Here is a 144179-nt window from a genome sequence, read left to right on the forward strand (position 1 = left end):
AACCAAATTCAAGATCTGTTCATTTCGAGATACCTAGGCACACTGTGTTTAAAAGACTGGAGGTCACAGGCAGTAGGAAATACAGACAGAGGAAGACAGACCAAGAGTTGACCTGATGCATACATGAAGGACCGGGAATAACGGTTAACTCTTACATTAGACAACTGGAAAGAAAAGGGATAAGAGTTGGTCGCTAGACGGGTGATACGTGCCCGCTGACGTGGTGGAGGGATGGAAGCAGACAGTTAGGAGATGCAGTGACCAATGAAGTAGTGACAGAAAAGAGATAAAGACGCAACAGTGCGGCGAAGAGACAGAGGTTGAAGCGAGCCAGTAAGAGGTGGAGAGGTAATGAGAATAAAAACGTTTACCTCAACCATGCTGAGAGGAGCTGTATGTGGGGAGCTTCCCCACACGTGAGTTATACTCTACACAGGGGTGAATAAATCCCGTGACTAAAATCAACAACTATGCAGGGGTAAAAAAGGAACAGAGTCGACTTAGCACACCTAATCTCTTCGAAACAAATTTTACAAGAGACGTAATATGATATTTCCAAGGTAAATCCTGAGAGAATGAAACCCCAAGTATGTTTAAATATGATGTGGGATTGACATGGATATTGTTAAAAATTTAAGGATAATCATGAGGAAGAATTTGATGGATTGAATGATGTAAGAACTGAGTTTTTACAGCATTAAAAACAACAAGATTACTTTTACCCCAACCAGAGATATAAGCCAAGTCAGACATTAGGTGCACCATAGCCTTATCCCTTGTTTGTTGAAGAAACTGCTGAGATGGACGCTGCAGGAAATGAATGGAAAGGTGAAGGGTGGAGTCATCAACGTATGAGTGGATAGGGTTAAATGTAGTTTAGACGGTCATTGGTGAAAAGAAGGAAGAGTTGGTGATAGGCCAGATCCCTGTGGAACACCACCATTGATAGCTAGGAGAAGAGCTGTGGTCATCTACAACAGCAACTATATAACGACCAGAAAGAAAGCTAGAGATAAAGGCACAAAAAGAAGGATAGCAACCATATGGGGGCAGTTTTGAAATTAAAGATTTATGCTAGCCTCGACCGAGGGACTTTGAGATATTAAGTGCAATGGCAAAGCTTTTGCGAAAGTCCCATAAAGAGGATGACCAGGAGTCTGAAAGGAAAATGAGATGGCCAGTGGAGCATCCCTGGCGGAACCCATACTGACGACCAGAAAGAAGGTTGTAATAAAAATAGACACTTTATTTGTTTTTCTTTTGTTAAGAATGGATTTGCAGACATTTGAAACACAGAATGTTAACGCAACTGGTCAACAGTGAGAGGGCAGGGAATGGTCACCCTTAATAGGAACAGGCTGATGAAAGCAAACTTCCAGCAAGAAGGAAAAGTACAAGTTGATAAAGTCAAAAGGGTATACCTAGGCATAGTGTAACCACAGAAACATAGTTCTTCAGGACATTAGAAGGGACACCATCAGGCCCATATGCCTTGTTAGCACTGAGGTCAGTGGTGGCAGAAAATACATCAACTGAATAAATCTTTGTCAACCATGAGGAAGTCTGAGGGGATAAGTGATGCAGGAATAGCACCGGCATCATCTAGGGTGGAATTGGAGGAGAATGTCTGAGCGAAAAGTTCTGCTTTATCAGTTTAAGAAATGGACAGAGCCATCAGAGTGGAAAACTGGAGGGAAGGATGATGAGGTAAAGTTGTTGGAAAGGTTTTTGGCAAGGCGCCACAAGGAGAGGGGAAAAATTTTAGTTGGAGAGTTCAGAGCTTTTAGTACGAATGAAATTATTTCTAGCTGAGCGAAGAGCAGTCATACCACGATTCCTGGCAGAAATATAATAGAGATGAGATTCAAGGATGGCTTGGCTTCGACACCCTTGGTAGGCCCTCTCTTTGTTATGGACAGCATTAGAACAAGCGTGATTAATCTTTTTTTTTTTTTTTTTTCATTAGTCACACGATAAGAGAATGCAATTTGGGGCTACAAGGAAAGTGGAAATATCGTCACTGACAGTTTTCGATTACTAGCACAAATCGCATTTAAAACTGATTTTTAACAAATGAAAATAGCTTTGATATTATATTTAGTATTTGCTTAAGAACGTTATGCTTCGACTTTGTGATAAATTAGCAAGTACAATATATCAAAGACCGTCCATCTCTGCACAATATTTGAGGAATTGCCTATTACTTTTCTTATCTGCATTTACCTCGAAGCATAAAACTGTTCATAAAGTACTTGTTACCTCATCAAACCTATTTTCACACTATATTTATCTATTTAACGTGATTTCTGCTGATACGGTGAAAGTAATCAACGTAGGTATTTTCGGTTTCTTTGTAGTCTCAAAAGTCTCAAATGGCCAATTAAGGTTTTCAAAATCTTTCTTGGATTTGAAAACCCAAGTTATCCGAACACAAGTCCTAAGTACACACACAGACACATGGCTACTGCTACAGTTTATTTTAGTTCTACCTCTGGGCAAAAATTCTACGGAGATCCTATGCCGAGCATCTGGAGCAGCGTTTTTTGGTCAAAATGTGATCGTTCATTAAATATAGTAAAAGTTTTTCAATCATAATGACACCAAGTTTTTTCACATCAGCAATTTTTTTGCAATTTTTGTGCCAATTTTGGTGCGATTTGAATATGTACTTTCGGCTGCCCAAAATACACACACGCACACACACACACACACACACACACACACACACGGTAGTGCTATAGTATATTAAAAGCTGAAAACACTGGAATCCATTTCATTTGTGCCATTACCTTAGACTTTAATTCTTTACTGACACTCAATAGCGGTACTGATTCAGTATTTAACAGCAATAAAATAACTGCTGTCAGGCGGGGTTTGTTGTGCCTGGCATCACTTGTTATACTTTTGTATTATATGTACAATTTGTACCTAGCATTTTCATTCATAGCATTTCCTTGGTATGGTACTTTTGCCCTGTAACTCTCTCTCTCTCTCTCTCTCTCTCTCTCTCTCTCTCTCTCTCTCTCATGGTTTTATAATAATGTTTAATGTGCACATGTATGTATGTACTCATTAATATACTGTATGTTCAGACATATACACATTCAGACTGCCACACAGAAATTTGACCAACAGAAGATTAAAATGCATTATAGGTGTTAAGCCTTTTATTATCTAATCTTTTTTTTTTTTTTTTTTAATCAATCGGCACCATTCTTTTAAAATGTTGCTATATTTTTCAGATTGTTGTTTGTACCTGCCCGAAAGCAGTGGGACAAATACTTTGAGATTGTTTGACCATTTGGGGTAGATGGACAATAAAAGACTGACGAGGAGAGTATATTTGAGTGGAGGGGGGAGAGGGAGGGAGAAACCTCGGTTGAGGTGGAGGGATGAGTTGGAGGTATGAGAGAGAGGGAGGAGTGTTACCTGGAGAAACGGCAATCTGATGTCAGAGGACGGTGACATGGAGGAGATTCGTATGTGGCCACCCCTTACTGAATTTAGGAATCTGGTGATGAGAAAAAAAATATCCCTTACGGCTGGATACTGAAGGCTGTGGGGGATGGGAAATTCTTTTGCTTTGCTGTAATTACATCTGTAATTACCTATAATTATACCCGTGCGAGAGAGCGCGATGAGAATATGTGTTTGGTTCTGTTTATCTGTCTTCTTATCTGTTTATCTGCCTTTTATCAAAATTATGGGTAAATATTTGATAGAACTGCATGAAATTTGGCGTAATAATTTAGGGTCATTACTAGAACAGTTGATAAATTTTGAGACATGAAAGGTCATAGGTCACGAACCGAATCAGACCACCAATGTTGATCCGATTTTGACCAAACTCGGTTGGAGAGTTGAGGAACAAGAAAGGATTGAGTGGTTCACTTCTGAGAGCAATGAGTCAGATGTAAAGGACACATGGCAATGTAAAAGTTTTGACCTTTAATTCAGTTTTGACCCGATTTGGATGAAACTTGGCAGAAGGGTGCAAGTGCAGCAGAGAATGATTTTATATATATATATATATATATATATATATATATATATATATATATATATATATATATATATATATATATATATATCGTTTCGTTTCGTTTTTAAAGGCTCCAACATGCTTGGATTTGTCGGCCTTGGTCACCTAAAGGCCCTCTCCCACTTCGGCGAAAGTGGGGAAGATAAAGTCACGATGTGTCAAAAATCCCTAATCGTGGGTATTCGTGATCAAAATCTTGTCCATTTGTGGCATGTCGCCGATACGTCGGACGAGGTGGAAATTTATCGTGGGGGGCCACGACGTTTTCATGCTGCATGAAAACGTCGTGGCGCTCCACGATTTTGTAAAATTTCGCAGATTAGTCGTCGACAACAAGGCGATGCCTCGGCGACGTCGGCGATTACCCGGCGTAAAAACCGTGTATGATCGCCGACATCTGCGAGGCGTAATCTTATGAATGTCGGTGATATATCGCCGACATGTAGGCTAACTCAGAGGAATAACGTCGTGCCTCTTGCGCCGATGCATTCGCCGACACATCGACGATACATCGTCGACAGCACGCAGCCGTTGTACCTTTATCGCCGTTGAATCGCCGTATAAAAAACGTTAAAATTTGAATTTAGAATAATGCTTACGCATTACGCCGACATATCGGCGATATGTCGGCTACTAGTCACCGGTTATATCGTATACTCCTCCGAGGTGTCGGCGTTTTGTCGTACTGGTGTCGCCGGTATTATGCCGACACCACGATTCTTGGTCAGAGTCGTCGACACATCACCGACTTCGGCCGCGATTTTCATCGTGGCTTCATCGTGCCTATTTACGCCGAAATGGGAGAGGGCCTTAATGGCGGCTCTCCACGCTGCACGATCCATTGCAGCCTCCCTCTTCAGTCCCTTAACCCTAAGGTCACACTTAATGACCTCGTCCCATCTCTTTCTCGGTCTACCCATCATAACCCCACCCCCAATATTAACACTTCTCACCTTCCTCACCCAGTTATCATCCCCCATCCTCTCCACATGTCCAAACCACCTCAATCTACCTCTCCTCATCACAACACCAATACACTCCAGTCCCATCCTACCTCTCAACTCTTCCATTGTAAACCCAGCCCCTCCAGGCCTTGGACGCAGGGGCGCACTGCACATCCACCTAATCATTGTCATTTCTGTACGTCTGAGCCGGCCAATATCTTCCTTCTTCACAGCCCAGGTCTCACTGCCATACAGCATTACACTCCTAACACATGCTGCATACGAAGACCCCTTCGCACGTACGGAGAGCCCTCTCAATGTCAGGAGATGCAAGAGCTCCCTGAACTTCTTCCAACCACTTCTCACCCTAGCCACAGAGCTAGCTCCAGCCCCACCTCCAGCACACAACATATCTCCCAAATAACAAAACTCTTCCACACACTCAAGAGATTCACCAGCAAGTTCAATCCTTTCACGTCTGACAATCTCCACCTGCTCACCCCGGCACGCCGTACACATAAAATCAGCATTATCTCGCAGTCTACCTCTGATACCACTACGTCTCTTATGCACCCATTGATCACACACACCGCACAAGATGGAATTACTTCCCACGCCCTTGTGGCAAACTGCACATGGCCACTCTCCCTCGTCTTTGACAGTACCGCCACCAACCCTAGATATCATCACTTTTGTTTTATCTGCATTTACCTTTAAACCCTTTTGCCCCATACCATCTCTCCACTTCCTAAACCTTTCCTCCGTCTCCCTTTCATTCTCTGCAGTCAACACCAAATCATCAGCATACAACAACTCCCACGGGAGTCCGTTTCTAAAGTCACGTGAAAGGGCTTCAAGTACCATGATAAACAACATGGGACTCAAGACTGACCCCTGATGCACACCAACATTCACGGAAAACTCATCACTCAAATCTCCATTCACTCTCACCTGGGTGTGAGCACTCACATACATGGCCATAACCACCCTACCCAGCCACTCCTCCAAGCCAAGCTTTCTCATTGCCCACTTCACCACCTCTCTAGGGACTCTGTCAAAGGCCTTTTCCAAATCAACAAAAACAAAATAAAGATCCCTTTTCCTACCAATACATATATATATATATATATATATATATATATATATATATATATATCTATATATATATATATATATATATATATATATATATATATATATATATATATATATATATATATATATATATATATATATATATATATATATATATATATATATATTTGTGGTAGGTGGGGGCGCTCACCGTCCACTCACTCATTGTAGTGCTGCTCTCGGGTGTCTGCCCTGTCCTCTCCTCCATCCTTCTTTCCTTCCTTCTTCTTCTGTCTTTCTTTCCTTCATTCTTTCCTCGTCTTTCTGCCTGCGGGTGACTTTACACTCCCTCTTCTGTCTTTCATTCCTTCATTCTTTCCTCTTCCTTCTGCCCGTGGGTGACTCTACACTGAGTGACAAGCCAAATGGTTTCCTGTACACCAGGAAACCATTTACTACGCTGGGTGGTAACCATATAACCAAATTTTGGCGCCTGGTGGTTTAGTGGGTAATTATTGTGCTCCAATCGGATTGAGCCGGTGAAGGTTTATATCCAAGGAATGGTTGGGGTTTATTGCTCACGTAATGCCACTCAGGGATGAGTGAGGCTAGTCACTCTCATCTTCAATGTCAGGACCAACTGCCTAGCCCCGGGCTCCTACGCTTCTCATGGGGCAACGTAGGATTGGATGATGATGATGATGATGATGATATATATATATATATATATATATATATATATATATATATATATATATATATATATATATATATATATATATTGAACAATATGTCAAAGGTCTTCATTCACTCTGAATCAGTCTTGGTATATGGGTTAAGATAGGGTCAGGTAAGGATAAGGCAGTTCATTCTGTAGTGCAATCGATCAAAGGACAAGGACACAGAGAACGGTCAACTGTTTGGCCCTTAAGTCCCTCCATACTGTTGTGCTCATCAGTTTCGAAGCCTGGTGACGAATCACTGCATGAATCGTCGATCGGAAGCGGCGAAGGGGCTTCAGTCAGTCTCGTCTGTACGATTATTTTCCCCCAAAAGTGTTCATCCACACAGTGCATACCTCTTAATCACTGATGCCCATTGTCTGTTTGGACGAGCCTCTTGACGATCAAACGGTGCGGATGTTGTACTTTTTTAGTGTTTTTTTCTTTTTAAAGAATCCCTTTTTCAGTTAAAGCAGGACCACCTAAAAAGGACAAGTGTATAGTTTGTGTATCTGTATATTTCTGTGTTATTCACCTTCACTCAATCACTGACTCACTTCGTCATTTATCACAACCATTCTAACTCTCTAGTTAGTATTCACTCATTATGTACACATACTCAAAACAGTATCGTTACACCTACTGCACGATACAAACTGACACCACGAATGAGACGTTTGATACCTGCCTTCCTCCAACCCTACCGAGACAGCTGGATTGTTCAGTACGAAACTCATCGGACCTCCCTCTAACGGTACTTTTTTGAGTGTGTGTACACTCTTCAAGATCTTTTCTCTTTTTCCTTTCTTCTTCAGTATTCTTTTGTTTTTAGTTATCCCCCATCTTTCATCTCTCTTTGTTCCATTCTTCATATCTCCCTCGCCCCCATTTCTCTTTCCTCTTCACCTCATTCTTTATCTTTCTTCTCAGTTTCTTTCGACTCACATCATTCTTCATTTCACTCTTATCTCTCTTTTCTCTGTTCTCCCTTTCCCCTCAGCTCTTTTTGTCTGTTCCTTTTTTTGTTTTATTTTTCCCTTTTATTTACTGCATACGAATGGCAATGACTAAAATGGAGATTTCTTTGCCATATGAAGTTTAGTTTCTAAGTCAGATATTATAACTCAGATTGTTATATAATAACTATTTAGGAAATATGAGCATGTCATTTGAGGTCATGTACAGTACACCAGAGATGTCGTACATGTTAACACTCTCAGGCTTCGTGAACTCAGTCTTAGCCGGCGTTAGTCGGCAGAGAATACAAGAGTTATCCTAACCATGAGAGGATTAACAATGAGAGCAATGACAGTTTCAGCCGACGACATACTTTCAGCTGGACAAAATAATTTCGCGTAGACCTGTATATAATACGAGAATCATTCCGACCATTCGAGAGTTCCAAAGTAAATATATCATTCCACAATATTGGATATCAGAGTAAAAGTAGATACTCTGATAAGCCCAGAAGCCTTAACAATTAAAAATCTTAACTCCCAAACACAGAGGTATTAAATCTTTAGAAGTCTAGCTCTAATCCTTATGCTTGTCTCTTCCTAAAACAACTAAAATAGCTAAAACAACGTTAACGCGCAAAAGCACAATCGACATAAACCATGGTTTCCTCAGATTGGTCTTCCTTCTTCTTATTTCTATTTCTCCTTGTTTCTCAGACTCCTCTAGATCTGAGATGGTAAAATCGATCACCTTGGTTGCTATCACAGAGGGGTTTCATTGTCCACTGGGTTTAATGCACGGTGATATTTCCTGAAAGGGGCAGAGATTAGGTAGCCTTTTACTGTTTTGATACGATTTCGACCATAGGAGGGTAAAAGGTAAGAAAAGGAATGTGGTTCAGTTTTTGGAACAATCAGTCAGATTTAAAGTTCGCAAAACAAGGTCAAATATTCGGCCCTTCAACTAAATTTTTTTTTATTTAACTTGGATTAAACCTGGTGGAAGGGTTCAGGATCAGCTAGAGACAGAATTAATCTAGGTTGAAAACAATAGGTCAAAGGTCAAGGACACAGGGCAAGGTCAACGTAAACATTTCCGATCCTATTTGACCTAAATAATGAAGGACTTAATGGTCCCGCAAGGATAAGGTACCTCAAATTTGAGAACAGTTACTCAAATGTCAAGGTCACAGAGCAATATCAAAAGCTCACTCACTACCGATCGTATGTAACGGGTGTGTGTTGTCTCTATGTTTTATCATACTACCCTCCTGAAGATTTTATTCAGCTCAAGACTCAATAACCCTCTTACTACCACGACACTTTCTGAATAAGTTACAACAATCATCGGAACATTTTTACACATATTAAAGAAATCAGCGAAACAGCGTAATAATATATTTTATGAAGTGTGTCGAAAGGTAGGGATGACATTGCGCCAAAAATTATTTAAAAATACCCCATCCCTACATTTTTTTTTTTTTTTACTCCAGTACGTGTCATTACGGTGTAGCATAAGTGAACTCGAAAAGTGTTATAATGATGGTATAACTCTTAACCAGCCATGCAGTACACAAGAGTATACCATTGAGAAAATGTATGGATGGGGTTATATGTTCTTTTGCTGCCTTGGCCTTATTCCGATTATTTTTAGCTCACTGTCATCCATATAGCTTTATATATGTCATATATATATATTTTTTTATACTTGTTGATATAGTAATGCCTGGAGGAAATGAGTGATATGAGATGGAGGCATTTCCATGGTGGCTGCCCAGGACCCCTGTGGTGTCGTGGAGTGTTATTTTCGTTGTCTTTGAAGGTGTGATCTGTAAAATAAATTGCTAAGGAATATGTGTTAGAAGGGCTCCGTCCATGATGGTTTGGTGATGAGTGGATAAACACGGCCCAATAAAACAGGTCGATGCTCACGTCCCTAGGGAGAGGAAGGAGGTCATGACTTCACGATAGTCACTTGCTTGGCTGAGTGTATCTCGTTCTTGTGTATCCAGGTATAGAACTACGATGTTAGTTTTTGTCTGTGTGTTATGTTCATGTAATCCATAAAAAGCCAAGTAACTGTTCTATATATGGTTGTTTAAGCCAAGTAACTGTTCTATATATGGTTGTTTTAACAGCCAAGCCTAATACAAAGGGCACAGAAATTCAGTACTGTACAGTATTTTAGTTTACCAAGTGAAAAAGCATACGGAGAGAGGTAGATATATGCTTGTCGTCGTGCAGAAAAGTGAACCAAGACAATGCATTCATAAGCTCTATACACGTCACTGAATATTATGTAACAGATGACATGAAATATTGATTACTTGGTACTGGAAGGCCAATAAACAAACGAGCACTGAAGAAGGAAGCTGTGCGATCTCTCTTTTTGCCACATGGTTGGTTTCATTAACATACAACTAGACTACAGCATATAATGATTTCGTCTTTGTGTGTTGGTGTTTGTGAGGATGGGACAATATATAGTGGTGGAGAGCTGTGTTTGTGTGAGGTAGCAGCATTATTTGTGAAAGTACAGCATAATGTGTACAGGTATGGCATTATTTGTGAAGGTAGAAAAATAGAGGTGTGTGTATGTGAGAGCAGAGCAGTGTATAGTGAGGCTGAACTGTGTGTGTGTGTGTGTGTGTGTGTGTGTGTGTGTGTGTGTGTGTGTGTGTGTGTGTGTGTGTGTGTGTGTGTGTGAGCCCGCAGCAATATTGCGAAGGTACAGCATCATGTGTACAGGTATGGCATTATTATTTTGTCCGGGCACAGAATTATATGCGAAGGTAAAGCAATGGGTGTGTGTGGTTCAGGCTTATTTGGCTGATATAATTTCATGTATACTGAAGAGATCATTATTAACTGTATGGAAAGGCATGAAAAGACTTAGTAAGTGATGTAATGGTACATTTGTCATTGTTTAAGTGACCAGGGTACCAGAGGAGTTGAACAGATCTGAAAGAGCAGAAAAACGAAGACTGAAGAGAATATTAACAGAGATGTTAAACAGCTTTGGTACCGAAGCAGGTGACAGTGTTTGTAAAGCATACAGAAATTAAGAGAACCTGTATCACAACATACAGGAAGAACTAAATCGGACAGTAAAGAGACCAGAAGAGGAAAACCATCATCTTAGAGAAGAAAATCTTTCACTATGTGCTAAAATCATATTCAGATTAAAATAGCAGGCTATGTAGGAAACAAACCATACAACATATGAACAAAACAAATATAAACGTAAACACTGATGTGGGAACGTAACGAGGTTGCGTACCCCTGAGTCAGTGGCGAGTGTGACGTCATTCGCGGGGGAGGCTTATTTTAGCTGTTCTACTTGGGCCGTGATGGCAATAGATGTAGTGATGTTAGGTGGTTCACATGTCATACTTGTCTTGTAAAACGCTTTCAGTCTCTAACTTCCCTCATCTGCTGAAGACTGTCAAGCTGTGGAGGCGACTCATCACCTGCGGTACTGAGTAAAGTCAGAGGTTTTTGTTTTGCGCATTATCCAACATTGGCAATTGTCTGTGAACTGCTCCTGCCCACAGCGATTTTGGATACTCCTTGCTAGATCTAATTAAGACTTATACCGTACATAAAACAGTTGGATGTTCTCAGCAGTGAAGAGGCTCTCCATTCTTAAGCAACAGAGTTTTGTGTATCCCATTCGTTCGATGTTTTTGATGGCTGACACTGCTGTATATATATTTTTTCCTTTCCATATGTAGGTTGCAAATTATTCCCTCGGCCCCTCTTTTTGAGATGGCCAATGTTTAGCTCTCCTTTGCTGAATGTTTAACTTGTCGTGCCTCTCATCAGCGAGAAATGATGTCATTCTCTCCCGGGAGTTGCAGTACTCCTAGGTCCTCTTCTCGTCCTTCCCTCGTGTAAAGTGCTGACAGTTAGATCGCCAGCATAAGCAACAAATGATGTACAATGAATGGCTTAAACAATATTCAATAGCAGTAGTACAAGCAGACGTTCCTTAGGCGAGACAAAGGTTGGATTTCTCTTCCTGTATCTGTGATAATAACCTTCTAGAATGTCAAAAACGTTGCCTCCAATGGACAGCGACTGTAGCCAAACAATCATTTAATCACCATTACCGTGCCGAAGCAAGAGCAATCACTCTTGTCGCCTTTTCTTTATCCAGGGCAGATGCCTATTCATTAGTCAGTTGCAGAGGCATATCTGAGATAAACTTCCTCTCCAAAAAGCCATGATGGTCCTTTTAAATAGAAACCGCTAACTGTCAAGGTGACATTATACAGTCTTGTGCATGATGAATTTTTCAAATAATTTCCACGGTATGGGCTGCATAGTAATGGGCTCGAAGGTACTGAAAAATGTTTCTGAGGCTTCTTATTGTTTCAGTACAAGTCTGGTTACTTCCCATATTGTGTCACGCACTTCTGCTCCAGACAGTTGCTGAGGATGCGCGTGTACACGGGGACCAGCTCCTTTGATGACATTATCGTAGCAGGTGAGGACTAGTACCATCTGGACCCATTGCTTTTTACAGTGTCCCAGGACGGTAGCATGTGTTATACTCTGCGTCCACGACAGTAGTACTCAGAAAGGCTTTATTGTGAAGAATGAGACGCTGAAGTTTTTTGGCTAGGAGATTCATCTTATATGAGAGGTTCTAGGGCAGTACTTTTGCCTTGGCCTTATTGGAAAAAGCATATGAACCGTCTTATTTTGCCAGTGAAGGAACTATAGCATCGCTGGTTAAGCTTTGGTGTTGCTGTTTTACTGCATTGCACTATTAGTTGCGTCCCATTAACCTAAGAAGGGATGGCATTTCTTGGAGCGGCCCATACTGTTAGTCACAACTTTTTTTTTTTTTTTTTTTCAGACGCAAGGTACCTTACCCCCATAGACTTTAATGACGTCTGATAGTATTTCCCCTCATGGCCCCACATCAACCTAGCACTTTTGTATCTGTTTCTTGATGTCCTGCCAGTTTTCCTATATGTCCATGATACACTTTTGATGAGCTGACGGCTGCCTAAACAATACAACTCTTTGCGTCCACGAGTTACATGATGCGTGTAGATATTCCATCTCCTGTGCTTCTCACTAGCAGCTGTTATTCAGCGATACCCAAACCTGTGTCCGAATTAGCTACGCACTGAAGAAATTCAGCAGGAACATTTCGCCCTTGTGTTGCTAACAGAATGTCACATCTGCACCTGTGGATCTATTGTCCCAATCACATCTAGCCCATAGTCTATTCCTAGTTCTTTCTCTTTTTTGCACTAAACCTAGGTAGGTGCGGACAGTGAACTGACCAAATGACCCAATGTAGCAGGCATAGCACAACTCAGAAGCTTTGGGAAATCAGATGCAGCAAGAGCTAGTGATAATTCTGAAGAGAGTGCGGAGAAATATCAGACGTAGGTCGTTAAATCTCTCTGTACAATTAATAGAATTTGACGATTCCTTAGGTCAACTGATTAAAGTGCCATCTAAAATGTCTCCTTGAAAGTTTACTGGGGCGCTTATTTGTCACTGACGTCGGCAGAGGGCAACAATCAACATGCTGTCCGAGCCACCGACGATAGCTCGACCAACATGATCCCATAACGTTTTGAAACGTAGGAACACAGAGCCTGAATGTGCAATTCAGTGTTGTGGCACACAACCTCTCCATCTCCTGATTAAAGTATATAATTCCTGTACCAGTGTGCACTGCCTTGGATTTAAGAAAGCACCATTTTCCAAAAAGGTTCACAACAAATGAAGATACTGGCTTTATTTATGAGAATGTAAGGTCACCCAAACAACTGTTGAGGAATTGCGAAATTTTGCTAAGAAAATTCTTAGATAATTTTTGCCGCTAGCCTCAGTTCTGTCCATGTTTCGTCTGTCTGTCTGTCTGTCTGTCTGTCTCTCTCTCTCTCTCTCTCTCTCTCTCTCTCTCTCTCTCTCTCTCTTACACACACACACACACACACACACACACACACACACACACACACACACAGGTATCTACTTCTCACTTTCTGCAATACCTCTCGCCCCCATCTCATCCTTCATCCTTCCAACTTTCTCCCTTTCTCTTCCTTCACCCTTTCTCACCACTCACCCCCCATAGCATTCTTTACCTGTCTCTCACGTCTCCCTGTTGCATCGTTCTTCACATGACTCTTACACCTAACGACTCCTCCATTCTCCCTCTTCCGTCACCTCTTTTCTCTGCTTATTTTTAATTTTTACGTCTCTCTTCTCATTTCACACCTCTTTCGCACCTCTCTCACCTCCCTTCTCACCTCTTCTGTACCTCATCTTTCCCACACTCCTGTCTCTCACCCTTTGCTTCTCTCTTACTTCCAGAATCTCTTATCCTCATTACCCCTTTCACCACCTTACCTTTTCCAAACATTTCTTTCACCCTCCAAGCATCCCTCACCTCCCTCTCATAACACAGTCTCTCTCTCTCTCTCTCTCTCTTTCCTTGTGCTCCTCTCATCTCTCATCCCTCCCTCACCTCTTACATGCAGCACCTCCCTCTCACCGTCATCTCCTTCCTCTTCACCTGCACCTCTCACTGTACCTAGGCGCTCTCCAACATTTCCTCCTTTAATCCCAAGACAGCTCCTCTTCATCACGCTCAGCACACTTGCTTACAACGCCACCAGCACGCTGATTAATTATGTCTTATTCTCTCTCTCTCTCGCTCTCTCTCTCTCTCTCTCTCTCTCTCTCTCTCTCTCTCTCTTTCACCTGTTAGTAGCACATTGAGCTCACAAACTTAGTGTCGTTGTCTAATCTGTTTTGGGTCATTTATTTTTTTTTATTTACCTGTTTTTTTTTTTTTTTTCATCTGTCTCCGTATATGCTTAATTATAACATTTCTCTGATTTTCCATTAACACCTGCTGTTTGTAGTTTAGTATGTGTTTTCGATTATTTTACTCAGTTTATATTTTTAAGCGAAAAATTCATTTTTTGTTGTTGTTGTTGTTGAGGCGAAGATGCACTTGACAGGCTGGTGATCATTGGCTGAATGCAACACGTCCGAATAACATTTACTAACCCAAATATCCCCCTCAGATATATATTGTCAATTAATGATGCTAACGAGTAAAGAGATTATGGAGTAATGATGCATTCAGCCAATCATCACCAGCCTGTCAAGTGCATCTTCGCCTAGATTTAAAAAAAATAAATAAATAAATAAAGAGTATGTTTCTTTAAGGCTACATCTAACCCCTCCAGTTCGAAACGCCTATCAAAAACTTAATACAACGATCTGAAGGTAGCAAGATAAAGAAAGGCATCTTAACCCCTCCAGTTCGAGAAGTCCTTCCTTCCTAAGTTTATATTATTCGTCTAAAGTTGCCAACAACACTTCAAAAACATCATCTATGTGAAAAGGTTCAAAGTAGAAGAGAGGAAAAAGCGTGTCTGTGGTCTAGCGGTAGAGGACTGGATTGCTTATTATATGAGAAGAATGGAACTGAGTGCTGATCGAAAGAGAGGGATGGACCATTGATCGTAAAAGAAGAATTAACAGCTTGTCGTAAAATCGGTGTGGACTGCTAATCATGACAGAAAAAGAACGCTGATCGTAAGAGTGGTGAGGACAGTTGATCGTACGAGAGGAATGGACAGCTAGTCGTAAGAAAGAAAAGGACCGCTGGTCGTAAGAGAGGGATTGACTGCTGATGGTAAAAGCTAAAAACTGATCTCCTACTGCAGCGGAAGCAGAAGATTTGAATACTTTTAAAGTAATCGTGCATTTACTGAGGCACTGATAATAATAAAAGTTTGTTTCACCATTAAACATAATCTGAAACATAAAACACTGGAAAAGGTAATCTAACACCCACGACTATGCTTCATGGTACAGCGACATTTTTTTTTTTTTTTCAATATATTTAATCTTATGACGATAAATCTAGTTTAGTTTTATGATGAACGGCACTGCACTATAATAATGCCTTCAATATTCACATTAATTGACACAGAAGTTGTGTAGGTTTTATGAATTTGTATCCTTTTATACTGCATTCCCACCACCAGCTATTTTATTCAGTTTAGGAGACACGCCTGCTATACCTCTTTTACCTTAACTTTGTCCAGATTTTCGGCGTTTTTTACCGTATCTGCCGTACATCAGTGACAGAATAAGATATTACTTTTACTGTAAGCCCTTTCCCTGGCAGTACTTCCAGACTAGAAGCCTGTAAGTGCTAATGTAGGTTGTTGTTACAACTGAGCACTATAGATGGGGCGATGGAAATTTTGGTCAAAGTAAGAGTAAAAAGTGTATAGTAAAAAGACTCCATGAACGTGCCTATAGTAACCTATTTTTCCTAGGTTATATGAAATCAGCTGTTACAACTGAGCACTAAAGATGGGACAATGGAAATTTTGGTGAAAGTTAGAGTAAAAAGTGTACAGTGAAACGACTCCATGAACGTGCCTACAGAGTATTTTTCCTAGGTTATATAAAATTACTTGGAAGTAACAAGAATGAAAAACAAGAATGAACTAAGCTCAGTATGTCATTGTAGTGAAAGGGTAACAATTCGTCTGCAGACAGCGAGTCCAAAATAATGAAATACTTTGCCATACTAAACGCTATGGTAAATAAAGAAATGCCATCATCAATTAGGAGCTTGCCCCCCTTTGGCGATTATAGTTGTACTATTCCCGTTTTATTTTGTTTACGTACTTTTGCATTTTATTCTTCCTATTGCCAGATGATTGTATTAAGCTTTGGAGAGACGCCTAATAGTGAGGGAATTTACGGAGGCTGTATTTGGTCATTCCAGTCCTCCAGTCCTTAAAGTTTCTCCAGGGATAAATTAATTCGTCTGGTGGAAGTCAGAATGAAGAAAAGCAGCGCGTTCGTCGCCCGCATGAACTTCGTCAAGCAGTTAACCAGCAGTGGGAGAAAAAGGAAGTACAGAAATGAGTGTGGTTAGGCAAAAGGAATGGGTGGAGTGGATTGGAATGTTGATGGGTTGTGGGGTTAGGGTAGGAAAATATACCACATAAAACAGATTCCATGTTATTAGTGATCTGAATGCAGTGAAGGGTTATTTCTAAATTTTCACCAACAAAGAGAGATTGTGTTGCCTTCACATACCTAGTTTTGTGTGACAGAGTGAAAAAAAGAAACTAGTCGCACTCGAGGGAATAATAATCCGGGTTATAGTCTATGTGATGGTCTGTCATTTTACCGGGTTTATGAACTAATCCTGGCTATCTGATTCCTACTAACTCCAGACGGTTTTTTCGCCTCAGGAGTGGCCTTCCTTAGTGAATAATCCATTAAGACCCTTCAGTCTGGTATTGTCTTTTTTTGTTATGTGCTCAGATATTTCATTCTTGGAGCTCCTACCTGTTTATTTTTTTTTTTATTAATTACTGTTACTATCAATTTCGCCGTTTTTTTTTTTTTCACCCTTCTCAGAACTCGCTATATTTTATTTATTTACTCAGCTCACTATATTCTCACTTTTCTTACCTCTCTTTGAATCTGGTTTTTAAAAATGTCTGGCTCTGTCAGTCCTATTTTCTATCTTGTTATTCTTCCTTTTTTCTTCGCTTTTACGGATTTTTTTCCCCTTTCTCTTTCTCTCCTTCCTCTTCCTTCTCTTCTTCATTCTTTTTCACTTCCTTATACTTCTATTAATCTTCTTCCTTTTCCTTTTCTTTCGCTTTCTCTACCGTCTCCCCTTCCCCCAGACATTTCCCTCTTCTTATTATTCTTCCTCGTCTGTTTCTTCATGTTTCCCCTTTTCACCTTTTTCTCCTTCATCATCATCGTGCTCCTCCTCCTCCTCCTCCTCCTTGTCATCATCATCATTATCTTTTTATTATTATTATTATCATTATTATTATTACGTTATTATTATTATTAGTATTATTATTATTTGTTATTATTATTATTATTATTATTCTTATTTTATTATTATTATTATTATTATTATTTATATTATTATGATGATGATGATGATTACTGTAATTATTATTATTATTATTATTATTATTATTATTATTACCGTAATTATTATTATTATCGTTATTATTATTATTATTATTATTATTATTACCCAGTGTATTGGTTTTCTATTTTTACCCTCCACCTGAAAGAGTCAGAGGAGGGATCAATAGGTGTCCATCCCAGAGTTGGGTGGCAGGGAGGCTGGCCAGGCTTAGATATTTTGTTTCCGGGCCAGAGCTCACAAAGTATTTACTACAGAGTCATGAAATTTCACATGTGTTACAGTGAACTGGTTTCTCCTGATAGGTTGAATGCTGTTCCTTAAGTAGTTTTTTTTTTTTTTTTTTTTTTTAAGTTATGGAAAAAATTCAGAGATTTCAATGCAACCTGCGGAAAGAATCTGAAGGACCCAGGTTATGTGCCCTCAAGGCGTTCTCCCTACGCCCACCTTTAAAAGAAAAATTTGGGGCAGCGGGGGGGTGAGGGCCCTTATGAGCTTCGTTAGGTGTGCTTGATCAGATGGAGGATTGCGACGGCAAAGCTTTGCCTGTTTTTTTCTGTTTCTGTTACTTCCTTTCTGTATATATATATATATATATATATATATATATATATGCATAACACTGGATTATTGTACCCTGAAGCTCCCGATTAATGAGATTTCCTCGTTCTAGAGTCATAAGTTTACATGTTAAGGGTTTCATGGTACCTAAGTCAGCCCCAAGTTCACCGTTTGGGGCAATTTTCAGTTTTATTTTTTCCCCCATGACATTTACCTACGTAATAATGATTTCATTACATACAAACACCGGAGGATTCCTCACCTTTTTTTTTTTTTATGTGAGGAAGAATGAACCAAAGGCAATGAGCCCGCAAATACTGTTCCTTCCAAGAGAAAAACAAAATACAAGAGAGAGCCAAATTCAAGATCCATTCATTTCGAGATGCCTTGATACACTGCGTTTGAAAGACTGGAGATCATAGGAAGCAGGAAACACAGACAGAGAGAGACAGTTCCAGAGTTGACCCGTTGCATAAATGAAGGATTGGGAGTAACGGTTAACTCTTGCATTAGAGAGTTGGACAGAAAAGGGGTGAGAGTTTGCTGCTAGGCGGGTGCTACGCGCCCGTCGTAGAGGTGAAGGAATGCATGTAGACAGGTCAGAGGAATGGAAGAGGTTGTGGGTTCAATGGGGGGAAGTGGAGCGGGGTTTCGAGGCAGGGCAGGACTCCTACTGGTCACAAAGATCACACAGAGAACGTGTGCAGCCGAAGTGCGGGGAGAGGATAGGTTCAACTGGGCACGAGTGCTCAGTCGGCCGTGACGACACCCCGTGCGGACATGTGGCAGCCATACCTCATGGGCTGATGCAACCCGCACTATGACTATCACTGTCCGCGTTATCAGTTCCCATCGCGTTTTAACTCTACATTGCCGCATTTTGACTGTTTGAATCATAATTGGGGGACTCTAACCGCGTTATGTCTATCGTCGCCACATAGTATGGTGTTAAAAAGAAAAATGCGCAGCTTTCTCCGCCCCCGTAATGTATATCATTTTCGCTTTGTGACTAAATTCGGACATAAAATTTTGCCTCCCACGTTATGAGTTTCCCATTGTAGGATCGCGGATTTTGTGAGCGCAGAACATATATATATATATATATATATATATATATATATATATATATATATACTCTCTCTCTATTTCATATTCCCATTATTCAGCCAACGAGCGAACAGAATAATCTCTTCAGCTGCCGGACTATATCAATAACTTGAGAGCGACGTATCGTAGTGAAACAGCTACCTTTCATGCTCGTGACATCTCTGGTATTCTAATGTAGCTAAAGTCAGTAGTATTTGTTCCACTAAGGCTGAGTCATAGGAGCCTGGGTGCTAATTTGATCTCAGTTTGTCTTATCATGGTCAGGGTAACTATAGAACTGGTTATTTTATTTTCGACGACAACTGACGACATCATTCAGAGGACCATGAATATTTTAATCAAGAGTGAATCTAAATCATCCGGTTCGAAAATCTACCTTAACATAAAAAAGGAAAAACAATCATCTATAGATAAAGTTTAATGTCACCTTTTCGTATCATCCCGTGATGGATTGTTATGCTCAATTGGCTGTCTGTCCGTTTTTCGCTTCCTGCATCTCTCCTTCTTTTCATTCTTGTGTTGCCAGTCTGTCAGCCTATCGTATGGCGCAGCTGGCTCTCCTGGTAAGAGGTTTGTAGCTTTTTCGCCATACCCTGAATCAGATTCTGTACTGTCCTCTCTCTCTCTCTCTCTCTCTCTCTCTCTCTCTCTCTCACACACACACACACACACACACACACACACACACACACACTGATAAACTCGACATATCTTTCCACCCACACTTAACCCAACAAAGCCGCCGCCAGACCACGAAAGTGGCCAAAATACACCTTCACCGGATGTCAGTCTGGACCAAACTCGGAATGTTCAGTACTGGACCCCAACGATTTGATGTGCAAATATGTATTAAAACGTTTCTCGGGGGTTAGAGATTTGCTACATACATATACTCATACATGCATACAGCACATAAATACTCAGCATCAACTGCATAACTTTATCATCTTCAGCCATTGCATATCCACTGCTGAACAAAGGCCTTCCCCAACCTTCTCCGTGAATTCCTTAAATAAGCCAGTCTCAACTACATTTTACCTGCAAACTCCTCTGTCTCGTCCCTCCACGTCGTGTCTGGCATTTTTCTGCTACGCTTACAATCTTTTGGAGTCCAGTCAGTCAGTCTCTTGCTTCATCGGTTATCTCTTATTCTTGCTACATGACCTGCCCATCTCTGTTTCTGTTCTTTTACAGACAGACAGACAGACAGACACACACACACACACACACACACATATATATATATATATATATATATATATATATATATATATATATATATATATATATATATATATATATATATATGCCCAATGCGTCTGTGCATCAGCATTTTTGTTTGCTGTGTCACACCATCCATACAAGAACCTGTTCCCTCCGGGCAAACCGCATCTCAGTCACCCAACTGGTGGTACCTCACTCCACCTCATTCCGCCTAGGCCACCTCATCAGCACACCCAGGGGCAGCCCAGGCAGGTAATTTCACACCTTCTCTTTCCATTACCTTTCTCCTCCGGTCTGTCTCCCGCAACCTGACTGTTAAAGATTTCTTTCGGATTAGAATCAAAGGGAGTTACCAAGACATGGTGGCGTTTCCGTTTCTGCTCAAGCGCCCACGTAACATTTATCTTTTGATCGACACATGTGTTGCTGGCGTATCCCCAGAGGAATATTGGACTTGGGAAGGTGTCACGCTCTCCCCTTCTAGCTTGGTCTTACCCATTTCTAACAGCCATCTCCAGCCATTCTTTCGATTATTGTCTAGGTGTCATGCAGTCAATTTTTCCTACATTAAGAGTGTAGAGGCCCTGTGATAGGCTACTCAGTCCTGGCATTTAAGGTGAGGGTAACCAGCCTCAATTGAATTCCGTGTGAAATAAATCCTAGCTATCCCTCAGATGTAAATATTTACAGGCCCTATACGGTAAGAGTGCCTACACCGACTAGATTACCAGGCGTCCATTTGGTTATATGGCTATGATCCAACGTACAGTACTAAATTGTTTTCAGATTTACGGTAAACCGTTTGGTTTGCTATTTAGAGAACACTCATCGTAAGGCACCATCACTGGCATCATCACCCAGGTTCAGTAGTCGCCTGCCCGTGAGGTAGATGTAGCTGTAAACATCTGCTTTCCTTTGTTTTGTTTGTAACTTATCAAAGTGTTTTTTTTTTTTTTTCAGTTTCTTTAATATTGATATTTTTACACCAGTGTTTTGATCGGCGTCTCTCTCTCTCTCTCTCTCTCTCTCTGTATGTGTGTGTGTGTGAATGTGTGTGTGTGTGTGTGTGTGTGTGTGTGTGTGTGTGTGTGTGTGTGAGAGAGAGAGAGAGAGAGAGAGAGAGAGAGAGAGAGAAATGGAAAAATGAATTCCCCGAGCTAGGCAACTAAGGCCATATAGCCCCGCTGGGTTACAGGAGGGCGCTACCCCTCCCGGCAACGGTAGCCCAGGCGAGGCTCGAACTTGCGACCTCCCGATCACAAGCTCAGCGCGCTACCACTGTGGTACCGCGCCCCCAGAGAGAGAGAGAGAGAGAGAGAGAGAGAGAGGAAGGGGGTAAGGAAGAAAACAAAATCGAGGAAGAGGGAGGGAAGGAAGGAGAGAACGAGGAGGGAGACGAAAAACCAGAGAAGTAAGAATGACAAAATAAAACAGTTTTTATCCAATTTTAGCCAAACTTGGTGGTAGGGTTCAGAGTCAGTTAATTCGTAAACTTTTTTTTTTCTTTTTAAAGAACACTACTTTGAAAGTTTAGATTGTCTGCAAAGATTAAAATTATAGCCTAGAATAATAATCTTCAGTCATTTTTATCTAATATAGACTAGGTTTGTGGGAAGAATTAAAAGTAACGCAAAAATGAATTTCTTAAGTTTAGAGAATAATCAAAGGTCTAGATCACGGGTCAAGGCCATAACTCGACCTGTGTGTGATCGTTAACAAAATAACCAACCAGATCTATCCCTATTTTAGCCAAACTTAGTGGAAGAGTTGACGGTCAGCCAAAGAGTACACGTATTGTGTGAAGAACAATTCGTCAGTGTTAGGGTCACCGCGCAAGGTCAACTTTAAGTTTTTGTCTGATTTATATCAAATGTTAAGGAAGAGTTGAGGAATCAGAGAATATCAGTCAACGTCAGAGTCACATGGGAAAGTCAAGTGACAAGGTCAGGTCTGCTCGAAGTTTTTATCTGCTTTGAACCAAAACTGTTGGAAGTGTTAAGGGTCACTGAAGAGAGCAGCAATTCAATATGAGAGCTATAATTTAAAGGTAAAACTTACTGGGCAAAATCATATTTTCTCACATCTCTCTGCGTGTGAACAAAATACAGCTTTGACCTGATTTTGATCAAACTGGATGGATAAGCTAGGATTATCCAAGAAGTTGATCTATTTTGGTTTTAGTAACAGGTCACAGGCAGGGGTCACAGCGACGGCAACTTAAAAAGTATTTTTCTGGTGTACACTAATCTATGTGAATGGATTCAGACTAAAGGATAAGGATATTCCATTTTGAGAACAGCCAATCAAAACCCAAGTCACACAAAAAAATCCATGAGTAAGGTCACTACCCAGAGTCAACTCAGACAATTCTAATCTTATTTAAACCCAAACTGGTGAAGAGTAAAGAGCTAGTAATGGATACAGTATTTCAGTTTTGAAAGTAACCTGTCGACTTTCAAGGTTACAGGACAGAGTTAAATATTTTTAGGCCGTTATCACCAATTGGTGTGCCTGGAAGTTTCATTCTCTGAGTGCCACTTCTTTCTACAGTCTCGCTATCGTTACATTTTGATAGCCGTGTGTGTGTGTGTGTGTGTGTGTGTGTGTGTGTGTGTGTGTGTGTGTGTGTGTGTGTGTGTGTGTGTGTGTGTGTGTGTGTGTGTGTGTTAACAAATTAATCTAGTTTCTATCTGATGTTAGACAAACTTGGTAGATGAGTTGAGGATCACCCAGTAAGGAGTAGACTGTAGCACCAATCGAGCAGGGTAGTACTCACAAGGTTGATGGAAAGCTGATGACAGGGAGAGCTGGAGTTCCCGTTTCATCAGCCCTCGGGACTAGTTCCTGACTATTCTCCTTTGCTGAACTTTTTCAGTGTTTCAGTAACACAGAGAGTAGGCCAACATGATCTCCAATACAAGTTTCTCTAACTGTCAACATCAATCTACGTGCACACTACACTTCCTTTTCAAAATTTAAAAAAAAGTAAAAAAAAATGGCGCACTATAACCATGCCTCTGAGTCTCCAGCAGAGGGGGCAGGGGGAACATAAATGCCCCCACCATCAGCCCCTTTCCCTGTGTTGACTCAGCATGCCTGGAACTACTGTCTGACTCAAGTCCTCATTTCTGCAACATTCGTTGCCTTTCCTCTAGCTTTCTCTGTGGAACACTACCTCTCCTCCTCTAAATCTCACCTTCTCTTCTTAACCTAGACTCAGCTGTCTGAGGCAACTGACAGCAAACCTTCTTCTGTATCCTCCTACTTTCTCTATACTCATTTCAAAGCCAAAGGTGGCTGTTGTGTATATGTACGCAGTGACCTAACTTGCTCTCGTGTTCCTGAACTTGATACTTCTGGATTCTCTACTTTCTGGCTTCCGCTCTCCTGTCATTCTCTGCCTAAATATGTCTGCACTGTTTATTTTTCCCCTGATTGTACTGACTACCCAAAATTCTTCGACTATCTTACTTCTACGATGGAACACATTCTATCCATTTCTCCTTCCTCTGAAATCTCCATTCTTAGAGATTTCGATATTCACTACCACCTATGACTCTCCTCTCCTTTCACTGATCCACCAGGTGAACAAGCCTACATCTATTCTATCCTTAATTACCTAGAGCAGCTTGTACAGCACCCTACCCATATTCCTGACCGCCTTGGAGAGAGCTCCAGTATACTTGACCTCTTCCTTACAACTAATCCATCTGCTTCCACTGTTAATCTTTTTTCTCCATTGGACTCCTCCAAACATAACCTTATCACCTTAACCTGTCCTATCGCTCCAGTACGGCCTGTGGACTCTTCAAAAAAACGTCGGTTGTGGCATTGGGGAGCTGCGGATTGAAAGGCCCTTAGACAGTACTTCCTTGATTTACCCTGGAAAGATTATTGCTTCCATGGCCGAGAGCCATCTGAGTGTGCCTTGAGCATTGCGGAGGTTATTCTCTCTGGCATGGAAACATACATTCCTTTTTCATATCCTTTGACTAATGCAAGAAAGCCTTGGTTTAATCACGCTTGTTCTAATGCTGTCCACAACAAGGAGAGGGCCTTTAAAAGGTATCAGAGCCAACCCACCCCTGAATCACATCTTCTTTTATGTTTCTGCCCGGAATCCTTCTAAGCCTGTTCTTTGTTCTGCTGAATTTTATTTCATCCGTACTAAATGCTCTCAACTCTCCAACTTGAATTCTTGCTGCTCCTTTTGGCACCTTGCCAAAAACCTTTCTAATAATTTTACCTCATCATCCTTCTCTCCTCTTTTCTACTCTGATATCTCTAGCTACTTCTTCTACTGATAAAGCAGATCTCTTCACTCAGATTTTCTCCTGCAATTCCACCTTAGACGATTCCGGTGCTGTTCCTCCATCACTTTCCCTCTCTGACTTCCTCATGGCTGACATTAAAATTTCTTCAGCTAATGTATTTTCCGCCATCACTGGTCTAAATACTAACAAGGCATATGGGTCAGATGGAGTCCCACCTGTTGTCCTCAAAAACTGTGCTTCTTTGCTTACACCCTGCCTAGGTAAACTCTTTCTCCTTTGTCTTTCAACTTGTACCTTTCCTTCTTGCTGGAAGTTTGCTCTCATTCAGCCAGTCCCAAGGAAGGGTGACCATTCCCAACCCTCTAACTATCGTCCAATTGCTTTAACATCCTGTGTCTCAAAAGTTTTCGAGTCCATTCTTAACAGAAAAATTTTAAAGCATCTTTCCTATCACAACCTTCTTTCTGACCATCAGTATGGGTTCCGTCAGGGACGCTCCACTGGCCATCTTATCACCTACTGTACCTTTCAGACTCCTGTGTTCAGGACTTTGGTGAGAGCTTTGCCATTGCACTTGACACCTCAAAGACTTTCAATTGAGTCTGGCATAAATCTTTAATTTTCAAACTGCCCTCTTACGATTTCTATCCTTCTATCTGTGGCTTCATCTATAGTTTCCTTTCTGGTCGTTCTATAGCTTCTGTTGTAGACGGCCATCGTTCTTCCCCTAGATCTATCAACAGTGGTGTTCCTCAGGGCTCTGTCCTATCACCAACTCTCTTCCTTTTATTCACCAATGATCTAAGCTGTACATCTAACCCTATCCACTCATACACTGATGATTCCACCCTTCACCTTTCGATTCGGTTTCTGCAACGTCCATCTCAGCAGCTACTTCAACAAACATGGGATGAGGTTATGGCACAACTAATGTCTGACTTGGCTCGTATCTCTGTCTGGGGTAAAAATAATCTTATTATTTTTAATGCATCAAAGACAGTTTTTACACCTATCAACCCATCAGAATTTTCCACAAGAGTATCCATTAATGTTTAATAATATCTAGCTCAATCCTGCATCATCCTTGAACATGCTTTGGGTTTCATTCACTCGAGACTTATCTTGGAAAGATCATATTGCATCTCTTGTAAAATCTGCTTCCAAGAGATTGGGTGTGCTAAGCGACTCCGTGCCTTAATTACCCCTGCACAGTTGTTGACTTTATACACGGGTTTTATTCGCTCCTGTGTAAAGAACAACTCTCATGTGTAGGGAGGCTCCCTACATACAGCTCTTCTCAATAGGGTGGAGTCAAAGGCTTTTCGTCTCATTAATTCTCCTCCTCCTACTGGCTCCCTTCAACCTCTGTCTCTTCGCTGCACTTTTGCATTTTTATCTCTTTTCTATCGCTACTTCCATGGTCAATGCTCCTCTGAACTGTCTGTTTACATCCCTCCACCCCTACGACAGGTGCGTAGCATCCGCCTAGCAACAAACTCTCATCCCTTTTCAGTCCAACTCTTTAATGCAAGAGTTAACAGTTACTCCCAGTCCTTTATTTATGCAACAAGTCAACTCTTGAAGTGTCTCCCTCTGTCTGTATTTCCTACTTCCTATGATCTCCAGTCTTTCAAACGCAGTGTGTCCAGGCATCTCGAAATGACCGGAACTTGAATTTGGCTCTCTTTAGTATTTTTTTTTTTTTAAGGGACTGTTTTGCGGGCTTAGCCTTTGGTTCTTTCTTCCCCGCATAAAATAAAGTAAACGTAATATTTTTTAGACCTATTGGTCGAAGATTAAGGTGACATGAAAGACTGACCTAGCAAATTCAGCTGAAGCAGTTTTCATCCACGAATGGCTAAACTTAGAGAAAGGGTTGAGGATAAGGTAAGGCCGATGTGATTCAGTTATTTGACCAATCACTCAATGGTTGTGTTACAGGCATGATTAAAGTTTGACCCGTGTGTGTGTTTGTTTATTTACAAAAATATTTAGACAGTGTCCACCTGATTTTTACCAACCGTAGCGGGAATATTGGGGTTCAGCCAACGAATAAATCTACATATATCTATCTATCTATCTATCTATCTATCTATCTATAGATAGATAGATAAATAGATAGATAGATAGATATTTTTTTAGGACAATAGCTCAAAGGTCACGAGCACAGCATAAGGCCGACTTCAGTTATTTTCGTCTGATTTAGACCAAAGTTTGTGGAAGGGTTAACGAAAACTCACACACACACACACACACACACACACACACACACACACACACACATACTAAAAAAAATCTGGAGAACATTAAAATAAAGGTTAAGGTCACAGGAAAGGTCTGAGGCCCGTCACAAAGGAATATCAACTCAGTTTTGATCTGATCTAAACCAGTCTTATTGGAAGGGATGAGATCAGGCAAAAAATAGATTTACTTATGAGAACAGTCAGTCAAAGGTTACGGTCAACATTCGTTACCAGTGTCTGTGCGTGAACAAAATAGGTAACGCAGTATTGGTCTGGTTTAGATTCATCTTGGTGGGTGAGGTGATGATCTTCCAAGAGGAGGACTTTTTTTTTTGGGGTGGGGGGGGGGAGGCAAAGATGGGTTAAAGATCAGAGCCACATGGCAAGGTCAACTTAAACAGTTTTTATCCGATATAGACTTTTTTTGTATGTATGCAGATAAAAAGAAGGAAAGATATTCGATCTAGAGAACATTCAGTCAATGGCCAATTTACAAAGAAATGTGAGAGGTCAATGTCACCGGGCAAAGTCAGGCAATCATTCTTTTTAATATGATCTGAACCAAAGCTGGCAGAAGGGGTAAGCGTTATTTACTCTTGATGTTACTTTTGGCATATGGAAGCGCACGTCACTCACTTTCTCGATGTAGGCTACTGGTGTCTTCAAATGACTCGACATTAGGTGACAAGGCAAGTGACTTCCTGTAAACCACGTCGGATGGCAACCATAAGCAAATGACGCCTGGTGGTTTAATGGGTTAAGGTGTTCCAATCGGACTGAGTCTGTCCTAGGAATGGTTGGGGCTTATTGCTCACCTCATGGATGAGTAAGCCTGGTCACCTCGCCTTAAATGTAGGGACTGAGTAGACTAACCCCGGGGTCCTACGCTCCTTATGGGAGAAGAAAAAAACTGGATGACGGATGGATGGATAGACTTCTGATGTTATTCTTTTCACGACGAGTGATAGGTCGGCGTTTATTTCTGTTTTACCCACGCCCTCGAAACGAGAGTGAGTTATTGTTGATTGGTGTGTGTGTGTGTGTGTGTGTGTGTGTGTGTGTGTGTGTGTGTGTGTGTGTTTCAAGAAAATAACTCAGTTTGTATCTCATTTAAACTAATCTGGGTGGAAGGGTTGAGGGTCTACCACTGAATACGCCTAATGTTCTTTTCTAGAATAACAGGTTAACAATCAAGGTAATAGGGCAAGGTCAAGACCAAAGATCGGGCAACATCAACTTGGGTGTCTTCTGAATCTAATTTTGACTAATGTTTAGGGGGAGTTGGAAGTAAAACAGGAATTATTTTTTATTTCATTTTATTTTTGGGGGGCATTCAATGATATGTCTAAGTAACAGATCAGAGTCAAAGTTCAACAGTGCATGCTTGTTAACGAAATAACTAGAAAAGTTTTTATCCCACTTTAACAAAACTCATTGGATTGACTGAAAGTCATCCACAGTGTTAGCATTATGTATTTCAGCGCATAGATTAGAGGAGATTTGTTTTTACTCGATTTAGACCCAGCTTTGAAGAACGGTAAAAGAATAAAATGATTCGTTTTTGAAAATCAGTCAAAAGTCGAAGTCACAGGAAAAGGCCAGTGGCTAAGATCACAGTGCAAGGGCAGCTCAGTTTCGATGTGTTTGGAATCACTCTTAGTGCGTCAAGAACGAAAGGATTCAATTTGAGGAATTATTAGTCAAAGGTCGCGGTCACAGGACATGGTCATATTTCGGCCCATGCGTTGTGTGTAAACAAAACAGCTAAAATATTTTATATCTGATTTAGATACTACTTGGTTGATTAGTTGAAGCCCCTCCAACAGGTTGACCTATTTATTAGAATGCAGTAGGTCAAAAGTCAAGGTCGCAGGGCAAGGTCAGTTAAAATATTTTTATTTGATATAAACTAAAGTATGTGAGAGCGTTCAGGTTTAAACATGGATAAAGATATTCGAATTCGAAAACAATCACTCATAGATTAAGGTCACAAGGAAGGATCAATGTTCAAAACATAGGGTAAAATCAGCTCAAAACAGTTTTGCCAAACTTGATCCAAAACTAATGAATATGTTAAGGGTTTGGCAAAAATGAAGCAATTCGATTTTTTGAGTAATGTGTCAAAAGTCAAGGTCACAGGGCGAAGTCAGATAATTAACAATTAGACCAGTTGGAGGGAACGGGTGTTACACTTTGAGTGTTCCTCCGAGTTCCTCTTTTGTTTCTCTTTCACAAAAATCTGCTGACATTTTCTCTCCACTTCACCAGAAATCTAACCACATTCCCATGAATAGAAATTGAATGACTAGATATAGAAGGGAAAAAAGATGCTCACTCAGCAGAACTGTAATTAATGCCCTTGTCCTCCAAATATAGGTTATTCATATATCATTCAGTCTATCATAGCTGTCGGCTACACTTTACAGGGGAAGCTACTGTACCCACATTAAATTGCTGTCTATTAACACGCTGAAATGTCATCATTCAGCAGTTCGAGTAGGTCTGACTTTGTTATCTTTAATAGCCTACGTATTTTCCTTAGGTCTGGCAAATATATCTTGGAAAAGTCAAAATACTGGAACTGCATTAGTCATAATACATGAGATTTTGATTAGGTTTCATTAACTTTTAATAATTTTGAGGTAAGAGTGGGAAAATAGTTGATTCTTTGACTATAAATTCAGTATTGAGAGTACAACAGAGGTCAAAGGTTTCTGTACACTGTGGAAAATAAGTCTCATCTTCATGAGATGAGGATGATGAAGCAGTTTGGTATTCACTTCATTAGTTTGGGAACCTAGATGTGGACACGAATTTCCTCACTGGACCAGGCGCTCTGACATGTTTTGATATTAAAGACACGGGAGAGAGAGAGAGAGAGAGAGAGAGAGAGAGAGAGAGAGAGAGAGTAGACAACAACTTCACCCGCCAATCCTCCATGATTATCAAATTTTCTCCCTGAGGAAGATTGGTCCCTAGTTTAATGAATTGCTGTTTGATGGTTGACTGTATAATCATTCAACTTCACCTTCACCCATTAATCATCCTCTATGATTCTTTTGGTTATCTGCGGTAAAGCTGATAGGTCTATACTGTGTGTGTTACACCTGGGGGATTTTTTTTCTTCCCCAGGGAATGTTCGAAAATCTGCTCTTGGAGCGTGCTGAATGATTTTCTTATGAAAGACAAAGTTGCTCAGTTTGAAATTTTAAGTTAACATGTCGGATGTTGCATCACTTAATGCATCAGCTGACATTAGATGATTTTAAGTTTATGTTTTACGATGTCATTTTAGTGACTCTTGAAATACAGTATTGCTCATCTTGAAATTTTGAGTTGTTCGGACATATCAGCTGTTGTGTCAGTTAATGCATAACTTGATTATGTAGCATTTTTCAATTTTGACCATAAAGAGGCATTTTAATGAAACAATTTCACATATTCTGCGAGTTCAATAAGAGAAAGTTTTAAAAATTGGCCGCAATAGTTTCACCACAGGTCTATGAAGACAGTGTCCTTCAGGGGTGGATTAAATACAATTGTGTTTGTATTTGAGGTGTATGTAAATACATTCTTAAAGTATTTGAATTTGTAATTGTATTTTGGCATCTAGAAAAAAGTACTTTGTATTTGTATTTGTATTTCTTCATACTGTTAGGAAGCGAGATTTGCCAGTTAGATAGCCGAGATGTTTCTCGACGTTTCTCGTACCGTAAGTTTCGGTATGAGTCAGAGTTGCCAGTTTGCCTACTGTTTGTGAGTGTAGTTGTTTCGTAAGTTGTGCATTAATTTTTGTGCTCTTTTTCTCAATAATGTTTTATTTGCGTGATTTTTAAACTGTGTAATTTGATTTAAGCCAGTATGCTAAATTATTTATAGTGTTGTGTACTGTAAGAAAACTGGCATGTTTTGGTTGTCTCCGAGCTGGTAACTGTAAGTGTTGTCAAGCATTACAGTAAGTGTAACAGCAGTTAGTAAAGTTTGAATAGCTCCAGTGCTTGTAAGAATAGTGAAGTAAAGTTGGCAACCATTAAGTGTAATTATTTGAAAAATAGACAGTGAACTTTAAGAAGCCAGTGTTTATTTTCGTCTCAGCTGATCTTGTGTGCCGTACACCTAAAGGCTGACTATAGGAAGAACAACTCACTGGGCAACGTCCTACCTATACTGTACTACTGCTGTTGGAGCCTGTGGCAGTGTGGGGTGGGGACGTAACATTACTGTTTTATGTGTTGTTACTTACAGGCAATTTATGAATGCGAAAACACGTTTTTTTTTTTTTTTTTTTTTTTTCACAGCAGCTCCAGTTCACTGCAAGCAGCAACGTTGAACGTTTCGTTGCCCATCTCTTTTGATGTGTAGGTATTTGTATTTGTAACTGTATTTTTGAATTTGGGAATAAAAGTGTTTGTATTTTTGTATCATAACTTCAAAAATATTTGTATTTGTATCTGACTTCCAAAAAAAGTACTTGATCCAACCCTGGCGTGTTCTGTTTCCCCAAGGAAGATTGTTCCAAAGCCTTACAATTAATGCTTGATTATTGACTATATAATCATGCAATAGTATGAACAACAAACACTAATGAAACTAGTATAGTTATGATGATTAATATTTTACCGAATTAGTCGTTTATTATTATTGTTATTGTGTATTGGATAGCATATCATGGACTCTTATTGGAAATATATCCATAACATAGCTACAGTAATGGATGTATGTCGAAGATACGAGAGTAAATTGTACTGTGCAAGTAGCTATTAGGACAATGCTCTTCACTTCCACATGTTATCTTCCTCATCACCATCTCCATATCCTCCGCTAGCCTCCCTCCATCCATTCCCATTCTTCTGCCTCGCCTTGCCACCTTCACCTGCCTGTCTCAGCTCTTCCTACAGAAAGTCTTCACATGCCCTAAATACCTCAAGTTTCCATTGCTGCCTTACATAGGTAAGCAATTGTTGTATGCAATCGGTCACTGATAATTATGTTGATTTATACCCTCTCTTGTATGATTTACATAATCCTTAATTTTAAATAGATTTTCTTTAATGTGTTTGGCGTTGTGCATAGACCAAAATACCTCTTGCCTGGAGCCCAGCAGTCATACGTGTAACAAACCTATCATCCCTTATGATATAGGATTTTCATACGGACACCTTTAATTTGACAAATTATATATTTCTGTAAATTTTGGCAAGTTTGTATGACGTACCTGTCGACTTATCAGAGTAAGAAACTATCCGTGCATGGTTTAAGAGATGGCATTTCAGCAGAAACCTAAAGAATTTCAGAGACTGATTACTCCAAAATACTCTTCAGTATGGCTGCAATGAAGCACATATTTGACTATACCCTGTAGCATTGACCACAAAAGCTGTTTTCCCATTCCCAACATTAATGTGATGAAAACAACTTTCCACCTCTAATCATATGCTCCTGACATCCCTTTACGGTACGTATGCTCCCATACACACACAAAATGCGTGAACGAAATATTACATTGCTCGATGTGTGCATATATCTGTGTGTGCATGTCTGTCTCTGTGTGTGCAAGTGTGTGTGTGTGTGTGTGTGGGTGGGTGGGTGTGGGTGGGTGGGTGGGTGTGCGTCCTTCTTAGTATTTGCGAGTCTGTGTGTGTGTGTGTGTGTGTGTGTGTGTGTGTGTGTGTGTGTGTGTGTGTGTGTCAGCTGGCTTGGTGGGTGTGGTGGGTAAGGATGGAATGTTGGGTGGGTTGGTTCGGTTCATCGTCAGAGTGGGTGGGCAGGTTGGTTGGTAAGGATGGGGCGGATGAGTTGTGTGTGGGGTGTGTGGAGTGGCTTGGGGTAAGTTTTAAGGGTAGATGGATTGGTGATTGACTGGGTCGGTGGGTGGTCTGGGAGGGGTCGGTATGTTAGGTTTGGAGAAGATGAATTTGATGAGTAAGCGGGGTTCGAATGTGTGAGTGGGATGCGGAGGTAAGAAGGATGGTTTGGCATGTGGATGGGCGGGTGGGTCTTTAGGAGGGATGGGTGGATAAGATAGGTGGGTTTCTAGGGTTGGATGAGTGAGAAGGATGTAAGAATATACAGGGAGAGGTGGGTGGGTACGGTGGGAGAGTTGGATAGGTGGATGTGTTGGATGGCATTTTTGGTTGAGCAGGGAGGGTGGCATTCGTGGGCTGAGGAGGGTGGGTAGCTTGGGTCGGTGGGCAAGATGGGTCGTCGGAACGTGTGGGCAGAGTGGGTCGCTAGGGTAAATGGGCACGGTGGGTCGCCAGGGTGGGTGAGAAGACTGCGTGGCCATGGTTATCTCTGTGGGTGGGTGGATTGGTGGGGGGTGGTGGCTGGATGGGTTCAGGATGGGTAAGTGAGTGGATGGATGTGTTGGGCGACACTGTTGGTGTACTTGGTGGGTAGCGTTCGTGGGTAGGCAAGGTGGTCGCCCAGGTGGTTGGGTAGGGTGAGTGGCCGGCGAGTATATTTTTTTTCTTTGGAACCAGTTATTCAGTCATATTGGCAGTGTTGGAGCAAGTTCAGCGAGAAATGGCCCAGTAAGGTCGCGGCTTCACTCGGGAGTAGATGAGACAAATCGGGTAATGAAACCATTTAATCATCAGAAAAGCCGTGTTTTGACATTAAACCAACCTATACCTAACCAGCTTAGAACTAACCTAACGTTAACTTAGAATAATACCCTATTTTGCTTTGGAGATGAGGAAGATGCGAGTCTTTTCTCGAGGCACTTGATCCGACGTTGCCATCACGAGTGGATTACCAAGTATAAAAAGAAAAAAGAACTACGGCTGGGGTGGGGTCGGTTGGTTGTGTTGGATGGGCTGAGTGGGTAGGTGGATGAGTGGGTGGGTAGATAAATATGGTTCCCCAGATGACCAGAAAGGAGAGGGACTTATATGGCTAGTAATCATATAACGAGTCGCTGTTACTTATAATTCAGTATATACCGTAGTTTACAAGACGTTGGGTATTTGGAAACCAGAGTCTATACATTGGGACCATTCTTTTGAAATCTGCTAAAACTTTTATATAATTACTTCTCATGGAACTGAAGCTGAATCTATGCACCTAATAATACACCAGATATTAGGATTAATTAAACTAACATTACATGCGGCATGACGTGAGAGTGAGCAAAGCTTCAGATCTCCGATCCATCCGCCTAACAAATCAGTGTTTTGGTGGGAGTAAGGAGGGGGAGAGTGAGAGTTGGGAGGTTGACGTGTGCGATTAACCTGCCCTTGAGGAGCAGATTATCCTGGCCCCTTATTAGTGTTCATGACTGTACAATGAAGTTCACAGTTCATCCTTCCGGCTCTGTGGCTAGCACAGAATGAGTCTGTGTCGGCGGCTCTTGATCATATTTATGATTGTGCTTTCCACAACACTTTCCCGCGAGCCTGTTCCATTCACTCATAACATCGTTAACGAAAAAATATTTGGTATAGTCTACATACTATAAAGTTATACTCACGTGAAGGCATATCCGGGTCAAATGGTCAGAAACTAGTTATGTTTACATTATCGAAGAGAGAGAGAGAGAGAGAGAGAGAGGGGGGGGGGGAAAGAAGGAAAAGAAATGAAGCTGGACCAAGAGTGGGGAATGAAGGAGAGAGAGTGAGCATTGAACAGAATACTGGAAAGGCATAAGTTCAAAGCATTCTTTATGTGGTTTCACTTTTAATATCTGGTTATTACACACGAGGAACGTGTGGTAAGGGACGACTAAAGAGGTTAAATGTCCCCTTATGAACATTGGAAACCTGGTTAGGATGTGTCCAAGGTCTTAGGTTCGACGTCTTGACTCTATCGTATTGTACTTTTAAAGACGATGCCTGTAATAGGGCCTTCATATGTTTACAGTACATATTAGCATATCCTGAAGTTTCATGTACAAAATTTTTCACCCTAAAACATAGCCATTACAGCAGCTTGGGTTTAGCATACATCAGTCAAACCACAGACACTCTTTCCCCATTCTTGTTTCTCCTGCATACCTTACGGGACGGACAGTTTTGGCTTCCATTTTCTTTCGTCGGAGAGGATATAGATCCGCAGCATACCTCCCATAGAATAACAGTTACAGATGTTAACAGTGGCGAAAGCGAGTAACCACGTGCAGCTCATAATTTCATAAACAAAATGGGTCTCTCCTTTGCCTCCTCCGTCCTTTCATCTCTCTCTCTCTCTCTCTCTCCATTTAAGGCTCAGTAACAACTAGCAGATTATAACAGATAGATATTATATATATATATATATATATATATATATATGTATATATATATATATATATATATATATATATATATTATATATATATATATCATTAGCCGTTGAGGTCCTCTGCAGGACCGGCCTATCCCTACCGAAGCAGGGACGATACAGCCAATGTATCTCTACTCAATGGCTTAGGCTGTCTGGTAGAGACTGTCTGTAGGGTGAGAAGTGCTCGTGAGTGTGATTGTAGTGTTGTAGTGGCTCTGTATGTGTGTGTAGTCTGTGAACCAAGTATAATCGGCCCACCTTAAGCCGATTGGGTGCAGGCATACTAGTATGCGACACTGGTCCAACCACAACACCCCTTGTGTCCGCCAAAGTAGCAAGTGGCTTAGTAAACGCTTCCCAAAGTTTTTACAACTCTGGCGGGAGGCGAACCCGCGTTCATCAGTGTACGAAACGCACACTCTACCACTGTACCACAGAGGCTCTCTCTCTCTCTCTCTCTCTCTTTCTCTCTCTCTCTCTCTCTCTCTCTCTCTCTCTCTCTCTCTCTCTCTCTATATATATATATATATATATATATATATATACTGTATTAATGGAAGGTGGTGAAGACCATCATCCACTCACTTGATGTAGTGCTGCCTACTTCTTCCTTAGCCTTTATCATTCTTTTTCTGTGCCTGCTCTCCTCTCTTCCTACTTCTCCCATCTTTCCTTTCACTTCTTATTGTTTTTCTTTCCTTTACAGGTGGCTTTACATTGAGTGACATGCCAAATGGTTTCCTGTAAGCCAAGAATCCATTTACAACGCTGGGTGGTAACCATATAACCATACCATACGTGCTCCCAACATGTCAGTAAGTAGGTTGGAGGAGGGTTAGATCCCCTCCCCGTAAAATAAATACCTCAAAGTCAAATGGCCACCCCTTGCGGGATTATGGTGTCTGGCAATATATATATATATATATATATATATATATATATATATATATATATATATACAGCATTACAAAGCCATGAAAAGTTGCAGGCAAACCCACTCCCCCCACCTTCAACGTCAGGCCGATTGATGCAGGCGGCACGGTGGGGTGCTTGGGGTTCAGAAGCCAGCTCGTCTCTGACGTATGAACGAACCCTCTCCTGAATTTAGTTTGGTTAAATCGCAAGGAGAAGTGTTCTACAGAAGATGTACACCAAACCCATTCATTCCATAGACTTACATACCTTTCTACATACATACATACGTCTTTACATACATGTAGCAATTTATTTGCTGTATGCTGCTGTACATCAGACAGATATGTGTAGTGATGGGTCTCATTTTATCCCGCATTACCATTGAAATTAATTAGCTGTCATGAGCCACTGTATCTCGCCCTCATACAAAATATTGATATATGGCTTTCCTAATGCACTGCTAATTGGCCTCAGAGTTTCATTATGGAGACGGAATATTTTTATATAGACTGGGTGTATAATTTCCCCTTCTGAATCACCATAATTACCTGTGCTGCCTGGTCACAAAGCACCTGGCCACATGTATGTAAATCACGCATGGAACACTGTGTCATAGTTTGGGGCTAATCAGTCCTCGTTTTTTGCAACTTTTATTCAGAAATTTATTTTGCCCGTGGACGTTATAAAAATGTCAAAAAAATACCACGACCTAGTAATGACCTTAGTTCAGGAAAAGATGAGGATGAGGGGAAAATATGACATTTACAAAAGACAAGAAATAAAGAACCCTAGGTTTTGAGTCTACAGACCTTGTTCCTTTCAAATATTCTTGACCACCAAAGAGCGCCAGTTATAAGAGCCATTCTTTTCAAGATGCGTGGGTGCACTGCATTTAAAAGACTAAAGATTATGAGCGGTGGGAAAAGCAAACTGAGGAAGAGAGATCCCGAAACGACCAGTTGCACGCATAAACGACAAGAGTATCAGTTGACTCTTTTATTAGAAGACTGAGTAGCAAATGTGTGAGTGTTTAAAGCTGTGTGGGTGCTGCATGTCTGGCACAGTATGAGAGGAATGCAGGCATTGTTCAGAACAACAGTGACCGGAATATTAGCGAGAAAAAAGCGATTTTATATATATATATATATATATATATATATATATATATATATATATATATATATATATATATATATATATATATGCAGAGAGAGAGAGGGAGAGAGAGAGATCGGCAACACTATAGCGAAGACCGACTGGGGTGAAGGGAGTCTGCTGCGAAAAAGATTGAAGGCATTTCATTTTTATATATCTACTTCTGAGCTTCTTGTTGGTACACTTAGTTAGCTGTTTTCCGGGGAAGGGCACAAACCCTCCGCCAACCGACTTGTTCCCACGTAAGGAACACGTGCTGGTTGGTTATAAGGTTACCACCCGGCGCTGTAAATGCTTTCTTGGTTTACAGGAAATCATTTGGCTTGCCACTCAGTGTAGAACTACCCTAAAAAAATGGAGTACCATTACACTAAGTGGATGGATGATAGGAAAGAAGTTGTATGCAGCCTTCATGGATTTGGAGAAAGCATGTGACCGGGTGGATAGTAAAGGATTCTGGAAAGTATTAGGAATATATGGAGTAGATGGGAAGTTACTGAATGCTGTGGAGAGTATGTATGAGGGTGCTGAGGCTGCAGTGCTTGTGGATAGTGAGCTGGGTGAATTTTTCTATTTGATGGTTGGATTGAAACAGGGATGTGTCATGTCTCCATTGTTATTCATTCTGTTTATGAATGGAGTTATAAAAGAGATACAAGGTAGGGCAGTGGATGCTGGAGCGGCCCTAATGGAAGAGGACAGTGTTTGGAAACACACTGTACTGTTGTTTGCAGATGATACTGTGTTGTTAAGTTAAGACGAAGGGCAGGGAGCTGCAAGGCTTGGTGGATGAGTTTGAGTGAGTGTGTAAGAAACGGAATCTGAAGATGAATGCAGCGAAGAGTAAAGTTATGGCCTTCGTGAGAAGTGAAGTTAGTGAATGTATAGTGAGGTTGATGAGAAGGAAATAGAAGAAGTCAGTGCGTTTAAGTACATGGGAAGTGTGATGAGTAAGGATGGAAGTTTGGTGGGTGAAGTGCTTGATAGGGTACAACAAGGAAGAAAGGTTGCTGGTTCCTTGAAAGCAGTGATAAGAAATAGGGAAGTGAACATGGAAGTGAATAAGTTACTACATGACAGTATTGTTATACCAACTCTAATGTATGGAAGTGAAGCTTGGACCTTGTTGGAGGGACAAAAGTCAAGAGTGAGAGCAGTGGAAATGAGTTATTTGAGAGGAGCCTGTGGAGTCACATGGAGAGACAGACTGACAAATGAGGATGTGAAGGAGCGTTGTGGTGTGGATGTGGATGAGATAGGAAGTGTTAGGAGAAACACATTGAGGTCGTTTGGCCATGTGGAGAGGATGGAGAGTGAAAGACTAATGAGGAGAGAGTATGTAAGTGAGGTGGAGAGGGGAGAGGGAGGGGGAGGCCAAGGATGAGATGGAGGGATAGAGTGGAGAGGTATATTAGAGAGGGGTGTGTGAGTTGGGAGCAGGGCAGTGAAAGCGCGGGGGACAGGGCGACATGGAGGCGATTTGTTTGTGGCCATCCCTCACGGGATTAAGGTTTCTGGCAATAGATAGATAGACTTCTGAGCTAAGCATTTTGTTCCTTGAGGCCCAGGAGTACTTCCACACATAAACATTTGACAGTATTCACATACACACACCTCCACTTCTCACCAAATTCTAATACCGAACCGTCTATGCTGAGATATGTTTAGGCCACCTCACTCTGGACTGGTGGCACAGGTGCTATAAGCTGTCAGTGCGTCGTGTGAAGGAGCAGTGATGGATGCGTTTACAATGAGTTTTTCAGATGAATACAGCAAAATCGTATGTCATAAAGTGAACATAAAAACTTAGCTCTTTAATATCCGCCAAAACATTAACTTGCCATAGTTAAAAAAATAAATAAATAAAATAAAACACATTCACTACCGTAGGCTTGTCTTGAGACTAATAAAATCTTGTGACGATAGACAAAAATTACAAAAAAAATAGGTTAACACCGTGACTGAGGGGATGTCTTCAGTAATATCTTTGTTGTTGTTCAACTTAGGAAGGACCTCTAGAGTTGGAGAGGTTAATGGAGATTGCGTATAACATCTTCGGGTCGGAACTAAGTTGAAGGAACTCCCTAAGTTGTAGCAGGAATAGACTTCATCAAACTGGAAAAACAAATGCCCTTGCTGGAATCCTTAAGAGAACAACACCAGACTTATCAAAACATGAATATATTAACATGCGATTAATATTACCTTCCTACGGTATTACAGAACGTATAGTAACTAACTTTAAAAAAGTGTTGCAGGGAACCTGGGCCGAGATAATTAAATTTGAAGTCTGGAAGAGAGAGAGAGGGGAAAACAACATTTGACGTGGCGCAGAGAGAGAGAGAGAGAGGGGGGGGGGAGGAAAAAAGGGAGAAGAAAAGGAAAGGGAGGGAAGGGGAGAAGAAAGCGAGAGAGGGTGGCGGAGACGAAAAGAAAGGAAATGAGGCCAGATGAAAGAAGTGAGAACGATGATGGAAGCAAGAGAGAAAAAGATGGGAGGAGAGGAAGTAGGGAAGGAGAGAGAGGAGAAAACTCCTCATGGACTGGAGGAGAGAGAGAGAGAGAGAGAGATCTGGCGGGGAGTGATTGAAGAGGCGATAAACGAGCGAAAAAAGAAATTAACCATAGAAGAAATATACGAGAGATAAAAGAGACTCAAAAAAAAAAAGGAAAAAATTTGAAAGAGGAAGGGGGGAGGATAATACAGTGCATTAACCTTAAACTGATGAAAATTTTCACCATTTTGGAACTTATATCACTCGCTCTCAGAATAAAATAATTCTGCGTTCCTAAATCCTTCCCATAGCTCTTCCTCATGACGAGCACCATATTTTATTATTATTTACTTGTAACATTTCTGGCAGAACACGATAATACTAAGGCCCTGTAGCTCCTTTCCATATCACGTTTTTGTACAGTTTCCTGTTTCAAACACTTTTTTATTTTCATGCCATTCCTTTATTTCTTCAGCAGTTCGCTACAACCATGGCACAATTATTCCCTCGGTGAATACCCCCGAACACCTTTACTGTTTAATTTTATTAACGCCGTTTTAAAATGATGCTTGAGTTTAATAGTCAGACCAGGGGGATTATTCCCCAAAGTTAGACCTAGATAGATCATAATAGACCTGCTAGGGTTATGGGTGAGCGCTGCCTCTCCCAGCAAAGGTAGCTACCCACGCAGGGCGCGAACTCTCGGCCTCTTAATCTCTAATCCAGCGCACTACCAATTAGCCACCCCACTCCCTTAATCGAATTAAACAGACATAAAAGCGTAGGATTCGGTGACCATTAATGTTCATTATTCGGCAAGGCAAATTACACGAACTATGTAGGTGAACTGTAGCTCTGTAGATCTTATCTAGCATTCCCTTGGAAATGGTGGTAATTATTTAATGTCAATCTTTAGGCTGTTGTTGATGATCAACACCCGTCAGTGTGGCCGAACAGACCCATCAATTACAGGTAAACAACCGCCTCTGCAGGGCTGACCCGTTCAGTGAACCACTGTTAACTTGCAGTCGACAGGAGTCACGACAGCAAAGAGTGTTGAAAAGTGTGGCGGTTTGGTTTCTGGATGGATGCCGCATTTGCGTCTCTGCCCAGTTAACAGGAGCACCATAGTGGGCTCCACTCCCCCCCCTCCTTTTTAAGGGGTTATATGATTACCATTAAGCGCTGTAAGTGGTTTCTTGGTTATATAGGTACCACCCAGCATTGTAAATGGTTTCCTGGGTTACAGGAAACCATTAGGCTTGTCACTCAGTGTAGAGAGCCTCCTGAAATTAAAAGAAGAGTAATAAAAAGCGACAGGAATGAAAGGAAAAAGCAGGAAGAGGCGAGGGGGGACAAAGAAACAAAATGACAAAGGCGAAGGAAGAAGTAGGCAGTACTGTATCAAGTGAGTGGATGATGGGCGCTCCCATCAACCATCATAATCTCTGGAACATCTCAGTGACTGAATAAGACATTGTTACAGATCTGCATACTCTATATAAAATTTCTGAATGATTAGCATCACATTCTGGTGCAAATCATTTGTTATAGATCAGCATTCAAGATGAAGTGTAAGCATGTTTACGGCAGATAAAATCAGACACATCGTGTGTACAGAAATTAAGATGAACGAAGTGCTGCAGGCACTTTTATTTATTTATTTTTTATTATTATTATTATTATTACTATTATTGTTGTTGTTGTTGTTGTTATTATTATTATGGTGGTAGGTAGGGGTGCTCACCATCCACTCACTCGATGTAATGTTGCTCTAAGGTAATTGCCCTTTCCGCTCTTCCTTCCTTCTTGATCTGTCTTTCTTTCCTTCATTCTTTCCTCTTCCTTCTGTCTACTGGTGACTCTACACTTAGTTACAGGCCAAATGGTTTCCTGTACGTCAGGAATCCATTTAATACTCTGGGTGGTAACCATATAACAAAACTATGGCGCCTTGTGGTTTAGTGGGTAATTTTGGCGCTCTAACCGAATTAAGCCTCTATAGGGGTGAATGGGGTTAAAGGTCACATAATACCACTTAGGGATGTGTGAGGCTGGTTACACTCGCCTGAAATGTCAGGACCAACTTGTCTAGACCCGGACTCCTAAGTTCCTCATGGGGCAACGCAGTATTAGATGGTGATTTATTATTATTATGATGATGATGATGATGATGATGATGATGATGACGATGATGATAAGGAGGAGGAGGAGGAGGAGGAGAAGGAGGGAAATGATACTATTAAAAAAAAATATCAAGTTCTGCTGACAATGCTATTGAAAGAAATATATAACCCCTGGTAAATCTGATATAGTATAATCCTGTGTGTGTGTGTGTGTGTGTGTGTGTGTGTGTGTGTGTGTGTGTGTGTGTGTGTGTGTGCGCAGCCAAAACTGGGAAAAGGATTTTGATGAAACTTGGCACGATGATTAGAAGTGGGTCCCACATGGACCAGCTTCAATTTTTATGTCAACTGAAATTTATGAATGGGTGTTTCGAGCTCCTAACCCCATTGGAGTTATTTTACATGGAAAACGCGATGGGGGATTTCCGTGGAGCTTCATGCATCTCTGCAGAGGAAGAGGGAGAAAGGAGGAGGGGGGGGGGGTTGCATGTCTACAGTCCAATGTTCACTACTTCTGTGATGTGGTAGTGGTAGCTGTGATGATAATGGTGGTGTTGGTGGTAATAGCTGCAGTGCATATCTACAGCCCAATGTCCACTGCCTCTTTGATGCTGCAAACAGATGATTTTATTCAGCAGAAAATGGTACCTGTGGTGGTGGTAGCTGTGGTGGTGGTAGTGGTGATAGTGGTGGTGGTTATAATATAGGTGGTAGCTGAAATGATGATGGTGTCGGTAGTGGTGGTATAGGTGATGGCGATGGTAGCTGTAATGGTGATGGTAGCGATGGTAGCTGTGGTGGTGGTAGTGGTGGTTGTGATGGTGGTGGTAGTAATGGCGGTGATAGCTCTGATGATGGTGACAATGACTGTAGCTGTTGAGGTGGTGGTGGTGACAGCTGTGATGATGATGGTGGTGGTGGTGGTGGTGGTAGCAATGTCGGTGGTGGTGATGGTAGCTGTTCAGAAACAGGTGTCAATAGGCAAGTGCTTTGTGGCCCTCTTGGGATACAAAGCACTTGCTCCAATATGAAGCAAGGTTTAGAAAGGGTTCTCATTTGAACAAGTGCTGAGTGGTCCAGTAGGGCCGAGAGGCGAGTCTAATATACTATAACCCTGTGTGTGTGTGTGTGTGTGTGTGTGTGTGTGTGTGTGTGTGTGTGTGTGTGTGTGTGTGTGTGTGTGTGTGTGTGTAGTGCAGCCAAAACTGTGAAAAGAATTCTAATGACACTTGGCAGGATAGTTGGAACTCGGAATCAGATGGACCAGCTTCTTTTTCATAAAGATTGAAATTTTCTGAAGGGGTGTACTGGCCAATGTTAATTATCCCTATTGGTGTAAGTTAAGTGTATGCGGAAAATGCGGTGAGATATTTCCGTGGACTTTCATGCTTCTACACAGGACCAAGTGGGCTTCAGACGCGACTCTTATTTATATAAGTACTGAGCGGACCGGTAGGTTTGCGAGATGCTTGTACAGGCTATTATGTTACAACAAGTGTGCAGTCATTAACGTGTCTGGTTACCTGAAACCTTACTGATGATGACATCTCACCCGAGGGGCACAAACGTCAGGTGCGTTGTGTGATAAGTGGTTGTCCAGGCACTAAGTCAAAGGGAGGAGGGATGGCAGGGAGGGGGAGAGAGGAGGAGAGGTAGAGAGGGCGGAAGGAAAGGAGAGATAAGTTTTGGGAGCGAGCTATGGAGGTGGGGTAAAAGGAATGGATAAAAAGGGAAGTTTAGAAAGAATGGAGATCGAGGCTGGGTTAGGAGGAAGCAAAAGAAAGGGAGAGAGTGAGAAGGGAGGAGAAAGGGTAGACAGAAGAAAAAATAAGGGAAGGGGGTCGTGAAGCAAAGAGAGAAGGAGGGTGGCATTTCCAGTGTTATAAAGAAGAAGCAAACCATGATTTAAAGGACTGGCAGTCTGTTTCGATATCATTAGGAATGGAGGGGATTTGGCATTAGACACACAAGCAAATGCGTGAAGATATGCGTGTATATATTACATTGCTTCAGAAGATATGACACTGCAGATATCAAAATTACAGTATTTGCTAGTAAGTACTCTCTTTGTTTTCAGTTATATGTAGAAGTCCTTTAATAAAACAAAACAAAAAATCCTGAACTAGATGCAATCCGACCAAGCGTATCAGCAGGAGTCTGTGTTCAATATTTCTTTAAAGATAATATAATTCATCAAGGAATCGAAATGTCAAGATTCTACATTATTTTTAGTAACTATGAAAAATTACTTGATTTAGTTGAACACCAGGCATAGTAGTTATTCATGCAATGGTAAAGGAGGACTTTTATGAATATGTCACTGCGTCAATGAAACTCATCAGAAGTGAAACAAAAGCATTTGGGGGCTGAATGCTAATCGCCCGCCAAAATATGCCGTTGGATAAGTACAATTTACCTAAAAATTACTCGTAAATTTGAAGAAAATTAGCAAACCTCTATGGACTTCAGTCACCTCGCTTCGCAAAGAGCCATTCCATATTAAAAAAAAAAACATATGGCGGCAGGTATTCGGCCGTCATTAATCCAATTCACACCAAAAGTACTAGGCTTGTGCACATCCACAAACTGCTGTTTCTCAAAGGTCAGGTGAAAATTCGTTCACAACTTTTCGAGATATGTTGGGAACACACACACACACACACACACACACACACACACACACACACACACACACACACACACACACACACACACACACACACACACACACACACACACACACACACACACACACACACACACACACACACACACACACACACACACAGACGCTGGCAAAAGCATTATCGCTCTGCCTTGCTAAAGGCGGCCGATAATAATTGGATAATACCAAGAAACAAAATTGTTGGGACATGAGATGCAAATTACTAAAACTTTCACCACATGCGCAGAGGATATTTTCATATATTTAAACTGAGATTAATGAATGTCTATGATGAGTGCGGCACAGTTTTATGTTCACAGGGGATAAAGAGCTTTTCATTGATCTGGTGAGAAGATTTAAATAAAAGTTTGCCAAACTGAGAAGAGAGACCCTAAAACTAGACTTAATAGGTGACCTAAATGAAAAGGAAAGTGATGTTTTATTTATATAAACAATCCCATTCAGAAAACTGACGATGTAGTGCTAGTGTTTTGAAGAAATTGTACGTAGAGGATATTTACAAGGTATTTCTTATCATTTCATTTAACGAAGCATATGAATGAAATGAATGGCTTTTTAGTAAATTAAGTGAAATCCTGAAATATAATGCCTCTGTCCCAAGGAAGAAAAGTATATATCGTTCTTCAAGTTTCATTCACGTCCTAGCAAAAGCATCTGAAACTCTGAGACTAACAAGTCTTTAGAACATAACCTGGTGAGAAATGGAATGGAGTACAATAAATGTCACTTGCTGAAATAGTATAAACATATAACCAGCTTTATGGCTTAAAGAAAAAAAACTAAAATGTCAAATATATTTACCACAGTAACCCCTTCAATCCGATTACTTAATTTTCATTTTATTCAGGCGACCACCAGACTATTTTATTACATTAAGGGAGGTGTTTTATAGTAAAGAAGTCACTGAAAGATATTTCTAACCGATCCAGTTAGAAATGTTTTTCTTCCACTGAAGAAATTGGTCTGGAGATCGAAATATTAACCCGCGCCGTCCCAAGGACGTATATCCACGTCCTCACGTTTTGTCACAGCTAATCCCGAGGACGTACTTCAACGTCCTGCAATTGCAAGGTTCATAATTTCCACAATTTTCAATTTTCGCGAGTCATTTTTGGTACATATACACGGGACACCTTCCTCAACAAGATGCCAGGCAGAGACAATGCCTTACCCAGCATGACCTCCTCCCCCCCCTGCATGCCCTTTTCTCAGCAATTCACCTGTTATCAGTGACCTGGCCAGTATAGCCATGCCATGCCACGATACGAAATTCAGGGCCAGAGTGATTCCCCAATCAATGACAATGTGGAGGACAAACTTTACATAGCATTAGAGGAAGAAACAGTTAGAAATGATGATCAGGTAATGTGGCAAAAAAAGGTCAGGTATTAGTGAGTGAAACAATGCTTATAATGCCTATATTACTGCTTGAAAACCAATATACTCTTGTACTACATATAAATTCGTAACAGTAAATAAATAAATACCGTTTATGAGTGGTGTGAAATAGTTATCCTCCCATAGAACTCGTTTTCTTTGGTGCCAGCCTGATAGAAAACCCAGTAAGGTAAGGAGGCTCTCCTACCTGTAATGAGTATTTTAAACCTCAGGTGAGCGATTTCTCTATGAATTTTCGATGTTTCTCACCAAAAGCGAAAGTTTTAGCAAAAAAAAAAAAAGGGTCGAAAAATGGTCGGGATTGGGGGGTACCAGTGGTCAAAAAGTGGTCGGGACGGGGCGGGTTAAAACAAATGACGTCTTTTGATTGAAGGGCATGGGCAAGGTATGTTTTAACGAGGAACAAATGCCAGAGATATTATTTTGATTTTCGAGTGGGAAACCTTAGAGTGAAAGAAAAAGGCAACACAAAGATGAAGAAATAAACACACAACTATGTTAGACCGTGATGGAACAGATATACAACCAATATGCCAGTGTGGAGAATTTTGGGGGAGGCTATTGTTCTGCAGTGAAATAATGCTGACTGGTGATGATAGTGTTACTTACAGTGATAAAAATGACAATTAATAATAACAGTGAATTTAAAAAAAACAATCCATTCACCAAATTATTCGTGCCCTCCATTCGTAAAAAGATCTGTAACAGTTGGACTTGAACAACTGAAGGTCGAAGTTTAGGGGGAAACAACTCTAGGGAGGCAAGTTCCAAAGAGATGCAGTTCGGGAACTAAAAGATTTCTGATAGACGGAATTTCTCCAACATGGCTGTGTGACAATCCAGTCATGAGCGCTACCAGATGCCTGTGTAGCACAGGGGAAGGCATGGAAAGGTGGCACAATGGATGTAACTTCGTCTGAGCATTTGCTCTCAAAGTATATGTAAAATAATCCAAGGAAGGCATCGTTCTTTCTTACCTGTAGGGGAGGTAGTTTGTTTATTAGTAATATCAGGGTTATTAATAATTCTAACAGCTTTATTCTGAATTTTGTCTGGTTCTTTAGTGCAACCTTTCCACTTCTACTCCACAAGGGTGAGCAATACTCCAGCTGAGAACACACATGACTCTTGTAAACTATTACGAACTCTATACAATAATCCAAGCTTCTTTGAGGTTTTAGCAAGTGATCTGACATGAGAGGTCCAGCTGAGGTCAGTGTTAAGTGAAACACCGAGAATTTCAATACTTTTGGAGATATGAATATTAATAGCACTGAAAGTAATATAGGAATCTGGCAGTGTGTGTTCATCAGTAATTTGTTAATATTTGGTTTTACTAGCATTAATCTCCGCCGACTAAGGACCGAACAAGCGACATGATACGGATGGCGACGTGGAATGTAAGGGTGCAAATGATGAGGAAAAAGAGAGAGAAATTGCCCAGGTGCTTGAGGGTGCAAAAGTGGATGTATGTGGATTAACTGAAACTAAATAGTGAGGTGAGAGTGTGAGAGAATGGGAATATGGATGGGATATATGTGCGGGAGTAGGTGAGAGTGAGAGGGCAAAAGAACGAGTGTCTATTGTGTGTGTAACAGATGGAAGGAGAATATAAGAGAATATGGATCAGTTGGCTCAAGGATTGTGTGGGAAAGATTGAAAGTTGGACTACAAATGTGGACGATTGTGTGTGTGTATGCACCAACGCAAAATCGTGCAAGCAGAGTGAGAGAAGAGTTCTTGACAAATGTGGAAGTGTGCATGGAAACGTTTGAGAGGAATGAGAGAGTGTTTTTGATTGGTGATATCAATGGAAAAGTAGGGAATGTGAAGGTGGATGGAGTAGCTGGTGAGTGGGGTGTGCCTGCTGAGACAGATGAGAATGGTAGTGCTTTAGTGGACATTTGTGCCGGGAGGGGGTTGGTGATAGCTAATACCCTCTTCAGACACAAAATGATCCACAGGTACACATGGCGAGTGATGAGAAGGGTGGGTGGTGAACTGAATGAAAGGAAGGCAAAGATTGATTATGTGTGTGTGGATCAAAGGATGCGAAGGTGTGTAATGGATGCAAGAGTATACAGAGGTTGGGGAAGTGGACTTTCTGACCACTACTTGATGGTGGTCAGAATCTAGGTCCAAGTAAAATGGAGAAATAGAAGAAGGGAAGGAGGGGAGGAAGAAATAGATGCAAGGAGAGTGGAAAGGTTACAAGAGGATGAGAAAAAGGCAGAATATAAGAGAGAAGTGGAGGACCGATTTGGTAAATACGGACTGGAGCAGATGGAGGACGTGGAAGGTGTGTGCAAGATATTTACAGACGAAATATGTGGAGCATGTGAGGTGGTGAGTGGGGTGAAGAGAAGACGAAAGGGGGTGCAAGGAACAGCATGGTGGAATGAAGAGGTCAGACAGGCTGTGGCACAAAAGAAGAAAGCATATAGTGAGTGGATGAGAAATAGGGGTGTGCAAGAAGTTGAGAGACGGAAGTGAGAGTTATATGTATAGAGAAAGAGAGAGTTGAAAAGATTCGTAAGAGAGAGTAAGAAGAGAGTGGACGAGGAGCTTGGAAGGAATTTGAGTGTAAAGTGGAGGGAATGTAAGAAAATGTTCTGGAAAGAGGTAAAGAGAGGTAGACAGGGTGGCAATGAAGTTAGTAGGGGAGTGAAAGATAAAATGGTAGATTACTAGTGGGGAAGGGAGAAAAAGTGATGAGATGGAGAGAACACTTTAATGAATTGTTGAACACAGAGAATGAAAATAATGCGAGTATAAGTGGCTGGGGAATGGCTATGAGAAAGAGGGAGGTGAGAAGAGAGGAGGAAATCAGTAGGATGGAAGTTGTAGAAGGAACAAAGAAAGTCAAAATGGGGAAAGCCCCATGAATTGATGGAGTGTGTGGCGAAATGCTGAAGCATGGGGGAGAGATAGTAGTAGAATGGATGTGGAAGATGTGCAGGTTGGCATGGGAGGAATGTAGAGTCCCGGAGGATTGGATGTCAGGTATAATTATTCTCTTGTACGAAGGAAAAGGGAAAAAAGAAGTGTGTGGTAATCACTGGGGCATTTGACTTTTTAGTGTAATAGGAAAAGTATAATAGGATACTTATTTACAGACTTAGGGAAATAACAGATGAATTTGTTGGAGAAGAACAGGGAGGTTTTACGAAGGGAAGAGGGTTTGTAGATCAGATATTCATTTTTAGATCCTTAGTGGAAAAGTTTCTAGAGAAGGGAAAGAAGTTGTATGTGGACTCCATGGATCTGGAGAAAGCAAATGGCTGGGTGGATAGACAATGACTGTAGAAAGTCTTAAGAATATATGGATTAGATGGGAAGTTGTTGAGTGCTGTGAAGAGTATGTACAAGGGTGCTAAGGCTGCAGTGCATGTGGATAGTGAACTGAGTGAATTTTTCTATTTGAAGGTTGAGTTGAAACAGGGATGTGTCATGTTTCCATAGTTGTTCAGTCTTTATATGGATGGGATTATGAAAGAGATACAAGGTAGAACAGTCGATGTTGGAGCAGCCCTAGTGAGAGAGGGCCGTGTTTGGAAACTCCCTGTACTGTTGTTTGCAGATGATGCTGTGCTGTTAAGTGAAGACGAAGGGGAGCTGCAAAGCTTGGTGGATGAGTTTGGGAGAGTGTGTAAGAAACGGATTCTGAAGGTGAATGTAGAGAAGAGTAAAGTTATGGTCTTCGAGAGAAGTGAAGTCAGTGAATGTACAGTGATGCTGGATGGGAAGGAAATGGAAATGTGAGTACATTTAAGTACTTGGGTAGTGTGTTGAATAAGAATGGAAGTTTGGAGGGTGAAGTGCTTGAAGGGGTGCAACAAGGAAGAAAAGTTGCTGGTTCCTTAAAAAGCAGTGATAAGAAACAGGGAAGTGAGCATGGAAGTGAAAAAGTTACTACATGACAGTATTGTGATACCAACTCTAACTTATGGAAGTGAAGATTTGGACGTTGCTGGAAGGACACAAGTCAAGAGTGAGAGCAGTGGAAATGAGTTATTTGAGAGGAGCATATGGAGTCACATGGAGAGACAGACTGACAAATGAGGAGGTGAAGGAGCATTGTGGTGTGGATGTGGATGTGATAGAAAGAGTTAGGAGAAACAATTTGAGGTGGTTTGGCCATGTGGAGAGGATGGAGAGTGAGAGACTGACGAGGAAAGTGTATGTGAGTGAGGTGGAGGGAGGGGGAGAGGGTGAGGGGGGGGGCCAAGGATGAGATGGAGGGATGGAGTGGAGAGGTATATGAGGGAGGGGGGTGTGAGCTGGGAAGCAGGACAATGAAAGGGCACCGGACAGGGCGACGTGGAGGCGACATGTTTGTGGGCAACAAAGGCATCTGACAATAGATGGATAGATAGACCCCCACCGCGCTCATTGCCTCATATGAGGCGATATGTAGGCCATCCCTGGCCATTCTGATTGCCTTATATGAGGCGATGGGTATCGGCATCATAATTTCAAGCACGAGGAAGCATCAGTGGTTTCCATGGGAAAGCTGAGTCTCCCTTTACGCCATCAGAGCTGTTGTCAAACCCTGACACACCGCAGTTGCCAAATGCGGCATATTTAGTCATTCAGATATGCAGGCCACCTCTGGCCACGCTGATTGCCTCACATGAGGCGATGAGTCTCGGCGCCATAATTTCAAGCACAAGGAAGCATCAGTGGTTTTCATGGGAACGTTAAGTCTTCTTCTATGCCATCAGAGCTGTTGCCTAATCCTGCCTTACCGCAGTTGCCAAATACCACATATTTAGTAATTCAGTTCTCGTTTGCAGCCCAGAAATGGCAGGTTCATGCCCATTTACCTCCCATGGTACTTTCGACTTATCATCACCCTCACACCCACCCAAGAGGTGTAAATTTACAAAAAGATGAGGGCGATGAGGAGTTCGAGCACAGAAACTCTTGATCTGATGAAAAAAAAAAAAAATCAACTTAATATTACAATAAAAAGTCTGAAAAAATTACTCAGGGAAGGTAATCGGGTTGATAAGAATTAGCACGGCGGGGGTTAAATGAGACAAAGTTATTTTTTCCCCATTCAGTGACCGTAGCTGAGTCTTTATCTATGGAGATGGCTGTACCGAGTTGTGAGTTAAAGATATTAAACTTTGTGAATGGGTGTTTAAGTGTGAATGAACTATGAAGTGTTGAATCATCTGCATATGAATGGATGGGATTATGGGTGACAGATAAGAGAGATCATTGATATTAATTAGGAATAGGGTTGGAGCCAAAACTGATCCTTGTGGCACGCCGGCATTAAACTGAGTGGAAATTGGAATATACATCATCTACTTTTACTATTATTATTCTGTCGCTGAGATAAAAGGAAATCAGAGGAACAAAAGACGTTAGTCCATAGCAAAGAAGTTTGGATGGAAGTCAACGGTGCTAAACTCTGTCAAAAGCTTTAGAAATATCAAGGGCTACTGCATGAGTCTCTTCATGTTGGTCAATTGATTGATGGATGGTGTATCAATGGTGGATCGTTCGTGGTGAAAACTATATTGTCTATCACTAATTAAATTATTGGATTCAAGATGTTTAACTATGTGCTTTTTCACTGTGATTTCAAATACTTTACCAAGAGAAGATGTGGTAGCTATTAGTTTGTAATCAGAGGGGTCAGAGGAACTTCCTCTCTTTGGAGTTGGGTGGATATTGGCTTCTCTCCAAGAATTAGGGAATGAAGAAGTACATATACATAGTCTGAATAATTTGGCTAGAGCAGAAGCAAGTTCTTGGGAGCACTTTTTCAAAACAGTTGGAGGAATTCTATCTGGGCCAGGAGCTTTGTTGGTTGGTAAATTGTCAAGGATGGATTTTACATATCTAGTCTGTATTTTAAGTGGAGTAGTTTTGGGAGAGTCAGGTTCTAGTAGTGGGACATGGCTGATATTCTCCATCATAGAATTTCTGGCAAATGTACTGGCAAGGTTATTCGCTTTGCCTCATGGGCCATTTATAATGATACCGTTTGAAAATTTTAGTTGGGGAATGGCTGATGACTTGTTAAATTTATTATTGAAAGAATTGAGAATTGACCAGAATATTCTTATTGTCACTGGAACTATTTAGTTGTTTGAATGTTTGGTTGTGAAGAAAGTTTGACTTATCAAGATTTATTACTTTTTTTGCATGGTTTCTTGCATTCTAAATTGACTGAGTGATTCAGATGGTTTTTATTTTTAGTAAGAGTTATATGGTAATGACTTTTGGGCCATTGCTCTGGCACAATTGCTTCCAAACCATTTTGGGAAGTCTGATCTTTTAGTGAACTGTTGACTTGGTGTGAACATTTCCATACCATCTTGCATTAAGTCATTAATTTGGGACTGGGTAGAACTGATGTCACTAGAGAAGAAAGACTGCCATGGAATGTCAGGAAGATAATTTCTGAATCCATCCCAGTCTGCCCTATCAATGTGCCATCAGGTCACCCTGAAGGTTCAAAACGGAGGTTTGGGGGAACTGACTAATGAGGCTTTGATGAGATTGTGGCTGGATGATCCAAGTGGTGACAGTACTTCTGTTCTGTATTGATCTGGATTATTTGTCAGGAATAGATCCAAGAGAAAGGTATTGTGGTTAGGAGCATCTGGTATTCTGGTTGGTTGCTTTACCAACTGTGTGAGGTTAAACTGTTCTGCAACAGCTAGCAGTCTAGACCAGTATCGTCAGTCCTGGCGTAATGTGATAACAATTCTACATTATGTAAGTTAAAATTACCAAAGAGGGTAATTTCAGTGCTAAGGGTGAGGTTAATGTTAGTCAACTGTGTGGATATGGAGTCAAATACACTGGGGTCTGAAGAAGCATTGGGGGAGTGGTAGGCTAGTCAACACAGATATAAATGGTAATATTTTGATAATTTAGTTAATACATTGAATAATCAAATTAGCTGAAGTGAATTTTCAAAACAGTGTCAACTGCTAATTCAGATTTGATACAGCAACAGGTGCCACCCTTGTTATGGAAGTTTGTGAGGAGCTGGTAACCAGGAAAAAAAAAGAATGGATATATTTCAGTGGAGGGTGAGATACGGGATTCTGTCAGGAACAGGTCTAGAGGAGATACTGATTGAAGAAAATAGTGAATTGAATTCAAAGTGGCACTAAGACCACGGGTATTGGTGAAGTATAGGGCAAAACCTGCACTTCTTCGCCGACGAGCATGAACTGTGTTACAATAGTCGCTGTCGGCACAGTCGCTTGATAAAGACCAGGAGGACCCTGTGCTTCCAGCCCTATCCTGCTGGTGGTGGCAATCCGAGATACCACCAGATTTGCAGATATTAATACAGCGGCCATGCTAAGAGGGAATGGAAATAAATGGTGTGATACCTAATATGCATGCAGTGCGGTGTAGACAGTTGAAGGTAGAGGTATTATAAGAGTATGCTGACCTGCCTTCTGTGTAAGTGAAAGCCATGCGAATGTTCAACAAAGGGAGATGGTCTGGACCTGGTCCTGAGGGCTGGTGAAATGGGAACACCAGTTCTCCCAGTCACATGCTATTTGTCCACCACAGGAATACCACCCTGTTCGACTGGTCCTACGGTCAACTCAAACTTTAATTGTGATCTTGAACTTATTGTTCTAGAAAACTTTGGCTGACACTCAACCCTTCCACCAAGTTCGATCAAATTTGATGTAATTATTTTATTCATACATACTTGCATATATATATATATATATATATATATATATATATATATATATATATATATATATATATATATATATATATATATATATATATATATATATGAGCATAATATTCTCGCTTTTGCATGGGTATAAATAATAGTAATAATAATAAAAAGAAGAAAAAGAATCCATCCATCTATGTATCATCCAATCCTTTGTTCTCCATCAAGAGCGTATGAGCCCCAGGCTAGGCTATTCATTCCCGATATTTAAGACAAAGGTGACTAGCCGAAAAGTCCTGAGTGGAAATATGTTAGAAATGTATTCCAACCTTCAGTCGGATGTAAACTCTTGCTGGTTCAGTCAAGTTGGAGCAGCTTATCCTACTAAACTTTCAGGCACCATAATAATAATAATAATAATGATAATAATAATAATAATAATAACAATAGCACTGATGATTATGTTGGTTGATATATCTATATCTAAGGTGCCGTTGAAAATATATAGTAAGGAAATTAATTCACAGAAGATCCCTCTAAGAATACAGAATTGGCTCATTATTTCTGAGCTTGAAACGCCAGGCTGTTTACCGATGAATCTTCTGGGCTCTTGGCCTAAAAACGACTAGATGCTACTGAAAAATGCACACGCTTCATATCCATAAGGAACATTAAGGTGTTTATAAAAATTCTTAACTTAAGAACCTCCCTGGATATGTCAAGACCCTCAGGTTAAAGTCACCGCTGTCAACCCCATCTCTCCATGAGTGCAAACCCTGAGTTGGTTGATTGGCGTATTGAGCCACCAGCAGTGAGGGGAGAAAAAGCACCCGAAGGAATTTTAGGACGGTGCGGTCGGTGGGAGCAGAGAGGAAGACGGGCGCTGGTGCTTGGAAAGAGTAAATAGAATAACTAAGAAAACGAAGGACTTCAGTGCACAAAATGGTTAATACACCTACAAATACGCAAGAAAATGTATGTCCGATATAACATATTGCCACAATTTGCTTTATTAAATTACAATAGAACAGGATGAACCAGCACAACATGAACTCTGCTTACACACACACACACACACACACACACACACACACACACAAATACACCTACACACGCACACGCAGAAACGAAATGGCCTACAGACACAGGCGCCTACGCACATATACGCTTGCAAGCCATCCCTCTCTCCACACACACACACACACACACACACACACACACACACACACACACAAAAGCATTAGCACACGCACTCTGGTGAAAGGAAAGCAGAGCGTCTGTAGTGCCCCCGTTAACTGGGTGTTGATACGCAAATGCGGTGTCCATCAGGGTTGTAAGTTTTTATCATCAGGCACACTTAGCCATCTAATCATATAGGCACCGTGAGGACGAGTTCAGAAAGAAATGATTCGGTAACGTCGCACCTTCGCTTAGGGATAGATTGTTTTTTTTTTTTTTATGCAAGGAAGAAGGAACCAAAGGTCAGGAGCCCAAAAACCATTCCCTCCAAGAAAAAAACAAAAACAATACAAAAGAGAACCAAATTCAAGATTAGTTCATTTCGAGATGCCTGGACACACTGCGTTTGAAAGACTGGAGATCATAGGAAGTAGGAAATACAGACAGAGGGAGACAGTTCCAGAGCTGACCTGTTGCATTAATGAAGGACTGGGAGTACCGGTTAACTCTTGCATTAGAGAGTTGGACGGAAAAGGGATGAGAGTGTGCTGCTAGATGGGTGCTATGCACTCATCGTAGAGGTGGAGGGATGCAAGTAGACAGTTCAGAGGAGCAGTGACCATGGAAGTAGCAATAGGAAAGAGATGCAACAGTGCGGTGAAGAAACAGAGGTTGAAGGGAGCCAGTAAGAGGAGGAGAGTTGATGAGACGAAAAGCATTTGACTCCACCCTATTGAGAAGAGCTGTTTGTGGGGAACCTCCCCACACATGAGAGTTGTACTCTACACACGGGCGAATAAAACTCGTGTATAAAGTCAACAACTGTGCAGGAGTAAAGAAGGTAATGAGTCGGCTTAGTACACCCAATTTCTTGGAAGCATATTTTACAAGAGATGTAATATGATCTTTCCAAGATAAGTCCCGAGTGAATGAAACCCTAAGCATGTTCAAGGATGATGCAGGATTGAGCTGGATATTATTAAACTTTTAGTGGGTACTCCTGTGGAAAATTTTGTTGCGTTGATAGTTGTAAAAACTGAGTCTTTGATGGATTAAAAACATGATTATTTTTCCCCAGTCAGAGATACGAGCCAAGTCAGACATTAGGTGTGCCATATCCTCATCCCTTGTTTGCTAAAGTAACTGCCAAGATGGACGTTGCGGGAACCGAATGGAAAGGTGAAGGGTGGAATCATCAGCCTACAAGTGGATGGGGTTAGATGTACACCTTAGAAAGTCATTGATGAATAAAAGGAAGCGAGTTGGTGATAGGACGGAGCCCTGAGAAACACCACTGTTGATAGATCTAGAAGAACGATGGTCGTCTAGAACAGTGGCTACAGAACGACCAGAAAGGAAGCTATATATGAAGGCACAGCTAGAAGAATAGAAACCGATAGAAGGCAGTTTGGAAATGAAAGATTTATGCCACACTCGATCGAAAGCCTTTGAGATGTCAAGTGCTATGGCAAAGCTTTCGCCAAAGTCCCGAAAGGAGGATGACCAGGAGTCTGATAGGTAGGTGAGATCACCAGTGGATCATCCCTGACGGAACCCATACTTACGATCAGAAAGAAGGTTGTGATAGGAAAGATGTTTTAAATTATTCTGATAAGAATAGACTCGAAAACTTTTGAAACACAGGATGCTAAAGCAATTGAACGATAGTTAGAGGGTTGGGAATGGTCACCCTTCTTTGGGACTGGCTGAATGAGAGCAAACTTCCAGCAGGGAAAGGTACACATTTACAGACAAAGGCAAAAGAGTTTACCTAGGCAGGGGCTTAGCACAGAGGCACAGTTCTTGAAGACAACAGTAGGGACTCCATCAGGTCCATATGCTTTTTTAGTATTGAGGCCAGTGATGACAGAATATACATCAGCTGAAGAAATTTTAATGTCAGCCATGAGGAAGTCAGAAGGAACAGCACTGGAATCATTTAAGGTGGAACTGGAGGAGAAAGTCTGAGTGAAGAGATCTGCTTTATCAGTAGAAGAAATAGCTACAGAGCCATCAGAGTAGAAAAGAGGAGGAAAGGATGATGAAGTAAAGTTGTTAGAACGGTTTGTAGGAAGGTGCCAGAAGAAGCAGAAAGAATTCGAGTTGGAGAGTTGAGAGCATTTATTACGGATAAAATTTTTTTGGCAGAGTGAAGAACATAGCACGATTCCGGGAAGAAACATAAAGATGTGATTCTGGGGTTGGTTGGCTCTAGTACCTTTTATAGACCCTGTCCTTGTTGTCGACAGCATTAGAACAAACGTGATTAAACCAAGGCCTTCTTGCATTAGTCAGAGGATATGAGAAAGGAATGAATGCTTCCATGCCCGAGAGAATAACCTCCATAATAAGCAAGGCACATTCAGATGGCTCACTGACATAGAAGCAATAATCATTCAAAGGAAAATCAAAGAAGTACTGCCTGAGGGCCTCCCAATCCGCAGCTCCAATGTGCCACAGTCGACGTTTCTTTGGAGGGTCCACAGGCTGTACTGGAGCGATAGGACAGGTTAAGGTAATAAGGTTGTTATCAGAGGAGCCCAATGGAGAGGAAAGATTAACAGCATAAGCAGAAAGATTAGTTGTAAGAAAAAGGTCAAGTATGTTGGAGCTGTCTCTACGGTGGTCAGGGATATATGTTTGGTGCTGTACAAGCTGCTCTAGGTCATTAAGGATAGAAAAGATGTAGGCTTGTTCACCAGGTGGATCAGTGAAAGGAGAGGAGAGCCAAAGGTGGCAGTGAACATTGAAATCTCTTACAATGGAGATTTCAGAGAAAGGGGAAATGGATAGAATGTGTTCCATCGTAGAAGATAGTCGAAGAATTTTTCATAGTAGAGTTAGGGGACTAGTAAACGGTGCAGATATATTTAGTCAGAGAATGACAGGAAAGCCGAAGCCAGAGAGTAGAAGAATTCAGAAGAATCAAATTCAGGAACATAAGGGCAAGGTAAGCCGTTGCATACATATACACAAGAGCCACCTTTGGCTTTGAAATGAGTATAGAGAGTGTAGAAGTAAACGGAAAAGGGTTTGCTGTCAGTTGCTTCAGACAGCTGATTCTCGGTAAGGAAGAGGAGGTGAGGTTTAGAGGAGGAGAGGTGGTGCTCAACAGAAAGAAAGTTAGAGGAAAGACTGAGAATGTTGCAGAAATGAGGAAGTGAGTCAGACAGTGGTTCCAGGCACCTCGTTGAGTTGACACCGGGAGAGGGGCTAATCAAACAATATAAATCATCAGAAAAGCTGTGTTTCGACATTAAACCACCCAGCTTAGGCCTAACCTAACGTTAACCTACAGTAATACCTTATTTTGTTTGAGGGATGACAAAGGTGCGACGTTGCCAAATCTTTTCATGAGGCACTCTACCCGATGTTGCCAATAAGGCTGGATGACCTAATAATAACTGGTAAAAGGAAAAAAAAAAATCCGGGAACCATACCACCAGACTCCTCCGTCCATCTCGCCACCACAAGGGAACACAGGTTCACTGCAAGGGATGCCAAGCACGGCGGTTGCCTGCCTACATCTGTCGGATTTGCATGCCCAGACAGACCGAGGTTACTCGACAACAACTTAAGTGGTAGGTGGTGGCGACCATCACTCTCTCACTCGATGTTGTGCAGCCTAATTCTTCCATTGGCGACTCTACATTGAGTGACAAGCGTAATGGTCTTCCTGTAACCCAAGAAACCATTTATAATGCTGGGAGGTAACCATATAGCCAGATAACAGAGTGATACAGCACCTGTCATGGCGTCAATGTTAACCGGGTGAAGAGACGCAAATGCACCGTGAATTCAGTAACCAGACCTCCATACTCTGTCTCGCGTCTCGCTACCGCAGTGTGCCGTCCACTGCAAGGGAAAATCGGTTTACTGCAAGCACTAGCCAGGCATGAGCAATTGCTTGCCTGCGGGTGATGGATCTACATGACCAGACAGGTTGGAGTTGATTGACAACTGCTGCTCAAACGTTATCCCGTGACTAAAAATTTACAGTCATTGTTTACAAACAATGATCCAACCATCATCTCCAGCCACCTCTTCCCACAGCTCAACATTCCAAAATTATCCAGTACCTCTGTTCCTTATCCCCTTCCCCTAGCAATTTCGAACACGAGAGTAGCGTGTTGAGTATAAATGCATAAAGTATGCACAGTCAGAAAGGAAAAAGAAACTAGTAAAATATTGGAAAAATAGAGGTATGGGCCTATATTTTCTTTAGCATGACATTTTCCCCTGATCAGGCCTTCGTCAAACAGTAGCCATCTCTGAACAGTATACTGTACTCAGGTTTGGTTTCATTGACGTGTTGGAAGAGGGAGGGGAGGGTTGGAGGTGACAAAGAGAAAGAGGGGTAAGGGATGTCAGGTAGCTGTGTCTAGCAATCTATGCAAAAGGTACGGTTTAAGTGTGTGGGAACGACAACAGCAATCATAATAAAAACAGCAATAACAATAGCAACAAAAATAACAAATGTAATAATAATAATAATAATAATAATAATAATAATAATAATAATAATATTAACTACAAAGCACTCAGAGAGCGCATATCCCCGCCAGTGTCATTGCCATTACAAAGGATCCGGATCCGGATCCGTGGATATAGGATCGTGATCCGGATCCGCATCCCCCCAAAATTTAATAAATAATTTCTTGGTTTATGGACCACCTTTCCACAAAATTTCATTGAAATTCAGCGGAAACTGTTGGATATATTGTGGGGGATACTCCGGATCCGGATCGGGATCCGCCCCGAAATTTAATCATTTCTTTCTCAGCCCATGGCCCATCCTTCCACAAAATTTCATCAAAATCCGTTCATACCTTATTGAATAATCCTACGAACAGACAGACAGACAAACCAACAAATCAACGGTGAGTAAAACAGAACCTCCTTGGCGGAGGTAATAATAATAATAATAATAATGATAATAATAATAATAATAATAATAACTAGAGGGGCACTTGGTGAACCGCATCCCTCCGTCAAGGGCAACGTAATTTTCAAACCACTCTTCATTATGGGTTAAGTTTTCTCATCACAGATTAGGGTTTCACAAAAACTGTTTTGCGGATCCAGAATCTGCAATACAATCCGGATCCGGTCCCAAATCTATCTCATTTTCTTTTTTCTTTTTTTCTTTTTTGGTAATCCCGTTAACTGACAAAGTAACAAACAAACAAACAGGAGTAAAAACATGTTCTCCTTGCCGGGGAGAATAATAATAATAGTAATAATAATAATAATAATAATAATAATAATAATAATAGTAATAATAATAATAGTAATACCAACAATAGCAATATAATAAAAATCGTAATGAAAAAATATTACTATCCATGATAAAATTCATATTTTTCATAATCATGCTGAAGTGTATGAGAGAGAGAGAGAGAGAGAGAGAGAGAGAGAGAGAGAGAGAGAGAGAGAGGGAATACTGGGTGACTGTTTCCACCTCAGGGCATATTAATGTCTGTCTGTGAGCTTTGAGTATGTGCAAAAAAAAAAATAAATAAATAAATAAATCACACACAATAAGATCAAAAGCAAGTTATAGTTAATGTCAAGGATAATAATATTAATAATAATAATAATGATAATAATAGTAGTAGTAGTAGTAGTAGTAGTAGTAGTAGTAATAATAATAATAATAATAATAATAATAATAATAATAACAATAATAATAATAATAATAATAATAATAATAATAATAATAATAATAATAATATTAATAATAACTTGAAGACTGTAACTGTCAGACACAGTTACCGACCTCCACCTATGAGAATACTGATGACTGGCACAACTTATGTTTTTTGTTATAAAAAGTCTTTGGTCAAACTAGTTAACTACTTATTGTCCAGCCACAATAAGGAAGAGTCGCCATAACTATTTAAGGTATACAAGTTTTGACATCTTTACATCTTATATAGGTCTGTGACCTTTAGATAAAGTTCATGGTCATTTGTATTTGGAACATGTTCTTATATTAACCTAAGGTGGCATCTTGTGTAATATCAACAGGATCTGAAGACAACGGTGTGGAAGAACGCATGAGTACATTTTACATTTGTATCGATAACTGGCTAACCGCATAACTCTGACCATAATCCTTTCAGATAATAAAAGGGACCACAGCTATACTCCTGTAAACTTACAGCTTTACGGCTTTTGTGGTTGTCTCTAAAACGTGTCAAAAAAAAATAAATAAATAAATAAAAAATAACGTATTTGAATTTTGTACTTTTCACCAGGCTAAATGACAAAATATTCAGCCAAAAATCTCAGTAAACTTTTTTATCATAGGATTCAACCAAAAAACAGTATCTCAATTAGTTTCTTAGATATTTCAACTTCATATATGCAGTTTTTGCACCATAAATGAGTATTTGATCTTCGAAAATAGGTCAGGGTCATTTATATTTAGCACAAGTACTTGGGTTACCCTAGCTTGCCTTCCTGTATAATATCAACAAGATCTAAGAGAAATAAGTGCAAAGAAAAATAATAATAATACTTATCAAAACAGTAAGCTTCGCCATATATATGGCGAAGCTTAACTAGAAGGCTGTAGCTGTCAGAGTCAGTTACTGCTCTCCATCTATGAGAATATTGCTGAACTTGCCTTTTTTTTTTTTTCTTTTTCTTTTTTTAATAACTCAGAAACCATTGGTCAAACTGCCACCAACAAGTCGCAGAACTTTTAAGGCCAAGAAATGCATCATTTATGTTCTGTTTTTCTTCCAGCATCGAAGAGCAAAACTGTTGAAAAGTGGTGTGTCTGAAATACAGTAATGTCACTGATGAATGGCCTTAAAATTTTGCCTTACAAATAACTGGAAAATAATGTTATCACTGGATTTCCTTCCATGTTCACGTATCGGTAACAGTTTTGGAGTAAACTGAGGTTGAAAATTCTTGATGTTTTGATATCACTGGACCTGTGACCTTGAAAGTAAGTCAAGGTCACTGAAACTGGATCAGTGTAAAAGAGTCATGTGCTGTACAGTTTCAGTAAGTATGGTAAAAATTAGAGACGATAAGTGAAGGAATAATAATAATGATAATAATAATAATAATATTAATAATAATAATAATAATAAAAATAATGATAATAATAATGATAATAGCAACTATAGGCGCCTCCCTATGGGCGAAATCACATCAGCTGCGAGCTGATGCATATCTAGCGCGGCTCGGAATACGACCTTGACCTTAGCCTGCTTTCATCAATTTCGAACTCGGAGATTTTCATCCCTATTACACATCTGTTAATTTTTGTGATGATATCTTGGGCGATTGTGAAGTTATCGTGGTAACAAACACACAGACCGTGTCTTACTTTCACCAATTTCGAACTCTTTGGAGATTTTCCTCCCTACCACACACCTGTAAAATTTTGTGATGATACCTTGAGCAATTTCTAGGTTGTCGTGCTAACAGACACAATGACAAACTGAAAACAGTACTCGTAGGAGATTTCCATCCCTGCTACACACCTGTAAAATTTTGTGATTATATCTTGAGCGATTGCTAAGTTATCGTACTAAGAGACACACACACACACACACACACACACACACACACAGTCAAACACACAGACAGACAAATTGAAAGCAATACCATCTTCGCTATCGCGGCTGGTAAACAGCAATTTCAAACTATGGATATTGAAGACAAGGTCATATTACTGAGACATATATAGATACTGATATCAGTTGGTTTTTCTCTCCGACAAGGAGAGTATGTTTTCACTCATGTTTGTTTGTTAGCAGGATTACTCAAAAACCAAGAGAGATTTGGACCAAATTTGGTGGGTAGATAGCCCACGTCCCAGGGAACAATCGATTAACTTTTACGACCAATCCGGACCGTATTACAGATTTTAGATCAGGAAAACACTTTTTTTGCGAAACCATAATAAGTGATGAGAAAACCTAACCCACTATGAAAACTGGTTTGGATATTACGTTGCCCTTGTTGGAAAGATGCGTTGCACTGAGTGCCCCTCTAGTTATTTGTGTTGAGGTTTCTATTTCCTTGTTCAGCTGTAAACATTTCGTCCTTAGCCAGCCACATACTGTACATTTGTCTGGCATAGATTATAATTATTACAAAAAGAATAAGGCTGGTTTTTCAGATGATTATGGTGGTATAAACCATGCACACTAGGGAAAAGGCTTCACAAATAAATGAACTCCTCCCTACCTCTCCCAAGGATGGTGATTCCTGCCTGCTGACGTCCACTGCCAACAGCACTATACCGCTCACGTACAGCACCTTAAAACGACAAGGACTTTAAATACGTTCCAGATCAATGAGATATATCAGCACTGGTTTTAACACAACACTTGAAATAGCAGGTAGTATTTATTATTCACATTACTACGACGAGGTTTATCAAAACTCGACATCATTAGCCACAGGATTACTATATCGACAAGGTTATCAGGTGTATGAGAAAAAAAAGAAAAAAAGACAAACTTTGGCCATACACTGTCCCCCCCCCCTTTTTTTTTTTTGTTGCTGTACATGGAAACTCAAATAAGGTTTACACACAGGGAGTGAAGTATGCTCGAACCGGCAAAAATGTAAAGTTTTAAAGCTGCACCCAGTGTGTTCGAGATGGGCACTCCATCTACCCACCACAGGCATGGGAGAGCTTGTGGCCTCAACTCATTTGTCTGCAATTGTACCCGCGGCCTGAATGTTTGTGTGTCAGGAGAATGATTTTGTTGCTCGCATTAGTGTCAGTGGAGCCGTGTGTGTGTGTGTGTGTGTGTGTGTGTGTGTGTGTGTGTGTGTGTGTGTGTGTGTGTGTGTGTGTGTGTGTTTACTCTATCCACTCTGGCTGCTAATTAATTGGTTAATTCTCTCTCTCTCTCTCTCTCTCTCTCTCTCTCTCTCTCTCTCTCTCTCTCTCTCTCTCTCTCTCTCTCTCTCTCTCTCTCTCTCGTTGCCTTTTCTATGTTTTGTCTGTTTGCTTTACGTGCGGACTTTATTGTATGTGTGTGTGTGTGTGTGTGTGTGTGTGTGTGTGTGTGGGTGTGTGTGAGGGCTACTCGTGTTTCCTTGCTTGTTTTTCTCCTTTCAGAAAACTTTTATTGAAACCTTCACAGTCCATCGAGTCGAACCTTCTGCTAATACTCATAAACGGGATATTGCCTCGATCTGTTCCACAATCCATCACCATCCCAGGCTGTCCTGCCCACTCCTTTTCCACCTCACCTGTTCCACTAGTCCTGTACTATCACTCCTTTTTCACCATTCCTGTTCCACAACTCTTGTACTACCACTCTTGTTACGGCACACCCATTCCACGACTCGTGTTCAATTCCTCCTGTTTTGCCACAACTATTCCAACCATTCCCATGCTTCCACACCTGCTCCATCACTCATGTTTCAGCATTCCTGTTCTGCCACGCCTGTTCCACCATTCTTGTTCTGCCACGCCCGTTCCATCATTCCTGTTCCACGACTTGTTCCACCGTCTACCGTTATCCCAAGCTGTCCTACCCACTCCTATATGTCCATCCTACACTCTTCTTATTCGCCCTTTTTTCTTCAACAGGTGTGAGGAATTAATTACCGTAAAAATCGCTTTTCAGTCCACAGTTTGCTGACCTTCAGATCTGTGTCGGCGCTCTTTTCTGTAACCCGCAAGAAAAGAAAACATGTTACCGAAGCCTCTAATAAAAACTATAACCTCTTCACTACGAAAGGGTTTTTCAAAAACTGAATGAATCGCCATTATTATACACAAAACATAAACAAAGATATCTTCATCTCTTCATTACGATGACGTCTTATTGATATGAAGTATGTTGTCTCCAAATAATTGTATTAAGGTTTAGAGAATGTTTTTGCACTGGAAGGGTGCTGAGTGTGGCAATCTGACGTTAAGTCGTACTAAAAGAGAAAAAAATGGCTCCTCGGACTGAAGAGTTCAAAGGGATAATGGAAACTTTTTAATCCTTTTGGCACAATGCCTTTCCTAGGCAGAAAATCGTCTGGCGCTAACAAGAACGAAGGGAAAAAACGTCATCGCACCGAAAGGGTTAAAACGAGGTATTGCGTAGGTGCAAACAAGCCCTCGATTTCAAACTGAACAGCAAACACATAATGTAGGTAAAACGTATTTGCCGTGCCTACCTTGCTGATGGAAGAGCTCTGTAACGTGGGATGCAGTCTAACTGCGCCTACTGCTCATCGCCTGAAACTGGTGCTGCCTACACTTTCATTCTTTAGGTTTTAACCCCTTCACTACGAAGATCCTTCCTCAACAGAATAAAACTGTCTGGTGGCAGTAGGAACAATTAAAGACGCCACATATTAGTAAGGCTGTTAGCTTCAGTTAACCTATCAACACAAACATTAACTTTTCCCGTGAAGAAATTTTTGAGCTATTAATTGTCTGGAGTCGTCATAATGAACTGCGAAGGTGGGAATATATTTATCAGCCTGAGAGTTAGACTGGACAGTCTTTCATCTCTTGAGTCCGATGACACATTGCCTGACTTTATTCTTGTCCCCAAAACGAAACTGTATTCAATTTAGGAATGACGTGCCTTACTGACGAAGTTAATGAAGTCTTTATGTAACCTCTCCTGTTTGAAAAATTTTCAATGCTGAATAAATCCATCTGGAGATAGTAAAAGTAAAGTCGGCAAGAGGGACATTCACAGAGTGCAACACCCGAGCTGTACAGTTGTTGAAGGGCCGAACAGTTGACTTGGCCCTGTTACCTTGAACTTCTCCCAATTCTTCTCAGAATTGAAGTGCTTCATTCATTCTCGGCTCTCAGTCCTTCCACCAATGTTGGTCTAAATCGGATTAACACGAGCCAGCCCTGCCTTGCGACCTGATCTTTAACCTATTGTTCTCAATATCGCATCTCCTTATTTCTGGCTCACCCTCACCCACTCCATCAACTTTGATCTAGATTGAGACTGCTTACAGGATCGAATAATTGACCATGTCCTGTGATTTTGACCATGGACAAATTATTACGAAACTTGAATCCCTTCATTCCTGCTATAGGCCTACTATCAACTTTCAAAGGTTAGGCTAAGTCGGATACAAACTGTTTAAGTTAATATTTTCATGTAACCTTGACCTTTGAAGTTTGACGAATTGCTTAAAAAAATATGTATATATTGACAAACACACACGGGTCGTACTTTGACCCATCCATATGACCTTGGCTATTGACTGGACGTTCTTAAAAGTCAAAATTTTCGTTCTTGCATTTCCAGTAATACTTCCACCAAGTATACTCTAAATCAACGCAGACCTGTGACCTACTGCAAAAAATTGTCAACCCGTTAGCTAATCATCAGCCCTTTTACAAACTTTGATAAAAATCAGATAAAAACTGTTTGACTAATTTTGTTCTCTCTCTCTCTCTCTCTCTCTCTCTCTCTCTCTCTCTCTCTCTCTCTCTCTCTCTCTCTCACACACACACACACACACACACACACACACACACACACACACACACACACTACTATGACAGAGTAACAAACACAATACAGGAAAGGGAAGGATGGGTGGACAGTATCTATTTAGATTTCAAGAAAGCCTTTGACACAGTACCACACCAAAGACTTTTATGGAAACTGTACCATCAAGGAGGAATTCGAGGCAAACTGTTTTGTTGGATGCAAGACTTTCTCATAAAAAGAGAAATGAGAACAGTACTAAGAGGAAACTACTCATCATGGAGAGAAGTGACTAGTGGAGTACCACAGGGTTCAGTACTTGCACCAATCATGTTTTTAGTGTATATAAATGATATAAACAGTAGCACTGGAAATGAGAGCTATCTGAATATGTTTGCAGATGATGCAAAAATACAAAGGAGAATTACTAACACAGACTCTTGTAAAGAGCTGCATGAAGAATTAAAGAAACTTCATGAATGGAGTAGTACATGGCAAATGGAATTCAATGTGGACAAGTATCATGTAATCAAGTTTGGTAAAAGTGGAAAAAGACCTGATTGGGATTATAAGTTAGGAAATAAAACCCTATACACATCAGAAAGAGAGAAAGACCTAGGTGTGATTATCAATAACAGACTATCTCCGGCTGACCACATCAGCGAGAACGTACGGAACATGCATACACTGCTTGCAAATATGAGAATAGCATTCACATACATAAATGAAGACATGCTAAGAAGGATAATAACATCATTCATTAGACCAACCCTGGAATATGTATCAGTAGTCTGGAGCCCTCATCTCAAAAAGCACATAGACAAGATTGAAAAAGTTCAAAGGGCCGCTACAAGATGGATACCAAGCTTAAGGGACCTAAGCTACGAAGAAAGACTAAATAAACTGAATCTACCAACACTACAGGAGAGAAGGAAAAGAGGTGACATGATAATGCTATATAAGTGCATATCAGGGAAGGAGAAAATAGACATAAATAATTACTTAACATATGGAGAAGCATCAACAAGAGGACAGTGCAAAAAACTGCATAAGAAGAGAGGTGATAAAGACGTAAGGAAATTCAGTTTCCCAAACAGAGCAATTGATCAATGGAATGCACTACCAAATGAAATAGTGTGTGCCAAAACAATTCACAAATTTAAGGATATGTACGATAAATATGGTTTAAGACACGGGACAGTACGAGCTTGACTCATTCCTGTAAAGATACAATTAGATAAGAACAATTAGGTAAGAACACACACACGTGCACGCACACATGCACTTACACCGAGCAGAACATCATAACTTGCAACACGATCCTGAACAAGGGTATAATAAGATGTCATATTGGTTATTATCAACCTTTTTGCCCCCGGGGGATTATTTTGATGTAAATCAAGTCGCCTGGGAGTCGTCAGAATATAAAATGAAGTTCGCAAGTGGCAGGGAGATAATTATTTCATGAGAACTAATAAAGTAAATGCACATCTGATATCTGTAACTGCCTGTAAGTACTAGACTGATTATAAAGTATGCAAGTCACAGCGACGGAGTAGGGGGTGGGAGTATTTTATCGCTTAAAATTTCCAACGCACCTTGCAATATCTAAGTTGCCTGGGTTAAGTCGGAATAAAATCTAGAATGTAGACAAAGAGGTGAAGCATTGAACTCTGATGACATAGTTTTTGTCTCATTATTGATACCTCTAAACGATATTCTTTAGGTCAGAAAACAATTTTGAATCTGGAAGGCTTGCATATAACTTTCATTGCCACTTCGCTCCCACAGGTTCTCCTATAGCGAATAAAATCATCTGTTAGCAACAAGAATAAATCGCAAAAATATGTCATTGTTGTGAAGGTGATCATCAACATTGAAAGACAAACAGCAAGTCACGATATCCATTTATCAAGCGTAGCAAAAAAGACTAGCGGCACCAGGTTGTCGACAGTGCTGGTGGGGTTAAAGTAAATAAATAAATAAATCTGATGTCAGTATGAGGGGGAATCAGCAAATTCAGACTCATGACTCACTCTCAACTGAATGAAATCATTTGGTGTTTGCAGGAATAAGTGCCAGAGTTTTCCCGACCATAACCAGGTTAAGAATACCAGTATTAGCCCACCTTGACTCTGATGGCTCACTCTTAGTTGAATAACTTCATCTGGAGCTAGCTAAAAAAAAATACTAGAGCTGTATCGATCAAAAGAGAGTTAATGACACCAGGACTAACATTAAGATTTCAGTGATTCACTTAGTTAAATAAAATCGTCTGGAATCAAATGCAATAAAATACTTGATTTGTCCGGACCATGAGAGGGTTGATTAAAGAAAAAGGAATTATACCCATCGGATGGAGATATTAATAGAAGTGCTGAGGGAGATGGAAATACTGGTTACGGAAATGGAAACATTAATCCGTTCAGTGCAATGACATATTCTTTTTTACGTGGTCTTTTTATACGCCTAATTGATATTAGTTGACTTTGGAGAGAGACCTGCATTTTATGAGGATAATACCATGGCAAAATATTATTCATGCTGCCTCAAAACATTTCGTTCAGTTTAGGAATATCGAAACCCTACTGTCATGTTTTAACTTGCCTCGCATCTTCATCAGGAATTGCATCTGCATTAGTTCCTGTTAGATCCAGTGCAGAACAAGACCTTCTCCTTCGAAGGGAATTGATAGCCAGAACTAATCTAGCTCTGCTATGTGCTGCTGATTCCTCTGAGAAAGGGGTTAACCCAAACCTACATTAAGGAAAAATGCAACGTATTCAAGTGAAATTAAAATTCATAAACAAATACGGGAAAGTCAATTGGTCACGCTACCCCAATAGGGCCTTGAACAGGACCTAAGAAGGCCCCCAACAGAACCTAAAAGTGGGAACCTGGGATAGTCTAGGGGGTCCTAGTATGGTCCTTGTAACTGTACTGAGGCTGGGGGGGGGGTGCAGAGGTCTAATGTCCAATCGGGTCCTCAGTATTTCAGCACGTCCGTATGTAATTCATTGACATTGCCTTCTCTAGGGAGCGTCCGGCAATTATTCCTTTCCTGTATTAGCGAAGGATGAATGAGGAAGGGGTGTCTATGTGAAAAGCGATGCATTTGAAAGGCGATGTTTGTAATGGTTAGTCTGCTTTGCGACAGAGTCTGTATGCGCCCTCGGTGGAACAGAAAGGGCCCAAATATACGGAAAAATATGAAACGACATAATACCAGCACGCTCTTTAAAAATCCGCCACGGTTTCATTTCGAATCTTATCGTGAGGCATATGTAGCTCGTGAGTCGAATGCGGTACCACCAAGCTCCTTTCCTAGATCAATCATGCTTAAAGAATAACCACCCTGGTTTACCGACACTGCGGGTGAAAGAAAAAGTTGAATATGAGTTTGAGGTACGAAATGTGTTTAAAAACGTATAATTGTATTAATATTATATTGACAGAGAGACAGACTGAGGTGCAGAGCTCCGATGACAATGGAAAGACGGGGTAAAAGAAGAAGTATATTAAGACCCAGGCTCCTATGATTCACCATGAGCTGACTAATAACGTTTAGTATTAACTGAAATAAAAACTGGAAATGATATATATTTTTTTAACCTGGTTCTACAACTTCCAGACGATTTTATTTAGCATAGGAGAGAAACCTTGGACTGTTAGCTATAGTACAACAACACATATCAGTATTCTTTTGTTGAGTTCTTAAGAAGTGTTTGGAACATTCTAATAACGCCACTCTTATTGCTAAATGCGTATTTTTTCTTGTCTTGACGTGCTAAAACTTAACACCACTCCACTGAGAATACTTACAATTTAAGAGTTGAATGAGTTAAAAATAAGGAATAACACAGATTTGGCCAAAAAACGATAAGAGAAAGAATATAAGTCTGAGAGTGCATGGATGAAGTAAAAAAAAAAAAAAAAAGCTATAATCCTTTATCGAGTTATTGACAGCCAGGGAGACCGAGGTGGTGGAGTGCTGAGGGTGATGGAAGGCTTGAGAGCTGAAACAGAAAAGAAACACCATAAAAAGATTTATTGTCATCCTAACTACGAAAGTGTAATATAGCCTACACATTACTTTTACTACCATTGGACAAGATTATTGCGTCGAAGGACTAAGGAGAGAAACTAGAGCATAGTCTACACTGTTATTGTTGGCAGAAACTCTGGAACTTTCACTGCACTCAGACCTTTAGTCCTCCTGACACCAGTTTCACAGGGTATACTCTCATGGCTCTTCCTTCTCCCTTATCACAATTTCATTTCATTCCATCCATATCTTTTTGCTCCCTCCCATGCACACTACTTATGCTCTCTAATAAATAAATCTTGAGGGATATTTTGAAATACACTATCTTAAATTTTCATTCCTAGATCTTTGATGCTGAGAGTACTTTTGATGTGATACGGTGTTTTGTGGCTTCGTAGTTGAATTTTTTTACTGAGTTTTATATTTTTATTTTCTTCCTATCTGAGATTGACAAACGAGAGCGATTAGACCTACAATAGGGAGCCATTACTGTCTTTTCTCGCCGGCTTAGGTACGGTACTTGTATGTAAAATTGTATTTTTTTTTTTTTTAAGCGCCTGACTCTGGGCATTAGTTTAACACCCCGTTCCTTAAGACCCAGCAGTCCTCCTACGAACAACATATGTTTACTTGCCATCACGTCTGGGCTAACACCCACCATCCATTTTTAATACATATTAAAGCTGACGCATATAGGACTGGTGGAATGGTATCAGTGGGGATATATTCTTATATGTTGGTGTGTCTTACAGTAGATCAGTAAGGTCTGTTTTAAAGAAATCCAAAATCTTAAGCAAACTCGCGTCCATTAGGCATGCACACGACCTCCCTACCTACTCGTTCACCACTCTCCTCATGTTTATGAAAGGGAAACATCTGTGTGAATATATATATATATATATATATATATATATATATATATATATATATATATATATATATACATATATATATATATATATATATATATATATATATATATATATATATGGAGCCTCTGTGGTGCAGTGGTAAAGTGTGCATTTTCGTACACTGGAGAACGAGGATTCACGCCCCATCAGGGTAATGAACTTTGGGAGCATTCTCCGGGCCACGTACTGCTTTGGCGAACATAAGTGCTGTGCTTGAACCAGTGTCGCATACTATAAAGTATGCTTGCACCCAGTCGGCTTGTGTGGGCCGATTACACTAGGTTCACAGACTACACACATGTCCAAAGCCACTCCAACACAACAATTACACTTACAAGCACTTCCCACCCTACATACAATCTCTACCGGACAGCCTAAGCCACTTGGTAGAGATACATTGGCTGTACTGTCCCCATTTCGGTAGAGATAGGCCGGTCCTGCAGTGGATACTCAAACGGCTGATATATATATATATATATATATATATATATATATATATATATATATATATATATATATATATATATATATATATATATATATATATCTTTTTCCTCTTCACTAGTCTCTTTATGTGCTTCTTCCTCTCAATATATTCAGTGCTTATTTCAAGTGAACCCCTGTCCTGTAACCACTTCAGCCACTTCGCTTTTCCTCCATTGCTCTCTTAATCTCATCATCCCACCATGCCGTACTTTTCCTCTTTTTTGTTACTCTTGCTACACCACACACCGCTTCAGCATTTCTAACTAAGCAATCCCTATATGCATTCCACAGGCTGTCCAGATCCATTTCATTCCAATTCACTGGCCTAACACTCCTTCATGTAAGTTTCGTGCAGCTGCAACACTCAAGCCTCTGTTTCTTATCAAGGCCTTCACTGCACCAGCTACTTTTCTTCCTTGTGCCACTCTACTTTCAACTTCTTTTGCACATTTTCCTCTCTTTTCTATCACTGCACCCACGTATTTGAACTCTCTCTCACCAATTCCAGTCTCTCTCCTTTCACTGTAACATTGCACTAGGAGTCACCTTCTCTCTCAATAACCATCACTTTACCCTTTTCTACATATACTCTCAAGGCACGACGCTCACAGACATCGGCAAAATTTTGCACTTGCCTACCAAGTTCTTGTCCGGTATTTGCAAGCAGTACTGCGTCATTAGCATACAACAAATCTGAGATATTACATCCATCACCATTCACTACCAACGCCTTCCCCCTCTCCATTACTCGTGTTTTTACTTCTCTCATCACCAGATCCATATATATATATTGAACAACCATGGGGACTTCACACAACATTGTCTCAAGCCCACACAGATCGTGAACCATTCACTTAGATGCACATTAATCCTTACACATGCTTCACTACCATCATAAAAACTCTTGCAGGCACCTAGTAGCTTACCATCTACACCATACTTGCGCAAAACTTTCCACAATCCTTCTCTATCCACTTTGTTGTATGTTTTTTCCAGATCCATGAATGCCATAAACACCTTATGGTCATTCTCACATGCCTTCTCTGCTATCTGTCTTACTGCAAATATTTGATCCACACATCCTCTGCCACTCCTAAAGCCACCCTGTTCATCACTCACTAGGACTTCTGATATCTCTCTTACCTTCTCTATAATAATCATTCCATTTACCTTCACTACCACACTCAATAAACTTATGCCACGATAATTCTTGCACTCACTTTGCTCATCCTAATTTTTGCACAGGGGTACAACCACAGCCTTTTTCCCCTCTGCAGGGACAGTTTCACTCATCCATGCCTTCTTACATATCTCCAACAAGCACTTCATTCCACTCTCTCCACTACACTTAAGTATCTCTGCATACACCTCATCAACCCCAGCTGCTTTACCATTTTTCAGCCGTTTCACAGCGCTCTTCACCCATGCGAGTGTCACTTCTCCTGGCACTGCATTCCTTCTCTGCACACCCCCGAAACCAATCATGTTTTACAGCCGCTCTGCCCTCTCTATTCCCATTCATCAGGCTTTCAAAATATTCTTTCCATCTGGTCCTTACTTCATCTCCATGGGTTAGTAACCTACCACCTGCATCCTTCGCACTGTCACATTTCTTTCCGCTTTCACTTCTACATTTCTAATATATATATATATATATATATATATATATATATATATATATATATATATATATATATATATATATATATATATATATTTATCTATCTATCAAACATTCAATCTATCTATCTATCTATCTCTATATCTGTATCTATATCTATATATTTATCTATTAATCAATCAATCTATCTATCTATCTATCTATCTGTATCACATCCAAACCTAACTTACCGACCCCTCCCCGACCACCCACATATCCAGCCACTCACCCACCCTGCTCACCAAATGCTTCCATTCAATATCCCATCTACCCCTACAACCCATCCCAGCGACTCCCCACCCCACACCCCACAACCTCCCACTCCCACCTTTACCAACCATCTTTCCCACCCACCTTGGCGATGCACCGAACTACCACACCCAGAAACTCAACCTCATTAACCATACTTACCCATCCAACTGGTTCCCCTCCCCTCCCGCACACACAGAAAATGGAGAATTGAATTCCCCGGCCTAGACCTTGGTCGATCAGATAGTCCCACTTGGTGACGGGAGAGCGCTACCTCTCCCAGCAAGGCAGCTACCCGGGCGGGGCGCTAACACTCAACCCTTCGGTCTCGAGTCAGGCGCTTTACCACTGAGCCACTCAGTCCCCGCGAGAGAGAGAGAGAGAGAGAGAGAGAGAGAGAAACTGGCACAGTACTACACAAACAAACGTGCATAAACAGACAGACAGACAGACAGACAGACACACACACACACACACACACACACACACACACACACACACACACACACACACACACATGCGCACGCAGACATATACAGAGGGATGGGAAAGCAGGGAGGGAAATGGGGTAGGATTTTGTGACTATGAAGTGGGGAAGATGATATGTGGAGGTGCCCAGTATTGTTCTAACAGCAGTTTGCACAGTATATTGACTTGTATCTTCGACATACACCCTTCAGTTCCCTTATGTTATGGTTGTATTACCATTAGGTTTCCACCATATGTTATCTAATCGGCAACAGTTTAATGAACGAATACTTCCGTATCACATCAAATATCATTACTATACTAGTTTCATTTTTACATGCTGCTCATGCTGTTAGATATTTACACAGTCAACCATCAAACAGTGATTCGCAAGACTTGGGACTACTCTTTCATGAGGAAAAATAACTAATGAAGATGAATAGTGAGTGAAGTCGTTGTGAACTACTGTGTGTGTGTGGGGGGGGGATTTTGTGGGGAAAGTATCTGGCATACCACACTTCGCCTCTTGCCACACCGTCGCAAAGCTCATAGGTCTTACCCTGGGGTTCCCTCGCTACTAATGTTCTGGAAAATCGCTGAGTCACATTCCCTAGCTGACACTGTGTGGATCGATAGGCTTACTGGTTCCAGAGAGAGAGAGAGAGAGAGAGAGAGAGAGAGAGAGAGAGAGTGAGAGAGAGAGAGAAATTGAACGTGTGGGTGTTTGTTCATTTTGTATATGTGCGTTTATTTACGTGTGAGAAACAAGGGCAAATAGTGTGTGTGTGTGTGTGTGTGTGTGTGTGTGTGTGTGTGTGTGTGTGTGTGTGTGTGTGTGTGTGTGTGTGTGTGTGTGTGTGTGTGTGTGTGTGTGTTTTATGCGAGGAAGAAGGAACCAAAGGCCATGAGCCCGCAGTAACAGTTCCCTCCAAGAGAAAAACAAAATACAATAGAGAGCCAAATTCAAGATCCGATCATTTTGAGATGCCTGGACACACTGCGCTTGAAAGACTGGAGATCATAGGCAGCAGGAAATACAGACGGAGGGAGACAGTTCCAGAGCTGACCTGTTGCATAAATGAAAGACTGGGAGTAACGGTTAACTCTTGCATTAGAGAGTTGGATAGAAAAGGGATGAGAGTTTGCTGCCAGACGGGTGCTACGCGCCCGTCGTAGAGGTGGAGGAATGCAAGCAGACAATTCAGAGGAGCAGTGACCATTAAAGTAGCGATAGAAAAGAGATAAAGATGCAACAGTGCGGCGAAGAGACAGAGGTTGAAGGGAGTCAGTAAGAGGAGGAGAGTTAATGAGACGAAAAGCCTTTGACTCCACTCTATTGAGAAGAGCTGTATGTGGGGAGCCTCCCCACACATGAGAGTTGTGTGTGTGTGTGAGACAGACAGACAGTGACAGAGAGAAACAGAGAGAGACGGAGAGAGAGAGAGGGGGAGAGGAGGGGAGATCCAAATGAGAATTTGTAGTGTTGATCCTCGCTCCCCTCGACCCACACTTCACCTCCACCACTTGCACTTCACCTCACCTCATTAACACTCAGGCTCCTACGACTCTCTCTCAGCTGAAGAAAATCATCTGGCGTTATCTGGAAGGAAATACTTGCTGAGCTGTCCCGACCATCAAAGAGTTAAAAGCGCAACAGGCTTCTCAGAATTAGTACAGGGGGTGGTGTGCTTGAGGGCGACGTGGTACAGTACCAGTGTATTTGTTTACGTCACGCGTCTACTGAGTTGGAACAGCCTCGATATGGTGGCAATAATCCATCAACACCCTTATCTATTAATGGTGTTTAAAAGACTCGGAAGTTAACCATATTCTCTCTCTCTCTCTCTCTCTCTCTCTCTCTCTCTCCCTGACTTGAAGGTTAACCAAATAATAGATCTCTCTCTCTCTCTTTCTCTCTCTCTGACTTGAAGGTTAACCATATTATAGATCTCTCTCTCTCTCTCTCTCTCTCTCTCTCTCTCTCTCTCTCTCTCTCTCTCTCTCTCTCTGTTTGTGTGTGTGTAATTAAATAGGTTATATGCTCACATCCTGACTGGGGAATTTGATCATTTGGATCCCGGATCTATGATTTTCCCACTCTCTGGCCGCACCGTCCTGTGATTGGAGCTCATTATGTCCAAATCGAACCTGGAGCAGCAAATGAAACGCAGCCGTGAACACCCACACCCGCCACTACACGCACATGCACCCCAAAGTCATTATAATAAACATGAATTACAACATTGTATATGATAATTTAAGAGTCATTGTATATAATAATTTAAGGTGTCATTTTCATGCGAAACTAAGTGATTTTTTTTTTTTTTCACATGTCTTACATATTGACTCTAGATCCATTCTTACGCATAATAAGGTCTTTCATTTCTTTATAAACTGGTTATTTTGCCATTTATACTATATATGAGGCATGCACGAGAAGGCCAGAGGCAGCGGAGTGTGAAGGTCAAAAACAAAGTTTTATAGAAATCCATGTTAAGGCTGTCATTCTAATGATCCCCAGGGGTGAGGTAATGTTCATTACCTTGATAGCTCTCTTCAAGAAACAAATTGTGTATCCCACATTCTGCATTTCATGCACCTGCAATCAGCGGTATTTTCCAGCAGTTTAGGTGATATAAGCATTGCGACATTTCCAGTAAAGAGTTCATAATAGTATATTTTTTCCCTTCCTTACAATCGTATTCCATGCCAAGTTTCACGTGTCTGGTAGAATTACTCGTACCTCAGGAAATATAAGGGAAGATATGTTGTCATTTTTCAGTGAGCCGTCCTGAAAATTGTTATTTTTAAAGCAAAGTATGTTTTAACTCGGCCATCTAATACCATTGATCCGCTTGGTTTGTTAAGGAACCATTTTGTTTCTTCATTATAAAAATATTTCTGGGTCAAATTTAATGTGTCTTGGACAATTATATCAGGAAATATGAGGCATAATATGTTGGTGTCTTTCAATGGGTTGTCCAAAAAAAAAAAAAAAAAAAAAAAAGTAATTTTCAGCACAAAATCTTTAAGTCGGCTGTTTGTTGACGAGTACTATCAGAAATATAACAAAAATTTTTTCGAACCCCAAACGAGTTGCGTAAACGAGTATGTACTATCATTTTTTTTCTTCGTCGATAAATTCTCAGTAAACTGGCATTTTAACAAGTCAAACGTAGCATAAATAAGGAAGTAGTCGTGTTTTTTTATTACAAGAGTAATGTGCACCGTGACAAACTCCTCTTAGCCTCCAGGTATATAGATTGTAGCAAAATTGATATACTGTAGATAGAAATCGTCTTGTTTTGACAACTAAAACGCGACTGCTCTACCTCGGTAAACGTACAATGTAAACAAGTGGTGCCACATCGATCTTTGACGCACCACTCTCTATGGTACCTAAGAGTGAAGCCGATTGTACCTGTACTAAACTCAAATTCCTATGATTTAACTCAGCCGAATATGACTGTCCGGCATTAACTGGAATAAAATACTTGAGCAAACGTGACAGTGAGAGGGTTAACCTACACCAGATGTCAAGGGGAAACCTCAGTATCTCACTGTGATCACGTCTTTGGGGGGTTTATTCTTGCTGTCTCCAAATATTATTAATAAACTTTTGAAATGCCTCTCGTGTTAAAGGGTTATATGAAAGTTATATCTAACCTCTCTAATCCGAAGTCCCTCCTGAAAAAACACACACATACACACACACACACACACACACACACACACACACACACACACACACACAACTACCTGCTCGCCATGCCTGCGGAAAGCGTAAATTGTGATGAGAACATGTCATATGCAGTAATAAACGTAATAAACAAACCCTTTTTTACTCTAACTTGGACTAAGATCGCCGTCTCTTGTGACTTCATTGCTGCACTGCAACAATAGATTAACCCTAGGGTATCTTACTGGTCATGAAGTGGTGTGGAAGGATGTAGAAAAGTAGAGCTGTCTTTTCTGCCACAGAGCGGCGTGAACTAAGCTGGTGTAAAAGAAACAAAACCTAAGCCAGAGTAAGGTAGAGGGTATGGCAATAATAGGCCAGGAGGATTAACTCAAATTCAAAGGGAACCTGGAAAAAAATTCGAGAATGCTGATTTTTTTTTCAGGAAAGCTACTTGGAAGCATGCTAAGTCGATATCCACAAACATTCTGAACATTCCACGTGAGCTAGCCGTGTAGGACCAAAATCCATGATGGCCACCAACGGCTTGGGACGCTGATATAGCTTTGGAACCAGTAATCACAGATAGTCATGCATTATCTCTTTTTAAAGGTTTTGGGATATGAGAAAACCATTTTTTCCATTATTTCACTGATTTATTGACATCTGTCCAAGAGATGATCAAGGTAATGTACTATTTTAAACAAAATGGTAAATTCAACAGATTTAAAGTCAACAACCACCACTAACTTTTGCCAGCAGCAGTTCTTGAACTACTTCTAAATAAAACATCTTTTTAGCATCATAGACTAACTAGTTATGGACACAGTTATAGTATGGGTACTCGTGTCATCTCCATCAGGTGGGCATGAATTAGCACAAGATTGGACTATACACACACGTACGTGTACTGTAGTCCTGCTGTCCGACATTTGCATATCTTGCCACACATTTGTTTTCATCCACATGACACAATGAGAAGAACATGCTCTGTTACTACTGGTCTGTCAGTCATAATGGGATTGAGAATTCCACTCTAAAGCTCCCAACCCCAGTCAGTAGGATTTAGTTCCTCAACATTGCCCAGCCACTCCTGAACTGCGAAGTAGGCTCGATATGAGTGGTACTTTGCAACTGAGGATGTGGGTAGTAGGCTTTGAAGCTGGAAGCTGCTGGATGATTAGTTCATCCTCTTCATGTACTTCACAAATCTCAGCTTATCAAGTGTTGTACATGTCGGATTGACATTATATAATTTCAGTAAGAATGTTTCCCCCATTCTGGCTACATCTTCATGGCTGGCATCGCTCTTCTTAAACACATCCAACGTCCTCCAGTCCTCGTTATCCAAGACTGTCATGGCCTTCTCTTTGCCAATGCCATATAAGGCAGAGACTGTGTGCTATCAATATGTGTTTTCGGTGTGTGGATGCATTCCCTGCTGGATGCTGTGTATGCTATAAACAATGTCTCTTGCATGCTGCATGTAGATATTGTTTGTTGTGGCCCTATCAACCAACATGACAAGCAGATCTGTATCCTTTGTCACAGGTACAATAGGTCGTGCGATATTCTCAGCAAATGCCAATGCTGCGCTACTTATTAAGTTGTCAGCATCAGCCTGACTTTGACACCAAGCAAAGCCGTCAGGTGTAAGCCGGTCCTTCAGCCTGCTGATTAACCGTGACTTGGCGTTACCATATGCTAAAATGGAGCTTTGATTGCCAGTGACTAATTTGTTGAAATCAAGCACTATGTCTGCAGGGACATATGGGTCAGTGAGGCGGTTCTGTTCAGCTGCCATGGTTGACAGGGTGAGATTTGTGTAGCCATCAAGGCAGGCACTGCATTCTTTGCTATTCTTATTGATACAGTTAGCTGTCACACACATCAACATACGTGCAGTACACAGGCCGTGTCACATCTTACAGTAAATGTCCTTCATCCACCACATAGTATGGATTCTTAAGAGCTTCAGTGGATATTGGGACCACTAGAGCTTTATGCACCTTGGCAAGACTACTTTTGTTGTTTTTATGCATTATACCCTTGTCAAATAGTGATGACGGCTGTTTGCTAAACTCATGTTAAAGGTGATTCTCCATATCTGGTCGGTTCTTTATCAAACATGTGACCCACATAAAGAGTAGTGTGGGGTCGACCTCAACGTCTTTGCCACGCACAGTGGCAGTACAAGCTGCAGTACCAATATATATAACCTTGTCACTCCTTTTGGGCTTAATATCAGTTCAGGCCAGTGATTCGTGCAGCTGCCTCCTCACCTGAATTGACTGTACAATCTGCATTAGCACAAATAGATGCCACGAATCCAGTATCAATGCAGACAAGTCTTTCGCGGTATTCACCTGTGTATGCAAAAGGCGAATGATGTGATAGGTAATTACGAAAGGTGAGAAAGTGTCTGCTATCACACGCAATTGTGGATTCCCGGAGGTTTGTGTGTTGGTCAACTGTCTGAGAATATAGACCACAGAAAGCATCTAGGGACTCACAAACAGGAACTGTATGTGGCAGGATAGTTTATGTATGATGGTATGATGTAATGTTCCTTGCACAGTTTGTAAGCCGGAACTGGCAACACTTTAGATATTAGCTTTTTATCAAGTCCATCCTGCAGATCAGCAATACAGAAGCCTCCTATGTTCAATATGCTAGGTAGAACTCATTCCGTGACAGTACCCAGGTCAGAGGTGATTGGCTTATCACAAAAATCACAATCATCACACTGTTCTTGTGCTGCCATCTCGTTCCATTTACACTATCTTCTATCCATCTATGTACTTCAGCCTCAACATATCAATCTGTATCCAGTCTGAAAAATAAAAGCCTCTGGTGAAGTATTCTCTAGTTCATAAATTCATAACAAAATTATCAGTACAAATTTCCGATTTTTTGCGTTGGGCGCACGTTGTTTGTGCATATAAGTGACATAGAATTTTTAGAATAATAGCAGAAGTGGTTTTAAAACTCCTTAAAACCCATAAAGGTGGTATTACATGACCAAGTGGCCGATGGTGGCCATCTTGAATTTTTCGTCCCACACAGTTAGCTTACTTGGAATGTTTAGAATGTTTGTTGATTTTGACATAGGAGGCTTCTGTATTGCTTTCCTGGAAAAAATATCAACTTTATCGAATTTTTTCCCGCGTGTACTCTTAATCCTCCTGTGCTAAAAGAAGTGGCAGAGACCATCCTAAGACAAGGAGAATACTGCCCGTCATCCCGTCATATCACTGTGTCCCCTAACATGTATCCTGGTTGCAACTAGATACTAAGATACTAGTAATTTGTGTTAACTCCCCTAGTAGGCTACTATGGCCCGTATACTCTCGTCGGGTAAGTAGGATTCCTAGCACCTCTTCCTTAACGATTTATTTTCCAAACTTCTCATCAGTATCCTCTGTTTTGCTTCTTGTCTTTTCATTATCGACAGAGATTGCATGAATAATACACATAAATATAGTAACGGATCAAAATCAGAAATAAATCTGTAAGGAAGAGATGTTAGTAAGCTTCTTGACTGTACAAGAATACGGTCATATGACATTATGCTTTCTGAATCCAGACGACATCACTTAGAATACATGAAAACCTGTCCTAGGAGACGGGTGAGAAAGAAGATTCATTTTTTTTCTTTTACATTTTTATCTTGCCACCTCCAGACGATTTTTTTCAGCTTAAGGGCAACGTCTCGCAGTACCGGGATTCTAAGCAATATAATCACTTCCCAGTAATCACGTCGTTTTTACTTTAGGTTGTAGTATAACCAAACGATTTTATTTATCCTAATGGACCCCTAGTTGTCAATGGGTAAGAAAGCACATATTAATCCCTTGAGCATGATGACCCGCGCTGGAGAACTGATTGTGGGCGTCGTGTTGATCGGCCTCTCTCTCTCTCTCTCTCTCTCTCTCTCTCTCTTGTGTGTGTGTGTGTGTGTGTGTGTGTGTGTGTGTGTGTGTGTGTGTGTGTGTGTGTGTGTGTGTGTGTGTGTGTTTGAACAAAATAACTCAGTTTTTATCCGTAATAACCAAAATACGTTGAGGGCTTGACGGAAAGCCCTTGAGGTAACCGTTTGCCTCTTTGACTAACAGATAAATAGCCCTGGTCACAGAGATTCACCATGCAAAATCAGCTTATAGAGCCTTTATCCAGTTTCGACCAAACTTGGGGGAAATGTTGGAGTTGAGGCAAGAATGAAGTGGTTCAGTTCTGAGCACAATCCATCAAAGGTCAGGGTTTCCAGGTAAGGGCAAATTTCGATCCGTGTGTGTGTGTGTGTGTGTGTGTGTGTGTGTGTGTGGATGTTAAATAATTAAACTAATAGTGATCCGATTTTAATTAACTTGGTGGAAGGATTGAAGGTCAAGCAAAGAGTAAACCTATTGTTTTTAGAGCAAGAGGTTAAAGATCAGAGTCACATGGCAAGGCAAGCGTAAACAATTATTATCCTGTTTAGAGCTAACTTTGTGGCTGGGTTGCGGACGAGGTAAAAAGTAAAGGATTTGGTTTTGAGTAAGGATTTGGTTTCAGTAAGAGGTCACAGCCACAGGGTAAGGTCATCACACACAGTTTTGATCTGGTTTGAACCTAACTTGGTGAAAGGTCAAGAACGAAACGATTCAGTTTTTAGAACAACGATCAGTCAAAGGTCAAAGCCACATGGCAAAGTCAAAGTTTGATCTGTCTGCCTTTGAACAAAAGTAAGGCAGTTTTTATCTGGTCTTAATCAAACCTGGTGTTTGAGTTGAGGATCACCCAAGGTATCGGCCTTTTGTTTATGGAATAGATCTAGGATCAAGGCCACATGGCAAGGTCAACTTAAGCAGTTTTTATCCGATGCAGAGTAAACTTTATGGACGCGTTCAGGTTAAGGAGATTCGACTTTGAGAACAATCAGCTAAAGGTCAAGGTTAGAGGGAAAAATCAAAGTCAACGTCATGGGACAAAGTCAACTCAGCTTTTATCTTATTTGAACCAAGGCTGGTGGAAGGGTTACCAGATGCAAGGAGGGAGTAGTTCGATTGTGAGAGTAATCATTTGAAGGTCAGTGGTACAGGGCAATGTCAAATATTATGTTCCTAGATCTGTTGCAGGTGGCGGGTGTTGCACTTTCCGAGTATTATTTTATTTTATTTTTATTTATTTTTTAATGAACTAGCTCTTAACCTATAGGACTGGAAGATAGAAGTTAAATAGACTGTCTACTGTGCAAGAGACCCCAAGTGATAGAAATTAAGAATTGCACGGTCATAGCCATTCCAATGCTACAGTTAACCGTTACTCCCAGTCCTTCATGTATCCAACAGGACAACCCTGGAACTGTGTTCCTCTGTCTGTCTTTCCTACTTCCTATGACCTCCAGTCTGTTAAAAGCAATGTGTCCCAGCATCTCGAAATGAACGGATCTTGAATTTGGCTGTTATTTATTTATTTATTTATTTATTTATTTATTTTTTGAGAGAATAATCATGCGGGACTTCTAGCCTTTGGTTCCTCCTTCCTTGCATAATAATAATAATAATAATAATAATAATAATAAAAAATCTGGGAAAGTGTGGCTGCACAACATAGGATGGAGGTGGTGATGGTGGATTGCGAGATAACGTTGGGTGGCAAGAGAAGGAAGCCCGAGGAAGAGACACCTAAGATAAAGTGGTGGAGGCTGAAGGAAGCGGATCTGAGTTGGCAGCTTAGGGAGAAAGTTTGGAATGAAGTTAGATCATTGGGGAGGGTGCCGGAGTGGTGGGAGGAAAACAGCCGGGTGATTCCGAGAGTGGGGGAGGAGGTTTTGGGCAAGTCAACTAGGAGAAGACCTCCCAGAGATAACGAGACATGGTGGTAGAACGAATAATAGAAAGTGATAAGGACTAAAAAGGATACCAAGAAGTCAGATATCATCAAGGAGAAACCTATAAACAGGTAAATCAAGAGGAGAAGAGAGCATATGTGTCGGTATGGAGCGAAGTGAATTAGGAGAAGGAAACAACGAAGGAGAGAGAAAATATAGATGAAACGGAAGCTCGAAGCAAATCAACCAGGGATTTCACTCAGATCAAACAGACAAAGGAAGGTGAAGGAGTGGTATTATGTAACCAAGAGAAGATCAGAAATAAATGGAAATTATTCTGTGAAATGCTGCTGCGTAAGGAGAATCCGAGGACAGTCTTTAACGATGGACTCCCGAATGAGGGTTTAGCGGCACCTATAAGCAGTGAAGCTGTAAAAGTGACGCTGAAAAGAATGAAGAACGGGAAGGCAACGGGGCAGGATAGGATACCATGGGAGGTTTAGATGTGTATGAGAGAAGAAGAGATTGATTTGGTTTGGGGTAGGATGCAGAATAAAATTTATGAGCATGTGAAAATGCTGGATGAGTGGAAAGATTGTGCGACTGTATAACGAGAAGCAAGACTTACAAAATGGTGGTAGTAATAGAGGGATAAAGGTATGTCACACACCGTGAAGGTCTGGCAAAGGATTACAAAAAGACTGAGAGAAGAGACAGCAACAGGGGAGGAGCAGTTTGGTTCTGTGTCAGGTAGAGATACGACAGACACCACTTTTGCACCGGGGGGGACCATGGAGAAAGGAAAAGGCACAATGAGTTGTATCTGATATTCATTGACTTGGAGAAGGCCTATGACATAGTACAATGCCAGGAGGTCTGCAGATGGGTGTGCGGGAGAATTATGTGAGAACTGTATAGGTCATGTATGAATGGGTGAGGACCTGTAATTCAGAAGCAGTGTAAGACTGAAAGGAGAAAGCTTTAGTCAAAGTTGATATACATAAGGAATCTTGTGTAAGCTCTTACCTTTTTAATCTTATGGATGTGCCAGCTCGTGGGGTAAAAGATCAGACCCCTGGAGCATGCTCTTCGTTGATGACACTGAACTCGGCAACACCAGAAGAGGGAAGTGGAGAGAACATGAGAAGAGTGGAGAGGGTCTATGGAAGACAGAGGACTGAAGGACAGAAGGAAAAAAAAACGAAATACTTGAGCCTCGGTCAAGACCAAAATTCAGAGATTAGTTTGCAGGGAGAGAGAGTGAAAAGAAAGAAGTTTACATATCTAGGATCGACAGTGCCGAGAAAGGTTACTCAAAAACGGAAATAGCCCACAGAGTGCAGGCGGGATGGAGGAAATGACGAAAGGTATCGGGAGTGCTGTGTGACAGAAGAATCATCATGAGGCTTAAGGGTATGGTACAGTACATAAAACAGTGGCGAGACCTGCACTGATTTATGGAACTAAGATGCGGCGGTGAAGAAAGCACAGGAGGAAAAGTGTATATGTGACCGATATGAGAATGTTGAGAAGGATTTGTGGGGTTACAAAGCTGGACAGAATTAGAAATGAGAGAATCAGGAGGACCATGAAGGTGAGTAAGGCATCCAAGAAGGTGCAGGAAAGAAGACTTAAACCTGAAATGGGCACGTGATGAGAAGGGATAAAGATTATCTTGAGAGGAGGGTAATGACAATGGAAGTACAAGGAAGGGGAAGAGATGAAGACCAAAGAAAAAGTGGATGGATTATGTGAACGCTGATATGAGAGAAAAGGAGGGCTGACGGGGGAGGAGGCGCAGGACCGAATTGTTTGGCGGACATTGTTCAAGTACATCAGCCCCAGATGGAAATTATCAAAGATACAAGGTACGTTACAATTAGAATAAAGGAAGACCTATTGTAGTGAGGACATTAAATGAGCTTTAGATCATTCCATTCTGCTACCGCCAGGCGATTATATTTATCTTAAGGTATACCTCTCATAAAGAAAGGTTGACTGTAACATAACCATAAAAGCCAGGTTTCTCTGCAACAGCAAATCCCTTCAATCGGGTGTCTCCAGAGTTGATTACAAGCGTCTAGCGGTAGCAGGAAGAATTCCTAAAAGATGCAATCGTAATAAAAACCTCACTGGAGATTGTTACCATCTCTTCACTCTCAGTCGTATGGCGGCAGCAAGAATAAGTCCGTGTGGAGATGAGAGGAATAAAGTTGAAAACATGGCATCATACTGAAGGGGTTATTGGAGACTTATGTTAACCCTTTGGCTTCCAGGGTCTATCGAAAGACGATTAAAATCATCTGGCTGTAGTAAGAATATAACAAAAGAAGAAGTGGTTGTAGTGAAGAAATGCAGAGCTATTATAGCGTGCGGTCTATCGGTACATTTACACTATACCGTGCGGTTTGGATAGGATAGGTTAGGTTAGCTTAGGATAAGATAGGATAGGGTAGGTTAGGACAGGTTAGGACAGGATAGGATAGGCTAGGATGGGATAGGTTTAGTTAGGTTAGGATAGGACAGAACAGGACAACCTAACCTAACCTTACCTATCCTATCCAATTCTTTACTGTCCTGTCCTATCCTGACCTAATCTAACCTATTGTATCCTATCTTATCCTAACCTAGTCTAACCTATTCTATCCTATCCTATCATATCCTAGTCTAACCTAATCTGACCTATCCTATTCTATCCTATCCTAACCGCATAATATTATGTACTGTATATGGCCCGGTAGACTGCACACTATAGTAGCATCGAAACTGCTATTTGTATGTGAACTAGCAGGTCGCTCATTCAGTACGATGACGTGTGTGTGTGTGTGTGTGTGTGTGTGTGTGTGTGTGTGTGTGTGTGTGTGTGTGTGTGTGTTTAATACCTGTAACTGCCAGATAATTTAGTCTAGCCTATGGAAGACCTCAAGAAGTGAAGAGGTTTGTTATCACTTCACCACAAGCAGTGTCCCATAGGCTGAGTAAACACCCGTAGCGGTAGGAACAAAAACTCTAAAAAGGTTGCATCATATGAGGCAGACAGACAAACACAAACGGAGAAAGGGGTGTGTACGTGAGGGAAATAAGTACGTGACATTTAACACGAATGTCAGTGTCGGATATGAGAGGGAGGGAGGGGGGTCTGCCACTGCTAAGTGTGATCTTTTCTAAGTTGACTCATATTGCCTGGTGGTAGCGATATTTGAAGACAATACGCGTCATGGTAGTGAAGGGTTCACATCCATCTGTTAGTCGGATGACGCAATTTTAATTCTATTTTGCCGCACTCAAACGGTTTTATTCAGTTTAGTGGAACATCTTAACCAGAAGAGTTAGTGAAGTCTACATTTGAGGCGCTTAGGTTGGGAGTAGCCTTTGCTCCAAAGTGGCGATTTTGAGTCATATATCAATTGCTTCCACGAGCCTGGGACTATATTGGTGCAGTACGACGTGTATAGCTCTACTTGCATTTACCTCGCCTCTATAGCGCTACATAGTACGCCTCGGAACCGTGTCGAAGAGGCTTATGTGTGCTTCGTCTCACTCACTTCTGTTTCACTTCTTCCTGTCCCACATGCTCACTCACTTTTGTCTCGCTTCCTTCCCCCACCGTGCTCCACCCGCTCCCGGCCACTCAGTGTGAGTTTGACGTGGTGTATGTGTTATTACATTCGACCTCATCAGTGACTAGAACAGAGAGGTGCAGGCATTCCATTAGCAAATCATGAGTTCTCAGGGCAGTTTAGTGTGAAATCTTCCACAGTGACGAAATAGGAGCTCATTGTTGTCTTAACCCCCCCACCGGACGAAAGCTTTACCTGCCCACCATAGCTCTTGACCCCTTTTCTGTGCTTTTGCCTACAGACATAATAATCCTGGTGGCAGAACGTCTAAGGATCATACAGTGATGCATAAAAGTGCTAGCGACCCCGAACAGTGCCAAAGGAATCAGAGAAAGTTGAAACGAAGTTGTGGAGAGCAATGTGCTGGGTATCATGGTATCACAATCTCGGACAGGTGTGTGGGCTCTCCTTGCAACTGCGAGTGTCTTGAAAAGGTTGGGCTTTAGCAAGTGAATGCCATCTTCAGTGATTTCTAGGCTCTGGGTAATTTTGATGCCCCAGAAAAGTTTTCTGGGTAAGTGTAAAGAGCGTGATAATACAGGCGGTCGCGTTTGAGGGAAAGGTAATCAAGACATAAACACAGTGAAATACATTTTGAGGTATGAAAGTAAAGTGATTTTATGTACGCTGTCCTTTGTGGCACATATACAGAATAATTCGTAGACGTGTGAGAACATTTTGAACAAGACAATTGAATTTATTGAGAGGAACAAGCGTCGGAGTGCACGGATAACTCTTCCTGAAGGCTGTGTTGATGGAGGGAATTAGCACGTTCGTTAGTGTCCTGCAATTATTAATCCTTTCACTGCTCAGAGAAACCTCAACAACCCAGCAGACGCCAACGACATTGAAGATTCCGACGACGAAATGCCAGAGTACTAACCACGCCCTCTCCTCCTCCTCCACACACCACTAGTCAGGCATATATTTCTCACAGGACCTGGTAGGTTTATTTATGACCAGTATTTTTGTCATTGATAAAAACGTAGTGGTTATTAAGCACCATATTCACATAACAGAACATTCTCGTTTTCATTTACTTATTTTTCAAATTTATGTTTTATCATTTGTTAATGGGTGCTCGCCTGCAGTTTGTCCTTAGTCTACTGTAATCCTGCTTTCAGATAAGTATACAGTAATCTATAGCCCATCTCTAAATTTGCTCTACTATCTTCTTTTTTTTTCTGAAATTGATCTGTTATAACCCTATTCTGAAACTGTCTCCCTATAATCTTACTCTAAACATGCTGTACTGTCATTCCGCTCTGAAAATACTGACTATAATCGTTCTTTAAATTACTATGCATTATTCTGCTCCAAATTGCTCTACTGTGATCTTATCCTCTGATGGTCCTTTTTAGTGTGGTATATAATGTTCTGCCGAAAGGTCTTTTCACACGGTGGTTTGTCTACTTATACTTCCATAATTCGGGAATGGTTTTCTACACTTCCCAAAGTTTTTTTTTTTTTTGTTTCTCATTGATTTTACCTACGTTCGTTGATACTGTCTCACTTTTATTTTTAATCCGAAGAGATTGTCTTGAAAATTACTGTACATGTATTTTGAATTGGCATCTAATGACATTATTCCCAGATTCTCAGTCTGTGCCTCTGAAGTTATTGTATAACCCCAAAGGTGTAAGAAGACGAATGTGGAACTACAGACATCAACACAAGCTTTGCAGTAAAGACACGTGTTCTGTCAGCTTCGAATGCCGCTACGGTACAAGGGGAGTTTGTTTCAAACACATCCTGTAGCGTTTTACCTCCACCAACGAAGTTGGAGGAGCTAATGTTTTTCTTTTTTCTTTTTTTCTTTTAATGTGTCCGGTTCTAGGTATAGGCTTCTTAGCCTGTTCCCAAAGTCCAGTAGTCCTCCTTCACACCATACACCTCCACATGTCACCACTCAGGCGCTAACGCTAACCGTCTATCGTGAATACATGCTAGGGCTGTCTCATACAGGACTGGTGTATTAGTGTTAAAGGGGGAATTTTTACATGTCGGCGGGTCGTCTGGTATATTAGTAGTCTGCTTTAATGAAATTCAAATCCTTGACTGTTCTCTGCCCCAGCGAGGATTCGAACCTGGGTCAATTTGGACTGCAGGCCACCTCTCTGTCAATTCACCCACTGCCTCCCCTATGTTTGCCTTTTTGTTTGCCCACACGATATCTCCAAAAGTTCTTCATGAATTTCAATAAAGTTTTGAGGAATGGTGGACTATGGGCCAAGAAAAAAACTGAATAAATTTGGGGGCTGATCCGGATCCGGATCAGTAGTATCTGGTACAATATCTCCCCAAATTCTTAGTTGATTTCAGTGAAATTTTGTGGACAGGTGTGCCATGGGTCAAGAAAGAATTGATTGAATTTTAGGGAGGATCCGGATACTGGACCGGATCCTACGTATCCCCCACAATATCTCCAAATGTTCTCAATGAATATCAATAACAATTTGTGGAAGAGTGGGCCATGGGTCAAGGACCAATTAATAAAACTTTGTGGCAGATTCTGATCCTGTGTATTCCTCACAGTATCTCCACGGATCCGATTCCGGATCAATTTTAATGGCAGTGGCACTGGCGGAGGTATGCGTTTTCTGAATGCTTTCTAGTTTGTCCTGTGATTATTTTCAGTTTAGGTACGAATTCACTCAAGTCCATGTATTTATAAATATGAGGTAAAACTTGGGAAACACTAATTTGCTCGCAAACGTAGCATATGGTATATTTTAGTCTTGCGCTCTACAGACTATTGTCTTAAGCTCTCGAGAAGCAATTTTGGACTGGACAGGTAAGACATTGTCCTCACTCAGCCATTCACTGAGAAATATTTCTCCTAATCCGAATAAATCATCTGGTGACGGTGTGAATTGAATGAAACATACGTCTTCAAACTAAAGAGACTACTTTTTTCACAGCCCAAACTGAAAGTTCAGTTGTGAAAGAAAAAAGTGATACATAAAGACATTGATGTATAGCTGCGAACATAAAGTTCATATCTATTCCCTTTACTGTGATAAATAACAAGACGAAGAGTCATTACCTGCAACACCCCAGGAATGTTGTCTTCAAAACCCAACTTCGTTTTTTTACTAGTGCGTAAATTTCATAGCTGTTTGACTGGAAAATGAAGGCAACTTACTGTGACCCAAAAAGATTATTCTTACCAATAATCTGAATCATCAAAGCCTACTGAAATGGTGTTGACTACAAGGACTCTGTCGTACTCTAAGAGACTTGGGAGATTTCATTATCTGTTCTTTACCTATTTATTTCCCACACTACGCCTTATTATCCTCTAGGTTGTTATTTATGCAAAATTTGTAGACATTTAGGCGGTATAAATAACATACAAGAGAACAGTACTTTTCAATATGCAAAATAAATTGTTAAGGAAAAGGTGTTACCAAGTCTCCTGTACCACCGAGAATAATAGCACAATGACCAATCATACCGCAGCTGTCGTATTCTCACAGCAAACACACTCCCTCTCCCCCAAAAGGTGGATGGTGGTCTTGAGAAGAATGATAATTCATCTGATTCACGTTCAGATGAACCTGGGAACACAACAACAAGAACAACAACGACAACAATAAACATCAGGAGTGCTGTGCTTAAAGATGAAACTGCGCTAGTACAGACATGAAAATCAACGAAGAGCCACTTAATACTCAAGTTCCTATGACTTACTCCTAACTGAATAAAATTGTTGCGTTACCTTGAATAGAATACGAGAGTTGTTTCGACGATCATCAGGTTCATGGTACCAGCATTGCACTCACAGACACTAGTGCTCAGTCTCAGCTGAATAAAGTCACCGAGTTGTGTGGAGATAGCTGGAAAAAATCTAGAGAAGTGGGAGCTTCGAGAGAATTATGATGGCATGATGGAGCTGGTGAAGAGAGTGGGGCTGGAGGGAAACGAAGATTCGGATGACGAGGCAGTGTGTAGCGAGATATGAGTGAACTGGGTATCATAAATCACCGCCAGAAATTGGGCATTTACATAAACCTGCCCCCTCCCGGATTGAGAGACGTATTCTTGGTGGTATAGGAGGCCTTGTGCAGTACCACCTCACCCTTAGCGATTTATTACGCCTGCGTGCGAAACCACAAGAGCTCTGTGCATTTGATCCAGTATCTGTATTTGTCTATCTCTGTTAGCAAGATTGGGGAAAAATCACAATTAGATGGATTTGCACCAAATTTCGTATAATGACTGACGACCATCAGAGGAATAAGTGATTATTTGACTTAAAAAAAAAAAAAATGTACGTTGTTGGTCAAAATCAAGGTCAGCTCAAATAGATCTGATCAAATTTTAACCAAACTGGTGGTAGAGTTAAACGATGGGAGAAGGTCAAGTGATTCAATATAGGGAGTGATCGGCCAAAGGTAAAGGTCTCAGGACACGGCCAAAGGTTTGGCTCTTTAACTTAGATAGTTTTGACTTGAAATGGGTCAGATTTGGTGGAAGGGAGCAAAGTTTAGTTTAGCTACAAAGAATCGTCTGTCATCCAATCCTCTGCTATCAGGTTGCCTTTCCTCAAAGTCACACCATCCTCGCTCTTACTTGTATACCTCTCTAACCTATCACTCCATATTCTTCTCGATCTCATCCCTCCCTCTCGCTTTTTATCTCACGTACTGTACATATACTCTTTTAGTCAATCTCATATTCATCTCTCTATATGGCCAAATCATCTCAAGGTTGTTCTAACGCTTTCCAGAACATTCAAATTACCTTCACAGCGCTTCTCCACCACTTCCTTTGTTTTTTCCGTGTCACTCCACATTCTCTTCTTAGATCATTCATTTCCTGTCTATTCACTCTTGACTTCTGTCCTTCGAAAAGAGTCCATATACTACACCACATCCATATATTATAGTGCGGACCACAATAATAATTTGGAATTTCTTTACCTCCTTGATCTTATCGCTGTTTTCAGTGCAGCTGCAACTTTTCTTCCCAGTTGTATCTTTTCTTGCATTTCATTATTTAAATTCTTATCAAACCCCTCACACTTCATATTTGAAGGCACTCACATTCTGCATTTCCTGACCATTACTGGGTAGACTGAGATGGTTTGGGCATGTTGAGAGGAAGGAGGATGACATTTGGGTGGGAAAGCTGAGAAGTGTGATCGTAGGGAATAGGGTTGTGAGAGGCAAACCGAAATAGACCTGGGACGAGATCACAGAGAGTAATCTCGGGGATAAAGCACTGAATAGGGAGGCTACCAGAAATCGACCAGCGTTAAAAGCCACCATTATGTGACCAAGACCGATGCATGCAAGCATATTGGAGCATTTGTAAATGATTTTAAACGATACAGTATCATCAACAGACAACAGTACAGGCAGCTTCCATACAAGAAGATATCGAAGTGTATGAAGAATGATGAAGGAAAGGTAGTGGTGAACAGTAAGAGTATTAAAGACGCTTGGAGACAGCATTATAACCGATTGCTGAATGAGGAGTTTGACTGGAACAGGGAAGGCTTGGAGTCAGTGGATCCAATGTTTGGCCCTTGGCCTTTGATTGATGTTGCTACTGTGAGCAGGGCAATAGGCAGAATGAAGGTGGGGAAGGCGGCAGGTGTATCTGGGTTTACTGCTGAAATGCTGAAGGCCTTAGGAGATTTAGGAGTGCAGTTAGTTATTGATTTGATAATTACGATTATATGTGTGTTGTCCCACATGATTGAAGACTGTAATTGTAAATGTGTACAAGAGAAAATTATAGAGGAAATTATAGAGGCATAAAACTTTTGGACCAGATAAGGAAGGTATCAGATAGTGTTCTAGATGATATCGTTAGAGAAAGTGTGATGAGATGCATTTTGGGTTCACAGTATATAAGGCAAAGGGACCACTGTTACCATTTTCATTTTTCGACAGCTTCAGGAAAAATATTGAAGAATGAAAAGGGATCTGTACTTTGTTTTTGTTGATTTAGAGAAGGCCTTTGACAGATTCCTTAAGGAGGTGAGGTGGGCAAAGAGAAAGCTTGGGATCGAGGAGTGGCTGTTTAGAGTGGTCAAGGCTATGTTTGTTGGTGCTCGCACCCAGGTGTGAGTGAATGGAGATCTGAGTGAGGAGTTTTCCCCAAATGTAGGTGTGCATCACGGGGTCAGTGTCTAGCCCCTGTTTATCATTTTGCCTGATGGCCTCTCACGTGACTTCAGAAATGGACTCCCTTGGGAGACGTTTTGTACCGATGATTTTGTGTTGAATTCAGAGAATGAGAAAGAGGTGTGGGAAAGATTCAGGAGGTGGAGAAATGGTGTGGGCTACAAGGGTTTGAGAGAAAATTCAGCTAAAGCAAAGGAGATGCTATCTAGGACTGGTGGTGGTATTGCCAAAGAAGAGGGAGGGTGGCCATGTGCGGTTTGCCACAAGGACGAGGGAAGCGATTCCGTCTTGTGCAGTGTTTCTGATAAGCGGGTGCATAAGAGATGTAGTGGTATTAGTGGTAGACTTCGAGATGATGCTGATTTCATGTGTTCAGTGTGTCGGGGAGAGAATGTGGGTATTGTCAGACGTGATAGGATTGATCTTTCTGGAGAGTCTCTTGAATGTGTGGAAGAGTTTTGTTACTTGGGAGACATGGTATGTACTGGAGGTGGGGCTGGAGCTCGCTTTGTAGTTAGAGTGAGGAGTGGTTGGAAGAAGTTCAGGGAGCTCTTGTCTCTCCTCACATTGAGAGGGCTCTCCCTCCATGCAAAGAGATCTTTATGGTATGTTTCAGGAGCGTAATGTCATATGGTAGTGAGACCTGGGCAGTAAAGGAAGAGGATATTCACAGGCTCCAATGTAAAGAAATGACAATAATTAGGTAGATGTGCAGTGCGTCCTTGAATGCTAGGCCTGGGAGGAGTAGGTTGACGATGTAAAGCTGGCCGTACATGCACAGGCGAACCCGTCCGGTGGCCTGAAGAGGCTGGCCTCAACGAACAATGCTGTGCCCGCACACGATTCAGTCGGCCTCACGTCTCGAACGCAGTTGCAAGCAAAACGACATGGCGTGAGAGTGGCCTTGGATGCTCTGCTGCCCACAGATGACCTGGAGCTGTATGCTGTTGGGGCTGTTGCCACGGCCTATATTGCAAATAATAGAAAGAGGAGGAAAAAGAGGACCAAACGGACAAAAGACTGGTTGATTAGGAGTAAATTGTCCCATCTGACTGTTGAAAGAACTGCGGTGTGGTCTTCACTCCCACACAACTGACAAGACTGACGCGGTGACGCCTGACGGCCTGTGGTATCCCACACACACTCAGTTTGTATGAACCTGACCAGAGCCTGACCATGAAAATCTGTCCGCAACAGAACCCAGGACGACCGTTGAGGCCGCCTGCGCAGGAGCTTATTCCTTACCCACACACGCCCAGGTTTGCCTGAACGGGCCGGCCTCTTCAGGCCACTGGACGGGCTCGCCTGTGCGTGTATGGCCCGCATAAGAGTTAAGCAGAAGGATGGGACTGGAGTGATTGGTGTTGTGATGAGGAGATGTAGATTGAGATGATTTGGGCATGTGGAGGGGACAAGGGATGGCAATTGGATACAGAAAGTGAGAAGTGTGATTGCTGGGGGCAGGATTGCGAGAGGCAAACCAAAACAGACCAGGGACGAGGTTACAGGGTGTTGCCTGAGGGATAAGAGACTGAATAGGGAGGTCTGCCAGAGATCAAGCAGCGTGGAGACCCGCCATTAGGTGGCCAAGGTCGACGCTTGCAAGCATGTTAAAGCCTTTATAAATGAAACAAAATGCATGTGCAGAATGAAACGATGTAGAACGAGTCTCTGCCAGATTATGGAAGCTGGGTCTTGCAGGCCCATAGATATTCCATCAGGAATTCAAATGATTAAAAAGGGTCCCACGATGGCAGGCTACTTTATTGGAAGAGTGTCATGCTATACTCTGCGGGATTTAGTTGATTTGTCTCTCCTATTTTCGTTGGGAGAGAAGTAAGTGAGCATCCGTTTACCATCACATTACACTTTGTTAAGGAATTCTCGGTTTTGTACACATAAAACAGTCTTCTCAGTATTCTCTTCCTTGGTGTAGGTATTTGGATTGAAAACTGTCAGCACCAGTCAGTGCATTCAAGCAAGTGCCTTGATCATCAAAACACAGCAGCAAACATCCGCTCCCTTACTCTGCATATTACATCTTGAAGGGGGGAATGCTGCTAATCTATAAAGAGTTTTAGGTTACAACCCATACTAATATGACCGTGAGGCTTGATGTTTCTGAGGAGGTGAATGTTATGAGAAGTGTGAAGAGAAGTAGCCTGTAGAAAAAAAAAAAAGGAAACTCCTTCTGTGTTTTAAATTATGACACACTAGATGAAGTTTTTTCTTACTCCTCCACAATGTTGACGTCTTTTATATTTCATTCTTGTTACCCTTAGATGATTTTATTCAACTCAAGGTAAGACATCTGTTGTGAAGGGTGACGGGGTAACTGGAAATATATTTTAATGCTTGTACATCGACATGTCCCTCTTAGGTCGCAGACACACCGACAACGGGTGGGTGCAGGTGCATGGTTCTACAGCATCGTAACCCATAGAGGTTGCTGACCTGAGGTCAGTCTGTTCAGACGTCTTCTGACGTTCCTAATTTACAAAGCTGTGCCTGCCTGTTATGAGAATTGTCAATGAATTTAGTGACCTTTGATAGTATTGTGCAGGTGTGTTGTAGTGACCTGTGATAATGATGTGCAAGTGTGTTGTAGTGACTTGTGATAGTGTTGTGCTTGTGTGTTCCAGTGACCTGTGGTAGTGCTGTGTTAGTGTGTTCTAGTATTTCTGCACGTGATGGCTTCCTCTATGAAGAACTGTGTTCCCGCTGCATGTTTTGAGAGGGACTGCTTTGAGTTAAAGGAAGAACTTCTAAAATTAAAACGAGATGTACAAGTTCTCAGGCAGGAGAAGTCACAAATGAGGGATTTCTTGGAGGAGATGGAGGAGAGAGAGAAAAAACCTGAAAGTTGGACGCTTATTCACGAAGGTGCAACTAAGCTCACCCTTACGAAATGAGCGGAGACCAAACCACAAAAAATGCATTTGACAAGTTACGTGAGATGTACGTGAAGGGAAGGCGGGGGGGGGGGGAGTAGAAGAGGAGGATGGTGAGTGTACTTCCAGATGGAATCCTGAGATCAAGAAAGGTAAGAAAAATTTTGTCATTGTTGGAAACTCCCAGGTAAGATGTCTAAATAAAACAGTGTATACTCCACTCACTAAACATGTGCATCTTCTGCGGGCCAGGGTGGGTAATGTGTTGGGAAAATCTTCAAATACTGTGAAGGATAGTGGAGACAAATCTACCGTCAACCTCTGTGTAGGAGGCAACTGTACTGGTAGGCGTAGGAGTGAGGTACTGTGGCAGCAGTACAAGGATATTTTGGAGAAGGTTAGGGAGAGGGGAGGGACCCCTGCGGTATTTGGTGTCTTGCCTAGGAGTATTGTGAGGGAATGGTTGAGCAGGGCGATAAGTTTTAATTGCTGTCTTGAAAAGTATTGCAGAATTAATGCAAAAGCTTTCATAGACAGCTGGGAACTGTTTTATGGACGGAGTGCCATGCATAGTTCGGATGGGACTCATATTAGTAGTCAGGGAGTTACTGTGTTAGTTAGGATGATAGAAAGGGAGTTAGAGGTTTTTTTCGAGGTTGAGAATTAGATGTACAGGAAGTTGTAACAACTCCACTCAGAAATCATTATTTTCAGGTTTGGATAGATGCACTGAGACTTGCAAAAATAAGAAGTGTTTCATCATTAGTGTAGATACATCCACTCAGGCACCTCAAAAAGAGCAGCCGATGATAAAGGACAGAACAAACGATGATAAAAGAGCGGTAAGTGACAGCTCAAAAAGCTGTTATATTAGTAAAGAAGTTCTTAGTTATTAACACAAACAAAAAGGTAAATCCCAAAATAGAGTTAGAACTACTTGTAATAATCTGAAAGCATACTTCACAAACAGCAGGAGTTGACATAATAAAATGGATGAAGTGAGGGCTTTAATTTGTACATGGAAAATAGGCATTGCTGTTATTAGTGAAACTTGAATAAAGACACTAGAAAATTTTCAGCAGAATATCAGATAATGGGCTATAATATTTTTGTGTCAAACCATCTGGGAAGAAAGGGGGCAGGATAGCTAGTTACGTAAAGGATTCATTAAACTGTTACAATAAGACCGACATTAAAGTAAATAGAGACACGGAAAGTGTCTGGGTTGAAATTAGTGAGAACAGGGAGAAATTAGTCTTACGAGCTATTTACATATCTCCAAAATTAAGTAGAGCAGATAGTAAATACCTCTGGGAGGAAATTAGGAAAGTGTCATAGTCCAGCTTAGCAATAATTGACGGGGATTTTAACCTGCCAAGGACTGCTTGGTGAAATCAGACAGAGGATGTAGAGTCAGAGGAATTTCTAGAGGTAGTATAGGATAATTTCCTGTATCAGGATAGTAGGGAGCCCACCAGGGGTAATAATATACTAGATTTTGGTTATATCTTATAAAGAAAACGTCACTAACAATATAGAAGTTGGTGGACTACTTGGTACTATTGATCATAAAGAAATTAAGTTCAAATTTATTTGGGATGTCTGACCTACTGAAAACCCCTCGACGGTTCTTAATTTTCTGTCTACAAGATTTTTATGGATTATGAGCTTGCTTTAGAACCGTATTTCATGGGGAGACTAGTTACTTTAGGGAGAGTCAAGTCGGTGGGGAACCTAGGTTATAGGTGAGGGGCAGGAAATGGGGGGAGGATGTGTGCCAGGTCATCAGGGAAGGTCATGTCGTAAGTGAGAAACAGGATAAAGTTCAGGTGACGGAGATTAACTCAGATCCGGTACCAAGCAGCCGTTTGGCTAGTGAGAAGTATAATGAGTTAGTAAATATAATAGAGGTCGAGAGATATTCCCCTTCAAAACCTTTTAGAACGAATAATTCATAACCAAGATGGTTAAACGGCAGTTTAAAATCTCTCATAGACCAAAAGAAAGGAATATACAGAAAAACAAATAATGGAGAGGAACACTTACGTAATCGGTAGACGATTTTGAAAAGGGATCTAAAGAGAGAGATACGGAGAGCAGAGAGTTTATGAAATTATGATTGCTAGTGAATCGAAAGAAAAACCCAATACATTTTACCAAATGTACCGTTAGAAAAATAAAGATAGGGTAGGATCTCTATGAACAGAATCAGGCAACGTTACCAGTGAAGATAAAGAAATGCCTTCTATCCTAAATCATTATTTTGTATCAGTATTTAGCAAGGGAAGTCTAGACCTGGTCCCCCAAGCAGCATATATTTACAATGATAATACGGACATTATTGTTAGTAAAATAACAGTTAGTAAGGAGGACGTATTGAAAGAATTTAAAAAGTTAAAACCTCAATAAGCACAAGGTCCGGACGATATATATGCAAAAATGTTGAGGGAAACCAGAGTTATATCACCCCTTCTAACGTTATATAATGATTCTTTAAATTCAGGAGACGTTCCCGAGTCCTGGAAGACCGCAAATGCAGTGTCATTTTTAAAGAGGGTGGCAAAGCAGCTGCATCTAATTAGTGTCCGATACGTCTAACGTCAATAGTAGGATAAATGCTAGAGTCAGTTTTGGCAAAAAAAAAAAAAAAAAAAATAGGGAACATTAAAAAAAGATTTAATCTTATGACAAAGTCAGCACGGATTCAGGCAAGGATGATCCTGCCTCACAAACTTATTACCCGTCCCCGCCCCGGAGGGGCCGAGGGACGGGTAGGTTTTTCACACAGTTGGTCTGTGTGTGTGTGTGTGTGTGTGTGTGTGTGTGTGTGTGTGTGTGTGTGTGTGTGTGTGTGTGTGTGTGTGTGTGTGTGTGTGTGTGTGTGTGTGTGTGTGTGTGTGTGTGTGTGTGTGTGTGTGTGTGTGTGTGTGTGTGTGTGTGTGTGTGTGTGTGTGTGTGTGTGTGTGTGTGTGTGTGTGTGTGTGTGTGTGTGTGTGTGTGTGTGTGTGTGTGTGTGTGTGTGTGTGTGTGTGTGTGTGTGTGTGTGTGTGTGTGTGTGTGTGTGTGTGTGTGTGTGTGTGTGTGTGTGTGTGTGTGTGTGTGTGTGTGTGTGTGTGTGTGTGTGTGTGTGTGTGTGTGTGTGTGTGTGTGTGTGTGTGTGTGTGTGTGTGTGTGTGTGTGTGTGTGTGTGTGTGTGTGTGTGTGTGTGTGTGTGTGTGTGTGTGTGTGTGTGTGTGTGTGTGTGTGTGTGTGTGTGTGTGTGTGTGTGTGTGTGTGTGTGTGTGTGTGTGTGTGTGTGTGTGTGTGTGTGTGTGTGTGTGTGTGTGTGTGTGTGTGTGTGTGTGTGTGTGTGTGTGTGTGTGTGTGTGTGTGTGTGTGTGTGTGTGTGTGTGTGTGTGTGTGTGTGTGTGTGTGTGTGTGTGTGTGTGTGTGTGTGTGTGTGTGTGTGTGTGTGTGTGTGTGTGTGTGTGTGTGTGTGTGTGTGTGTGTGTGTGTGTGTGTGTGTGTGTGTGTGTGTGTGTGTGTGTGTGTGTGTGTGTGTGTGTGTGTGTGTGTGTGTGTGTGTGTGTGTGTGTGTGTGTGTGTGTGTGTGTGTGTGTGTGTGTGTGTGTGTGTGTGTGTGTGTGTGTGTGTGTGTGTGTGTGTGTGTGTGTGTGTGTGTGTGTGTGTGTGTGTGTGTGTGTGTGTGTGTGTGTGTGTGTGTGTGTGTGTGTGTGTGTGTGTGTGTGTGTGTGTGTGTGTGTGTGTGTGTGTGTGTGTGTGTGTGTGTGTGTGTGTGTGTGTGTGTGTGTGTGTGTGTGTGTGTGTGTGTGTGTGTGTGTGTGTGTGTGTGTGTGTGTGTGAACTTTAGGCGAAAACTACTGGTGTGATTTTGACTAAAATTACAGGGATGATGGACTATGGCGTTCTGATAATCTAATTTAATTTTGGGCCAAACTGGGTCAAGGCCCAGGCTGTAGACATAAAAAATTTAACAAAAAATCCTTTAAAAATCGTCATATCGACATGAAATCAAAACCTAAAGGTGCACCTTTCAAACCTGCATCCTATAACATGCCTCATTACATCAGGGGGGTCACCCTCCAGTTAGCAGTTGGGGAGTCAGTGTCAAGTGGGTTTGGCCTAAAATTTCAAATGGGCATAAAATCGTCAATTTTCACTCGATTTACCCCAAATTTGATATGTGACATCTTTGACTAGATATCCCGCTGTGTTTATACGTCAGCACTAAAATGACAGCCAGGAACGGGTTTGCTGTGCCTTGGCTCCGTTTCTTGTCGTCATTCTTCTCGGAGGTGTATGAGGCGGTAAATATCGATAAAGATTACGATATTATGTATCTGGACTTTAGTGAAGCATTTGATAGGATCCCACACGAAAAGCCAGTTAGAAAGGTTCGAGCTCACGGTATAGACGGCGATATCTTAAAATGGATAGAATCCTGGGTGAAGGGATGAAAGCAGAGAGTTGTGGAACTAAGTTGGATTAGGGATTAGTAATTAGCGGTGTACCACAGGGATCAGTACTCGGTCTCTTATTATTTATTATATATATGAATGACTTAGACTTAGAAATCTCTAGCACTATTATCTAAATTTGCCGATGACACAAAAATAGGGCGTATCATTAACTCGACTGACAGTTGCCTTAACTTAGAGTTTCTCGATGTACTGTCTAAATGGTTCAAAAATTGGCAAACAGAATGCAACGTTGAAAAATCTAAAGTACTTAAAGTAGGTGAGGCCATTGGAGATACTAAATACGCCTCAGATAACAAAGAAATTAATAAATTGGAATGCTAGAGATATCTAGGAGTTATGGTTAGTAAAGACCTCAGACCAAGGCAACAGTGTATTAATGCGAGAAATAAAGCAAATAGGGTCCTAGGATTTATTTCGCGAAGCGTGAGCAATAGGATACTTAAAGTAATATTGTAACTTTAGCATTAGTAAGGCCATATTTAGACTACACTGTGAAGGTTTGGTGTCCATACTATAGAATGGAAACAAATTCATTAGACAATGTAAAGAGAAGAATGACAAAAATTATACATGATGTTCGGAACCTTCCATATGAAGACAGACTAAAAACACTAAATTTGCACTCACTAGAAAGGCAAAGAGTAAGGGGAGACTGAATTGAGGTGTTTACGTGGATCTACAGTATCTATCTATCTATTGCCAGACGCCAAATCCCGCAAGGGGTGGCCATTTGACTCTGAGTTATTTGTTTTACGGGGAGGGGCACTGACCCTCCACCAACTCACTTGTTGACACGTAGGGAGCACGTATGGTTTGGTTATATGGTTACCACCCAGCGTTGTAAATGGTTTCCTGGCTTACAGGAAACCATTTGGCTTGTCACTCAATGAAAAGCCACCTGTAAAGGAAAGAACAGCAATAAGAAGTGACAGGAAAGATGGGAGAAATAGGAAGAGAGGTGGGCAGGCACAGAAAAAGAATGATAAAGGCTAAGGAAGAAGTAGGCAGCACTACATCAAGTGAGTGGATGATGGTCAAGGGAGATAAAAGCACGGTACTCAAAGTGAGCATGCAGGATAAAACTAGAAGTTATGGTTTCAGGCTACCTAGTGATGTAAAGTAGTTGCTACTCCTTCCATTTAGAGTTTCAAGCATAGGCTGGATAAACATGTGACACATAAGGGGTGGGGATAAGAAACATTTTCTTATAACTAATACGAATTCATTCTTTATCCTTTTCAGGTTACACTCTGATAGTCTCTTTTTCTCCTTTCACACTTTCCTATAAAATGCCCACGCCAGTTTTTCTATACTGCATGGTGTTCCTTCTGACTTTTTCTTGCTGGCTTCGGTTGGAGGGTTTGGAGGCCGGGAGAGAGCCTTTGCTATCCTTATCTCATTTTAGCAGTTCAGTTACTCTATTAGGAGCTGCCTAGCATGGGCCAACTGACTTACTGCAGTTTTCTTATCTTCTTATGTTCTTTTGTTCACTTATGAGTGTGTAGGAGAATCGAAGAGTGCGGGCCCATGAGGTTAAAGCAGGGAGAGTTTACCGTTAATGTTATTCACTTCAGAACAGGTGGGTAGTGGTAAAAAACGGATATTGAGCAGATAGTAGTTAATACTTCCTCACTCTCTTTATTACCTCCGCCAAGAAGGTTATGTTTTCACCCCTGTCCGTTTGTTTGATGGTCGGTTTGTGAGCAAGATTAAACAAAAATTACAGGATGGATTTCCACGATACTTGGTAGAAGAACGGGCCTTGGCCAAGAATAGACTCCATTAAATTTGGTGCGGACTCGGATAAAGGTGCAGATCCAGGATTTTTTTTTTTTTTTTCACTTTAACATTGCGAGATAGGGCGTTTTTGAATATTTTCGTAAATTTTTCAGTGAATATTGCGTGGATCTTGATGAAAAGAAAAAAGAAAAAATCAGGCATATTTAGGATGCTGGTATCTACGAGTGGGTACAGTTTGGCGCGGATCCATATAAAATTCCGGATCTTGCGGATTTAAATATGCTTTTATAGGGGAGGGGGGGTAGTCTTTTTCCAGCTGCCGTACAGCAACAAATAGGACCTGACTGAATTAAAAGGAACTGCATGTTGAGCCTTGGCGTAGGTATGCGTTCTACTGAGTGTAAATCTACTGTATTTGAGATGCTTTCTATACTAAGCAAAGTGGCAGAGCATTTGTTACTATACACGAACTGGGGAAAAGGATCCAGTGCAGGCAAACAGCATAGTGATGCAGACAGAAACAAAGTAAATACAGTACTAATGCATTGCAATATGCACAAGTCGAACTTTGACCTTATCCCATGGTCTTGACCTTTCACTGGTTTTGTCAGTTTTTTCCTTTCATTGTTGGCTTTCTCTGAACCTTATCATCAAATGTGATGTAAATTAGATAATAACTGATTAAGTATACTTAGCCATGTTATCTTGATCTTTGGTCTACTATTTAAAAAAAAAAAACAGACCAACTCTTCCACAAAATTTGATCTACAGCAGATAAAAACTATTCATTTTGTTTACATGCAAACAAACACGGGACGTACTTTGATTTCCCCCTGTGACCTACACCTTTGATTGTTTTTAGAATCATTTACCTTCCCCCCTGCCTTACTCTCAACTTTTCCATCAAGTTTGGTTTAAATTGGATCAAACTTGTTTAAATTGTCTTTGCCATGTGACCTTCACCCCTGAGTTGTTGCTTGAAATATAATAATAGGTTAACCCATTAACATACGGACCTTTAACCCTTTTACTAAGTCTGGTTAAAATCGGATCATTATTGTCTGAGACTTAGGTTACACTAGGGCAAAATCCATTGCCTCTCACTTACAGCTCGATCCTTTACATAGTCAGTGACATATTCAGATAACAAGATGCTTGTTAGCATTAGGGGGAGGCGTGGCTCAATCGGCAGAGAGGTGGCCTGCCGTTCAAACGGATCCAGGTTCAAATCCCCGCTGGAGCAGGGAACAGTTTAAGGATTTGAATTTCATTAAATCAGGCTTTACTGATCTACCAGAAGACCCGCCGACATGTCGTAAAAATACCCCCGCTAATACCAATACATCAGTCCTGTATGAGACAGCCCTAGCATGTATTCAATATGGACAGTGGGTGTTAGCGCCGAAGTGGTGACATGTAGAGGTGTATGGTATGTAGGAGGACTGCTGGGCCTTGATAGCAGGCTGTGAAGCGTATTCCCAGAGTCGGACACATAAAAAAAAAAAAAATCTAACTTGCCTCAGTAACAGTGTTTGCACATCCCCACCCGCACCACTCCTTGTGTGACTGTGGCCGTCGGCACGTGCGTATATATATATATATATATATATATATATATATATATATATATATATATATATATATATATATATTGTTACGGAACAGAGAGAGATAATGAACACTTCAAGTGAGAATACTAAAATCACTACTGTCCCGCAAAGTTCCAGGTTCAAAACAAAAAACTTAGGTAAAACTACAAGTTAAAGTTTAATGCTCAAACTAACAACTAAACATTCAGGACTCATAAGGATAATGTAATGGCAAAACTGGTTACATATATGGTTAACTGCAATAGCCTCTATTAACATGAATTTAGCAAGAGCAAATTTATCTAAGTCAGCCCTGATAAATGAGAAAACCGGATAATGCTCAGTTAAAGCAAGATATATTATTACAGATACAAAATATTATTAATAATGGCTGACATCAAAAACTCTACATGAATCACAAAGACCCTACCAGGCCCACGAATCAATGCCTCAGGCTATACAGTACAAGAAAAATGGTAATAACACTTATACTCAAATTATACAGCAGCTAGATGATTGGAGACTTCCTGAGCACTCACAAAAATACACTATGCAGGGAAGGACAGAGATGTGAACAAAATGAGGAGTAGAACTAAGTGGCAATTAATGCAGAGACTGAGCTCATTATATAGGGGCCAGCAGAGCTTGATACAACTTGTAAGAAGGACGCGCAGATGAAGCCATAGGGGACAAAGAGTTGACAATCCTGCTCTGAACAACAGAAAGAACGACTTACTCTACTATAAGGGGGAGAAGGGGGGAGTGAGGTAGAACACGCAAGCCTGGTCACTATGGAAGCCACGAGGCAAATCGTGATCAAACATGCAGCATACTGTAAGTTAGAATTATACAAAGGATGATGAAATCATAGGCTATGTAACACCTCCCCACAAAGAAAAAGAAATTTACAAAGGAAATTTCTTATTACTCTAAAACAATCTGTCTAAAGTCTAGATAAGCAATCTGCAATAACATTTTCTTTCCCCTTGACATGTTGTATGTCTCATGAATACTCCTGAAGAAGTAGACTCCATCTTGTCAATCTCTGATTTTTATCTTTAAACTTACTAAGGAATTTCAGTGGGTTATGATCAGTATAAATGACTATGAGGTCAAAACCAGAACACAAAGAAAATGAAAAATGCTGTAAACCCAAAATCAAGGCCAAAAGCTCTTTCTCAATAGTTGAGTAGTTCTTTTGAGGTGGAGTGAACTTCTTACTGTAATAAGATACAGGGTGTTCAATACCCTGATCATCCTCTTGCAGCAAAACAGCCCCAGCTCCTATATCACTTGCATCAAGAGCCATCTTAAAAGGCTTAGCAAAATTTGGAGTAGCGAGCACTGGCTGACTTAATAGGATAACTTTAAGTTTACTGAAAGAGGATTCACAGTTATCGGTCCAGACAAATTTAACTCCCTTTTTCAGTAAGGCTGTAAGTGGTGATACAAGAATTGAAAAGTTAAGAACAAATCTCCTGTAATAACCTACCATTCCCAAAAATCTTTGTAGATCTTTCCTACTTTTAGGTCTGGGAAGATCACTTATAACCTGAACCTTAGCTCCTGGTGGTGCAACATGACCATCACCAATTACGTACCCTAGGTACTGAACTTTAGCTTGACCAGACTCACACTTTGATAAATTAGCTACAAGATTAGCCTGAACCAAAAGCTCAAGAAATATACTGACATGGCATAGGTGATCATTCCAGTTGTCACTGAAGATTAATACATCATCAATATAAACAAAACACACTGCCAAACCCTCTGTTACAACATTCATGAGCTTCTGAAAAGTGGCTGGTGCATTCTTCATACCATATGGCATTACAGAACATGCAAAAGTCTTTCCTAGTATTACAAAACATGAGATCTCCCTAGCACGTTCAGTCATAGGTACTTGCCAGTATCCCTTTAACAAATCAAACTTACTTATGTACCTAGCCTTTCCAATCTTGTCTACGCAATCTTCCACGCGAGGGAGAGGGTAAGTGTCTGTTTTGCTTATCTGATTAACACGTCTGTAGTCGATGCAAAGCCGCTGTGACCCCCCCTGGCTTAGGGACTGGAGTGACAGCTCGCTCTGACAGGGCTCGATCATCTTCTGGTCCAACAGGTAGCCAAGCTCCTTCTGGATGAGAGGAACTTTCACTGGGTTCACACGGTAAGGAGGCAGTTTAATTGGCTTTGCGTCTCCAACATCGACATCATGCATCAACACAGTGGTTCTTCCTGGAGTGTCACGGAACACTTGCGGGTACTCCTGCAGTAATGCTGAAAACTCCTGCCTTTCCTCGGGAGGTAGATGAGAAAGCTTAGTCTGGAGATCATTCATGATATCAGGATTCTTCCTCAAACTATCACTCGGGCTCATACTGCATGGGAGAGCTTCACTTGCAGACTCGGGTGGAACAGCTACCGTGCAGACTGGGTTATTTTCGTCCCGTCTGTGATATAACTTTAGCATGTTGATGTGACAAAGTTGCTTGTTCTTTCTACGATCTGGTGTGGCGATGACATAGTTGACATCACTGAGTTTCTTCTTCACGAAATAAGGACCACTAAACTTGGCTTGAAGAGGTTGCCCATGCACCGGTAGCAGAATCAAAACCTGATCTCCTGGCTGAAAGTGGCGTAACCTGGACTGCTTATCATACCAAGTCTTCATCTTCTGAGCAGCTCCTAAATTCTCTCTCTCGCCAGCTGTAAAGCAGTGGACAGCCGTTCTTTGAACTTCATCACATACTCCAGCAGGTTGACGTCATCTTCCTCCGACAGCCAGCATTCCTTGATTAGCTTAAGGGGTCCTCTTACTTCATGGCCAAACAGTAGTTCAAAGGGTGAGAAGCCCTGTGATTCATTTGGAGATTCTCTTGGGGCAAATACAACGAATGGAAGACCTTTATCCCAGTCTTTCTGATGTTCCAAACAGTATTTCTTGAGCATCGATTTGAGTGTTTGATGATATCTCTCCAATGCTCCTTGGGTCTGGGGATGGTAAGCTGAAGACGTGATCTGGGTGATGCCCAACTCTTCCAGAGACTGCTTGAAAACATTTGACATGAAATTACTTCCCCGGTTTGACTGTACCTCCTTGGGCAGACCAAACTTGGTGAAGAACCCTAGCATTTCCTTAACCACGTTCTTTGCTGAGATATTTCAAAGTGGAATGGCTTCAGGATAACGAGTAGCCATATCAATCAGGGTCAACACGTAAGAAAATCTTGAAGAAGTCTTAGGAAGAGGGCCCACAATATCCACCAACACACGGGTGAATGGCGCCTCAAAAGGAGGAATGGGAACTAGAGGTGCAACCTTTTCGGTCTGATTACACTTCCCCACAACTTGACAGGTGTGACAAGACTTACAATACCAGGAAACATCTCTGAAGATACCTGGCCAGTAGAAGTGTTTCAAAATGCGTGCCACAGTCTTCCTCATTCCAAGGTGTCCTGCCAAACTGGAATCATGAGCCACTCTAATGATATCCTGCCTACAAACACGAGGGATGACAACTTGATGTACAACCTCCCAATCACAGTCGGCTGATGCTGTTGGGGGTCTCCACTTCCTCATAAGTACTCCTGACTTTATATAATAAGTAGAAGCACCAGCTGACTCTTCCTCACTGCAAGCAGAGTTAGCTAGACCTTTCAACTCAGGGTCAGCAACCTGCAACTCAACCAACTCTTGACGAGACAAATTATCAACACTACGGGGTGCTGCCTCATCTGGTGAGTGGTCCAAATTAGCAAAAAAAATGTCAGCTAGGATAACATCATCATCATCATTATCCTCTAAGTCACCAGTAACTTTAGACTTAGCCCTAGTGACAGCACATGCAGAGAACACGTCAGGGACATGACAATCCTGGGACGCAGCCACTGGCTCACCAGACAACTGAGGAGCTGGACACACTTGACTTCCACCAATATCATTTCCAAGTAAGAAAGTTACACCTGACATCGGGAGAGTCTCAATCAACCCAACCATAACGGAACCATTAACAAAACCAGACTCTAAATTCACTCTGCACAGAGGGACAGAGAAGCAATTATTCCCTACACCTTGTAAGATTACAGTTTCATCAGAGGAATTAACATTAGAGCCTAGAACACTGGTCAGCATAAGGGACTGGCAAGCACCTGTATCACGATATATTTTAACTGATTTCCTGTTATTACTGTCCAGAGGACTGACAAAACCATCAGACAGGAAATTAGCACATGAACTCTTGAGAGTGTCACCCACGTTACTGCTCAAAAGAGGAGCTTCATCATGAGAATTTAATTTACATCTCAAAGCAGGTTCAGTTAACTCGGTTAAAGAATTCTGGGAACTCTCAAGGATGGACACTAGACCAATTGACTGAATATTTAAAGACTCCTTTTTGTTCACATCACGCTGTCTCCTGAAACATTTCTCCGTAGTATGACCAAGCTTACTACAATAAATACATTTACTTTTCTGAAATCTAGAGGTGGAACTGGTATTTACTTCCTGAGAAACATCATCTTTATTCTCTTTCCTGTTACCTGTACTCTGAGTAGAGGCAACGTACTTACTCTCAGCTTTCCTTTTTTCTTTAGAATATCTCTTATGAGTGAGAACATATTCATCAGCTAAAACTGCAGCATCAGACAAATTATCTATTCTTTTCTCATCAAGATATAGGCTTACATCTTTATTGATACACCTTTTGAAGTCCTCCAGCAAAATCATCTGCTTAAATTTATCAAAATCAGAATTTACATTCTTAGAATTTAATCACTGCTCTAACAGATCTTCTTTGATTTTTGCATACTCAACATGGGATTGCTTATCTTGCTTATAAGTTGTCCTAAATTTTACTCTATAGGTTTCAGGAACAAGCCCATAGGCCTTAAGAATCAAGCTCTTAACTACATCATACTTATCAGATTGATCCTGAGGCAAAGATGCATAAGTTACTTGAGCTTTACCGGTGAGAACACTCTGAAGGAGTACTGGCCAATACTTTTTGGGCCAATTAAAACCTGTAGCTACCCTCTCAAACAACTGAAAATACTTTGTTAAATCAGATTCATTGAAAGGAGGGACAAGTTTAACATTTTTAGCCACACCAAAATCATCAGAGCTAGATGATCCAGTTCCACCTTGTTTCATGCGATACTCATGGTTTGCCTGAATCCTAGCAAGTTCAATTTGTGCCTGAGCCTGTGCCTCCTAAATACGAGCCTGAGACTCAGCCTCCTTAGCACGAGCCTGAAACTCAGCCTCCTTAGCACGAGCCTCCTGCAGGGCTAGCTGTAACTTAGCTATTTCAATCTGCGTTTGCTCATCTAGAGGAGTTACATTAAACAAGCTTTTATTAATCATGTCAACAATTTGATCTTTAGAATGATGAGAGCAAACAGCAATTCCCAATTGTTGAGCAACAAGCTTAAGTTCATTCTTTGTTCTGTTTTCTACATCACACACTGTTTGCATATTTGACAAAAAATCTTTGGCTTCACCAGGAGTAGTAATAGTAGACATCATGAATAAATCACAGTCACAAAATATCAAGCAATATCCTGATGATAATATCCTGAATATCCTGATAAGAGGTCGCCAAATTTATGTTACAGAACAGAGAGAGATAATGAACACTTCAAGTGAGAATACTAAAATCACTACTGTCCCGCAAAGTTCCAGGTTCAAAACAAAAAACTTAGGTAAAATTACAAGTTAAAGTTTAATGCTCAAACTAACAACTAAACATTCAGGACTCATAAGGATAATGTAATGGCAAAACAGGTTACATATATGGTTAACTGCAATAGCCTCCATTAACATGAATTTAGCAAGAGCAAATTTATCTAAGTCAGCCCTGATAAATGAGAAAACCGGATAATGCTCAGTTAAAGCAAGATATATTATTACAGATACAAAATATTATTAATAATGGCTGACATCAAAAACTCTACATGAATCATAAAGACCCTACCAGACCCACGAATCAACGCCTCAGGCTATACAGTACAAGAAAAATGGTAATAACACTTATACTCAAATCATACAGCAGCTAGATGAGTGGAGACTTCCTGAGCACTCACAAAAATACACTATACAGGGGAGGACAGAAATGTGAACAAAATGAGGAGTAGATCTGAGTGGCAATTAATGCAGAGACTGAGCTCATTATATAGGGGCCGGCAGAGCTTGATACAACTTGTAAGAAGGACGCGCAAAATGAAACCATAGGGGACAAAGAGTTGACAATCCTGCCCTGAACAACAGAAAGAACGACTTACTTTACTATAAGGGGGAGAAGGGGGGAATAAGGCAGAACGCGGAAGCCTGGTCACTATGGAAGCCATGAGGCAATTCGTGATCAAACATGCAGCATACTGTACGTTAGAATTATACAAAGGATGATGAAATCATAGGCTATGTAACTATATATATATATATATATATATATATATATATATATATATATATATATATATATATATATATATATATATATATAATATATATGTGTGTGTGTGTGTGTGTGTGTGTGTGTGTGTGTGTGTGTGTGTGTGTGAGGCTTGTGCGCATGTGCACGTGCGTGTGTAAGTAACACCTATCGGTGTATCTGTACGCTTTTACCTCTGGTTATGTACTAGCGATGATAAGGGCATAACTAAGGCGATGTTTTGTCAGTATTGCGTCGCTGAAGTGTGGCCGGAAATAGAGCCGATCAAGAAACCTCGGCGTGGTAATGTCAGCATCAATAAATAAAGACGGTACACGCCAGGAGATACTGGGTCGTATACTAGGTGACATAGGAGACATTGTAGCACATCTTCCTCAGCTATATCCTCTCGTACATTCCCGAGGCAAATTGTCATACACAGAAGATAGGTAGATAGATACATACAGTAGATGGATGGATGGATAGACAGATGTACAGATAGACACGTAGACAAATACCGTAAATAGATAGATGGATGTATAGATGTTTAGATAGACAGATCAAGTGTGTAAGAATATCACGTATAATATGCATAATGAAATTCTTAGGAAGAAGCTACAACGAAGTCTAGTATGCCACCTAAAATAACAGTCTGAATTCGAGCTTAGGTGCAATCGGGACAAAATTTTACCTAATATTTCCCCTTTTCTACACACCAACTCGTGTAGTGTCTAATATTCCTAAAGTTAGAGTGGCCTGCTATGTTCCTTTCCCCGCAGATTATTATTCCCCTACTGGTCAAGCGGGTCGGGGACTAAAAGTTTGCGCGGTTCCGTCAGTATGTATGTCAGTACGTCTGTCAGTCCGTTCGCAGTTTCCTGTCCACTCGGCAACTTCCGCATGCTGGACAGATTTTGATATAACTTCAAGCAGTTGTTCCCTATACCATGACGGTGTGTTGCGCGCAAAACCAGCTAGCTACTCGCAAGGTCAGGGTCACACTTGGAGCTCAGACAAGGTCAGGTGCTGTCATACTTAACAGCAATAACTATATTTGTGTCCGCTCTTTAACTTCCATATGCATGGACAGATTATGATACCACTTCATACAATTGTTACCCATACCATGACGGTGTGCCGCGCAGAACAACCAGCCATCTATTCCCAAGGTCAATTATACATACAGTATATGTATGGTTATCATCCGGTAGGGGACTTTGTATTGCATGGCAATACTTGATTCACTTGTTTTCTCTTACATGATGCATTAAGGATGAAAGTGTAGGATATACCCTAAATGTGAAACAGATGCAGTGGAATGGTAGGCCAACTCATGTAATTCGCTATACTTCACGTTTCATCCTCCATTGCTAATAACGGAATGAGAACTGTGTTGTCGCAGTCAATAGCTGCTGTGCAGACTTGACTGTACAGAAAACAAGAGACCACAAAATATTGTTTGGATGTGAATTTAGGAACAGAACAACTGCGAACATAAATATTGATACACTTCATTACAAGTAATGGAACGGTGAGCAATGGCTTTCGAAACCCTGTACTATGATACTCAGAGCCTAAACAAACATCCCAGACTGCTGTCTAAGAATGTCATAACTGCTGACTAAGATATGGATCAATATTACTCCTCCTCATTGACCACTTCCAAACTGTTAATATTCGTAGCATTAGCACAATTTAATTTGCGTTTAAAGTAGAAAATTACCATGCAAAAAATAGTTTTGACATTATATCACATACTTGGTGGGTAATATTATGCTTCCATTTTCCAGTGATGACCTCCATCTTTTTGCAGAATTTGAGAAATTGCTTAATTTCTAGAATTACGGCAAATTCGAAGCATAATATTGTTCAGCAAGTACATGATATTATGTCAGTTATTTTCACCGATATTTACTTGTGTATATACTTTAAAAGTGATTTATAGTGTTATTACGAAAACTATCCATGTCGATTTGTTCACCTTCCTTGTAGCCCAAAACTCGTAAGGGCCTGATTGGGTCTCTCCTGTTGTTCTCAAGAACTGTACTTTTGTGCGTACGCCCTGTCTAGATAAACTCATTCGCCTTTGTCTGTTGAACTTTCCTTCCTGCTGGATGTTTGATATCATTCGGCCTGTCCTGAAGAAGGGTGGCCGTTCCATGTCCTCTAACTTTTTTATTTATGCAAGGAAGAAGAAACCAAAAGCCAGGAGCCCAGAAACTGCTTCTCCCCCCTCCCCCCTTTAGAAAAAGAGAGACAAATTCAAGATCCGTTCATTTAGAAATTCCTGGACACACTGCGTTTGGAAGACTGGAAACCACAGGAAGTAGGAAATACAGACAGAAGGAGACCGTTCCAAAGTTGACCTGTTCCATAAATGAAAGACTGGGAGTAATGGTTAACTCTTGCATTAGAGAGTTAGACAGAAAAAGGATGAGATTTTGTTGCTAAACGGGTGCAACGCGTCCTTCGTAGAGGTGGAGGTATGCAACCAGACAGTTTAGAGGGACAGTGACCCTTAAAGTAGCGGTAGAAAGGAGATAAAGATGCAACAGTGCGGCGAAGAGACAGAGGTTGAAGAAAGCCAGTAAAAGGAGGAAAGTTAATGAGAGGAAAAGCCTTTGATTCTACCCTGCTGAGAAGAGCTGTATGTGGAGAGCCTCCCCACAAATGGGAGTTGTGCTCTACACAGGGGCAAATATAACCCGAGTATATAGTCAACAACAGTGGAGAAGCTGTGGAGTTGGCTTAGCACACCTAATCCTTTGGAAGCAGATCTTACAAGAGATGTCATATGATCTTTCCAAGATAAGTCCAGAGAGAATGAAACCCTGAGTATGTTTAAGGATGATGCAGGTTTAAGCAGGATAATATTAAACATTAGTGGGTACTCCTGTGGAAGATTTAATCGGGTTGAGAGGTGTAAGAACTGAGTCTTTGATGCATTAAAAACAATAAGATTACTTTTACCGGAGTCATAGATATGAGCCAAGTCAGACATTAGGTGTGCCATAGCCTCATCCCTTGTTTGTTGAGGTAACTGCTGAGATGGACGTTGTGGGAACCGAATGGAAAGGTGAAGGATGGAATCATCAGCATATGAGTGGATAGGGTTAAGTGTACAGCTTAGAAGGTAATTGATGAATAAAAGGAAGAGAGTTGGTGATATGACAGAGCCCTGAGGAACACCACTGTTGATAGAGCCAGGAGAAGAACGGTACCCCTCTACAACAGTAACTATAGAACGACCAGAAAGGAAGCCATAGACGAAGGCACAGATAGAAGGATAGAAACTGTAATAGGGCAGTTTGGAATTTAAAGATTTGTGCCAGAGCCGATAGAAAACCTTGAGATGTCAAGTGCAATGGCAAAACTTTCGCTAAAGCCCCGAAAGGAGGATGACCAGGAATCTGAAGGTATGTGAGAAGATCCCCAGTGGAGCGTCCCTGACGGAACCCATACTGATGATCAGAAAGAAGGTTGTGATAGGAAAGATGCTTTAATTTTTTTTTTTATAAGAATAGACTCGAAAACTTTTGAGACACAGGATGTTAAAGCAACTAGGCGATAGTTAGAGGGTTGGGAATGGTCACTCTTCTTTGGGTCTGGCTGAATGAGAGCAAACTTCCAGCAAGAATGAAAGGTACAAGTTGACAGACAAAGGCAAAAGAGTTTACCTAGGCAGGGTGTAAGCACAGAAGCACAGTTCTTGTAGGAACAGCACCGGAATCGTCTAAGGTGGAATTGGAGGAGAAAGTCTGATTGAAGAGATCTGCTTTATCAGTAGATGAAATAGGTACAGAACCATCAGCGTAGATAATAGGAGGGAAAGATGATGAGGTAAAGTTATTAGAAAGATTTTTGGGAAGGTACCAGAAGAAGCAGGAAGAATTCGCGTTGGAGGATGGACAGCATTTAGTATGGGTGAAATTATTTTCAGCAGAGCGAAGAACAGACTTAGCACGATTCTCGGCAAAAACTTAAGAAAGATGTGATTCAGGGGTGGGTTGGCTCTGGTACCTTTTATCGGCATTCTCCCTATTATGCACAGCATTAGAACAAGCGTGATTAAACCAAGGCTTTCATGGATTAGTCAGAGGATATGAGAAAGGAATGTATGCTTCCATGCCAGAGAGAATAACCTCTGTAGTGCACGAGGCACACTCGCATGGCTTCCGGCCATGGAAGCAATAATCATTCTAGGGAAAATTAAAGAAGTACTACCTGAAGGCCTCCCAATCAGCAGCTCCAAAGTGCCACAACCGACGTTTCTTTGGAGGGTCCACAGGCCGTATTGTAGTGATAGGACAGGTTAAGGTATTAAGGTTGTGATGGGAGGATCCCAACAGAGAGGAAAGATTTACAGTGCAAGCAGAAGGATTAGTTGTAAGGAAGAGGTCAATGTTGGACCTCTCTCTAAGGTGGTCAGGCATACGGGTAGGGTGCTGTACAAGCTGCTCTAGGATATTAAGGATAGAAAAGCTGTAGGCTTGTTCACCAGGTGGATCAGTGAAAGGAGGGGTGAACCAAAAGTGGTGGTGAACGCTAAGTTCTCCAAGAATGGAGATTTCAGAGAAAAGAGAAACGAATAGGATGTGTTCCATCGTAGAGGTAAGATAGTCGAAGAATTTTTCATAGTCGATAGAATTAGGGGATAGTAAAGACCACAGATATATTTAATCAGAGAATGACAAGAAAACCGAAGCCAGAGAATAGAGAATTCAGAAGAATCAAGTTCAGGAACACGAGAGAAAGATAAGTCGTTGCAGACATAAGCACAACAGCCACCTTTGGCTTTGAAATGAGTATAAAGTAGGAGGATACAGAAAAGGATTTGCTATTAGTTGCCTCAGACAGCTGAGTATCCGTTAAGAAGAGAAGGTGAGGTCTAGAGGAGGAGAGGTGATGCTCAACAGACAGAAAGTTAGTGGAAAGGCCACGAATGTTGCAGAAATGATGAGTCAGACAGTGGTTCCAGACAGCTCATTGAGTCGTCACTGGGAGAGGGGCGGATGGTGGGGGCATTTATGGTCCCTCTTCCTGGAGACTCTGAGGCTTGGTTATTAGATGCCATTTTCATGTTTAATTTTGAAAAGGAAGTGTAGTGTGTAATGTGCATGTAGTTTGGTGTTGACAGAGAAACTTGTATTGGAAAGTATGCTGGCCTACTCTCTGTGTTGCTGAAACACTGAAAAAGTTCAGCAAAGGGGGATGGTCAGGAACTAGTCCCAAGGGCTGATGAAACGGGAGCTACAACTCTCCCTGCCATCAGCTTTCCATCCACCTTGGGAGTACTGCCCTGCTCGACTGGTGCTTAATATCCTGTGTTTCTAAGGTTTCTGAACTGTTATTGAAGAAAAAAATTTAATAAGACAAAACATTTTTCCTATCATGGTCTTTCAGATCACAGGAACAAGTTCCACCAGGGATGCTCCACTAGCAACTTTTCACCTTCCTTTCAGACTTTTGATCATCTTCCTTTCGGGACTTCGGCATAAGCTTTGCCGTTGCACTTGATATTTCAAAGGCTTTCGATCGAGTCTGGCATAAATATTTAATTTCCAAACTGGCCTCTTATATTTTCTATCCTTCTACCTCTGCCCCCTTCTCTAGCTTTCTCCCTGGTAGTTCTATATCTGCTGTTGTAGACAACCATCCTTGGTCTCCTAGATCTACCAGCAGATGTGTCCCCCAGGAATCTGTCGTATCACCAACTCATTTCCTTCTATTCGTCAATGAGTTTCCAAGAGGTACCGATGCGGACACAGTTATGTTCCTCTAAAATGACGAACATAACATGAACTGAGTGAAGCACTTGATGCACGTTTTTTGTTTACACTGTGAAGGGTTGGTAGGTCCGACACCATGAAATGTAGATGCCAGTTCCGTCTACTAGGAATTTGGAAATGGTAACAGTAGAGTTTATAATCATTTTACAGCTGTTGTAGCGAACTCATAAATGTGTGAGGTCTTGATCGTTAAGCATATTGTGAAAACGTTAACAGAGTCTTAACCCTTTCAGGCACTGACTCGAATAGAGTCATTAAATACCATCCTGTACAACACACCACGATGCACATCGTGTCAAACAAAGGAGGACACAAGTTTCCCGCCAATGTGTGTCATATATATATATATATATATATATATATATATATATATATATATATATATATATATATATATATATTTACCCGATTCCTGTCATGGTGCACTTTACAGGTTGTTAAACAATCTCACTACTCAAACCACCTGTGCCTGAGAGGTAAGTTGAAAAGATTCCGAATCGTTCGACTCATCTCATAAGCCATCAAGCACCCAGGAGTTTTATTGTGGTTAATTTATACAGTACTGTAAACTGAATACGGAAAGTAGATCCTGGGGCCCTGTATGATGAAATAACATTCTCTCTCTCTCTCTCTCTCTCTCTCTCTCTCTCTTATAATCTCGTTGCTACTTTGTTTAGATTACTTCATTTAATTTGTCTAATTTATGAATTCATTTCTTTTTTGCACAACTGTTCTTGCTTCAACTAGTATATACCACATGCAGATAATATTCCAAAACATGGGTGGGTATATAGATAGAAGAGGTGTGTTGGGTGTGTTATGAGCTGTGTTGGGTGTCTTATGAGGTGTGCTGGGGTGCAACAGGGTGTGTTGGAGTGTGTTATATGGTGTTTTCTAAGGTGTTGGGGTGTGCTATGAAATATGTCATAAGGTGTTGAGGTGTGTTATAAGGTGCTGGGGTATGTTATAAGGTGCTGGAGTGTGTTGTAAAGTAACAGGGTGTGTTATATGGTGTTGGGATGTGTTATATGGTGTTGGGATGTGTTATAAGGTGTTGGGGTGTGTTATAAGGTGCTGGGGTGTGTTGTAAGGTGAGGGGCGATGTTATAAGGTGTTGGGGTGTGTTATAAGATGCTGGGGTGTGTCATAAGGTGAGGGGAGGTGTTATAAGGTGTTAGGGTGTCATAAGGTGTTGGGTTGTTGGAGATCTGTTTATAAGGTGTTGGGATTTGTTATAAGGTGTTAGGGTGTGTTATATGGCGTGCTGAAGTGTGTCAGTGTTTTATGCTGCTGGGATGTTATAAGGTGTGTTGGGGTGTGTAATGTGTGTTGAGGTGTGTAATAAAGTAGGTAGGTAGGTGTTGGGGTGTGTAATAAGGCGTGCTGGGGTGTGTTATAAGTTGTGTTGGAGTGTGTTACGAGGAGTGTTCAGGTGTGGTATATAAGGTATTGGGGTGTGTTAAAAGGTGTGTTAGTGTGTGTTATGAGGAGTGTTGAGATGTGGTATAAGGTATTGGTGTGTGTTATAAAGTGTGTTGGGGTGTGTTATAATTATGCTCTGTTGGGGTGTGCAAAACTGTATGCTGTGTTGGGTTGCGTTATGAGGTGTGTTGGGGTGAGTCATACGACATGTTGGGGTGTGTTATAAGGTGTGTTGGGTTGGGTTGTCATGGGATGTGTTATAAAGGGTGTTTGGGTGTATTACAAGGTGTTTAAGTGTGCTATGTGTTGGGTGTGTTAGAAGGTGTTTAGGTGTGTTATGTGTTGGGTGTGTTGTAAAGTGTGTTGGAATATATTATAAGATGTATTCTAGTGTGTTATGTGTTGGGTGTGTTGTAAAGTGTGTTGGAATATAAGATGTATCCTAGTGTGTTATAAGGTGTGTTGAAGTTTAAAAGTTATGTTGTGTAGGTTATAATGACATGGAGTGCGTTAGAAAGTGTTAAAGTGTGTTACAAGGTGTTTTGGGTTGTTTTATAAGGTGTGTTGGGGTGTGCTATAAGTTCTGTTGGACTGTATCATCAGGTGTGTTGGCGTGCCATAAGGTATGTCGGAGTGTGTCAAAACGTGTGTTGGGGTGTCATAGGATGTGCTGAAGTGTGTCATAGGATGTACTGGGGTGTGTCATAAGATGTGTTGGAGTGTGTCATAGGGTGTGTTGGAGTGTGTCATAGGATGTGTTGAGTGTGTCATAGGGTGTGCTGGAGTGTCAGAAAGTGTTGGAGTGTGTCATAGGTTGTGTTGAGGTGTCATAGGGTGTGTTGGAGTGTCATAGGGTGTGTTGGAGTGTCATAGGGTGTGTTGGAGTGTCATAGGGTGTGTTGGAGTGTCATAGGGTGTGTTGGAGTGTCATAGGGTGTGTTGGAGTGTCATAGGGTGTGTTGGAGTGTCATAGGGTGTGTTAGTGTGTGTCATAGGATGTGTTGGAGTGTGTCATAAGGTGTGTTGGAGTGTCATAGGGTGTGTTGGAGTGTGTCTTAAAGTGTGTTGGAGTGTGTGATGGGATGTGTTGGAGTGTGTCATGGGGTGTGTTCAGTGTGTCATAAGGTGTTGGAATGTGTCATAGGGTGTGTTGAAGTGTCATAAGGTGTGTTGGAATGTGTCTTAAAGTGTGTTGGAGTGTGTCTTAAAGTGTGTTGGAGTGTGTCTTAAAGTGTGTTGGAGTGTGTCTTAAAGTGTGTTGGAGTGTGTCTTAAAGTGTGTTGGAGTGTGTCATAGGGTGTGTTGGAGTGTGTCATAGGGTGTGTTGGAGTGTGTCATAGGGTGTGTTGGAGTGTGTCATAGGGTGTGTTGGAGTGTGTCATAGGGTGTGTTAGAGTGTCAAAAGGTGTGTTGGAGTGTCAAAAGGTGTGTTGGAGTGTCATAATGTGTGTTGGAGTGTGTCATATGGTGTGTTGGAGTGTCATAAGGTGTATTAGAGTGTCATAGGGTGTGTTAGTGTGTGTCATAGGGTGTGTTGGAGTGTGTCATAAGGTGTGTTGGAGTGTCATAGGATGTGTTGTGTTAGTGTGTGTCATAGGGTGTGTTGGAGTGTGTCATAAGGTGTGTTGGAGTGTCATAGGATGTGTTGGAGTGTGTCTTAAAGTGTGTTGGAGTGTGTCATAGGGTGTGTTGGAGTGTCATAGGGTGTGTTGGAGTGTCATAGGGTGTGTTGGAGTGTCATAGGGTGTGTTGGAGTGTCATAGGGTGTGTTGGAGTGTGTCATAGGGTGTGTTAGTGTCATAGGGTGTGTTAGTATGTGTCATAGGGTGTGTTGGAGAGTCATAAGGTGTGTTGGAGTGTGTCATAAGATGTGCTGGAGTGTGGCATAGGGTGTTTTGGATGTGTCATAAGGTGTGTTGGAATGTGTTAATAAGGTGTTTTGAGGTGTGTTGTAATATGAGATGTGTTGTAAGCTGAGGTGTGTTAGAAGCTGTGTGACAGTGTTTTATGAGGTGTTGGGTATGCTATAAGAAAGAGTGTTGGAATGTGTTATAAAAAGGTGTGGTAGGACGTGGTAGCACACCCCAACACACCTCATAAAGTACCGCAAAACACTTACAACACACCCCTACACATCGTATAACACACCCTAACACAACTTCTAACATCCTAACACAACTTATAACACACCCCAACACACCTTGTAGAGTGCGTTAGTGAATTATATGAAGGTGTGTTTGGGTGTGAATCAAGTGTGTCGGGGTGTGTTATAAGGTGTCTTAGAGTGTTGTGTAAGGTGTGTTATACTGTGTGGTGGAGTGTGTAAGGATGTGCTAGAAGACGGTATGTTGGAGTGTGCAATAAGGCGTGTTGAAGTGTGGTATACTGCAAAAAGGCCTATACTGAGCTGCTCTGTGGGATGTACTGAAGTGTGTTGGGATGGACTTGGGTGTGTTATACAGAGATGTGATAAAATGCGATGGTGTTATAGAGAGGTGCAATGAAGTGTGTTGGACGAGAGAGAGACAGAGACAGAGACAGAGACAGAGACAGAGACAGAGACAGAGACAGAGACAGAGACAGAGACAGACAGACAGACAGACAGACAGACAGACAGACAGAGACAGAGACAGACAGACAGAGGGAGAGTAAAATATTCGTATATGGAGAGAGGGAGAGAGAAATATATATATATATATATATATATATATAGATATATATATATATATATAGATATATATATATATATATATATTTCTCTCTCTCTCTGCGTTGGGCAGACATTTGTGTAAGAGAGGTGAAGGAAAGTGTAGTGACGGGAGTGTACTGATGGGCCAAAAGAACGTGTGTAAGGTATGTTAAAGAAGACGTGCTAGGGTGTGTTAGAAGGATTAGTGAAGTGTACTTTAGTATACTGAGGGGTGTTGCGGTATACAAGGGTGTATTGGTGTGTGTTGAGGTGTTTTGAGATGTGTTCGGGTGTGTTGATGTGCGCTGGACTCGTGAGGATAAAGTTTCACATGCGGTCCCCTCGGGGGTCACATAGGACCTGTCCAAAGAAACTCCAACACGACATTGCAGTATGCTGACGGTGATGTTCAATCGTGTGCGTGTGTGCGTGTATATATATATATATATATATATATATATATATGTATATGTTATTATGTTACGAAGAAGGAACCAAAGGCCACGAGTATGCAAATTGTTCCTTCCAAGAAAAAAACAAAATACAAGAGAGAGCCAAATTCAAGATCAGATCATTTCAAGATGCCTGGACACACTACTTTTGAAAGTCTAGAGATCATAGCTAGCAGGAAATACAGACAGAGGGAGACAGTTCAAGAGTTGACCAGTTGCATAAATGAAGGACTAGGAGTATTGGTTAACTCTTGCATTAGAATGTTGGACAGAAAAGGGATGAGAGTTTGTTGCTAGACGGGTGCTACACGCCCGTCATAGAGGTGGAGGGATGCAAGCAGACAGTTCAGAGGAGCAGTGACCATTGAAACAGCTATAGAAAAGAGATAAAGATGCAACAGTGCGGTGAAGAGACAGAGGTTGAAGGGAGCCAGTAAGAGGAGGAGAGTTAATGAGACGAAAAGCCTTTGACTCCACCCTATTGTGTAACTGCACCCTATTGTGTGTGTGTAATATATCTATCTATCTATCTATCTATCTATCTATCTATCTATCTATCTATCTCTCTCTCTCTCTCTCTCTCTCTCTCTCTCTCTCTCTCTCTCTCTCTATATATATATATATATATATATATATATATATATATATATATATATATATATATATATATATAATATGACAGAACAGAGGAAGGGAAAACAAATGAATAAAAAAAAAAAATCCATACACCAGATTACTGGTGTCCTCCATTCGTAAAATATCTGTTACAGCTGGACATGAACAGCTGTAGGTTGTTTGAAGGGAAACATCTCTTGGGAAGCAAGTTCCAGAGAGATGCAGTTCAGAGAATGAAAGAATTCTGATAAGTAGAAGTTCTGCAATATGGCTGAGTGACATTCCAGTCATGAGCACTACCAGATGCCTGCGTAGCACATGGGAAGGCATGGAGAGTTGGCACAATGGACGCAACTTTGTCTAAGGATTTGCCATAAAAATATCTGTAAAATAATGCACGGGAGGAAATATTCCGTCTTACTGGTAGGGGAGGTAGTTTATTTATAATAGCAGGGTTATTAATAATTCCAACAGTTTTGTTCTAAATTTTGTCTAGTTGTTTTAAAGCAACTTCTCCACATCCATTCCACAAGCGTGAGCAATATTCAAGCTGAGAGAGCATGTGACTCTTATAAATTATAGGTAACTGCCTGTCAGTGAAGAAGTTACAGACTCTGTACAATAATCCAAGTTTGTTTTAGCCAGATTTAGCAAGTGATCTAGCATGAAAGGTCCAGCTGATGGCACTGTTGAGTGAGACGCCGAGAATTTCAATACTTTTGGAGATGAGAATAATAGTAGCACTGAAGGTAATATACGAATCTGGCAATATCTGTCCATTAGTTACCTGTATATATTTGGTTTTGCTAGCATTAAATGAGACAAGGTTGTTTTGTCCCCATTCATTGAGCATAGATATGTCTTGATTTATAAAGACCGTCGTACTGAGTAGAGATAAATGAACTATGAAGAGTTTAGTCATTTGCATATGAATGGATGAGATTGTGGGTGACAAATAAGAGATCATTAATATGAACCAGGAATAGGGTTGGCGTCAGAACTTATCCCTGTGGCACGCTGGTGTTAATTGAGTGGAAACTGGAATATACATCATCTACTTTTACTCCTATTATTCTGTTGCTGAGATATGAGGAAAGCAGAGTAACAAAAGACGTTAGTCCATAGCAAGGGAGTTTGGACAGCAGAGAACAGTGCCATACTCTGTTGAAAGCTTTAAAAATATCAAGGGCTACTGCATGAGTTTTTCCATGTACGTCGATTGACTGATGGATGGTATGAGTCAGGGGATTGAGTATGTGAATGGTGGATCTTTCGCAGCAAAAACCATATTGTCTATGAATAATTAAGTTGTTGGATTCAAGATGCTTAACTATGTGCTTATTGATTAAAATTTCAAATACTTTACCAAGAGATGTGATAGCTATTGGTCTGTAATCAGAGGGGTCAGAGGAGCTTCCTTTCTTTGGAATTGGGTGGATATTGGCTTCTTTCCATGAATTAGGGGATGAAGAAGCACGTATACTTAGTCTGAATAATTTAGCTAGACAAAGGCAAGTTCTGTGGAACACTTTTTCAAAACAATTGGAGGAATTCCATCTACAGTAGGCCTGGAGCTTTGTTGGTAGGTAAATTGTCTAGGATGGATTTGACATATCTTGTCTGTATTTTAAGTGGAACAATTTCAGGAGAGTCAAGTCCTAGTACTGGGACGTTCTGGTTGACTTCATGTATGGTAGAATTTCTGGCAAATGTACTGGCAAAGATATCTAACTTTCCTACGCAGGTTGTTTGTAATGTTGCCATCTGAAGATGTTAGTGGGGAAATGGATGATAACTTGTTAAAGTTATTATTGAAATAACTGAAAGTTGACCAGAATATTCTATTGTCATTAGGGTTGTTTAGTTTTGATGCTTGATTTTGAAGAAAGTTTGATTTAGCGAGATTTATTACAGTTTTTGCATGGTTTCTAGTAATTTTAAATTGAGAGAGGGATTCAGATGTTTTTTATTTTAAGTAAGAGTTATATGCTCATGACTTTTAGGCTGTTGCTCTGGCACAGTTGCTATCAAACTATTTTGGAGAGTTCGATCTTTTTGTGAACTGCTGACTTGGTATGAATAAATCCATACTAGCTAGTATTAAGTCACAAATGTGGGTCTGGGTAGAATTGGCATCACTAGAAAAGAAAGACTGCCATGGAATGTCAGCAAGATCATTTCTAAACCCATCTCAGTTTGTCCTATCAAAGCGCCATCGGGTCACCCTGACAGGTTCAGAACGGAGAGGTTTTTGGGGGGATAACTAATGAGGCTTTGATGAGATTGTGGTCAGAGGATCCAAGTGGTGTCAGTACCTCTATCGTGTATTGATCTGGATTATTTGTCAGGAATAGATCCAAGAGTTGGGCATTATGATCAGGATTATCTGGTATTCTGGTTGGTTGCCTTACCAGCTGCGTGAGATTAAACATTCTGCAAACAGCTTGCACTCTAGACCAGCATGGTCAGTCCTGGCAGAATGCACTAACCATTCAACATTATGTACGTTAAAATCGCCCTAAATGGAAATTTTGGTGCTAACGGCGAAGTTAAGATTACTCAAGTTGTGGATATAGAGTCAAATACACTGCGTTCTGAAGAAGCACTGGGGAAGCGATAGACTACACAGATGTATTTGGTAATATTTAGACCATTTAGTTATAGACAATGTGTAATCAAAACTAGATGAAGTGAAGTTTAAAAAAGTGTCAACTGCATATTGAGATTTGATATAACAACACGTGCCGTCCTTGTTACAGAAGTTTGTGAGATGGTAACCAGAAAAACAAAATGGGGATATTTCGGTAGAGGGTGAGTTTTGCGGTTCTGTGAGGATTTGGGCCAGGGGGGATATGGACTGTTGGAAAAAATGAACTGAATTTAGATTGGTGTTAAGAACACGGATATTGGTGAAGAATAAGGCGGCACCTTGACTTCTCCGCTGACGGGCATGGCTGGAAAATTATATATATATATATATATATATATATATATATATATATATATATATATATATATATATATATATATAGATGGAGAACTGAAAACTTCACATGGATCTGGACCATCAGAAAGACTTTGTAAGGCCTCATTTTTAAATTAATCTATGAAAATAAAGATACATATACTTTTTTTCAGCAATATTATTGTCAGAAAAAGTTATTGGAAGCTTATGATAAAAAATATTTAAAATGCATCGTTATTAATGTATGATCTCGGATAACCAACCAGCTGCCAGCTCTCAAATGCTTAAGGCTCTTGTCTTCTCAGATATGATCGAATATGTTATAGCAACTTTTTACAACAGTCGGCTTCTCTGAGCTGAATGGAAAAGCTGACGTAGCTACAATTTTCAGATAACTTGCTATCGTCCTTGTCTCGGTCCAGTGCACCTTTTAACTTTCAGGAGACCCGTAAAATACGGCTTGAGATTTTGTGTTGGAGCTTCTTGTCTATATAAAGTCGTGTGTAAACCGGCCACTACAATAAAGTACATAGCCGTTCCTGTAAATGTTGCTTTTGATGTTATACGGTTCATACTTAGCCTTTATTAACCTTTAATTAACAAAGATTTCTCCTACGCTGACCTTCATCCTCTAATGATGGTATGACTAAAGTTTTAAGAATCGGGTTCAGTGGATTGCGATAGGTCGACCGATGAACGACTGTACGCTCGGTGTGATTAATGTTTTTCCGTAAAATAACACACACACACACACACACACACACACACACACACACATACACATACATATACAAATATATATATACATACTGTACATTCATCATCTTCACTCATTCAATGGAAACACACACACACACACACACACACACACACACACACACACACACACACACACACACACACACACACACACACACACACATCCATAACCTCTTGTCTCCCTTTCTCTCCTCCTCCCACCGTTATTCACCTTTCTCCCACAATACGACCGCCATCTTTCTCTTTCCCTCTTTCCTGGCACCCCGCCTCTCTCTTTCCTGCCTTACCACCACTCTTTCTCCGTTTTCTGTACGACCACATTCACTCTTGGCTTCTCTTTGCCTCACACGCACATACAGAACACGCTCGTATATATACACAGTCACACTTACATTCTGCCCTGCTCTGCAGCACGCGCGCGCACACACACACACACACACACACACACACACACACACACACACACACACACACACACACACACACACACACACACACACATGCATTCCTCACCTTTACTCTTTTAGTGGAAACACACACACACACACACACACACACACACACACACACACACACACACACACACATTCATTTCCTCTCTCTCTCTCTCTCTCTCTCTCTCCTGCGAATGTGAGATCCCTCCAACCTCATAAAGCAGGTTCCATGTTTACGAACTTGCTTAAGCTTTGGTCGTGTTTTTGATTGTTTGCGGGTGCATTGGCTTCCTCGCTTGCAGCTGCCAAACATACTTCAAAACCAAGTTAAATTAACAGTATAGAGAAAAATCCAAAAATTAAGATATTCGTTTTGACAGTATTCTACTGTACTTTGGAGATTTAACCTCTTCTGGAAATTGTTTTTATCCCTTATAAATACGAGCCCACGCCTGTGACAGAGACGTGGCGACTCAATATGGTCGCCACGTCTCTGTCACATTAAACAAAGGCTTCTCTTTGTCTTTTTCTCCCACCTTTCATTTTGTTACTAGCAGATTGATACTGATCTGGTGCAATTGTGATACTACTGTACAGTGTACGCTGTCCCAATCTGTCTCTGTTTACCTATCTGTCTATCCATAAACCTATCTTTTTTACCTATGTCTATCCATAAACCTATCTTTTTACCTGTACGGTACCAATCTGTCTATCATGTTCATCTGTCTACTTGTCTGTCAGTATATCTGTTACCTAACACTTCATTCTGTGAGGGTTGGCCGCAAGAGGTCTCTAACTGTTTCTGTACCTACTCAGAGACGACCTTTCCCATGACACACCAACCTAGCTTTAATACCCTTACACTTTCTCTCCATCACTTTCCGTTTCCGTATTTTCCCAACACGTTACATTATATGGATTTTTTACTCATTTTACTTTAACGTGGCCTAAATGTGCCATCTCTCCATCTTGAATGCTGAGATATAATATTAGATTAACAATGCAATACGGTGCTGTAGTCGCGGCGCGGGACTCTGAGGTTCTTATTATCGTGCCCTGCCAACCTATCCCTCAACACTGCGTCCGATTTCGTGTATAATATGAGACGCATGTGACTGGTGTAAAATATGTTCGTGTATAATAATATTCGAGTATAATACAGTCATTCATAATAATATGATTCGTATATAATATGACACGAAATCAGACGCACTTTTGACTGGCAGGTTGCCAGGGTACGATAACGACAACCTCAGAGTCGTGCGCCGCGACTCTAGTCACGAAGAAGTGTAACGAAAAAGGATGTTGAGCCTTAGCATTGTCTTTTGCTGACACTGAACTACGTAAAATAAGCTGCAAAAGGGGAAAAATCTAGGCAAAGTTAGAGTAAAACTAGTATAGTCAGCATTTCACTCTCTATACCCACTTCCAGAAAATACGTTCGATCCCTCTACTAAAAGAAATCGTCACCATCATCAGCCATTACAAGTCCACTGCTGAACAAAGGCCTCCCCCAACCTTCTCCACGAATTCCTTGACTCAGCCAATCTTTGCCACGTTTTCACTGCAAATTTCTCTATCTCACCTCTCCACCTCCTGTCTGGCCTTATTCTGCTACGCTTACAATCTCTTGATGTTCAGTCAGTCAGCCTCTTGCTCCATCAGTTACCCCTTATTCTTGCTACATGGCCTGCCCACCTCCATTTCTGTTCTTTTATAACTTCTGTAATATCTTTGACTTTAGTCTGCTCTCTCACCCAAGTTGATCTTTTCTTGTCTGTTAAAGATATTCCCAACATTGATTTTTCCTCCATCCATCCAGGTTTACTTTCTTCATTGTGACTTGCCGTAAATGCTTGGGATAAATTAAAAGAATCTACTTTCCAGAGTGCCAGGTGGTTATCTCATCCCCTTCATGCCCATAGTGGGGGCGGAGGGACGTTGGCTACAAGACTGTGGCAATGTGAGATTACTTTTACCTGGTTGTGGTGTAGTGGATTGCTGCCTGGCTCTCATCTGAGAATCACCGGGTCGATTCCCGGAATAGCGGTAATATATTGGATGACTTCTCCCGTGTAAAGTACAGGTAACTTTCTTCACTGATCTTTCCACTGCTGTCTGAGAACGGATTAATTTATTTTCCATCGATTTTGTCAGTTTCCAGGTCTCACAACCACACGTCATAGCAGGAATTATACATTCGTTATATACTTTTCGTTTCATACAAACTGGCAAGCTACTTTTCATAATGTATCTGTTTAACGAGAGCTTTCCATTCAATTGTAAATCATCTTTATATTTCACTGCCATGATATTTTGTTAATTTTAATATTTGCCCCAAGTAATTGTACTCCTAGACTTCTTCAAGAATTTAGTTTTACTCCGGTTCAACTTTAGCCCTACCTTGAGACTCTCTGCTCAGGTCATTAAACATTTCTTGCGATGTCTGCTGTTTTTGAGATTAGGGCAATGTCATCTGCAAGTCTGAAATGGTTTAGCTTTTCTCCATCTATTTTCACTCCTTTGTTTTCCCAGGCTAGCTTTCTGAAAATACTTTCTAGGCATGCTGTATGTAATTTTGGTGAAATTGTGTCTCCCTGACGCACGCCCTTATCAATCTGATTTTTTTTCTAGTTCTTATGTAATTTAACTGTAGCAGTTCCTTCATTATATATGTTTTCGAGCAGTTTTACAATGTTCTCATTCGCTCTTTGTTCTCGCAATGAATTTGTAATTGCCATGTGCTCCATTGAGTCAACAGCCATTTCGTAATCAACAAAACCTAAGCACAATGATTTATAATTTTTTGTAGTTTTCTCAATTAGCTGATTCATTATATGTAGATGATCAGTAGTCGAATACCCTCTTCGGAATCCTGTCTGTTCACGAGGTTGGTTTTCCTCCATGTGTTGTTATTCTGTTCGTAAGGACTTTAGTGAATAGGTTGTAAATGACTGATAATAAGCTAATGGGTTGATAGTTACTGAGTCACCTTTTGGGGGGCACCTTTTTTGTAAAGTGAAATAATTATTGCATTACACCATGCTCTGGAAATTATCTTCTCTTTTATACATTGAGTAAATAAGTGACCAACACTTACTTATCTTTTATTTAATCTAGCTTCTGATTCGGGGATAGTTTCAAAATCCCTTCAAAACTCGAGGTCGTTCATACGTTAATTAAAATCACCTTATCGTCGCCCTCCTAGCGCGGTGGTAATGTAATCGCCTGCGTCTGTATGCAGGACAGTAATTTCTAGGGGAGGGCTATAACCCCCCCAATGTTTTCTGTATATCTGTCAAAACTTCAACTAATTATGAGGGTTCAGTAAAAACTCACGAAATTTGTCAAGTTTGTAAGAAAATTATGATGCTATATGTCGAATATTATCATAAATTTTGTTGACACAACTATTTGAGATGCACCGAGGTATAGTTATGATGTTTTTTCAGTGTTTTCATTGTGTAGCAGTGCTGTTCTTGTCATTCGCCAAGCGTTGTTGAAAGCTCTCTGTTGCCTTTTTGTCCTGTGAGTTTATTTTCTACCCTAATGAGTTTATAATTATGTTTCTGTGTTTTGTTATCGTAACTCTATTTACAGAATGAGAGACATAGCCTACTTGAGGAACACAGTGACCCACAACCGGCTAAACTGGCTATTTTTCCATCTACAAAAGAATAAAGACAGGGTGGTACTGTACAGTGAGCAACAGTAGTCGTGTCGCGGTTTTGTCCGAAGATTAAATGTAACCCGTGAAACATTATGAACCGTCCGTATGACAGACGACGGAATGTACCAGACGCTTAGCCCGTTAGCTTATGGTTTCACCAAATTTCACGACACGATTATTGTTGCTTACTGTACATTTCTATGTGAATCCTACCACAGACATATAGGAACAGTCTTGATAAGAGTGCAGCATACTGCAATAAAAATGTAAAATGGCCAAATTATTAACCTTAATCACAGTTTAGGTTGAAAGTTCAAATTGTCAGAAAATGGAGCCTTTTATTTAAACACCCAACTCCATCACTAAACATACATGCCTCATTAAGCATCAACTTTTTGGTAGAATCAAACTGAAAATTATCTAATGGTCTGCAAACTTAAGCGTTTCGGCTAAATTTTAAGTTTGTAGTATAGAGGTACATACATTTTGTCTAGTCCCCCCCCCCAAAAAAAAAAAATGAATATTACGAGCCTGGTATGGGTGTCTGTGTGTCTGTAATTGTGTTTACTTCCAAAATATAGCAAAATCAAGTGGGAAGAGTGTATCCAATCTTTGTGGGCACTATGCAGGGATGTCTGACTTGTTGAATTTTGGCAAACATGCTATAATATTCTGACTGCCAGAGGATTTTACAAAAGAAAATACCTTCTAACATTTTCTTTTGGCTTGCCATTATTCACCATTTTCTATCTTACTCTCTCAGAGGAGGACGGCTATTTAAAGAGTAACTATTAGAAATTCCTCAAAGACCTGTTATACTCCTCAAAGGCCTGTTATACTCAGTTACCTTTACTAATATAATACACTTGATTTCACACTTGTGAATGCTAGCTTGATATTCAACTTAGCAGAATAAATAACAAAATCCTACGACTTTTCTCGATTTTGACAAAAGTGCGATGATATGCCTCCGATTGCCAGATAATTACTGATCTAGTTTTTTAGCGATCGCGGGCTATACGCATTCGTGGGCAAATGCTTTGGTTTTTATTAACATAACAAACCAAGTGACTGGAATGCTGGTCTAGGGCTTTTTGGTCATTTATATGCTGTCTAAATTACAGTGGTTATTGCCACATAATCACCTCGTGACTTGGGTATAACTACGAGCTGAATGCAATTCATCACCATCACTCATTCATAATTTTCATGACCCATTTTCAGCAAAGAGATGCACTGAGGAGGGATCTATATTAAGGACAGAGAATGCATGAAACTGAAAGAACTGCAAACAGTCGCACAGTCATCCACACATCATTGGAGTTCCAGGAATCGTTGTTTCACTACATAAGCCGTTTCACCTGCAAACAAACACACAGATACACCTCTCTCTCTCTCTCTCTCTCTCTCTCTCTCTCTCTCTCTCTCTGATTCAGTTTAGTTAGGCGTTCTGGAATTTTGCGAATGTGGGAAGGAAATGGAACCCGAGAATGAGATAGAAGGATAACAGAGAGAGTGCACTGAAGCGAAACTGATGTGAGAATGTGAAGGGGAAGACTGTGTGTGTGGGTGTGTGTGTGTGTATGTGTGTGAGAGAGAGAGAGAGAGAGAGAGAGAGAGAGAGAGGAGGGGGGAGGGAAGGCAACTCTGAAAGCGGAATGAGAAAACGTGGACAGACAACGAAGGTGAAGACTAACAAAGAAAGTAGATGCAAATGACTTAGTTGGGAGTATGTGGAGGAGAGACAGAGACAGAGAAGGAAGAAAATATTAAAGGTGGGGACATAGCTGTTGGGAAATGAGGAGGAGAGCCAGAACGAGAAGAATGGATAAGAGACATTGAATTGAAAGCAAGTTTATAGGAGAATGACGACGAGATGGCAGGACGGAAAGAACAATGCACGGGTTAGGACAGCTTGGATTGGCAGAGGTGGCGAGAGAAAGACTATGAAACGACTTGGAGGCGTTTATTTCGCTGCCACCCAGAATGAACACTGGGACTGGACTTCATATAGCACATGAGTACAATGGATGTTGTAACCCCTCCACTGCAATGACGTCATTACTATTCCTGTTATCTGTAGATTATTTTATTCAATTTAAAGACGTTTTGAACTCGATGTCTTCATTGACCCCTTCCCTTATAGTTTTCCTTCTGAACGTGAATGGAATTGTTCGGTAACAACCTGAGTAGAATTAGTAATACGGTACGTTATCGTAGCGAAGGGCTTAAACTGATGAGAGAATAACGGGATAGAGAGCGAGAGTCGGGCGGAAAGACTACAAAGACTGAATACTGAAGCGAGGTGGGTGGAGTAATGAGGAGAGGAAGACCGCGAAAGAAGTGGAAGGAAGAAGTGAGTACATGAGGGAGGATAATGTACACTGGTAGAAGCAAGAAGAAAATTCATGTTCTACAGAAGGACGAAGTGCACTGCTGAAGAGAAAGTTGTTTCTTTGTGCCAAAGAGGGAAGGAGGCTAGCTTCTGCTGAAGAAAAAAAAAAAGTCTGTCTTAAATGGAAGGGGAAAGATTTTACTCTGCTCAAGGGACAAGGGAATTTTGCCCGACTATACTGAAGAGAACGAGTCCTGCCTGAACACAAGAGGGAATGAAAGTTTGGGTATATTAAAGCAAGATTAATTCACCTCTGCCGAAGGCGGATGGGGCTGGATTATAGTGAGATGGCCACACCCATAGAAAGGGGAAGGGGTGGATCATAGTGAAGACTTCTAGTCCTGTCGAAGGGAAACGGGATCGGATTCGACGGAAGTTACCTTGTCTGTTACGAGTGTGGGAGGAAAGGAGCCCTCCCCCTGATCGAGGCATGGCGGTCATCAGTGCCATGATGGACGACCCACACACCACGTCGGCGAGTGTGCCCATTATATTCCATCACGCGAGTAGATCAAGTCGAAATGTGTCCCACCTCTCCATCAAAACCGTGCGATAGAGGGCAAGCCGAGCCGAACCGGAATGTCGAATGTTTCCTTTTGTGACTGCGGTGTCTGTAAGGAGTCTGTGGCTAACCGTTATGTGCCGTAAAAGTTGAAGATATGCCATAAATTCAAGACATGTCGTATGAATCCTAAATACATAAGAATCCAAAATATACTGTGAGTCCTGAAAATCCCTTAAAAATCCTAAACATGGTGCGTCAAGAAGGGACTTTTAAATCTATGAGTTTAGGATATGCTACATGATTTTTTTTGTTTTCTTTTTGCCGTAAGCCCAGAATGTATGCTGTATGAATCCAAAATATGCCTGGGTGCCGTAAGAGTGGGGAATATACCATGGTTAGCTCGTATTTGCAAAATCCTTCCTGGACACAGATTTTTGGCACAAGGACAAAAGAGGGATGTGTTGGCCTCTAAGGGCAGTAGATGCACGCTTCTCCCATATTTATCCGCTCTTAACCTTTTACCAGCGAAGTGGTGTACTTTGGAATTGTGGTATTGTATTGTGGCTATTGCCTAGTGACTATTTTCGGCTCACTGAAAATCACCACAGTAGTTTTTATAGGTCTACGAGTATTGGCCAATATTTCAAAAACTTTGCATTTTATTACCTCCGCCAACAAAGTTGGAGGTGGTTATATGTTCACCAATGTTTGTCTGCTTGTTTGTTTTTTGTCCACAAGATATCTCCAAAAGTTCTCAGTGAATTTCAATGAAATTTTGTGGAAGGGTGGACCATGGGCCAGGAAAAAATTTATTAAATTTGGGGGCGGATCCGGATCCGGATCCGGATCCGGATCCTATGTATCCCACTTAATATCTTCAAAATTTTTCAATGAATTTCGATAACATTTTCTGGAAAAGTGGGCCATAGGGTCAAGGAACAATTGATTAAATTTGGGGGCAGGTCCGGATTCTGTGTATTCCACACAGTATGTCGATGGATCCAGATTCGGATCCTTTTTAATGACAAAGGCATTGGCGGAGGTATGCGCTCTCTGGGTGTTTTCTAGTTCCACTAGCAGCAGGCCGTTTTATTCAGTCTAAGAGAACCCACATGGCTGAAAACTTTATACTAGCCTGTTCCATCGATTCCCAGCAATATTCTTAGTTTCTTGTTTCAGTTTTATTCTCTTTCAGCTTCCTCCGTTCATAAGAGTACCATCTCAAAGCTGTCACTACGCAACCCTAAATATCCATCTGTTATTTTATACGAAAGGTGTGACTAGCCCACATTTACTTTTTTTTTTTTTTGTGAACACATCCTTTGGACCTATTTTCGTCTGTTCCCTAATTCAGTACGATCACTTTATATCCCTTCAGTAATACCTATAACATAATCCTTTCCATTCCTCTCTGAACACTTCAAAGTTTACGGTGTGAGGATTTTGCTGGATTCTAGGTATCTGATTCAAAAGTTGCTATATCAGGATGGACCCTATGTTTATACAGAGAGGTATACTACCATTTCCTGATGTTACACTGTTTACCAAATCTGCTTTATCCCATTCATTTTCTGGAACGTATGAATTGGAAAGGAATTAGCATATCTATGCATGATAATTTTTGGTTGTCTTCAGAATGATCTTCAAGTCTGACTGTCTGACTTTCCTGGTCAGATTAGCTTTCATTTAGCTGCTGTAGTTTCTCTTTTGATTAACTGGAAAGGAATTATGTCGTCAGCGAACTGAATCTGTTGAATCGGTCGCCATTTATATTTATCTTTCTCACATCTAGTTTCTGAAAAAGTTTTTTCGGTAAGCAGTAAAAAAAAAATCTGGGAGACTGTCTCTGTCCAACAGTGATCATTACTAGCATCTTTTGGCAATCGTTGTGAAGTTTTATGATAACTGTAACATCTGCTGTATGTAGATGTCTTCCTGTTGCTTAAAAAAATAAAATAAAAAATATGGTATTGTGCTGATAGCTTTATTTAGAATGAAAACTAGAATATGATCTATTGCTGGATAACTATGCTATACTATCCTTCCCTGTTTTCTTGGTTCAATTGAATCTAGAGTAGGCTACACCAATTCTGCGTGTAAAGCGCAAAATGAGAGGGGAAAAAAGTTCGCAACAGAAAGTACACAAATTGACTGAAACATTTTACTGTTTTGCACGTCATTTTGTTTCGTGACAGTAGACTTTACCAAACGCATGTTTCCATGTACTGAAAACTGATTCATTTCTGAACAGTCTGTAAATAATTTTGCACGGTTGCCCAGTGCAGTTGCCTGCATCATGAATGAGATGATGAAATATTTTCAATCCTTGCATTACACATCTTCATTCATTCTACACCTGTCTACTCTTTATCATGTACTGCTGGGGCTCACTGTGTCTGCCACTTCTAAAGAGTTGTTTTCTGACCTATCTGTTCCCCAGTTTTCCTCGGTTCGTGTTCATGTTAAACTTTTTCTTAGATTTTTTTTTTAAATTTTGTTCCTTGCGTATTCCTTCTTCTTTTCAGAAATATTTCAGCACATTACAAATGTTTGCTAGTTGTTGTTTTACGGCTACCTGCCCTCTCCTCCATATATTATTCTTTAGTTCATTTATTATGTGCTGCCCTCTGCTTCATCCATTATCTGGAAATACTGACGATGAACCTATAAATTAAATTCCCATGTTTTTTCCTTCACAGACAGAAGCATTGACTGTTTCCTTTAATTCAGTTTGTCTCTTTCTCTTCCGAAATTTTACCTCACTTCTCACCATTCTTCCTATATTTATCACATTTTCTCCACTTGCTGCAATGATATTCTTTATGCTTGTTGAAGAAAGATGAAATCTATTTTGAGACAGGTAGACGAAGTCGATCGATGGTCATTATTTTTGCACGAAATGTATTTCTGTGTGTCCGTCTGCGTCGAAAACTCAAATATCAGAAAGTATTATCTGCAGAAGGAAAAGTTATCAAAGAAGGTTGTTTGGAGTCACAGGCAGACGAGGTCGATAGTCATTATTTTTGTACGAAATGTATCTGTGTGTGTCTGTCTGTGTCGAGAACTCAAATCTCAGGAAGTATTGGCTGTAGAAGGAAAAGTTATTGATAAAAAAAAAAAATGAGGTCATGTCACTCAACCAACATTGGGAGTCATCCTGGATAGATACATAATAGTCGAGTTTTCATCTAACAGTATTTTTACAATCCACCTGGCTCACAGATGATGGGTAGCCTTGTTTCCACTCATATAGCGTTTAATTCTTTCTACGAAGGGACGGTGGGGGTCAGGTAAGTATAGTAGTTTCTGTTGTCGAAAAGAAAGCTAATTCAGCTCCTGGTTACGACATGGATCAGTTCAATTACTGTATTTGAATTTCGTTAAAACAGACTTCATAATGTCCGCAGACCTGTTAGAAAATCATCCCCTCTAATACCAATTCGTCAAGTGTCATAGCGACAACTTTTGTGTTTAGTATGGACGATAGCTATTTGTGCCGTAGTGCTGACGTGCAAAAATGTGTGGCATGTAGGAGGACTGTCGGGTATCTGGGAACGAACTGTCAAGTGGGTGCCCAGATCCGGACGCATTAGAAAAAAATGACGTACATTTTGTTCTCTCTGCTACATTTGATAATCATTATTGAAAGAAATATGAGGAATGTGAGTTGGGATAATATAAAGAGAAAGGTAGAAAAGGGAAATTTAAAGGAAACAGGAATGAGAGAGAGAGAGAGAGAGAGAGAGAGACAGACAGACAGACAGACAGACAGACAGAGGGGGGGGGGTGGAAAGGGGAAGAACAAAAGATGACCTGAGGTACGAAGTGAGAAAGTGTGAATGAGGTGGTGCATAATGAATGTGCGTGGTCGTAAGGGTGGAAAAGAAGGCTGCGTCACTAATGTAATGTGTGCAGTTTAGGACCGTATTCTGTGTGGCATAGCATGCTTCCTACCATCTCTTACTTAATCTTCTTCATCTTCATCATCTACGTCTTCTTCTTCTTTCTTGCTTTTTCCTTCTTTCTTCTTCTTTCTGTGTTTTTCTTTCTTCTTTCTGCCTTTCTTTCTTCTTTCTGCCTTTCTTTCTTTTGTTTCTTTCTTCTTCTTTGTCTTCTTTCTTTCTTTCTTCTTCTTTGTCTTCTTTCTTTCTTTCTTCTTCTTTGTCTTCTTTCTTTCTTCTTCTTTGTCTTCTTTCTTTCTTCTTCTTTGTCTTCTTTCTTTCTTCTTCTTTGTCTTTTCTTTCTTCTTCTTCTTTCTTTGTCTTCTTTCTTCTTCTTACACTCGTTTATGGCAAGAGGTTGCCAGTCGTAATGAATGGCCAGTTTAACTATTCATAGCATCCGCCTTTACAACCCCAGCACCTAATTTGCAGTCTACCTCGCAACCTGCATCGCTCCACTGATCTTTCCCAGACCCATGTTGGCTTCATGCTCTAATCTTCCCCTCACATTCCTATAATATCTCAGTGCTGCTGCTGGTACTCTAATCTTCTCGCTGTAACTCACTACACCTGTTGTCCTGTTCATCTTCTTTTTCCTAGGTAAGTCCTTGATTTACATTCCAAGCAACGTTTGTGTTCCTATTTCTGTCCATTCTAGTTTCTCAATTTTTTCCCCTTTTTTTCAAGTCTTTGTCTCGTGAATCAGTGCCGGTCTGATTATTGTCTCGTAGGTTATTTCTTCAGCTTGTGTGGCATCCTTTTAGCACACACACTGATGTAGAAGCCTCGAGCCACTTTTTTCAACCAGCCTTCACTCTCTCCCCAGCCTTCTCTAGGCAGTCAGCTTCTTCGCTTGTCATGCTGCTTGATATTCTCTTCTGTGTTATCTAATTAGCTCAAGTATAGACATCATTTGCCACAATAAAGTATAAGAGAATAAAATGTTATATGTAAAATAAATCACTGATGAATAGATATTACAAAACCTCCTATCCAACCTATAATAATGCAGTCATAAGTGACTGGTGGTTTGAATGTGCTTGTGGTTTGGCCTGTGTAATGGAGCAAGTATTTCCGGGGCTCGAATGATGTGTGGATAATTGCGTGGCTTATTTCACTATAACCATCTTAACTCTAACTTGGCTTAAAATTACCATTATCGAGTTATAGGTAGAAATCGTGACTTCACGAATGGACTCCCGTGGGAGATGTTTTATGTCGATTCACTAGAATATGATGCTAGCCATGAAGAGGTGTTATGCAAAGGATTTAGAGCTACGGTATTGTCTTGTTCTGCCAATGGGCTACGTGAAATAAGCTAAAAAGTACAAAAATCTGAGCCAAATTCAGGCAAAATTATCATATGCTTGCTGTTGTCAGTTCCCCCACATAGTACTTTCTTCTTCCCTGTCGCTGGATCTTACCTCGTCTAATCTTTACGTGACAGAAAGGGTCAGTCAGGATAATGAAAATGATGATGAATTATTTGCGGGGAAATCCAAATTTGTCGTTTTGACCTATGGAGCACCATGATAATAAGAAAGTAGCAATGAAAGGGCATGGAGACGAGATGCATGGAAACATTTCCCACATATTTGCTGTCTGTCCGTAGCACATCATTGATATGACTAATAATGGCAAAACGACTAGGTTGAGTTCCTGACATGTCACTTACTTATATTACCTGATCACATGCGATTATCAACAGATGCCTGATGGCTTCATTAAAGTGACGGCCGTCTTAAGCATGATGGCTCTCAGTAGTGACGAGTGGTATTTCCATTACGTAAAATGTTTCCAAGGGTGTAGATCAGTTTCGTACCCATAAATGTTCTGGACTCTGGCAGCCTAGCCTTGGACGCCTACGTTACGAAAAGAATAATGTTAGATTTTTTATTTGTTTTGCCCTCTAATGGTCGAGATGACTCTAGTATTTTGTTCCAATTTTAAGCCAAGCGATTATATTCAGTTGAGAGTGAGTCAGAAGAGCCAGAGAGTGGAAACACGAATACAGCACTAACTCTCACATGAACAGGACACCTCTAGTCTTCTATTACAGTTAATAACTGATGATTTTATTCAACTGTGAGTGAAGTATAGGTACCCGAGATGTTAAATAATTTCGTGTAGATATTATACTAACTGCCATTAGTCGTCAACACAAACAGCGCCAGAGTGCATTAAAAAGAGGATTACTGCCATATCGGAGTCAGGTCAACAGGACTAAAATGCCGGAACCGAAGTGTTGGTCCGCCGTCAACACTGAACTGCTGGCCACTGCATCACTGAGTTTGCCGGGCCAACTTTTGTGTTTATTCAATGACGGTAATCACGGTGGGTCTCAGGGGTGGGGGACAGAAGGACAAACAGTACGTGGGATGGGATGGCCGTAGTGGAATGACATGTTGTTCAGTTGTAATGAACATTGCCTTTGATGGAAGGATTGATTTTAATTTGCATATTCATTCTCTTAATTTACACAGTTATAAACAGTACTGAGGAGAGGACAGGTTTAATGGAATGATGTGTTCTTCAGTTGTAGTAGACATTACAATGGCAATAAGAGTTTAAAATAAAGATAGATAGATAGATTGATAGACAGGTGGGTAAGTAGGTAGTTAGGAAGAGTGTGTGTGTGTGTGTGTGTGTGTGTGTGTGTGTGTGTGTGTGTGTGTAAAGATAATATCTCAGTATTCATCCAATTTTAACCAAACGTGGAGGTAGTTTTGAGGGTATGTCAAGGGACTGATTTATTGGTTTTAGGAACAAGAGGTCAAAGATCAGGATCACAATGATAGGCCAGATTCACAGGATTAGGTCAGGTTTAATCTATCAAAATTAAATTCAAGTTTCTATCTGATTTCTTCCAAACACTGTCGAACGATTCAGGTTAAGACAGGAGAGAAATGAGTCATTGTTTAGAACAGTTAGTCGAAGGTCAAGGTCATAGGGCAAAGTCAAAATTCTTCCTGTGAGTCAGGGTGTGAAAAAAATAACTAAAATGCTCTTGATCTGACTTGAATTACATATGGTGGAAGTGTTGCTGGTCAACCAAGGGGCTGATCTAAAGTACCTGAGAACAATGGATCAAAGGTCGACGCCTAATGGTAGACTTTGTGGAAGGACTCAGGGTAAATCGATAATATAACATTAGGATTTTGCAAGCAGGCAGTTAAATGTCAAGTTCAAAGGGAAAGGTAAAAGGTAAAGATCGCATTCTACGGTCAGCCTCAAGGATTTTGACCTGATTTACACCAAAGTTTATGGTAGGTATTAGGGCTAATCAAGGATCAAGGGATTCAGTTTTGAGAGCAATTGATGAAGATCACCGCCACAGGGCAAAGTCAGATGATCGTCCTGTAGACCAAATGGAGGGTGTGCAGTTATTGTACTTTCTGAGAGCTCCCTTCACGTTGCTTTTCTGCATAGAAAAATTCATTATGTTAAACCATCACCATGTCATGCTTGTCGATCTACATTGCCCATCATCATAGGATGTATTACCACTCAAACCCAGCCTTACCACCCACCACCATCCCAGTCTGTTAGTCCCACTCCTCTCCATCCACTCCTGCCTTATTTCACCTGCCACCACCAACCCCCGCCACCACCACCCACCGCCACCACGTCAAACTTTTGAAAGAAATATGACAAGCCTTCCAGCCGCCACCACCGCCAGTCATACAATATCCCTCTTTACATAGTTTACTATTCCTGCCTGCTCCATCAACCACCGCAATTTTAGTCCACCCCATACACTTCATTTCGTCCACCCCAACCACATTTAGTCATCCATCTTTCTACAACTTCAATCTTTACGCCACAAACTCCCTTTAGCATGCCCTATCACCCACCACCATCCCGGCTCATTTACCCCATCCTGCCTCTCTACCAATTTCGGCATGTGTGGTGAATATCATAAAAATGGTTGGCTTGGCTACTGTTCACCTTAGAGAGTCCACAGTCGTCGAAGCCATCCACCCATCATCATCATTCCAGTCACTCCTCTTAGCACATCTTACCCAGTCAAGAGTGAAGTGCAAAGCACAAAAACTAATACTAATATAAAATGTGTCATCATACTGAGGTATGCAGACAAACAAACAATCAAGCAAGCAAGAAGACAAAAGAAAAAACAAAGAAAAAGGAAGAGGAAAAGAAAAAGAAGAAAGAAGAAAAAAAGAAGAGAGGAAGAAGAACAAGAACAAGAGAAAAAGACAAAGGCAATCAAACTTTATTCATAATCTTCCCGTAAACATAACCCATAACGGCTAGGGTTACATCTACTGTAGGTACTTAGTTATACTGCTCGTAAAACAGGGACTAGAGGAAAGCAAACTCTGTTCACGATTTTTTTTTTTTTAATGTGCCCGACTCTGGGCATAGGCTTCACAGCCTGCTATCAAGGCCCAGCAGTCCTCCTACATACCATAGACCTCTACATGTCACCACTTCGGCGCTAACACCCACCGTCCATATTGAATTACATGCTAAGGCTGTCTCATACAGGACTGGTTTATTGGTATTAGCGGAGGTATTTTTACGACATGTCGGTGGGTCTTCTGGTAGATCAGTAAAGCCTGATTCATTGAAATTCAAATCCTTAAACTGTTCCCTGCTCCAGCGGGGATTTGAATCTGGGCCCGTTAGAACTGCAGGCCACTTCTCTACAGATTGAGCCACGGCTCCCCCAGCTCGAGAATGGAAATCGTTTTCTAACACATACGAGTTGGACGGACCAACCTATGCATCACTGGCTTTTCCAGTTAAAACAGGATCCGTGAAATAAAAAGGAGGTAGTGAGAAGGGGATGAGAGAGGACGAGGTGCAGGGAGATACGGCAGAGGGTTTGGGGAGTAGGGAGGTCGGGGGTCTAGGAGGTTGGGTAGGGGGCGGGGGTTTAGGAAAGGGGAGAGCGCAGGGGTTTAGGAAGGAGGGGAAAAGGGAGTGGGTTAGGAAGTAAGGGAGGAGGAGGAGGGGGTTAGAAAGTAGGGGCGGGGATAAGGAGATTGGGGAGGGAGTTAGGTGGGGGAATGGGCAGCGGTGACACAGGTGGCTTGTCACAACTTCTGCACGAAGGGCCAGCAAAGTAGAACAAAACAGTACCAGTCTTTCACTCTCGCCTCCATAAAATCATCTAGCGTTATCATGAACCCCAAACCGAAGTTCGAATGTGGAGAATTAATACAGAGAGTTTTCAGTCTTCTGAATGCTAGATTTTTGCTCATTCGAATAGAATCATATAGTTACTTAATATCAGCAGAGTCCTATTACTATATAATCATGGATCGGGGAGATTCAGATCCTGTTGTTTTACTATTTTGAGTACATCAGTCGGAGGATAATGGAACTTAGAAAAACAAGTGATGAAAGACAAGGTCGCTACATTCCTCATCATTTTTTCATTTATTAGACTCCAGGTGTACATGAGTCACTAAACAATTCGTTCTCTAAGACCTAGCTGTCCTACGCCCTTCATATGGCGTCACACAGCCGCCTATGTAACCACTTGGGATTTAATTCTCACCGTCCATGCTGAATACACGCTAGAGCTGTCTCATTCAGGAATGGAGTGATGGATTGGCAAGTTTGTTTTTAAGACATGTCGATCGGTCTAGCGGAAGATCAATAATTTTCAAGTTGTACCTTACCCACTCCTATAATTAATCGTGCGTTCTTTTCGATCAGCAGTCTATTACTCTGCCTCTTCTTTACCATGCATGGATAATAATTGAGAGCAATGGTTGGTTGGAACAGTTTACTGGAAGAGTTTTGAATGATATTACAAGCTGCCTTTGTGAAAGGGTAGTATGTAAGTTCGTGACTGTTGAAGGGGAAAGGACAGAAATGAAGCTGCTGATAAGCAAACTGAACACAATGCACGTACTGTACTGTAGTAGATAGCTTGCTGAACCCAGCCATGGCAAGCCACCCTAATCATGAGGTCTAGCAGGATTTTACGGATTCTGAAAGGCAGCTATTCCGTTGGGCCGAGAGACACCACTCTCTATATCTGGAGAAGTGATCTGACCCCACCCAGTGAGGAACCCATGGTTACAGCTGTGAGAGGATTTTAGAGTACAGTATGAGATGAGAGATTCATATGGAAATGTTTTCTGTTGGACTGGTAGTCTGTGTGAGCTGTATGTCAGTGCAGAAATCTTGATATGAATGCGCAGATGTTTAAACACGGGAAATGACTTAAATATCCACTCCCGGCTAGAATCAAACCAGGATGGAGTTCAGAGGAATGCAAATATCCTACGCACCCGACCATCTCAAGATCCTTGGTGGTGTGTAATGGTGGAAGCAAAAAGACAGAGGAGCACAGACAGAGAAACACAAGAGACAGAGACCCAAGGAGACAGACTGCGAGACGGAAACACTGAGAGAGATTCAGAGGGATCTTAAAGGTGAGGGAGAAATGGCAACCATGAATGTAAGATTGAGAATTTTGGAGAGATGTCAAGAATGCTCCACTAAGTCTGTGAAAGGAAGGCTGAGAACGGGAGGAGAGAGAGAGAGAGAGAGAGAGAGAGAGAGAGAGAGAGAGAGAGAGAGAAAGAGGGAGAAAGAGAGAGAAAACTTTTATGATCGAGGATATGAAGGAACACTTAAAAAAGTCCAAGGACAAGAGACAGACAGACAGACAGACACAGAAAGTTAGAGAGGGAGTGAGTGAGAGAGAGTAGTGGTGTATAATTCCCTCTCCCAGTTAGTTTGTCGGAGTTGCAGTAAACAGAGAAGACTGGAGGGGCACTAGGCGGCACTCTCATCAAAGGAGGCGAGGGGAGCGTGGAGGGGGCTTGAAGGGGACAAGGGAGGGCTGTGGCGGAATATTAGGTGGGGGACTAGTGAGAGAGGGTAGAAGAGAGTGGTTCAGGAGGGGAGAGAGGAGACGGGGGAAGGTTGGTTGGTGATGGGATTCGGGAAGGACGGGTGAAAGGAGGCAAGGGACGGTGTTCTTGTGGGGGAAAGGGAGGGGGAGATGGAGCTAGGTGAGCTACTGTCGGGTGGGGGGGGTGACCGGAAGAGACTTAAGCAGGAGGTGATTGGAGGGGGGAGGGGTTTCAGAAACGAAATGGTGTGTGGAAGGAGGAAAGGGGCATGAGTGAAGTGTTCCATGAGGGGGACGGTGGATGGAGGAGAGGATGGAAGGAGAAACTTCAGGAGAGGGTCAGAGTCTGAGGAAAAGGGACAAAAGGCATTTCAGGAAAAAGAGAATGGTTCAAAAAGCGAGGCCACTGCAGGAGAGAGAAGGCGGTGCTGGAGAAGAGACTGCTTCAGGGGAGTGAGGGGAAGGTCAGAAATGGCGTCGTTTACAGAGGGAGAAGGGGGTTCAGTAAAGAGAAGGGGTTCAGGAGGATGGGTCTCATCAGGAGGAAGTGGTGGTTCAAGAGAGGTTGCTTCAGGAGGAAGAGAGGATTCAAGAGGAGGGGGTCACTTCAGGAGGGAGAGGGGGCTTGAGAAGAGGGGTCTTTTCAGGAGGGAGCCGGGTGCTTAAGGAGGGGAGGTTGCTTCAGAGGGTTGAAGGTGTGTTCAGTAGGGGTCGCTTCAGGAGAAAGGGGATACAGCGGGGAGGGCGGGCAGACGGTGGCAGAGAGTCGGACCACATGCAAAGACACACAAAACACACAAAACAGTCTCTTAATTACAGAGGCAGGGACGGGGAAATGCTGGGTGGGGGAAATTTAACTTTGTGGGACGCATTCTGGTTGACTTAGGAGACTTCGTAACTCCCCTTCCTCAGCAATTTATTTGCCTTGTACACATGAACGTTAGTCCAAGTACGTGTTATGTATCGTAATACTGTACTTCCCTAAAGAACAACACTCATATCTAAGTTCTACAGTCGGAAAGCCGTCTCCCAAGCAGAATAATATCGTCTGGAAG

This window comes from Coenobita brevimanus, chromosome 5 (assembly GCF_032717465.1).
Source record: "Coenobita brevimanus isolate Jiangsu-jjx chromosome 5, ASM3271746v2, whole genome shotgun sequence".
Lineage (NCBI taxonomy): Eukaryota > Metazoa > Arthropoda > Malacostraca > Decapoda > Coenobitidae > Coenobita > Coenobita brevimanus.